Source organism: Erithacus rubecula, assembly GCF_903797595.1.
Source record: "Erithacus rubecula genome assembly, chromosome: 3".
In the NCBI taxonomy this organism is placed as follows: Eukaryota; Metazoa; Chordata; class Aves; order Passeriformes; family Muscicapidae; genus Erithacus; species Erithacus rubecula.
Window position 1 is genome coordinate 26,448,060 of NC_136689.1, and position 139,540 is coordinate 26,587,599.

A 139,540-nucleotide genomic window follows, 5' to 3' on the forward strand; every position below is an offset into this window, starting at 1 on the left:
TATCCGAGCTTAGAGCACAGCCCACATCCTGGTCCCCATTCCGGTGCCCTGTGAATCGGGCGTTTGTGTTGGCCTATGTGAGAGTGCTAGTTATTCCGGACTGGACAAAACTCTCCATCAGCTCCCGAAGGCGTGACACTGGTGGGAGCAATGAAAACATTTTGCGGGCTCCCTCGCTACTAGCATGAAGGGCAAATTGTCTACCGTAGAGAGTCGCCTTCACCGGGAAAGGGACAGAGGGACAGGAAGGATGGGCAGGAGACACGGGAGCAAGGATGAGGCAGAAATGTTTGGCTCTTAGGTTTTCCGAGTTTTCTCTTTTTTTCAATACTCTGTCCGTGACGGTGTGATCCATATTACCCTGATACAGAGAAAATAACACTGAATTTAGTATCTTTTCATAGCTTTTCGAATATCTGTCCTTCTTACAGATTAAACGAGTGGCTGCTGGGGAAAAAAATCCCAATACTGTGAAAGGAATAAAACTCTTAAGTCCATAAAGATGAAATGTAACAAGTATGTTGAATACATAACGCTGCTATATAACAGTTTCAATTAGTTGAGTAAGTCCTCTGTAACGTCTTGTAAAGGTGTAAGGACACATTTACAGTAAAAGTAACATAATGTTCTCAACTGTACGAGTTAATTATTTCCAGATTTTTTTTTTTTTTTAAAGAACTGAGTTTCACAAGTAAAGGCTCTGTCCCTGTATAAAACAAGTGATGTATTTTTCCAGCATTAAACATCTTGAGTTCATAATGAGAAGCGGAGAAGAGAACGGACAGTTAAAAAAATTAGACTCAGGGATTTCAGAGACGGGGTAGGGGGGAAATAATGAAATAATAAACAAAAGAACAGCCTTTTGTCTTTAGGGGAGCCGCGATTATGGCAACCGTGTCTCTTTTCCTCCTATTTATCTCTATTCAATAGCAAGAGTACATAAGGCAATAACGCCGCCTGGCACGGCCAGTCACGGAAGGCAGTCGTGTGTAACCAGAGGCCGGGAGGGAGAGGGGAACAGAGACTTCCTCCCCTACAGTTCACGAAATCTTGAGAAATTTTGCGAAAATTCTCATCTCGAGCTCAACGCGTTCGGACTTCTGGAAATAGTCAGGGTAAAGTCTCAGGAGTGTCTCGCAAGATCCGTGCTCAATCCCAGATCTCTGTGCCAGCAGCCTTGCCCCTCTCCACCCCCCGGCGCCCCCACTCTGCCCTTCCTCCGGCGGGGAGCCGTGGGGACGGTGGCACCCTCCACTGTCGCAGGGCTGGGGCAGACCCGGGAGGAAAGTGTCGATACTGTTTGTTTCCCTCCCGCCGTTCCTCCAGGGCCGACTGTCCGCTCAACCTCATGTTTTTTATGCTCGCGACTACTTTGTTCACAAGGAACTGGACTTGCTCCGGCTCCCAAGTGGAGCCGAAATCTCACCTCTCTCCCCGTGATACTCTGCTCTCTAGCTGGGCTCGTGTGATTCTAAACAGCACCCCTCAAAATGAACTGCATGAACCCACCTGCCTCCTGACAGTTTTCCCTTAAAATTTGTCTCATATTTAACCGTATTTTAATTTTCCTAGGTGTGGGTGTAAAGTCTCAGCCGGTCAAAGAGGACATGAAAGGGAATAACAAAGGCGGATGGGATTTCCCATGCTTAGGCCTTCCCTATGACTGAGTTCAGGACCTAACACTCCATACGAAAGGTTTGACTTTAGGTCCCTGTGCTCCACAGCTTCCAAGACAAGCGCAAGATGAGGCTGACTAGGGATCCCTTGGTAAAAATCAAGGCGAAACTTAGTCGTCACTAATTTTTATTGGCAATAAAAAGGCCCACAAATTCCTCTCTTTTGTACATGTTCACTCAAATTTATCTGATTTTAAACCAGGTACTAGTAGCAAACAAAATTAAGTGTTATAGATTTCTCTTGAAAATACTTACATCATTTGTCAGAATATTTTGCTCATGATGAATCAAACTCACTTTGGGTTCTCACACTGCACCGAGACCAAAGAAAAAGTCTGCAGATTATTTCAGTTTTTTTAAGCGGTCTATTGCATCATCACTGTTTGCAGAAAGGGAACATATATACATACATACAAACATATGTATATATAAAACTTTCTAAATAGCACATTATGCACACACATATTCCAGAAGAGGTAGAGTGGTGCTTAACGGCGAGGAACATTTCCCCAGTCCTCGGGGAAATCTGGAGAAGCTCGATAGAACAAGAATCCCACGAACCTTGATTATTTGGACTGGGTTTTACTTTTTTTTGGTGGTTTTTTTTTTTTGGTTTTTTGGGGGTTTTTTTTTGTTTTTTTTTTTTTTTTTTTTTTTTTTAAATAAGGTAACAAGAAAGACGAGTTTCTGATATCTGTAGGTAAAGTATATTTGCGCTTCTAAGGACGAGAAAACTAGAAACGTCTCTCTGACCTGCGACTGGGACCACAGAACATAATGTTCTAAAACAGAAATGTCAAAGTAGAGCAATTTACCACCTGGGTGTCCTTGACTTGGGATGATTAAAGTTCAATCCGAGGTGTGTGCACAGTTTTACCGTGTTATTTAAACGCATCAAAGGTCATAAAAGGATTCCAATAACATGAGTCGCAAACCAGAGAGCTTCCTCTGTGGAGATATTCGTATTTTATTTTAGCCAAAACTCCAGCACTCTCTTGAAAGAGGAAAAGAAACAAAGAGGAGGAAAAAAACTCGTGATGGTAGGGGGGAAAGGGATTTAATTTCTCAAGGGGGTGGCAGACTTGAAAGAGGCCGGAGGGTCGGGCTCTGGGGGTTACACCCGGGAAAGGACAGAGCTTTCTCCTATCATTAGCTGTGCAGACATCTAGTGGGAAAGCCTCGCCACTGCAGCCCGACCCCTCCGCCCGGCGGGAAGGCGCTTACCGCGGCTCCTCGGACTCACCGCTGCCCTGCTCTCCTCTCCTCTCCGCTCCGCTCCTGTCCCCGGGCCGAGGTGCTGCCGCGGCCCCGCCGTGCCGCCCGCCGTGCCGCCGCACCGGAGCGCCGATGGCTGCGCCCCGCGGCGCGGCCCCCCTCGCCCCGATTGGAGGCTCCCAGTGCCAGTCCGGCCCCGCCCGGGTTCTGCCCCGGCGAGACCGGCCCCCGACCGATTTCAGCCCCACAAGGGCGACCCCACAACCTGCCGTGCTGCTCCACCCGGTGCCTCGCTACCTTTGGCACGGGTGGTGCTCGAAACCGAAGCACGGATACCCACCCCCCGCAGCCTCTGGGACTCTGTTTACACTTGCAAATCCCTGATGGTTATCGTCAGCAGGGGCCTGGAGCGTGCCCCGGCCTCCGGCGGGGCCACCCGAACAAGCCGAGACACGCGGGGCGCTGAGACTCGCGGCTCCGCTGCGACGGCGGACACCCGAGCTTACCCGAAACGTTTTTGCTCCTTTCTGGGTCACAGATCTCAGCAGGAGTAGGCAGAAAAGACAGGAGCGGGGATGGGTAAAGCAAACGTAGAGCTCGGCTCCAGGCTTCCCTAATGCCATGGCAGAAATTCATGTTTTCATTTACGCCGCGGGGAGAGGACGGAGTATCCGGGGAAGGTGGGAGAGACGAGGGGGTGGCGTTGACCTTGAGTTTTAAGACGTGTACCGGCACCATAGCGACCGATCATTCCGTGCCCGGGGGTCCCAGGCTGTCCCTGTGTAACGAACAGATGGCTTCTCTTTGGGCAGGACAGTCGCTTCCAAGCTACAGTGAGATCCAGTGTCAGGTTTGCTTCTATTTTGCGGGAAGCTGGGTGTGTATTTTCTTAACTGGGTGTTCTCCTTCCATTCCACCTTCCCTCTTTTTCTAAGGAGTTTAGATCACTCCAGTATCTTAGTTGCTACCTAATCACGTTTCAGCTGAGATGTGGGATGCCTCATCATCTGCCCAAATTATGAGGATGCTCGGAGATCTCTGACTTGTGAATGCTTAAACTATTATTCTTTCAGCCCACACGTTATTCTTTCACCAGAGAAGTTTTTTCTTGTTTCTTTGGTGACTACAGATGCCACACTTATATTTCCACACTAGGTATCAGAAATCTCTTCTGATCCTAAAAAGACATCATCTTCCATAACCTCGTTTTCAGTTCTTTGCTTGACCTTTTCTCTCACTCAAGTTGCCAGTCACCTGTTATTCCCAATGACTTCACTGGCTTGCAGGAGTACTCCTCACCTCGGAAGCAAAACTGTCTCTTTGGATACCCAGCAAGGCAAAGAGACATCTTGCAATGCGCACACAGGTTTGAATTATTAGGCTGTAAATTTCGTACCGTGATAAAAGCCTCAGCTGTGTTGTTCAATATTAAAGTTTTTGGCAATAGCATCACTTGGGGTTTTTACTTCCTTCAACCCCCACCTCAGACCTACATTCCCCTCTCACAGATTTTGTGAAAATCTTTCATGTTTTGTTTTAATATCGCATATATACGTTTCAGGTTTCTTAGCTGGTATACAAATAAGAACGGACATATGGCAAGAACATTTGATGTTTGAAAACGGGCAGAAGATACTTGCTAACCGATTTCCGCTGTGGAGTTATATGGGATTCTCTTTTTATATACAGGCAACTTTTATGTCAGCTAGGATATTCTTGCTCACAGTTTTTTAAGGTTTCGATCCTGTGGTTATTATTAAAATAAGTAGTACAATCGATAACACATACAACCCCCCGATAAATGCAATTTAATCTTAATTCTCTGATTGGGATACTTGTATACATAATTTCGTCTTTCCATCTTAGGGGGATTTTTTTTTTCCACTTGCCACGGTCGTGCCACAGAAAATGAGACTTTGATTGAAAGCTAATTGCGAAATTACCATTACTTCATTACCTAGGCATTGCCCAAACTTCGTAGGAACCTCAGCATAAACTTCTGACCTTTCTTTTAGCGACTCCCAGAGTAGTCAAAGAACTGGAACCCGCATCCCTTTAGAATCTCGCTAAAATTAACAAACTCCCTCACCTTTATTTGCCAAATATTTACATCACACGAAGTGGTGATGACGTGTCTATTCGTGCCTTCATCAGCTCACAGTGACGTTATTCCTGTGGTAAAACTTCCTGACGGATTTGGGAGCCGGAGTGGAGTGATCCCCCAGCAGCAGTGGGATGTGCCCTCGTCCCTCTGGTCCCTACACCAATGGCCTTATCCCTTCAACCTGTCCAGATTCTCATGTCCGCATACACAGATTTCAGATAGGATTCATGTTCACACGGCGTGATGGACTTCTCGAGAGAGAATCCCTGGGCTGAGAATTTGTTGACCTGGCAACATCAAGAAGCAGGTTCGGCGGATATAGATACTTCAGTGAGCAAAGGCGCACCAGTCTTTATGTTTCCTTTGCAACACGACCTACGATATGTAGCTTTATGTTACACCCAGCTGTTTGAGGGGACGAGAATGTCGGGATCTTCCTTTCTCTCTCTATTTTTTTTATTTTTTTCCCTTCCCTTCTCTTTTTTTTTTTTTTTTTTTTTCTTTTTTTTTTTCTTTTTCTTTAGGAGGGCGGTGTGGCTGCGGGCCGCTCTGGGAGATGACAGAGGATTTGACATAGTCCCCACATGCATCAAGAGAAATTGCAAAGAAATACGGTCTTGTGAAAGCGGATGACAATTAGTAATTGCTGGCAGGCAGCTAGTATCTTCCCCACAATAGGAAAGAAGCGGCTCCGAGCGAGGATATTGGCTCGCTGGCACCAGGGCAGCTACATCTGCAGGGAAATGGCCTCGGGTTGCGTGCCAGGGGACTGGGGATAATCTTCCTTTAGGTATCTGCCCTGGAAGACCAGGGGGAATGCTTGGCTAGAGAAGAACCTTTATTGTTCAGCCGCTCGTTATTTTTCATGTCAGATGAGTCGCTATGAAACCATTCCCTTTTCTCTGTGCCATTATTGGACTAAATATACTTCGGCTCCCGGGATTTTGCGAATTGTCTTCGGAGCGTGGGAACCTTGGCGTATGCCCTCAGCTCCCCTCCAGTCCCTCGGCACCAGTCTGGCTCTTTCTCCCCGGGTATCTCTGCAAAGGCTCCCAGGACTGCAACAGGGTTGCATTAGCTGGGTTGAAACCACCCCTGCTCTTCCCCCGTCCCTCTGTCCATGGCGAGGGTGGAAGAGTTTATACCCCCGCATCCACGCGTGGGAGTGGATGTGGGGGCACAGGGTGGCAAGGCAAGACGGTGCCGGTGGTCTGACTAGCGGCCATCCTGGAGGGCTCCAAGCCGGTGTGCTCAGGCAGATGAAGTTCGAACCCCAGATGAGAAGATCTAAGTCCAGGCGTGGGCAGATGTGAACCGCTGGAGTCCGCTGTGTGCGGGTTAATTAGGGTCTGACTCCGCTCCCGCCTTTCCTGGTGAGCCACCAGTCTCAGTTTTTAGCTGATTCCAGAGTAAATAACATCATGGAAGTATAGTCAGCTGTCGCGTATGTAAGAATGGGATTTAGCCTTCCACAGATTCACATATGTAACTGCTTATCTAAAGAAGACATAAAATACAATAAGCTTTGGAAAAATTCATGATTCAGCAAAAAGTGAGTAATATGCTTACCCAGAGATGTGAGTTATCGACTAGTCTGCATTTGACTGGTGTTATGTTTAAAGGATAACACTGTATAATTCCTATTTAGAAAATGTGTTCACGGTATGGATAGAAAGACATTAGTTCCATCTAACATGAAGAGTAGCAAATGTCTCTCGTCATTACAGACAGCACGTATTATATATACCTGAGAAATGTATTATGGGCACTATAACGCATTTTCTAGACCCCGGGTTTACTGGGATTTTACCAAATAAATTTTTAGTAAAAATGCGTGTGCTTGGGGAAGTGTAAAGCTAATCAGAGAGGACGGGATCACATCACGGTATCGAGTAGCGCTCTGCTGGTAGGTGGTTGGTTGGTACTGGGAGCACCCACGACATGGGCGAAGGTCATTTAAGCAATGCTGAGGACTCGGCCGAATCCAGCTGCCTCTTCCTGCTCGAAAGTTATCACAGATCCGTGCACATGGTGCACTGCTTTTTTGTAAAACATGTCCCCTGCGGGCACCCACCCACGCGAGAAGGAGGCTTTAGCCAAGCCATAAGTGGGATGCGCTTAGGGGTGGGAGCGGACGCCCCTCTCCCCTCCTTGCTCCAGCAGAGGGATGAGTATAGGGTGTGACAAGGCGAGAGGCACGCCTGCGGTCGCACAGGCACACCAGCCAGGGCGAGGGCACACAGCACTCCTTACAGGTGTGGGCGCCCGCTGCCCGTGGGTGCGTGATTCCCCACGGCGCTGACGGCCACGCACCTCTCTCCTCACCCACCGCCCCTCCACGCGCCTGTGGAGCAGGGGTAACACAAACTGCCAAAAACCAGCCCCGTCCGTGCTCCAGGGGGTGCAAGGAGCCATGAGGAGCCCGCAGAGCTGCCGGGCGCAGGTGCCTGTGTGAGCCGGGCCCGGCGCCGGGCGGGTGTGGAGAGCCGGCTGTGGAGAGCCTTCCCTGCCCGGCCGAGCCACGGGCCGAGGGCAGGGCTGGCCCCGAGGCGGTCCTGCAGCCACCCGGCCTGCTGGAGGAGCCAGAGGGAAACGGGACGGCAGCCACGGGGCTGCTCCAGCGCCCGCTCCCGCCCCTTTCCACCACATTTGACAGAGTTGCAGGGGTTTGCAAGATCAAGTGTGTTTTGGCTCCGGTTGTTGGTTGTTGGGGCTTTTTTTCCCCTTTCCGCGGGCAAGATTTCCACTCGCGGCTCAGTTACCTTCCAGCTAGAGCCATCCTCCCCTCCCGTCAGTGCGTACTGCTTAAGATATTTTTTAAGACAGCCCTGAATACAGCCCCGGGTATTAACAGTCTTGATGGAGCAAAGGGCTGAAAAAGTGAGGAAAAAGAGCTGTTGGACGGAGCCAGACATTAGAGATAAACTGCCTCCATCAAGTCAATGTTTTAATCACTCAAACCACTTCTGAAAAGGGAATAAAAAAACCCTCTTGAAGAATGTACTCAAACAGCTGTCTTCCAGTAAAGGCAAACATGTCCAATGTTTCCTGTATGATTTTTTTTTTCTCTGTCTCCCACTTTTTTTTCCTCTAGATGCCGCGCACCGACCTCTTTAACACTGAGAGCCTCATTTCTCTAGGTAAAGATACGACTTTGGGCTCAGGGTGGAAAAAAACAAAACAAAACAAAACAAAACAAAACAAAACAAAACAAAAAAAAAAAAACAAAAAAAAAAACCAAAAAACAAAAAAACTCTGCAACTTCTTGCAGAGAGCAGCAGCGTCCACTTCTACCCCTGAGCCCCCCCCTGGTCGGACGTAATGTGTAAATGTCACGCTATTACAAGAAAGTTATGGTGAGAAGGTTTTTTGGAAACGCTTTCTCTCGTACTGTAAAGGAAAGAGTGTTGGGCTTCTCTCCGACAGATTTTCAAAGGGAAATAAAACAGCACAAAGTGGGCCTGAAGCTCAGGAAGAACTTTTTTTTTCCTTCCTCTAATGAAAAAGGTGGAGGGATAAGTTTAATTGTAATCAGGCTGCAACAATACACCATGTGATCATGTGGTAGCAATTATTACAAGCTCCCAGCAGAAATAGAGAGGATATGTTATTGTAGCTTACTGTACCTTTTCTTTTCTTTTCTTTTCTTTTCTTTTCTTTTCTTTTCTTTTCTTTTCTTTTCTTTTCTTTTCTTTTCTTTTCTTTTCTTTTCTTTTCTTTTCTTTTCTTTTCTTTTCTTTTCTTTTCTTTTCTTTTCTTTTCTTTTCTTTTTTCTTGTGTGACCTACTGGTAGATAAGGCGATAAATTAATTTACCCTTAAAATGCGAAATCTAGAAAATATGAGGCTAAACCAAAGAAAATCAAGGAAGAGTAATTCGAATATAATTTTGCTGCTCTTACACGATCAGAAGATTTCAGCTAGAAGATGGAATCGACCAGATAAACTACTGCACGGCCATCCAGGCCTCCTCCTTATCAGAATTTGCTAAGGGAAAAATAAAAACTTTCTCAGCACCCTTGGTGCGAGAGAGCAGACCTGAGGACAAATAAATCAGTATTGGTTTGCATGGCAAAATTAATTGAAATTATAAGGGGAGGGGGGCTTTATCACTACGTTCAAGCAGCCTGCGGCTGACAGAGAGCCGGCAAAGGTTTCTCCTTATCACTGCATTCACACGACAGTTTAAGTAAAATATTTTCAGTGGACTACTGGTATCTAATGCCAGGCTTCAGCTGCTTTCACCCGCCAAATATAAACAGAATATAAACACCCTCCTCTCGAAAATACTACGGAAAAAATGTAAAGCAAAGCAAAACAAATCAGAAAACAGACCTCGCCTGCGAGACAGATTTCAGGATCATTCCCATTTTAATTTCTAATCACGTGAAGTACCTCCAGCGTGTTTTCTGAAGATTAAATACGAAAAAGAAATTCCAAAACAAAACACCAAACCCCCAAAAAAAACCCCACTGAATGAAGCGATCTTCTGAGACCTGGATGCATTAAGATTAGACCGTGTCCCACACTTCGGGTGAAAGCAGTGACATTGTTTATCAGCACACCTTTTTCATAGGAGGTGTCGTTTGAATGTTTGGGTCCACTGAAATAGATAGACTCGTATCTCGTTTGCGCCTGAAGATTTTTTAGGATGCCTTCAGATTTTCCCGAGCTCTTCCCGTTTTGCATTTGCTATTACAAATTCTTCTTATTTTGTAATTATCACAGCACCCCACTTAGCACGCAGTGGGAGGGAGAGAGTTAAGATGTCCTGCGAAACCCGCTCGTAAAGCTGCTCAGTTCCATTAGAAACACATGAATATCCTGAAAGACAAAGTGTATTTAAAACGGACTCAGGAATGTTTATCTCAATCCCTGATGCTTTAGAAATTGTGGAAGAAAACAGCGGTGACAGTACTGCTCCAAGTTACCCTTCTGGCAGGTAAATTTCATTTGCTCATGAAAATCAAATTCGATTAAAGCTCTTGCTCCTGCTATCGCTTTACTCCCGCTTCTTCCAAGAATCCTGAGCTCTGCAGGACGATTATTATTAGTGGCTAGGATCACCCTCTAGCTCCTCCATTATCAGCTAAGATATTTTAGCGGGTTTAGAGGGATTTAAGTCCGTGACAAACATATATTTTCAGCAATCTGACACGATTTTTTTTTCCTTCATGCTTATTAATTAGCTCTCAGCGGTACACGAAAAAGTAAGAGTGGATTACAATGGGCAACCGTTTGGGGTTGGGTTGGATTTTTTGGGGAGTTTGGGTTTTTTTGTTCTGTATTCATAGATTGTGATTAATCTACAAGAAATCAGCGTTCTCCTCAGCCGGGCATTCCCGCGGCAGGGCTGCGGAGGGTGCGTATGTGTTATCACACAAAGACGGGTCTAGAGGAAAAAAAGGCATCTTAGATACTGAGCCGACAAAACCCGTATTTTCAAAACTTGCCTTTCGACTGAAAGGATTTCTGGTTTCTCTAAGAGAAATCTTAGGGCCTCTTTAGATGAGAATGATTGACCATATTCCTATCACATAAAGAGGTTTAAAAATAGTTTATATTTTCGGGTTTAAGGCCATATTGCCGCAGTCCTCACTGGCAAGACTATTTCTAGCTTCATGGCGTCAGGAACACACACAGTGACCTGTTTTAAAGCACTTGTAAGGGCCAAATTCCACTCTCGCTTACACCTGCGAAGTGGGTGAAATGTTCCTGACCATTTTCGATGCAACGAGGTTAAAATCGGCTACTTGAGCATTTTGTAATACTTGAGATGAGCATGGCCGTGTAGCGCAGTGGGAGACTACCATCAGTTAGAAATTGCCTGCCTATGAAAATATTCAGGACCTTTTAAAATCCTCCTACTGATCATGGTTGTTCATCCTCCCGCTCCCCCAGGAATTAATACTCGTTTTAGAGGAAACGATTCAACAGATGAATTTCTCTCCAAGTTGTTTCACACTCTATATAAATGCAAAGAAGTTCGGAGGTTTGCATCACTTCTCCTGGAAATCGCTATGGCTCTACCATGCACTTGTATGTCCTGTATTCTAACGTAATTTCACAAGAAAAAGACAAAAAAATAATTGGAAAAAACTTTGATTGATCCGTCGGTTGCGTGCATGGAAGCATTTAATCATCAATTAAGTTTTTCAGAGACGCTCAAATTAAACACTATCTTCAAGTAAATTCCTTATTTTTGGTTAATTTATCCAGCTCATCCCAAGACTCGCATTGTGAAAAGTAAAACCTCTTCCACAAGTGGTAGGGAATGGTATTTTCAAGGCAAGGGGGGTAGACTCGGGGGTATTTTTATCCTTGGTGTTCATTACAAGGTCCACGATTTTCGAAGAACGTCTGTTCTGCCCGACGCCTTCAGTCCTCACGGTTCCTTTCTAATATTTAATGGTAGATACCCATTAAGGCAGGAAGAAAACTATAGCTGAGGAATTAAAATTTGGTATCGGGGGCATTAAAAATATCTTTTTCATCTCTCGATGTCAATAATTTATTAAAAGTCATCTAAATTAGGAAGGCAAAAAAAAAGCGTGGAGTCCCGTGTCTGACAACACTATTTTTCTGATGGTGTATAGTCACCCTGCAGATGTCATTTTTGCCTATTTTGAGGAAACAGTCCCGTTCTCGAAATCCTCCTCACATCATGGCAAACAGGGAAAGAAGACTGTTGTATTACTGCTCTTATCATGAGTGAAAAACATGGCCCTCTTCCATAATTATTAAATAAACCTCTAGAGTGAGTAAGGGATGCGGAGAAGGGAGAAAAGTAAGGTCTCTAATCTAATTTCCCTTCTCCTTTTAGCACAGAGGGCTGGAACAGCCCCAGGAGGGTAAACAAAACAAAATAACAACCACCAAAAGTCAGCAGACCGGATGCTTCCCCTTGCCCCCCCGCCCTGACACCCCCCACACACTACTCGTACAGTTTGCACCGGGGATGAAAGCTAAGGTTTCACATGATTTCTCCCTCCACATGGAAAGGAGCTGGAAAAGTAGAGGTAGATAAGCGAGAAACTCTCTGCGGTTCAGGGGGGCTTGGAAAGTGGAGGCGGGTTGGGGAGGGGGGTAGAGGGGAGCTGGAGAGATTAGTGTTCTTATGGCTACCCGCTTTTTAACAAATCAGACAGATCTTGGGGCTGTGAATGACAGTTCTCACATTGGCTAGACTGCAACTTTCAACTTGACCTTGGCCTCTAGCCGTGTCTAACCCGTATGTAAAACAGCGCTGCCCCATAGAGCTGCCTCTCCTTCCCACTTCTCCCTCGTCCTGCAAAGCGATTTTTAGAAGCTGCCTCGAGAAAACAGAGGGAAACAAACCGAACCAACTCATGCTAGTCAAGCAATGTTTGGCAGGGGGAATCCACAGGTTTCAAAACTGGAGCCTGAAAGAAAAGGGAAAATATGCGTGGAATAAATATTTGCTTTTGGTCACGAGGAAAAATGCGGAAAAGAGTATGCGAAGTTAAAATGGGAACATTTTACTGGCGACAATGAAGGAAAAAAGCGGCTAAATGCTGCCAAATTAGCAGGGGGAATGACAGAGGCTTCAGGTATCCCAACTCATGGCGCGGAAAAAGCACCTTGAAAAAATATCCTTGGGCGCCAAAGAGCTATTCTCATGGCTGGCAGCTCCGCGCTAGTCAAGGAAGAGCCTGCTCGGTAACAATGTACGTCCCGGGATTGCTCTGCGCTTGTAGCCATGAGGGCAAAACAATGCTACAACGTCAATGGAAAGCACAATAGGATAATAAATACGCCGAGCTGTCAGACTCAAAACAAAGCAACACGCAATTGGGGGAAAAAAATTAGTTTTCAGGATGGGAGTATTTGTGGCTGTTTTGTACACACGCGTGAGGGCTGAGAGCTGTTAACGATGAGATGAACGCTGCTTTAAGTCAAGTTTATTGATAGCTCACTGATGCAGGGTTCTGGGTTCAAGGCTGTGGGCGAAAAGCTTGGGGGAGAGCAGCATCCTCGCCGGTGAGAGGATATTAAAAATTGAAATTATTTCACCCTACGAAAAATTCATTCCGAAAAGAGAATGGAGTTGTTGGGGTTTTTTTTCTAGCATTCACTTGCAAAGTGGTACGGCCTTCAAAAAACCGCCCTATTTTTCAGCCGATAATCCATTTTGTTTTCTCAGCACACATACACACAAAACATGCCGTGGGTTCGTGCACACACCGTGCAAGCCGACGTGATATTTTACAGCCGAAAAAGATTCAAGTCGAATCGTAGGCCCAGGGTTTTATTATTACGGCAACAAATAATACAGCGGTATCGCGATGAATATCCAGTTAGCTCTCCCGCCTCCCAAGACTTTCCTAAAAGATAATAATAAATAAAATGGGGATTTCCCCATCTGTTCCTCTTATCTGACTTCTGAGACTTTGTGGCGAGAGGAGCGAGATGGGTCTCGGGCTTTCGACGGGCGGGAAGGAAGGAGAAAAACACCCAGAAAAGACCCCGGGAGGCTCCGTTTCGACAGCCTTATGTGTCCCAGCGTTGCGCGCGGGGAACGATCCTCCTCCCTCAGCTTGCGGTGGGCTCTCCGCGCCACCCGGACGGGGCCCCGCCAGCGCTCCCCGGGGAGAGGCGGCGGCTCAGGCCGGCGGAGGAAGGGGGTAGAAGGGGTGCGGCTCATCTTCCCCCCGAGACGAGGGGAGGCCTCCGGGGTTCCCGCGGCGCTCGGGGCGGGGAGGGCTCAAGGAAAGCGGCGCAAGGAGAAACCAGGCGGGGTGCCAAGGGGAGCCCCGCACCTCGGGGGGTGCGCCGCGGCAACAACGGGGCCAGAAAGCTCACGCCTCGGTGGCGAGGGAGGGCCGGAGGGAGGAAGGGAGGGAAGGAGGAGGGACGGGCGGCCCCCCCCGGCGCCCTCGTCCCGCGCGGCGGCGGGACCGCGGCGGGACCGCGCCCGTGCCCGTGCCCGCGCCCCGGGCCGGGACCCGGCCCCGCGCGCTGATTGCGTTATTTAATTATCTCCACTTTATTCCCTCAGATGTTTATCAGCTGCTTTGCATATCACGTGGGGGCGGGCGGGCCAATGAGGGCCGGCCTGGCGCGACGCTGGCGCGTCAGCCCTGGTCAAGTCCCGGAGATTGAGTATCTCTTTTTTCAGTCTTTGGGGCTTTTAAAAAAGAGCCACTAGTCTCAATGCGGAGCGGGCTATGACAGCCTCCGTGCTCCTCCACCCCCGCTGGATCGAGCCCGTCATGTTCCTCTACGACAACAGCCTGGATGAGATCAATAAGAACATGGACGGGTTTCACGCCGGCAGCAACTTCGCGGCGGCGGCGGCGGCCAACCCCTGCCGCAACCTGATGGCTCACCCCGCGCCCCTGGCCGCCCCCAGCGCCGCCGCCTACAGCTCCAGCGAGGCCCCCGCCGCCGGCATGGCCGAGCCCGCTGTCAAGCAGTGCAGCCCCTGCTCGGCCGCCGTGCAGAGCTCCTCGGGCGCCGCTCTGCCCTACGGCTACTTCGGCAGCGGCTACTACCCCTGTCGCATGACCCACCACAACGCCATCAAGTCCTGCGCCCAGCCCGCCTCCACCTTCGCCGACAAGTACATGGACACCTCGGTCTCCGGCGAGGAGTTCACGTCGCGGGCCAAGGAGTTCGCCTTCTACCAGGGCTACGCCGCCGGGCCCTACCAGCCGGTGCCCGGTTATCTGGATATGCCCGTGGTGCCCGCCATCGGCGGCCCCGGCGAGCCGCGCCACGACCCCCTTCTCCCCATGGACAGCTACCAGCCTTGGGCCATCACGAACGGCTGGAACGGGCAAGTGTACTGCCCCAAGGAGCAGAGTCAGCCGCCTCACCTCTGGAAATCCACCCTCCCGGGTAATACACCTGCATGGCTCCCCCTGTCTCTTCGTTCTGCCCCGCTCGCCTCTCCCGGCTATCCCGTCGGCGGGCAGGGCTCCGTGATAAACCCCTCCGCCGTCCCACCCGCCGGCCCCGGTCCCATCCCGCCCCGGTCCACACATGCCCCAGCGCCGCTGGAACGGCACCGGTGCCGCCCCCTGCCCCCCGCCGGCGCACGGCACATCCCGCCTCGCCTGGCCGGCCCCGGCGCCGGCCCCGGGAGAGGAAACAGCTGAAAAGGGCCGCGCGAAGGTCTGTGGTATTATTTTCCATAGACCATGAAGTACGCGAGCTGCGTAAATCCCTGCAGCTCCTCTCGGTCCTTCCCAGAGTCCCTGGGCTATGTGGGGTTTGTTACTATTTGTCTGTCTGACAGAAGTGGGTCTTTCCCTGCCTAAAAGCTGTCTGCGGCGGCCAGGAAAGAGGAATCCCCAGTTCTGAGCCGGGCTAAACCGGAGCGGGGCAGGCGGAGGAGTGCGCTCTAACCCTAACCCTCGTACCACTTGAAGATGTCCTAACCGGTTCGAGCGATTTTCTAACACTTCCCTGCATGGTTTTTCTGTTTCAGACGTCGTTTCTCATCCCTCGGATGCGAACTCGTACAGACGTGGAAGAAAGAAACGAGTGCCTTACACAAAGGTCCAGTTAAAAGAACTCGAAAGGGAATATGCTACAAATAAATTCATAACCAAAGACAAGAGGAGGAGGATATCAGCTACCACGAATTTATCAGAGAGACAGGTCACAATCTGGTTCCAGAACAGAAGGGTCAAAGAGAAAAAAGTGATCAACAAATTGAAGACTACCAGCTAATGGATTAAAAATGGAGAAGCAGCAATTCAAGAGTTTCAGAACTTTTTTTTTTTTCCTTTTTTTTTTTTTTTTTTTTTTTTTGGTGTGTGTTCAGATTAAAGTAATTATTAATAATAATTAAAAAGAGAAAAGACAATGAACCTCTTCTTTCAGAACAAGAAATCTGTATCTTTGGAATTATAGCCTTTCTTTTTTTTTTTTTTTCCTTTTTTTTTTTTTTTTTTTTTTTTTTTCTAAATATTGCTGTAGCAAAATGGTGAAAACTGACAGTTCTCCTGAAATCCCAAACAGCCAGCCAGTATCACTTGCAGACTGTACAGCCCACACGCCCAGCTCCAAGAGATACATTTTCAATTAAGACAAGATTTTCTGAGAAACTTGTAAATACTTCTAAGACCTTACTATTTGAAAGAAGACCCTTCGTGGCCACGATGCGAGAGCTGGTTAACGTGAGGAGGTCGATGTGGACACATGATCTGGTTTTCTTCCATTGCAATCCAAACTGTATGTTGAATGACTGCTCAGGTAAACCATAGTGAAAAAAATTACAATTACTGTATGTTTTTAAGCAATGCATTTATTGTCAAAAAGTAATAATAAACCTCAAAGGTACTGAATAAGGATTTCAGAGACATCAGTAATGAAGGAAGTTCTGTGGAGGATCTATATTGATAGTAAAGTTAAACATCACAAATTAGTGCAAATAGAAAGAAAAATATTTGCTTGGAGATGTCTTTCGGTTTTATTTTTTATTTTCCACAGATGAATTCTTGTCATCTAAACTGGGGGATTTTGGGGGGCTTAATTTTATTTTTTTTTTCTCCTGCAGACCATACAATAGATACATTTTGAAGGACTCTGCCTATTTTAAACCTGAAATAATCTTCAAAAATTAATATTTTAAGTCCCGGAAATTTTAAATATTGGAATATTGGCATTTCTTTACAGTAGGAAAAAAAAAAGGCCTGGGAAAAAATACCCAAGAACTTTGAACTGAAATACATTTTTTTTCCCAGAAGTATTTTGATTTATGTAATCTATATTTGATCTATAAGTAATTAGTTGTTTCTCCTTGTTTATTGTCTGTTATGAGGCCGCAGTAGAATGTTTAGGGATTCTTTTTACAGCACCTTTTAATCCAATCAGTTATTTCAACCAGCACATTATTTTGTTTTTATTCACTATAAGAAGCTATCTTGTAAATAAAAAAAAAAAATCAGCGCACTGTGAAAATGTACTTATGCACCCTTTTTTTATATATTTCTACTGAAAAATTAAATCCCAAGACGTGTAGAAGTATAGTAGTATTAATACTGTTAATAAAATAGTCACTGTAATAAAACCTGAAAGAAATACTCTTTATTTTTTTTCTATTCCTACTCACATTTAATAGAAAAATATAATGTATCTGCCTTACAATTGTAATACTGATGTCTTTCAGTGCGTAGCTTGCGTGTATATATGGTGGATTTTGTTTTATTTTTCTTGGCGGTATTTATCTGCGGGCAGGCACGCCTGATAACCAGCGTTCCTAAACTATAAATGTTTCGGTAATGTTAAACAGTGGTTTTGCAGCCGCGCTGGGGGACTGGGGGTAGAAGAGCAGGATGATACGAGAGCAGCGCTGCAGCCCTCGCCGGGAAATGGAGGCCGGCGGCCGACCCCTGGGATGGGGGCACGCTGCCCGGCCTGCCGATGCCTCGACGGGGAGGGTGGGGGGGCTGCGTGGCGATGACAGGACGGGGAAGGCCCGAAACCTTGACCTTGAGGGGGAAAAAGCCGGTTTGTGACCTTGACTTTTGACAGCTCCTGGCGCCGGCGGCATCCGCGGGCCGACAGCGCCACCGCGTGGCCAGCGCCGGGCGGCGTCCGCACCTGGCCGCGCCCGCGCAGCATCCTGCCGGGAATCCTGCAGGGATACTGCCGGGATCCTGCCCGCGCAGCATCCTGCTCGCTCAGCATCCTGCCGGGATCCTGCTCCGCGCCGGGACAGCCCGCAGATGTTCATACAGATTTGTGTAAAATGCGTCTGGGCTTGCAAGGCAGAGCGCGAAGCAGGTTATGCTTCCCGTGCCCTCTTCTGTCTCCGGGGGTGACTCACGGTGCTCACCCGGTGCTCGGCTGAGGGATGCCTGGGGCCGTGCGAGGTGCCGCCGGCCGACCGGGATAGAGAGTGGCGGGCGACTTTGGTCGGGCACAAAGAGGTTTACCTTAGCCGCCTGTCTCCTGCGGTGGTCTGTAGCTCTAATTAGAGCTATTGGGGAACCTTTACGGTACATTTAGAGGGTATCATATACCGCGCTCGCTGTGCGCTTCTAGCCTTACATTTCTGAAATTCAAAAGGACCCACCTCTGCAGGGATCAGCGCAGAGCGATTTCCGTCCCTCAGATCTGACTGTAACGCATTCGTGCAATAACTGACATGAAAACTACCTGCAGGAGCGGGGTTTAATTTTCAGGAGGCTTTCGAGTCGGGGGCTTTTCCCTACGGTCAGGATTTTAGATTTCAGCCTTCCCGCCGTGTGCGGCCGCGAAGGGGCTGTGAACCGCTGTGGTTTCTCGGGCTGAGAAGCCCTGTGGTTTCTCAGGCCGCGGGAAACCCGCGGCCGCGGAGCGTGGGAATTTCGGATACATCCCTTCGGAGACCGGTCAGGGAATTTCTGAGGGAGAAATTTCGTCCTGCTGTGAAAATTGCCTAGGAGTGTCACATTATTGGCAGGCGGCTTCCAAACCACGCAACTCGGTTGCACTTACGGGTGACAGGATGGCAAGTACCCGGTCTTCCAGTGGCCTGAGGCACGGTGAGAAGGACACGGGTAAAGATCCACGGGCGCAACGCCACTCGCCCACGACGGACAGGACTTTGGGCTGCCCACGGGTGAGGGGGACTACTGAGGAGCCAGTAGTTTCCAGGACCTCCGCTGTAACCCTGAGGCCTGGGATTTTCAGCAAAGCTGGAGCAGGCAGAAAACTCCCTCGCTGGAGCTGTTCTAGCTGCGGGAAGCCCTGTTACCCTGCTCAAAGGTCTAGGACTGGGCTGATGACTGGGACCTGTCTCCCCCCGGCCGTACCTGCTGTCCACGGGCTGTCTGCCTCGGCTGCAGGCACGGGACAGCCGCCTTTCCACCGTCTCCTTGCGACATGGAAGAGTCAGTAGGCTGAAGGAGAGGAATTGCCTGAAGAAGGCCACTAGTCAATTACACTTGTTCTTGCTCCGAGTGAATGATTTTGTTTATTTCGTTATATTTCGCCAGCTGTGTAATTTCGCAGGCTGTGCCATTATTGCATGAGCCGCCGCAAATTACATGTACTTCAGGTCGGAGTTGGGGGTGATACAGGGGGCTTAATCCTGCCTGCTTTAGTCAGGATCTTCTATTTTCAGACCATGCCCCGGAGCGATATAATTCAGGGACGTCTTGAAAGAAGTCTACAATAAGAACATGGCCGACACTAGTATAACTGAAGTTTTTTGGTTTTGTTTGGTGGGGGGATTTTTTGTTTGTTTTTGGTGGGGGATTTTTGTTTGTTTTGTTTTGATTTTTAAAGTAACTTTTAATCGGAGCTAGCGCTTGAAGATTATGTTTTCACACTGAACTACCTACCGTTCAAATTTGCTAAGCATTTCAAGACTGGCTGTGGATTAGCGAATTTAAATTCCCACTACTGTTCAAATAGCTCAGCCGCATATATATTTCACAGGGTAAAAAGGGGAGCATTTGACTCGCGATCGCTGGCAGGAGTAAGGTAACATTTTGGATCCGACCCCTGTTACCATGTAAGTCAGCGTCGAGGCTCCGAGGCTCTCGTAGGCTTTAGCAGGACGAGCAGGTCATATTTCCCGACCCAGTGGTGGAGAGTTCCCACCAGGGAAGCAGAACCCCAGGCCAGCGCCGGAGCCACCCACCCCACCGGGCTCCCCAAAGCCTCGGGCGTGCGGCGGCGGCGGCGGAGGTTTCGCGGCCGGTCCCGCGGGGAGGCCGCTCGGAGCCGAGCCGCTGCCTCCTCGTCGGGGCCGGCTCGAGGTTCCTCTGGAGAAATATCCCACGGTGCGAATGGCTGGGTCAGGTGAGCAAAGACAGGGAGCTCCGTGCCTTGCTCTCCAGGGCACCGAGGAGAGGGACCGAGGGGAGCGGAGGTGGCCGGCGGAGCGCTCCGCACGGCGACTCAGGGCACCAAGCCGGGAATGTCTGCGGTTTTCCGATTCACGAAGATTCACTCACCGCCGGCCCTGCGTGCTCTCCCGCCCTCGCCACGGTCGTCCCGCGTGTCGCCCTTACCCATAGCTGCACCCACGCAGACCCCCGCGCCTCCATCGCTCCATCCCTTTGCTGGTAGATGTGGCCTGGGAGCGTGGGGGCCTCGGAGCGTGTGTGTTCGTGTTATTTATTGCCTTCATTTACCGTCCAAAAGCTGTTGGCACATACATTTTCAAGTACAAATTGCTGTTGTACTACATATTCCCCTCTCACCAATCTGCCGCCAGAGCCCTAAAATACATCCCTAATATGTTTTACAAGTGAATATTATCACCAACGAAAATAATTAAGCAACGTGATACATTAATTCACGACGTCCGTCCTCGCACACGATTCACACAGAATTGTTATTTATATTCCCCTTGTTACAGAGAATGTTTTTAAATGGTGGTAGAGAACTTACTGTGCCTGGATTGCTGGGTAGAGTTACGTGTACAAGGGGTTATATTTGAAAACGTTAAGAAAATGTGCCGGAAGAAGGATTTGGAAGGAAAACAAAATACAAAATTAAAAAACGTAACGTATGTAAACGTAGTACAGTCTTTATTTTCTCAGCTTCCCTTGAATCAAGAATGTTAAGTATCATATTTTAGCAGATGTGGAGAGAGATGCAATGGGTTCAGGGAGCAAGTTATTATTTTATATTTCATGCATTTATTGGAGCATTAATATCAGAGCAGCATTTCATTCCTAGCGCAAAACACGCAATATAATTAATGACCAAAAAAAATCGGTTTCACTTCAATCTCCACGTAGTTCACTTTCAGTCTTGGATTCAGAGACGTACATTTTAATCCACAGTGTCTGGAAATGTTACTTTATAATCTCCTGATTCCTGGGGTCTTGGGTCTCTCAGTTTTCCCATGGGCAGAAAATGTCCTTACGTCTTTGACGCGGACAGACAGGTATAACAAATGTTACACTTTTTCCCATCCAGCGAATAATCTCGTATTTAATCTATCCCCGCCTAGAGCGCTTGGCAGTAGCAAAGGTGGTTTGCTATGGGAAATAAACCTTGACAGGAGCATATTTCCGAAAAAGAATAACTCTAAATCTTTTTTTTTTTTTTTTTTTTTTTTTTTTTTTTGGCTGCCTTTTGCTTAGAAAGATTTCCGTTTAAATAACCCAGAACGTTGTCCTCAGTATTGAAATGTTCAGAAAATCTCCCATTACTTCCAGAAAAACGAGATTATTTTCCTACATATATATGTCTGAGAGAACGGGTAAGAATCTCGGCCTCTAGCCTATATATTAAAAATATCTACGGGTAAATAAAATCCCATTCCTGGTGCATTTCAGCATTCTCCGTGGGCAGCATTAGCAATAAAATCAAGACAGCGTTTAATACAAAAAAATATTGGCAGGCGCTAAAAGGCCGTTTGTCGCCATTCATAACATTTAGATGCGTTTCAATGCACTTTCATGAAGATTTGAAGAGATGTCCTTGCATAATCTCGGCCGGTAAAGGAGACCAAAAAGATGAGGGGGAGGGAACCAGGGGGTGGCTTTTCCGCGGGGGCCTGGGGAATGCGGGGCCGTGGGTGCCGGGACCGGCCCATGAGCCCCGGCCCCGTCTGCAGGGTCCAGCCGGGGGTGTTCCGGCCACGCCGTGAGTCTTTCCCTGCCCCCTGGGCCCCCGCCCCCTTGAATGCAGTTGATTCATGAACTAGGGTACGAAATGCTAATGTTCATTAAGTCTATCCTCCTCTCTCCTCCCTTTGGCCTCTTTCCCGCCCCCGCACCCCCAAAAAGATATTTTTTTCCTCCAGTGAATAGCTTCAACATGGCGTACTGCAAGGCAGAAGCTTTGCCCGTTCCTAGATCTGAACTGTGATTAAACATCCCCAAAGAGAGAGCATCTCTCTTCCTCCCGCAGCTTCCCCCTCCCTTCCCTCCCCTTAGCGTAAAGCGCCCTCTTCTACGTAGGAAAGGTCAAGTCCTACAACGCACAACCCACGGTCATTACTGTACTGTGACCCAGGGTGTACTGGGGAGGAACGGCCGGGTGTCTCGTGATCAAAAACACTGGGACTTTTTTTTTTTTTTTTTTTTTTCATTTCTCCTACTCGTGCGATGGGAATCCGTGGAATTAGACAGCATTTTAGCCTCCTGCAATCACCTTGTGTGCAAATCGCCATCGGAAATCCTAAGGGACCAGGAGAGAAACAGAGAGAGGGGGAGAGACAGAGAGGGTGGGGGGCGAAGAGAAAGAGAGAGAGGAAAAAATAAATAGCTATAATAGTAGTAATAATAATAACAGCAATAATCGTCATTATCCTTTGATATCGCTGCATTTTGCCTGAAGCTGGCAGGAAGGACGATGTGCCCCAGTGGCTAGATTTCTCTCTATCTAAAGGCAAACCAAAACAACTAGAACAAAAAAAATTATAACCCCCCAAATCAACTGCAACCCAAGACACTGAAAAATCGAGAAGGAATGTTTGGTGGACCGTGTATACTTAATCTGTAAGAGAGGAAACCAAAAAATATGCAATCCATCCTCACTGAACTGGAGATCTACAACCCAGCGCGGGATCCTAAACTGTCAGTCTCCGTGGGGATATATTTTTGCACAGGCGAGAGACTTCTGGATGCTGGGGTAAGATTTTCGTGCTCTTCCTGGAAGCGGCTCAATGTTTCTCCTCTCCCTGCTCGGTGGTGAACTAAGCAAACAAGCCAACAGCAAACACCCACCCGATCCCCTCGCAAAAAGCCCCCTGCATGACTGGAGCAAAGTCATTCGGGAGGCCTTTGTGGAGAGTTTCCCAGGCCCCTGCTTTCCCCCCCAGCCCACCCACCCACCCCACTCCGTTTCTCCCACGGTGTATGAGGCCGAAGTGCCGCTTCTCCTGCGGGGACCCGGGGGAAGCTGCGTGAGCTGATGCTAATAGAGCCGAAGAGCCGGTTGAGTAAAGTAAAACTGTTTCTCCCGGCTTGGGTGCCGGCTCCACCTTCCCCAGGGATGCTGTTTTCCTGTCTGGCATAGGTGGGAAGTGAAGAGGGCTCTTGGCAGGAAAGTGCTCCAGTAGAGGCTGGGGTCAGAGCCCAAGACGAGAGCAGACTCGCAGATAGAGCTGCTGGTTGTTTGGCTTTGTGCAGCATCGTGTTGTATCGCAGAGGTGGGTCAGGCTGCACGGAAAAGCGTCTCCTGCTTTTTATCCCCGGTTGTTTTATTCTCGTGTTCTTGCCTCTGAAATTATTTTAGTCATTGAAGTGCTGGGGAGGAGGGTGGACGGCTACGTGTGAAAGAAATACGGGGAAGGATGTTTAACCTGTCTGCTTTTCGCCATTGTTTGTGCGTATCTAGAGAGAGAAATGCCAGCCGGGCATTGTAACCTGTCAGTTTTAATTAATCTGAATTTCCTCGTAATCGCCTTGATTTGAACGCACTAAGCAAATTGCTTTCATTTATTCCCGATCGTATAAAACGACCTATATGGTCGGCTTGGGTGACGAGTAATGGGAAAGTGGGTTATTTCAAGCCTGGCTTCGAAATGCCTTCGGGTGAGCAAAGAAAAAATAATTTAAAAAAAAAATTAAAAAAAAAAAAAAAGGAAAAGAAAAAATAAGGAATTTTTTTTTTTTTTCATACAAAGCAATATTGAATGGACTTCGCCTCCAGATAGTGGCTGGTTTACATTTAAATATGTGAGGATTTCTAAATACTGTGCTGTATGAACACTGATGGGAAAATAAAACCGAAAGAGAAAGAATGAGTAACCCCCACGCTTCGCTTGGTCCCATTTTAGATGTTTTGCCCAAAATCCCCTGGTTTCTGCAATCCGGATCTGTTATGTTTATGCGCCCCGATTTCTGAAAGGAGTGATATTAGTATCAGCATTTGTTGAAAAATCGGGAAAAAGAAACAATCAGGACACTGAGCGGGCTTCCACCCGGGCATAGGCAAGAGCAGCCATATTAGGCTTAGAGGAAGAGCCGTTTTTATGGGTATCTTTGCTTTACATATGAGAGAAAAGGCACGAAACGATCCTTACGAGCTGGCTGAGTTGAACGTGGGCATATGATTGCTTTCTAAATTGCAGCACGTATTTAAGTTCGTGTTATACAAATAGCTTCCAATAAATGTTACACAAGTACAGGTACCTTAATTATAATACAATTCTGAGAGTCCATCAAAATATGAAGTTGGAGCTTTGAAGTCGTTGATTTGACAGTCCTGGTATAGGGATACTTCCTGTACCCGCCCCCTAAAGCAAGCATTGATGAAGAAATGTCTTTAGTTCGGTGGGTTTCATGATATGTGAATAAGGCTCTCCTATAAAGTTAGCGGTGGTACAGTAAAATCTGATGTGTTTCTTGGCGAGTTGGGAAAAATAATTAAATAAAAAATTGAAATACCTTTATAAATCATTGTTAAAATTTAATGTGCATTAGAGAGAACCTTATATCCTATAAAATTCAATTTAGCTTAGAATCCCAGTCAATTACCTTGACGTGAATTTCTGTGGCATAGTGTGGATCTCGGCATCTCAGAAACAGTCTGGCTACGACAGGCTGGTCTCAGCATTGAAGCATTTCACTTTCTGTAGCTTTCTAGGCTTAATCTAGAGGGCACATTATATGTCTCATAACTCTCGTGAGTTGCTTATACCCTGAACTGGTAGACAGAAAACGCTCGTTTGCCAGAGACAATGCGATAATATTCTTTTTTTCCTCTCATTGAATATATTTCCTGGATTAACAAATCTAAGGTCAAGTTCAAGGCATCGATTCTAGCAATACTTTTAAATGTAAGTCGACATGACAATGTTTTGGTAAACTTTTTTTTCTTTTCTTTTCTTTTCCTTCTTTTTTTCTTTTTTATTTTTTTCCTTTTTTTTTTTTTTTTTTTTTTTTTTTTTTTTTTTTTTTTTTTTTTTTTTTTTTTTTTTTTTAATGTGTAAAGTAAAGCGGCACTCTCGGTTGCGGGTGAATTTTGCATGGGAGCATCGCCTGGGATATGGCCGTCCACAGGGATAACTGTCGATTACTAGCACCTCACCTTCAAGGGATCACTGGGGATGTTCCCCTAAACCGCTCTGCTTGATTCTTCATAAAATACATTGACACTAAAGGGAATGGTACCTGTTTACTACAAACGGTGCTAACTGCACGGTGCTTAGTAGGGCTGGGTAAGAGTCGGTGGGAAGTGCCTGCTCTTCTGTACCGGCGGATTATAATCAAGGACATTTGCTTTCACACCAGTTTAGAGCCCGTCGCTGGCTCTAGACACCCCTCTCCCTCAGACTAAGCTTGCTAGAAGTCTCTTGCACCTGTATCACGATAGATAGGGGGAAAGGAGTGACTGTGTAAATGTTTTCCCGTGCCGGGAAAGACTCCGAGAGTGTTCAAGGGGAGAAAAAGAGACATTTATAGAAACACCGTCAGTCAATCAATTTCTGATATACTAGTTGGTCTGAGGAAACCCCTTCTTGTGTCCGTCTTATTGCCAAATCCGCCAGCATTGTCTTTCAGGAGAGCTCCCGAGCAGTAAATACAAACATTTTAGAGGGATTCAGTGCCCTGGGACTCTGGAGCTCAGGGCTGGGGAACCGAGGGGTGAAGAGACACGACATTGTGAGAGACTCCCCGCGTCGGGAGGCTGTCAGAACAACAAATCGTTTGTCTGCTGGTGAGCAAGAGAATAGCTGCCGAAACATGAAGTTTTCTATCTAGAAGTAGGTTCCTTTCCCGAAAAAAAAACCCACCCAAAAAACCCAAAAAACAAAACCAAAAACAACCAACAAAACCCGCAGTATTTCGGCTACTTGCAGCTATCAGAGTCAGAGAGCCCTCAGATGTTCATCAGCTCAAAGGGATGCAAAATATCATGATTGGTGGCCAACGACGAGTATATCTCTGGACATCCATAGTAGTTTAATCCTAAAATTCAAACTAGACTGGAGGCTCGGTAGAAAAAAAAAATATCACACTCTTCACTTCAGCAACTTTAAAAACACAGAGGAAAGGAAAGGATTTTGCTACATGATACTAAAAATTAATCTGAAGTATTCTAGTCTAGATGAGTGCAGCCTTTTGAGGTGTTCAAACCTCCGAAATAATGTAATGAGAGGGGGGAAAACAGTCTGAATTACGTTGAATCCTGTTTACATGTGCTCGTTCTCTTTACACGTATTCTGCAGTTTCCTAGCAAAATCACAACCACACTGTCTTAAGGTTTGGAAAATAAATAGACTGTCCCATGTCACACCGATATATACACATATACAAATATATATAAAAATTCACCTCTTATTTAAATTATTTAGCTCGCTATAGTAGCACTTCATTCTACTGCAATCTTATGGAAACATTTAGTTAAAAAAAAAAAAAAAAAAAAAAGTTAAAAAACCAAAAAGTACACGTATAGCTTCTTTACGTAAGAGAAAACGGCAAAGAGAAAAGAAACGCCTTTTAAGAACTTCTGAGTCCGAGATATTTAAAATCCAAATTATTAGCACGTTTTTCTGAAGCTGCATTCCAGGCAAAATTTGCGACGAATTATCGCCTTGTGCCCCTGTTTGCATTGGTAAAGGTGGGAAGACGGTGCGCTTTTCGTTGGCAGCAACATCTCGAATTCTCTAATGCTATGCTTTTCTAATAAGCCTTTCTAGACTGTAATCAACCCTCCGTTTTACAAAATACTGTCATAATTCCTTATTTTCTCCTGCTCGAGTCGTAATACCCCTCACCCTCCCTGTGCGAGAGAAGCAGTAGAGATTGAAGCCAGCGATTCTGTAATATTTTAATTAGCTCCTCTTGACGCAAATTCCTTCTAGCACACGTTCCTCCTGTTAATTAGAGGCACCCACCCTACTGGCAAGGTAAATGGTCGGCTTCAAATATTTTTCAAGCAAAGCCCGGTACAAAAAGACAACAATTTAGATACAATAGAACTTGACCTTTTGGAGAAGCAGCAGTGAGTTAAACAGTTCCCTTTGCACACCATCTGTATATGTATAAGCTAGACTATCGAGGCGTCCTAGTTCTGTTTATATTCCTCCAAAGAAGAGATGTAGCTTTTTTCTCCTCCCTTTGTTTAGCTTAGCTATGGGTAACAGTCTCCCCACCTCTTGGCCACGCTTCTCCTTTGCAAAACCGTCCTGCAGCAGAGGTTCCAAATTCAGAGCGGTTTTACCCTCTCTAATCCGGTCGAAATACATGGGAAGGCGTAACGAATGCATTTTGCTTCTCCAAACGAAATGCCTGCCTTTGTTTATGTTGTTCTCAGTGAGGTTAGCGAGGGGAAGGCTCGGTTTTCCCCCTTTCTCAACGCGGAAGTCCCAATTACTGTATTAAAAGAGCAATTCAACATTAGACCAAATAATCAACATTGATAATTGTGCTGAACACAGCAACTTAACAGCAGGCTCCCTGCAATTACCCACACATTCCGGGACTTTAAGCGTACATTATCTCTTGTTTCACTTAACAGCAAATAAAGCAGAGAACAGTCTGTGACTTGGGTGTCTACTCGCTCCCAGACGAGCTGTGCCCCCCCTCGGTTTTCCCCATCACCCTTCCCGCTTGTTGTGCAGGCGGTACCCGGAGGCATTTTGGGGTCCCCCTGCGTTACAAGCCCGCTTGGAGAGGAATAGGCTGCTTGGTTTGGAGAGGTGGGGGAGAGAGCTCCAGCGATACAAAAGCAGGCATCGGGACTGCACGTGTGCATGCTGTGCAAGCACATATATGCCCAGACACACGCACACCCACGCACACACACACTCCGATTTCCAGTTGCCTTCTCGCCCTTCTTGCCTTAATTTCCCTTTGTTTCCCAGAGGCAGCCCCGACCTCTGGCACGGCGGAGCCTCGCACGGCGCCGCAGCCCCCGCTGCAGAGAGGAGCGGCAAAGATCCCCCCATACAAACCTGTGCCAGCTCTGCTCCCCATTTCTATCCCCAAGGTTTGAAATTTATTGAAATGCAAGAGGGCGGCTGCAGTGAGTCCGAGGAGGTGGCGTCCCGCGATTAAGTGTTGGGCAGCTCTGTCATGTCTGCTCTGACACAAGCTGAAGTTGACTGCCAAAGTGCTATAAAACCGCAGGTCAGTCTAGAACTGTTTTCGGTTCCCCTAGACGCGCCGTGTTCAATTATAGCCTTAAAAGCCCTAATACAAGTGCAAGAATTTGTTTGCCATCACACAGAGGCGGGGCGAGGCTCGGCAATGGTGGCGCCTTTGTTATCTCAAAGTCACTGAAATCCTTATACATTCCTTTTTGTTCGAAGGGAGGAGTGTCTGCGTGCGTGCAGGGTGTGGGGAGAGGTTTTCATCGACGGAATTGAACGGTGCGGGTGTACAGGGAAAATAACCAATGTTCGGACACCAAAATAGGGCTTCCAGTCCACTCCACCCACCACCCCACCACGACCACCCCCCGCAAAAAAAATAGGGGGAAAATAGATGCGAGCAAAATTACAGCTTTAAGGAAAAAGCCAACCAGAGCTCTTGCTCACCCCTCCCCACCTCAAGTTTAAAAGGAAAAAAAAAAAAAAAAAAAAGGAGAGAGAGGGAAAGCCCCCAGACCATTTTTACAATCCCTAAACGACATTGCAGTCTTCTGCTAGCGGTTTTGACGACATGCAATCTCTTTCCATCCACTTTCTAGCAAATATGTCAAGCTGGAAGATTAATTCATTAATTTCAAGTTCAGCTCACAGACGTGCAGTAAGCCTAAGAAGTTCTTGCAGCAAACCAAAATAAAGAGTTCATTACAGGGATACGTCCAGAGCATTTGATTTGTGAACAGTAACCCTTGTAAAATAAGAAAAAGACATATAAACATTAATGCTAATAAATTAGTTTACTCCACTACAAAGTAATTACTTGATAATATTGAATTTACAGCTTGAATTCAAACGCAATAGTTAACTATAATGTAGGGGAAATACATAATGAGAATATTTTCTCTCTGCATAACATGATTAGATTTGTTATTGAGTCAGTTACGATAAGCTAAGCAATAAATAAACAAATCGATGTTGACATTTAAATACCGAGGATCTCCAGAATTTACTAGAGAACTTTCTCCGGATATATAAATACTTCCACCAGCACTGCACAGGAAGAGGGGGGAAAAATCCAAATATTATTTCCCTAACATTTTCGTTTCCCTTCTACTAGCCTCCCAAGTCCACGGGGGCATGGATCTTGAACTACGTCTGATTTCCTCAGAGTACTGACTTCACAATAGCCTTTTGCCATTCTGTTTTTCTATTTTGATGAAATCCAGCCGGAACTCAAATATTTCTTTTCTGAAATCGAGCATCAGAATAGCAAAAAAATACTTTTTCCGAGAGCTTAGGGATGTCCGTGCCTCAAAAGGTGCTGTATTCTTTGGCGTATTTCTCTGTTTTCTTTGGCTCTGCTCATTCGGTGGGGTGTGCATTTTTATTGGCAGAAAAGTACTTTTTAGTCTCTGCCCTGTACAATCCGCTTTCTATATCATCCCTTTCATGCAACAATAGTAAAAATTTAACCAGGCTTTTAAAATAGGTCTCCCTGGGTCTCAGCCTTCAGCGACGACACAAAGCTAAAAGGAAAGTATCTCTGTACGGCGAGTTTGTTCCTACGGGTTAACAGTATGTCAAATAATTTTAACTAGGCTTCTGGCAATTAAACTCGGAGTATTTGTCAAACTGGGGTAGCCCAATATCCACTGGTTTTCCAAGCATTTAGCTGCAGTTGAAGCGGAGAGATCAGCGAATAGTCTTTAGCTCCGTGGTCTGCACTTTAAAGGGCTTGCTGGCTTTCTGGCGGTGCGAATGAGGCGAGGGACAATTTGGAGGGAGTGAGGAGGGAAAACCTGCGTGCTGGGGACCCGACATTGTTAACTACCTCCAGTAAAGCTTGGCTGAAGCCGCGCGGGGTATTTGAGGTTAATATGTAAGTAAGGGAAGGAAGACACTAAGCGCTTCGGAAGTGAACATGAATGCAAGCATGTAATCTATTCACCATGAAAATCAGTAAAGACTTGACCCTGGCACATTCTTCCTCGTAAGGTTTCCAGAAAAAACCCTGAAGAGTGAGGGATTTTTTTTTTCTTTTTTTTAGAGGGGAGCAGGGAAAGCCCAAACCGAACCCTCTTAAAAAAAAAAAAAAAAAAAAAAAAAAGGCGGGGTGGGGGGGGAAGGAAAAAAAATAATAAAAAAGACGTTTTCTTCGGGAGCGTTTATCTCCTCGGAAGCAGCTTTCCAGAAGAAAGCGTGCGTGCATCTCTACGGTGCCCTCCTTCTCGGAGCCTGCCGGCGAGCCGCCGAGCGCCCCAGCAAGCCCACAAATAAACAGAAAGCTCTCACCTAACCCTGGGGGGAACTGATAAGCCTCTCTGCTCCAGAGCCAGAGGGTGCCAGGGACCGGGCGGCTAAGTCTGGGGGGCAGTGGCAGGGCGGCTGTGTGTCCCCCAGGGCTCCCCCCCGGCCAACCTGCGCTCGGCTCGCCCCTGGGCGCTGGCGACGAGCTGTTGCTTTCTTTCCCCCGCGACGGCCACAAAGGGAGCGGGGCCCGGGCCCGCCGCTCGTCAATGTCAACGTCGGGCCACGTGACCGCACCTCCCCGCCGCCGCCGGGAGAGCTCTCCACGTCAGCCTACGTCTCCCCATCCCTTACTTCACGGATCCGCTTCAAAGGGGCAGCTGCGTTAGAGAATCATGTTAAGCTCAGCTAATGCGGAGAAGCCGAGGTAGCCCTAATGATGGATTTTGATGAGCGTGTTCCTTGTTCCTCTAACATGTATTTGCCAAGTTGTACTTACTACGTCTCGGGTCCTGATTTTTCCAGCCTCCCTTCTTTTTTGCCCCAAACCCCGTCTTCTCGCCCTATGACATACTCGTACTCCTCCAACCTACCCCAGGTCCAACCTGTGAGAGAAGTTACCTTCAGGGAATATGCCATTGATCCCTCCAGTAAATGGCACCCCAGGAACAATCTGCCCCACTGCTACTCCGCAGAGGAGATCATGCACAGAGACTGCCTGCCTGCCACCAACACTGCTAGCATGGGCGAGATGTTCGGCAAAAACACAGCTAACGTCTACCACCCCAGCACCAACGTCTCCTCCAATTTCTATAGCACGGTGGGCAGGAACGGGGTCCTGCCACAGGCTTTCGACCAATTTTTCGAGACGGCTTATGGCACGGCGGAAAACCTGGCCTCTGCGGACTACCCGGTAGACAAGAGTGGCGAGAAGGCGCCCGCGGCCGCCGGGGCGGCGGCGGCGGCGGCAACTTCAAGTTCGGAGGGCGGCTGCGGCAGGGCGGCGGCGACGGCGGCGGAGAAGGAGAGGAGGAGGCGGCCGGAGAGCAGCAGCAGCCCCGAGTCATCTTCCGGCAACAATGAGGAGAAATCCGGCAGTTCCAGTACGTATAAAGGCAGCGCCGGAGCGCTTTTAGGAAAGGCAGCTTGAAATCTAGCGCACCGCCGCTGTTAAATTTTTATATGCTGTTTTATAAGCATATAAGGTTTATGAAGGGCCTTTAGATTTCCCCCAACAAAACTTTGTTATAAAAGGCGAGATCACGTGTTTAGTGCTGAAATTGGCCGTGAAATACCCACCGGGCAATGGATGCCTAATTTTTTTTTTCTTTTTCTTCTCATTTTTTATTTTTTTCCCCTGCTTTTTAAAAAAAATAATCATAAGAAAAGAGTTCAGTGGTCAGCTCTTGTAAATATATATTAACGTTAGTTCTGTGCCTGTAAATTCAGCAAAAAAAGGAGATCCTGACTCCTTTGGTATCAATGTAATCCAGTGATTTTATAAAAGCCATGTGTTGCACCAGAAGTCTAGTTAGGAGCCGAATTCAAAGCCTTCGCCGTTTTAACGATTGCGCTAGAATAGCGTTTAACAGATAAAGTAGCCGCCTGAACTGTAGCAATATATTAAAAGAAGCAAATTAACCTAAAGCTGGCCTTTTTGTCTAAAGGAAGCCATTTTACTAAGGCACTGTGGCAATTACGTGTTGCCTTCTGTCCAACAGTTTGTTACTTACAATTGTTATTCAATCTGTCAAAGTCTGATTTTTTTATGTGGGCTTTTTAAAAGGCAAAGCTAGTATACGGCCGGGGAAAAAAATACCTCGACAATGAACTGTACCAGAAAAGGAAGTTTTTAAAGGGATAGCAGCTACGTTTAATGTAAAGAGCTCCTGAACCTTGAAACCTTTTATATTCTGCTTAATGAACTTTAAAACCGTAATGGCTAATCGAGAGGAGAATACCTCGATGCGGTGGAAATAGCCGGCTAGGGAGAGAAGGAGACGCCTCAGCCTTGGGCTCAGGGGCTTTTCCTCTGCTCGGGACGCAGAGACGGGATTAGGCCAGGGAAGGAGGACGAGATCCCAGCGGGTACGGGCTCGGGGAGGTTGGGCGCGGGCCCCCCCGCCCGCCGCAGCGCTGCCCGCTGCAGGCAGCCAGGTGATGGCTGCTCCCTGGGCAGCTCCGCGTGGAGCCTACAAAGGCTTTCCTCCGGCTCGTGAAATCCGCGAGAACCCCCCGCCACGGCTCTTTCCTGCAGCCGCCCTCCCCGCGGAGGAAGCGAGGCCGGATCCCGCGTCCCGGCGGGGGTTTCGCCCTGCCCGCTGCCCGGGGCCGCGGCGCTGCAGGAGCCGGGCTGTGCCGGCGGTCCCGGCCCGGCTGCGCGCACCGCCAGGGCGGAGGGCTGGCGCCGAGCCCCGGACCCATCAACGCCGACCCCGGAGCGGGCAAAACGCGTCTTTTCCGCATTAATGTGCTCTGCCTGAGAATCCCCCCGTCCCTTCTCAGCAGCCCCCGCCGCCGGCCACAGCCGGGTCTCAAATGTTTCTGCCTTTTTTCGCTCCACAGGTGGACAACGTACGCGTAAAAAGAGATGCCCATACACCAAATACCAGATTAGAGAGTTAGAAAGGGAATTCTTCTTCAGTGTCTACATAAACAAAGAGAAACGCCTCCAGCTCTCCCGAATGCTCAATCTGACCGACCGTCAAGTCAAAATATGGTTTCAGAACAGAAGAATGAAAGAAAAAAAAATTAACAGGGACCGATTACAATATTACTCAGCTAATCCACTACTTTAAAACTCATAGCGTTTTTCAAGACGAGATTAAATTCAGATTTCGCCCTTGACAAGGTCAAGCCACGGGGTTACGTGGAGGAAGGAGGTGTGTATCTGACGGGACTAGAAGAATCTAAGGTTTTACACACATGTAAACCTACTCTGGAACTGCGATTATGATTTTTTTATATATATATTTACATATCAACTGGAATCGATTTGATTTTGACACACATGGGATCCATTTCTAAACGTGCACGTCACCTCTGAGTGCAAAATCCATACCTCTTACCTTTCCAGGCACTGCGGCTCACCCTGCCACCGCTTTCGGCAGGCACGGGCATGGATGGTCCTTCTCCATCCCCGGACTCGCCCACCCTCGGCCCTTTCTTGCCCCTGTGCTGCTGTGGAACAGCTGTCTGGAGATTGCCAAGTCGGGTTCACCCAACCAGGACCACTGCAGAATATAAACTCTGAGAAATAATCTTTTGTTCTTCCTTAGGAAAATACCTGGGTTAGAGGCAGTGTTCCATTGCTCGTGGGTTTGAAATAAGAATTGAAGGGCGGACACACACACACACACACACACATAGGGAATTAAAGAAAGGGGGGATGTCATGTCTACACCTTCGCAGGGCCAACCGCGAGCAGTTGTAATATGGATGTAGTGATGGTTATAGTAGTGTTTCCTTTGGGGTGTGGGGAGGGATGGGAGCGAGGGGAAAAAAAGACCTAAATGAAAGAGTTAATTATTTACTTTTAAAAATCAGGTATAAATTCGCCATATATTGTAAAGAAACAATCACTAAAAATAAAATTAGAAGAATTTAATTAGCTCCTGTTTTATTTATGACAACAGACTATGCGTTGCCATCTTTTTGGAGACAAATCATACAAATACTAAAAGTAAATCGGCAAAAAAGTGTGAATTTCAGCATTTTAAAAGAAACAACTCCATAAAGGAAACTAACCTTCTGGCTTCTGGCTCACGAACTTTCTTCAGGAAATACCTGTGGAGAACGACAGTTTAGCAAATACCACACAACACTTAATTGAAACTTGGAGTTGTGCAATGTACTAACATTGGATGATTAAAATAACTCGATTGCATGTTCGTTTAAAGGTGACTAGTGAGGAGTTTAAACAGAAGCCAAACAATGTAAATATGGTAATTTTGTTGTTGTCTACTTTAAATGTCATGAGCTCTACTTTGTCGCCCAGTCGACGTATGCAAAGAATGGAGAGTTGTTTGGACTTATTTTAAATATCTATATATATATATTTCCCTGCAGGAACCAAAGCGTGAAAAAAATGCAATTTAAAAAATGGAAAAAAAAAAGAGGAAAAAAGGAAAATATTTAAAATTCTATATCAGTTTACAAAGAATACGGTGTTCTATCGTTGAGGTAATTTGCTGTCGAGAATATCTGAATGTATATTTCATACGAGAACGGTGTTTTACAAGACTTGTAAATATTAAAAAAAAAAAAAAAAAAAAAAAAAAAAAAAAAGGAGAACCCATGACCTATTTTGTTCGAATGCCCCTTTTCTTTTTTTTTTTACCCTGGTTGGTTTGTTTTGTTTTTTTTTTTGTTGGTGGGGTTTTTCTTTTATTGTTCCTTTGGGGCTAAAGGGTGTGGGATTTCTTTACATGTGCAACAAAGTGGTGATAAGAATGTTTTCGATTAATAAATTTTACCAAATGGATGTAATTTCTTTGTCACAATTCACAACATGCAATATCTTTATATGACGTCACTGTTTTCAATATGTATCATCTATATGTATATACAGTTTTCTTTTAATATGCGAAAGTATTTGGTTGCATGTATACAGTGGAACGGCGCACAAGGAAAATAAAATTGAAAAAAAAAAAAAAAGGAAACTTTATATTTTTACTCTGGTGTTATGTTACTGCATGTTCTTTTATCCAACGTAACTCTGGGACCCGAAATTCCTCATCACCTTGTTCGGTCGTTTTGGGGCGAATTGCTCTTCTTTTGTGAACTTGGTCGTTAAATCTTCTACTCTGGAGTTAACAAGCGAACCTAGGCTTGTTCGAGCATAGATTCAGGGCGCCACAGGAAAAGGAAAATTAAGTGTGCTCATAGCTCGCTACGTGTTAGGCCTTCTCCTTATCCTGCCAGCACTGACGGGGCAAGGTTCTGTGCTAGAGGTTTGGATGTGCCATTGCTGCTTGATCCCTGCCACACGTGTCCAGGAGAAATGTTTGTCAGTAGCATTTGGGACACGGTTTATAAAATGGCACCAAAGGAAGGCTCGAGCCAGCTGATGGATGTGGCCAGAATTTGAGAGCCCAAAGAAAATTGTTGTCTTTGGGGAAAAAAAATCCACATGGCAGTATGGTGGAAATGGACTGATTGAAATTGTCCTTGATCTCCAAGGCAGGGAGGGGGTGGACTGAGGCGGGCAGCGGGGGGAGGAGGGCTGGAGGGAGAAAGTTGGAGGGGGCGGGGGGAGAAAACCCCAAACTCCAAACAATAGCTGAGATAGGAATGCGATTTGAAAAGAGTGCTTGAATCTTTAATGTTGACCCTAATCCTAATCAGGAGAAGAAAGTGGATTCTGTTTTTGCATTGTTTATTGGCTTTGAACTTCTGTATTGCTTGGACATCACCCATAACCTTGAGGTGAAGGACTTACTGACTTCGGGCCTTTGTTGACCACCGCCACCCAGCCAGACAACGTTTACCCAAAGGGAATGTTGAAAAGCGAGGGAGAAAAGAGAGAACTTTGTTTGTTTGTTTGTCTAGTATGCAAGGGGAAATGCCAGTTAAAAGGAGACACACAGATGGACGGACAGACGGTGAGAGAGGGATAGAGGGATGGATGGAGAGCTGAATGGCAATGAAAGTTAAGCCTGCGAGCTTCCTTTCCTGGTTAAAAATTAACTGGTATTCAGAGCCAATCCCAGAGACAGTAAAAACATGGAGTTTCTGTGGTCGGGGTTTGGATTTCCTAGCCCAATAAAATCGCATCCTCTGTGTTGCTGTGACATTACGGCCATAAAAACTGTCCGTGACTTGTCCGCTCGCCTGTACCAAATGCATCGCTATAAAGGCAGCGGAGGCTCGCCCGGAGGTTTTTACACCGGGAGGTGAGCGACCATTGCCCTCCGCCGCCGTCTGTCCGTCCGCCTGCCCACACGCCGTCCTGCCGCGGGGCCCCGGCGGGCGGCCGTGTGGACGGATGGACCGACGGACGGCGGCCGCGGTTTAGGGGCTGCTTTGCCACAAGATGGCGATCTTCAGATCAATGTCAAAGCCGCCCGGGGCAAGGGGAGCAGCCCTGCAAAGGAAAAAAAAAAAAAAAAAATCTTGGCCTTTGTTCACTTTGCATCCCTGGAGCCACACGGGTAATTATTGCACTTACCGGGCTCCGCTGTACAAAAAGCCGCTCGGGATGCCGGGGGAGGGGGGAGACGCTGGGGCTTCTCGGTGGAGTTAAAGCCTGTGGGCTTTGGGTTAGGAAATCCGCGAAGGTAAGTGTTTTATACATCTACCCGGCATGGAGAACCGCGAGGAGTATGTGGTGACCGGAATGGTACCCTGCGATGTGGGGTGGCCCTTGCCCCCACCCCTGAGCACCGCGGAAAAGAACTGTAGGGAGGGGAAGCGATGCAAAAAGTTGGTGATGAGGATGTGAAATAATATAGAAGGGACTTTCTAAGTTGCAGTTGACCTTTTATTTTCTCTTTGTTTTGGCCAGCCGCGTGGAAAATCCACGTTATCTGGAAATATTTTTCCAGGGTAACTTGTAGCTTTCTTCCAGTTATTAAAAAAATATACAAAAAAGGGTGGGAAAAAAGAAAAGGAAAAAGTACAAAAAAGTGTAGCATTGGAAATATTATGAAACTTGACATTTATGTGTGGAACAGTAGGTGTCTTCAATCAAATAGATCTATGGCAACACAGTCTGCAAATGACAGACAATTCTGACGATCTTATTAGTCTTGAACTATGGTTTAGTTAGGGTCGTTTGGTAACTTTAAAGGGTAGTCTGCTTCCTTGCAGCTGGACACAGATTGTGGTAAACAACTTTTGACATACTTATGCTAAAAACTGTTCATGTGATTGCATATTAAGTCAATGTTCGTGCAAGAGCAGATTTGGATTTCGATTTTCTTTCTTTCTTTCTTTCTTTCTTTCTTTCTTTCTTTCTTTCTTTCTTTCTTTCTTTCTTTCTTTCTTTCTTTCTTTCTTTCTCTTAATCAGCACATGTGCTGTAAACAAACAATAGTCACTCATTCTCATGTGCTCAGGGCTGCTCTGGATTGTAGCTTTGAAACTCTATCCTCTCTACGAGTACCCCTAACTCTAGGTTACTTTTCATGCCCATAAAATTTTCACATGTTTTTCTAATGTCTCCATTTGAGAAGGGCGGGCGGGAAGGTGGTATTACACGGGGGAGATGCTGGTTTGGCTACATATTTTAATACACGTGTTTCTTAGGACAGAATTTTAAGTATCTGCCCGGAAAAATGTAAAATATTGTTTTATCCTTTCTGTTCTATGTATATAATGCCAGTTGCCTGCAGTATTTTTTGAAATTGTGCTTCCAGGGAAATGTTACCAGTGCAGTTAAAAGCACATGCTCAGTCGACAGAGAGCAGTTTCAGATGATTATTGGAACCTATCGATTTCATCAAAGATGCTCCATTAAAGCTCGGGGATGTTGATCCCTTTTGACTTCCCCTCAGTAATACCAGGACGCGTGAAGCCACGTGAGAAGCAGGGAGATTTGAGGGTCCCTTTGCAACATTTCATTTTACACCAGTCAAGTTAAACTCCGCATATTTGATCAAATATTTATTTTTCCCCTTGTTGTTTCCCTGTCCCATTCAATACTTGGCTGAATAAATCAAAGGGACCCCAGCAGCAGTTTAAAGCGCCCTCTGGTTACGAATTGTTACTGACGGCCGCGGTCATAGGATAATATTTTAAAAAAACAAGCTTGTTTCTTACAATAACTGTTTATTATTTCACATTATTTGGGTTTGCATGTTTTGGAGGAAAGAGGGGAAGCCAGCTCAGTGCCTACACTGTGTTTAATTAATCGTGTACTCAACTTCAGCTCACATACCACATCCAAACCCCTGGGAGGCTTTTTCATAAGCTCGTTGGGTTTATGTTTTGTTGTCTACTTTTCTTTTTTTTCTTTTTTTTTTTTTTTTTTCTTTGGGTCACAATCTTTTCATTAAATGCTCTGAAAACGAAACTTCTGGCCAACGTGTGTGTCTGACAGCCAAGCTATACCACAACAACAGCGAAAAAAGATATTTGTATATGCATTCATATCTTCTTTAAAAGGAAGACAGCTACAAAAAGGAGAAGGGCTACAGTTTCAAATACTTAATAGCGCTGTGCGGCCCACCTCTCGCAATAGAAGGGGTACACTTAAAAGACAGACTTGGGTATGCAATATTTTCCCCACACATATATAACCCGATACCGTTGTTGCTTCTGCTTGGTGTTTGGGGCTATCCGGACAATAGAAAGCCCCGTTGTTCTCCTCAGTGCCGGAAAATGGCGAGGAAATGAAGCCCTAATGAATTGGTTTGGGTATATTTTGTCCTGCCGCACACTAGCATTTGAAGCTCGTCAGAACTACTTGCAAAATATGTTCCTAATCCAAATGAGTAAAACGATACATGTATAATATGAAACATAGTTAGGAGAGCAAGCCGCCGGATGGCTGGAATAAAACTAAATCGCAGCCTAATTTTTAACAAGATAATCCGCCAAAACAAGCCAAACTCCCCAGCACCACCACCAGCGTGAAAGAATTTCTAGTAAAGATAAAATTAGTGGGGCCGTCATTTGTCACCTAACTTGGCACAGACGCAGTTCCTGAACCTCCTGTCTGAACTCCGCCTTCTTTGGAGCAAATCCAGAAAAAAAAGAGGGGGAAAAAAAGAGTAAAAATAAAAAAGGGGAATCTGGCACACATACACACGTTCCAGGGAACTGGACAGTTCCAATATTAATAACTATAGTCTGATCGCATTAATTTTTGGAGCTGTATAAAATGTAGTCCACAGCTGTATTCTCAGATAGGCGGCGCATGCACTCCTGCACAGACTGCATAGCCGTTTACGTTTTCACAAATTGCAAGCTTGCCCGTGTCTACAAATAAAAGCATATTTTAATTAGCTCGCAAATGCGTCTCTGGATTAACAGCGCTGATCTTTGGGGTTATACGGGCCAATAATAAAAAGATAAATCACGGTTTAACACGATACGTTTTGAGATTTTCCAGTCAGAGTTTGCTTAGGCTGAGCTGTCGGTTTTTATTTATTCCCTTTTTGTTTTTAATTTTAGTTCAACCAATAAAACGGCTTAACGACGCTATTAATGCATCTATTATATTTTTCTTAGATCAATAAAATTTTATTTGATAGTATTGTCTATGTACGCCATGAATTTAGATCTCCACGAAAACACCTTCTCGCCGGCTTTGATATTTATCAGAATTTATTTGCTCAGTTTTATAGACCCTCGGATAGCCTTACTTACAGAAGTAGAATTAAAAAGAAAGTATTCTCGTCCCCTGGCGTCCACAATATTCTTTAAAATTTCTTTTAATAGGGGTTAGTTCCAAGGGACACATTGTTAAGCGCTGGTAATGCAGTAGCTACACAGAGCGCATGCCAAAATTAGCTCAGTTAGTAAGAATTGACATTATCTTTTATAGTACGAATCAAGTGAACATTATTAGTTTTACTTCGCTGGGTTTGATGATGCTGGTTACTATTTGCCTTGGCCTTGTTAGCGATTAAAGAAAGCGGAGATAATGCAACGCCGAGCTGAGTTCATGATCTAGACGGAGTCGGTTGCCTTGACCATCAAGCGGCGGCTGTTTACTGCGGTCAACACAACACCCCACGGCACCTCCTACAGGACCTGACGCGGGGGTGCTGCAAAACCTAAACGAGGAGGCTAAAGAATACCTTCCAAAAGTCTCACCGGCCTCTGTGCCTTTTGTCTGATTCCCCTGCATTAGATCGCACAGGGAGGAGAAGCCAGCTCGCCGTCTCATCGATGCACTTCCAGTCATTTTATTCCTGACTGACGAGGATTGCCACCGTATTTTTTATAGTACTTTCCTTCACTTTAATCCAATTTTTTAAAGGGAGCTGCTTATTTTAAAACAGCTTTGGAAGGATTTCAAGCGTTTCTCCTCGGTTGCGTATGGCTTTTAGATTTGCAATCCCTTTCTATTTAATTTGGCAAATGCAAAATAAACATACCGCAAGAGCGGACTTCCCTAGAGTAATTTTTATACCTGACTGTGTAGAGAATGTATTTGGAAGGCGGCGCTGGGGCTCACGTTCTTTTTATTAGATCTGTATTTATGAAGCTAAAGCCTATTGATACTAGCCTTCCTGTATACCAGCCAATAAACCAGTTCCTTATGTGGTATTAATTTCGTTAGTAATGATATGGCCCTCATAGGAATCTGATAAGGGTTCGTCCATCGCACATTAACACATCCGAAGTTAGTCGGGTTGGAAAACTGCGAACAATGTTACAGGATGAAATGCGGGAAGGAAAAAACCTCAAGGGTTTCTATAGGCTGGGAGATCTACCCCGTCACCGCATCCCACGGGCCGGTCCGAAGGGAATCGCGCTGTGATGCTCGCCCCGCCACGCTGGAAAAATTAGGCGCCTTTCCACAGAGATTTTATGGATGTTTCAAGTTATAGCATCCCCTGCCTGCCCTGGTGCTCCTCTAGGCGTGAAGGGAGTCTGGTGAGGGCCCCACGGGAAGGGACACTGCCCTCCTGCCGCAAGGAGGGATTCCTCCAGGGGAATATCACGCTGTGGAAAAAAAGTTTTTCCCGTGGCAGGCAAACACTGCGGGACAAGACCACGTGGAGCTTGACAGATCTGTGGGGCGAGGGGGAAGAAGTGCTCCCTGGGGGTTTTGAAGGCCGAAGGTAGGGGCTGGGGAATTCGGGTCGCCGCGCCTGCACCGGCTTCACATCTCTACGGAGGCAGCGGCCCCCATCACCGCAGCCAGTGCCTTCCCGGCCACGGCAGCCGGGTGTCCGGCGGCTGCTCTCGGCCCGGGCGGTGACGACGCCCGGTGCGGCGGCAGCTCTCACCCGCCCGACCTGCTGGAAGCGGAAACCATCCGGCGGCTGCTTCTCCAGGCGGCGTGCGGGCGAGAGGAGCGAGTGATGCTCCTCGGGGATGGGCAGCGAGAACTGGGCAGCCTCAGGCTCCCCTTGAACTAAAGTGCCCTTAGTTCCGCGGGCCAGGCAGTGAGGCGACTTCAAAATGGCATAAGCGAGAGATGATGGAAGTGAAAGCAAGTAATCATTAAGCATTTAATTACGAATCTATCTGTCTCTCTGCCTGCGTCCCTGCCTGTCTGCTATCTGTCTGCTACCTCCGCCACAATTACATATTGACTGGACTGGGCTGTCTAGTATCTCGGTATTTATCTAGCTACTCTTATTTCTATTATTTAGTACATTGCTTAACGGAGACGATGCTTTTGAAGAGGCGAAAAGTGAAAAGACCCAAATGGAGCGGGAGGGAGGGGAGATATAAAAATGATCATCCAAATATAAACACATCAATAAACACGGTGCGCAGCATCCTGCGAGGATCCATTTGAACTGCTCGCGTCTGGATTCTTTCTGTGACATATGTCTGGGTTTATATTTTAAATGGTAATCAGACCTCAAGAAGAATCCAGCGTTAACTAAAGCATTAGAAGCTGCAACCGCACAATCAATCCTCCCAGAGTGGTATTGCTCCCTAAGAGATTCCTCAGAGCAGCGGCGAGCATTTTATCTCCAGGAAAATTAAGCCCAGCCTGGCGTCGTGGCGGTGATGTTAGGCTGCAAGCAGCCCCCTTCCTCGGTAGTTTAACGCGGGAGGCACCAGGCCCCTTTACGGTTTCCAATGATCCGTGATAAACAATAACACGTCTTTTATTTCTTAAAAAAACGAGACAATCAAATAAATGAGCAGAGGCTGAGCATAAAACACCGGGCGAGCAGTGGCTTTATTAATTTCGTGTGACACATAGGCTGCGCAGGGAGGTGAGCAAGCATTGCTGCTTGGAAAGCCCAACCACGGGGAGAAAGGAGCGATAGTAAAAGCTTCATCTGGACACCGCTTCAGCCTAGGTATAATAAACATCAGGACCGCCGGGCTATTTTATAGCAGTGCGTGTGATAAGAGGGGAGCAAAACTTGGAGCCAGTACCAGCACAGCCCCCTTCTTCCCTTCCCTTTCCCCTTCCTCTTCCCCCTTTCCTTTCCCGTTCCCCCTTCCCCTTCTTCTTCCGGGAGCGCGGCTCCCGCCTGGGCGCAGTCGCTCGCCCATGTGGTGGAAGCGCGCGCGCGTGTGTGTATGGAAATCCATATTACACATTAATATACATCTATCTTCCAAATTCAGAGGTCGACCTGAGAGCAGCTCTGTGCATACGAAACCAGACGGGGAGGGGTTGCTGGGGAGGCCCGGGCTTCCATTGGCTGCGGGCGCCTGCCGTGGTGCGGGGGTATCTCTCATCATATTCAGCATGTTTTGCACAAGAAATGTCAGCCAGAAAGGGCTATCTGCTCCCTTCGCCAAATTATTCCACAACAATGTCATGCTCCGAGAGCCCGGCTGCAAACTCTTTTTTGGTAGACTCTCTGATCAGCTCCGGCAGAGGGGAAGCGGCGGGAGCAGGAGGCGGAGGCGGAGGCGGAGGCGGCTACTATCCCAACAGTGGTATCTACCTGCCACAGGCGTCCGATCTGTCCTACGGGCTGCAAAGCTGCGGACTTTTCCCGTTCTGGGCAAACGCAATGAAGGTACTTCTCAAAACATGGTCCCCAGCTCGCACTCCTACGTGTCAGGGATGGAAGTGTGGCTAGATCCCCCCCTCCTCGCATGGAAGAGCCGGACAGCCAGCAGGCCACATCGTGCTCCTTCGCTCCGAGCATTAAGGAGGAGAGCTCCTACTGCCTCTATGACTCTGAGAAATGCCCCAAGGGCTCGGCCGCCACAGACCTCGCTCCTTTCCCTCGGTTGAGCGCCGAGGTCAGCCCAGCCAGCAGCGGTGGCGGGGTCCCCGTCCCGGGCTACTTCCGCCTCTCCCAGGCTTATGGCACTTCCAAGAACTACGGCGCGGAGCCAGCCGGGGCTGCCCCTTTCCCTCCGCAGCCCCCCGGCCGCTTCCAGACGCCTCCATCTTTGCCTCCCGTCCCGGACGCGGGGAGGAAGGAGGATGAGGAACGCTCCCCAAGCCCCTTGGCGTGCGTCTCCAGAGGGAGGACGAGACTCAAGCTTCATCTTCCACCGCAGAGGAGCTCTCTCCAGCTCCGTCAGAGAGCAGCAAAGCTTCTCCCGAGAAAGAGCCTGTAGGTAAGCGAATGATGATAGTGATGGTGGTAGTGATGATTAAAGAGAAAGAAAAGGGGGAAAAAAAAAAAGAAAGAAAACATAGTCATGGAACATCATAGCGGCATTGAGATGCGAAAGGAGGATCCCAGCTGCCCCGCGGGGCTGCCAAGAAGCGCTGCTCAGACTGACCTTCTGAACTTTGTAATATTCGGGCATGGGGTTGCCGTAAAAATTAATGTCCATCCTATAGTTTAAAACCCTTAGAGCCTCCGTTATGGGCAACGTTAGCCTGCATGCTGATAAAACATATAGAAAAACAAGATCAATCTCTCCCCCGTGATGTGAAGGTGCCTACCAGATAACAGAGATGTTTGTAAAGCATCCAAAATAAGCAATAGGCAGTGCCAATAAATAAACCTATTAACGCGGTAAGTTATATTTTACGATCCAGAATGCTTTTCGGAATAACAACCGCGCTGAAATGTGCCATCTATGAGCTGCTATCAAATTATACTGACGAATGCACGGCGAATATCCTTCAACATCTACACTAGATAACAGAGCTTTTATTTACATATTTCCTTATTTATTTCCCTTTCGTGTTCCCATGATAAAAAAAATACTCCCTTCTCCGGACGGCGGACTTTTCAGGAGGTTCTCTCCGTCCGCCTTTCGGACGCCCTGTTATTCCTTTCAGGAGACCCGTTGGAAAGTAGTACTTAGAGAAAAAGGGGAAAAAATAAGGCTCAGCGAAAACTGCTAGAGAGCCAGCCCCAAACTACTAACCTCTATGAGCCATCAAGGGATTTGTGTTACCTCTTTGCTATCCAGTTCCATTGATAGAAATCACATCGAAACCTTTTTATTATTGTTATGACTGTATTTTTTCTTCCCCGAAATGGTGGGAAAAGAGAAGGCCATGGCGAAACTCTCCGGAAAGGCAGGAGCTGAAGGCAGAGAGGCTTCAGCTCCCCAGCTCACCTTGTTTTCCACCTCCGTAGCACACGTACAAAGACCGGATCCGGAGGCTTTGTTTTTTTGGAAGCAGGTGCCTGGGGGGAAGGAAATAAGACTGCAGGCCTTTGACCAACTGCCCTCAGTACCAGAATGGCCGACAGGGCGAGGGTAGGAGCTCGTTTTGGAGGGTCGGAGACGAACTACAATCTGGGGCACGCTGCTCCACCAGAGGCTGTCCGGTGGTTTTTGAGCAGTGGCAGTTCTTACCCGGACATACCCAAAACCTTTGGGAAACCGTTTTGAAGCTCTCGGTTCCCTCAAGGACACCCCACATTCCAATTCTCCGCAGCAGGCGGAGTGAGCCCTTCACACACGCAGACACAGGCACACGCACAGATGCTCCTTCCACCCTCTCCCCGCAGCTCTTTGCCTCCTACCCGATGGTAACGTCCATTTTTTACTTTCTCCAAAACTAGGCAATTCAAAAGGAGAAAATGCAGCAAACTGGCTCACGCAAAAAGTGGCAGAAAGAACGATTGCCCCTATACCAAGCATCAAACTCTCGAGCTGGAAAAGGGAGTTCTATTCAATATGTACCTGACTCGTGAGCGTCGCCTAGAGATCAGCCGCACAGTCCACCTCACAGACAGACAAGTTAAAATCTGGTTTCAGAACCGCAGAATGAAACTGAAGAAAATGAACAGAGAGAATAGGATTCGGGAGCTCACAGCCAACTTTAATTTCTCTTGATGAACCCATAAACACATCTTTATGGTTTAAAGAGCCAGTATCATTTTCCTAGGCTGTATTCATCTGCACCTGTATGGATTAACGATTTTAGGCGCTCTCAATATGTCTTTAACCTCTTAAGAGCTACTTTGGGGGGTGGGCGGACTAAAGTCACGCTAAAGCACAAAATGCCGTGTGTGAACCTCCCCTCTTCCTCCAGCCTTTCCCGGGGCCAATTTGCTCCTCTAAGCTTTGATACACAAAAATACCATTTCAGAAGCTGCAAATATATTCCCCTATCTCTCCTCTCTAAAAGTAAACAATCCTGGTTAAGGTGCATTCATTTAAATATAAGTGCTGTAACTTGGACTGTACGTAGCTGCACAATGAAGAATTTAAGCGTTGCCATATTTCTATATATTGGGAGCTTTCCCCTTCTCTGTTTGCCTTTTCTCCCCCTCCCCTTTTTTTCCTTCGAAAAGCGGGGCTTAAATAATGAAATGCAGGCATCCTTTTTAAAGGGTTTCACGGGAAGGGGTGTTAGGAGTGATTTTTTTTCTTTCCTTTTTCTTTTTTTTTTTTTTTTTTTTTTTTTTTCACTTTACCTTAAAGCCAATATTACAGCTTTAAATTTGGCCAGGAAAATGAAATATCTTCTCTTTAAAGGTATAAAAGAGTTCGTTTTACTCATGGACTAATTATTACAGTTACCTCTGAATTTCTCTCGCTGGTTGTAGATATTTACTTAATGTAGTTTTGCTTAAATATGTGAATTTGGTGATTTTCTTTTGTGTCTATATATAACGTTACCATTGGTAACATGACAAGCACACAGAAATTCCCCCTTGAGAAGAAAATAGTCACTTTTTTCCTCACTAATTTCACTGAAAAGTATATATATCCTGAACATCAGATGGACTTTCTGAGCCAGAGTCTGAGATTGTGAGGGAGAATATGTGTCGTCTTCCTTTATACTGTGAAGTTACATGCATTAAAGGGTCAAACATATAGGTGAAAAAAAATTAAAAGATTTAAAAAAGAAAAAAAAGAAAGAAGGGGAAAAGCTATAATACAGATATGGATAAATGTCTATTATTATTAAAATGCCGATACTGTTTTTAAGCAAATGCATTCTATCGTAATTATAAATGTTAGTTCTAGCTATATCTAGTTCTTACCTTAAATCGGAATAAATTAATATTGTAATGCTGCTGTGCGTGAAAAAGACGATGTTTATGTTCTCATAGAAGAATAAAAAAAAAAAGTGGAATGAATCCTTTTAATTTTACCTCTTTTTGTGACTGTTTATCCTCAGGTTCTACTTTATGTCTTCGAGAACTTTTACAACAGGAATAGTTGCCTAAACCCCCTGCAATTACTTTAGGAATCTATTTAAATATTACCTAGACGGTCGTAATTTGTCTGGGCCATATAGCGATGGTGCTCTAAGGTTTGTCGGCTTTTGTTCAGTTTTATGACTTGCTAGTATATCTGGATTGTTGCTGTCTTGAACGAGTGGTTTCAGTTGACCGAGGAACTGCACAGACTGAGGAAGCAAATTACTATTTCTTGAGGGTAGGGAAACGACATATTTCTTCTCTTTTTTTTTTTTTTTTTTTTTTTTTTCCTTTTTTTTTTTTTTTTTTTTTTTTTTTGGTTAATCGAACACCTACAAGTGTGAGGAGATCTTTAACTCCAGAGGACGTTGACAAAATTCTAGCTTTATCTCAGGGCTGAGAAGAAATCGTAAAGGTGAGCTCATGGGGAGAGGGGGGGGGACACCCCAGCCTCGCCTCCCTGCCAGCGGGCCCCTCCAGACAAGGCTATTCCCTACCTGGCTGCATGTGGAAGAGCTTATTTCACACAGGCTGCTTTTCTGTCTTTTTTTTATTTATTAATTTACTTTTTTTTTTTTTTTTTTTTTCTTTCTTTCTTTCTTTCTTTCTCCTTCTGCATCCTCTCTTCCTTGCTGCATGTTTAGCTAACAGGGTCTTGCACAAAGGGAAGGCAAAAGGAAGGCTGGAACAGAAGAGTCAGCTAATGCTTCCTTGCAAGGGTATATGTATGTCGGGAGGAGGGAGGGGGGACAGACTTTGAACCCGGGATTCTTGGGAGCCGTTAGCTTTTCGTGATGTAACATTGTCGTGCACGGCCCTTTTTTCCCCGATTACATCTGCATGGAAAGGCGAAAGCTGCCCGCGCGCGTGTGTGTGGGTGGTTGTTATTATATTTTACTCTTGTTTTCATTAACCCACCCAAGGCTGGCCGGGGGGCGCGGAGGGGCGCCGGCGGGGTGGGCGGGAGGGCGAGAGGGATGTTTTAGTCACGTTTCTGGTTTTATTTCCGTAGCGGGATCCTTGCGTTAAGGACCACGGCAATGGGGAAAGTAATAATTAGCGCCTGAGAACTGCTCTGTGGTTTAGGTAGTTTCATGTTGTTGGGGCTCCACCTTTCTCTCTACAGCACGAAACTGCCTTAATTACTTCAGTTGATATCATCACCAGGTATGCTTGGTGCGAGGGTCTTTTGCACCCGAAGAAATCTTAGCGCTGAAGCGAACTGTAGGCGTCAAGTCCCAATGCCATTGTTTCCCATCTGCAGCGGAGCCTCCTTTGATTCCTCAGATAAACACGGCAGCCGAGGGGGGAAGCTTGACAAGTTCTTCAAGGTTAGCTAGCTCCTAAGCGAGTCCCTGCCTGCTTGCGGGTTTTTAATATATCTCGTTTGCTGCATTCAAGGTCAGGTGCGTTTTTTGCATTCCGGTCGGCGTGGGTCGAGCTCGGGGGGCCGGGGGGGAAGGGGGGGGCTGTTTAATTTTTCAATCCGAATTTATTAAAAACCAGGAGACCTGAAAGCGTGCCTGGGGGAGGGGGTGGGGATAGATCAAATCTCCTGCCCCGCTCCGGGCGTCATCAGAAACAAGGGCCCGGAGCGCAGCGCCCGCGGCCGGGCGGACCCTCGGGCGGCTCTCGGTGCCCGCGGTGCGGTGGCGATGCCGCGGGAGCCTGGCGCACGGCTCCGCCCGCTCCGTGTCTCCGCCGTCGGGCCCGCTACCCCGGGCAGCTCCGTGGCCCGCAAGGCCTCGGTTACGATCACGATTGCGGTGCGGGCTCTCCGCGGCGGCGGAACGGGCAACAGCGACCTCTCCGGGCCCGCTGCCGTCGCCGCCACCGCCGCCTTTTGTGTTCGCAGCGCGACCGCGGGCGATGGGCGGGCTCCCGCCGGGCCCTCCGCCAGCAGCCAGCACCCGCGCGGCCGCGGAGAGGGGCACCCTTCGCAGAGGAAAGGAGGGCGGGGAAACGGGCAGAAAAATCACTCGTGGCTCGTTTATTCATATTTATTTTTTAGCGGTCGTGATTGTTTTTGCCTTAAAAATAACAATAGTAAACCTAAAAAGTTTTTCGAAACTTCAGGTTGGGCTGCGGGAACTTAGATGGGTTTGGATAGCGGATTTCAGCCATCCTCTGAAAAGCTGCTGTCCCCAGCCGGGGCAGGAGCAGAGCTCTGCATTGCAGTCAAATTGAAGTGCTTGTGTTTGCCTCTACACACAAGGTCTGCATGGTCTGTGTACATTTCGGGGAGTGTATTTACAGTGCCTGTGTCTGTGTGTGCCTGTATGGCGTCTTTTGCCTTTGCCCTTTCGAACCCCATTTTAATCTCCTCATCCTGATTTTGGACTGCTTCCTCTAAATTCTCAATCGTTTTTTTTCTTCGCCGTGCCAAAACCCCTCCGTGGCTTCGTACTACCACTGGTTCCGTGAGAGAGGTCTGCAGTGGCAGGAAGCCCTGGGGAAAGGCGATCCTGAACTTCCCGTTCAGGAGAGATCGCCAACGCCCGCGAATTCCTGCCCCGCGCCCGCGTATGCTCCGCGCCTCCGTGGTGCGTGGCTAATGAAGCAGCCCTTACAGATGCCCCCCCCCCCCCCCGCGCTTAAAAACTGACGGGACCCTTCCTGATGCAGCCGGGGGTCGGAGCTAGCGGAATGGGAGCTCTGCTAGCTCGGTTATGTTGGGATGGAGGACAGGGAGTACTTCTGTTCGGACACGACCACTCCAGTAATGCTTCATTCCTGGGAATTCTGGTTTCATATAGCATTTTTATGTCAATGTCTGTTTCTGCCCTGTTTGGGGTCTTTTGCCTCCGAAGGTGTAAGTCACCAAATCCTTAAGTCATTTGCAAAGTAAATTGACGAAGCGAAATCGCCTTCGTGGCTCGTATGAAAAATGCACTTTGGGTGAAAATGGATCTAAAACGGCGATTAAAAAGTCGAATATCTCAGCGTTATTAACAGCAACGTGACCGCGTGGAAAATGTCTAATTATGTGCTGTATTTCTCCTCTTACTTTCTGTACAACCTCTCCCGCCTCTTGGATTCTGGCAGTGAACAAATGCGGAATTTTACAGGGGAAATAAAAATGCAGTCACGTTCTTTTAAACGCTATTGTTATTGTTATTCATTTGCTATTAGTTTTGGTGAGGAACCAAAAAATAAAACCCGCTGCTGAAGTTGAGAACCCAAATTCGAATATAAACATCCAGGACTCCTGCAGCTAAGATTATTTTTTCTGAATGGAAAAAGGAAGTTCTACAATCACATTTCACCACAGCTGACTCTTAATAATAAATACAAATGACGTGGAGTTCCGTCTTTCCAGGAAAGAAATACAATTATTTTTTTCTATTACGGAGTGTCTATACAATGGGAGAGAGAGAGAAAAAAAAAAGGCCGAGAGAGCTTTATTTGCATTTTTTAAATTGTTAGAAAGTAACGGGCTTGTTTATTGAGATCTTGCAACTGTTTCACGATTTTCGAACTCTAATGGGGGATAATAGTTTCATTATGGGCCTTCCTAATTTTGAATGTGGGAGAGAGCGGTGTTAAAACAGGACCTCTGTAAGATTTCGGATTAAACTGTTGAGAAGACATGAAAAGAAAAAGAAATAAGGAGAGAGAGGGAGACATACAGCCCACATCGCGATGTAAAATTAATTAGAACCACACTTTCGCATGCACAATATTTACACGCTTTTAAAATCATTATTCAGTCGTCCCTACCATTTGCTGGGCTCTATTTTCAATACAAGATATTTCGAGTAAATTGAACCTCTCACGGAGATTTTTTGTGACCCCTGCTTCTTAGTGACCGCGCTCCTTCGCCAGCCACGGGGATAAACAGCGTGAATATCCGCCAGGGAGAAACCAGGGAGTCGCAGGCATGTTTGCCAAGAGCTCAGCCACTACTTTAATTCCTAACACTGGACTTGGATCTGGCCGCCTCTTACTTTCCCCCGCGCACCCTCCCCTCCTTCTGCGGAGGATTGTAACCCTCCGCTCGGCTTCCGATGCCGCTAGCGTGTGTCCTGCAGTCACAGGAGGTGCCAGCAAATAAATAACTATATTTGCACATAAATTTGATTCACCAGAATGCGGGACGGCCGACTGCGAGCGCCCCTTTGATAGCCGCCCGGAGAAGCAGGGTGCCTTTCGGCAGAGGGGAGACGGGGCATTTTCTCCCCTTTCCCCCCGCTGCTTCCCTGCATAGTTGAAGAATTAATTGTGGTGATAAATACCGCCGCCCGGCTCTGCCCGCGCTCTTTCCCTCCCGGCCAGGACGTCGGCTCCCCTCCGGCCACCGCCGCACCGCCGCCCAGCCCAGGTTCCTCTCCCCGGCTCGGCGAGGGGGTCCCGGTCCAAGGGCAGGGGCAGCGGGGAGGACGAGGAGGGTGTTTCGGTCACTGCCGCGCCATGCCCGGCCGGGTGGGGTGGTGAAGTGCAGTTTGGTGCGGGCCAGGCTAAATACCGAGCCAGCGCCTGCCCCTGTCCTTCTCCGGCCGGGCGGGGAGGGCCGGCTCTGCGCCGGGCTTTCGGAAAGGGGATACGTTGAATTTGACTTTCCGCTGCCAGCTCTGAGCCGAACGGAACGGTATTATTTACAGTGGGTTCCCAAACTAAACACAATAGTATAATTTAACCTTTCCAAGCACTCGTAAATTTTTACTGCTGTGAAACACAGCGATGCAAATGAGCGCGCTCATAGTTACTGACTTAATAACAACCCCGTGGCTCCCGAAACAATAACTCCTTATGAAATATAATAAATGTATATTTAAATACAGTATACCGCAACTACTATTTTGCTATTTTATTGCTTCGGTTATTGTATCATTTTATGTGAAGGTCTCCGATCACAAGGGTGGCGGGATTTTTTTTCGCGGAGAACACGACCCACTGATGGGATGATTAATTTTGATATAAAATAGTCCGCTTAAACGAAAAAAAAAATAAAAAAAAAAAAGAGAGAGAGAAAAAGAGAGAGGGGAGAGAGAGAGGAAGAGAGAAAGAGGGGAGGGGGGCTGTAATACGGAATCTGATCTTTTAATCTCAGTTGGCCGCAATTAAAACAAACCCCGCCGTATAACTCAAATATCCCTTTGCATAAAAACATATGGCCTCGCTATAAAAATTATGGCTGGAAAACACTGACCCATTAATAGCCCGCGGACTGATTTATACTTTATTGTTCTGCTCCCTCGCCACGTGACAGGCGCAGCCAATGGGCGCCTGCGCTGCCCTCAACTTATTACTGACTCTACTTCTCCGCCAGCACCAAGTTGTTACGTGAAACCCGCAGCCCCGAACCGCGGCGGGTCCGCCGCCGCCCGCCCGCCCGCCATGTCGGCTCCCGGGACCCTCAGCAATTACTACGTGGACTCCTTCCTGGTGCCGGAGGGGGACGAGCTGGCGGCGCCCCGCTACGCCCCCGCCCCGCTGGGGCCGCCGCCGCGGCCGGCGGCGCTGGCCGAGCACCCCGAGCTGGCCCCCTGCAGCTTCCAGCCCAAGGCGCCCGTCTTCGGCCCCCCCTGGAGCCCCGCGCACCCCGCCGGCGCCAGCGGCGTCCCCGCCGTCTACCACCCCTACGCGCACCACCAGGCGCCCGTGGCACCGCCCGACGGCAGGTACATGCGTTCGTGGCTTGAGCCTGTGCCGGGCTCCTTGTCTTTCCCCGGGTTACCTACCAGCAGGCATTACGGCATTAAACCTGAACCGCTGGCGGCCAGGAGGGCTGACTGTACCACGTTTGACACTCACACTTTGTCTCTCTCTGATTATGCTTGTGGTTCTCCTCCAGTTGATAGGGATAAGCAAAGCCACGAAGGCGCATTCTCTGAAAGCAATGGAGAAAGTGAGGCAAACGGAGAGAAACCGCAGATCGATCCAAGTAAGTGGGACGGCAAGGGTAATGGACTTCAGGGCTCTGCGCCGGCCGCGGGGAGGTGTCGAGGCGCTGGGGCTAATTACGCGGCCGAGCGCCGGCCGCGGCGGCCGCTGCTGCGCCATCCCGCCGGGCTCTGCCATCTGCAGAAGCCACCGCCGCCTTTTCCAGGCTCGAACGGGATATAGGACGGCTCTGGCTTTCCAGGGTGAAAGGAAAGCAAAAACTCACCCTACAACTGCAGCTTAAAAAAATATGAAAGAAAAAAAAAAAAAGCAAACAAAAAAAATCCCCTAAACAAAAAAAAAAAAAAAAAAAAAAAAAAAAAAAAAAAAAAGACAGAGAGAGAGAGAGAAATGCAATAGCCGCCTATCCCCGCTCCTGCCACCCCAGCAAACTCAGCAGGACGTGCTCACATCCTCCTGCCTCGCTGCACTCCCAGGCGTGGGCAGACGCCGGGGAGAGGGGTGCCTAGAAAGCACTGGTTGTGAATCTGATCTTTTTTGAGACGGCTCTCAGGCCAGGGCGGTTATTGCTGGGCTGAGAACAGAAACCTCGCCGTTTACTTGGTTCATCCCCTCCCCCTTTCGTCTCCTCGGTGGAAAACCCCGGGCTGGATGCTCCCAGGACTACGAGATTGGTGGCAGAACGCTTTGGGATTATTATCGCGATTAACGCCGTGCGAATAAGGGTCCTAAGAAGGCCAGGGTTTAATTATGCCAGCTGTAGTGGGTCTTGCCAGGGATGACACAGGAGAAGGTAGAGATTAAAAAGACAAACAATTTCGATGACATGTTGTTGTGGCTGGTCACTCCCAGGGCTGGCTCTTTAAGGTGTGGGAAGGCAAGGAAGGAGAGGGAGTTAGAGTCAGAGAGAGGAGGAGAAAGTATTTTAAAATTGTATTCTCCAAACAATAAAAAGGCGAGGGGAGGCGGGAGCAACGGGGCTTTGCCGCGTGTGGTTGCGTGTGACCTCCCCATGTGTCTGTATTTTGGAATCCATTGTGCCTCACGAGCCTCTGTGCCTGGGGAAATGAGAGCCACGTCCTAAACACGAATACCGGAACACCTGATGGGCTGTTTCTGCGTGGATTTCCCTCCCAGCCCCCTCCCTCCACCTCCCATCCTCCCCCTCAGCCTGAACTTCTGTTGTTTTCGTTGTAGATAATCCAGCTGCAAACTGGCTCCACGCAAGGTCCACCAGGAAAAAGAGATGCCCTTACACCAAGCATCAGACACTGGAACTGGAGAAGGAGTTTCTGTTCAATATGTATCTCACTAGGGACCGCAGATACGAGGTGGCCAGACTCCTCAATTTAACAGAGAGACAAGTGAAAATCTGGTTTCAGAACAGGAGGATGAAAATGAAGAAAATCAACAAAGATCGAGCGAAGGACGAATGATGGCGACACGTGGGTTAAAATGAAAATGCGTAATGTAAAAGAAAAAAAAAAAAAAAAGAAAAAAGTTAAAACAAACAAAAAAATCATCCCCTCGAGCCCTGCCATGCAATGCGTCTGGGTCCAGGCCTCATTTTTCCCTTGGCAAATTCTGATTATGCTTGTACAATGATAGTCACAGAGGCCAGATTGCCAGGAGAGGTACAGTAAGACTTTTAATTTTCTAATAGGAAAGAAAAAGGGGGCATTAGCACGAAAAGGCTGTTTAACTGGCTTGTATAAATCTACCTGTTTCTTCACTTATGGAAAGAAAAAACAAAAAGAAAAAAACTACCTTTTCATAATGCACAACTATTTACGGACTGTGTAGTTTAGTTTACGTAGTTAATTTTATTCGCTCTTTGCGTGGCAGAGAGATCTCTGCTCTAATACTTGAACACTGTGTTTTATTGTGGTAATTATGTTTGTGACTCAATTTATGTGCTTGGGTGCTGTACCGGATGTAATGGTGTAAGCTAGGATTCAATTTGAACTCAGGTTGTTTATTATAAAAATTGCATAGAGTATAGCTCTGTAGTGTATTAAGTCTTTTCTGTATAATTAGACAGTTAACCTTTGATTGTAAAATATATATATTATATATATCCCAATGCAAAATAATAAAAAAAAAAAGGTAGAAAAAACGTTCGTTCGGGATGTCTGGGAATTACGGTTCTCAAAATATGAAGCAAGTCATTTTAGTATGCACAGTTGACATATATATATAGTACTGTCTTCGTCGGTTGTATATATAATCTATATATTAAAAAAAGTAAATAAACAGACTAGCTTAAATATTGTTTTTGCACCAGTGAGCAGTTAGCAGATTTCGGAGCTATACGTATATGTGAAAAGGGTAACTACCTATGGTTTATGTTTGAATTTTAATCGAATGATTTGATGGCTATTGTAATGAAGGTTAATTTTATTGATAATAAATTATACGTTATAAAAACCTACATTTGGTTATTGTAAATTTGTATCGATTTAAGAAAGAAAAAATCTGGGAAGTTATGTTGATGCAGAACGTACACTGTCTATTTTGAAACAGTTACCTCATGGCCTACTGACCAAATCGTTGTGTTGAAATGATATTTAACTTTTTGCCGAATAAAAGATATTGATTCTTTTATATTTTGTGATGTTTTAACATTATTGAGGAGAAGTTCTTCCGTGGCGCACCAAATCTCGCCAGCAGAAGTGGCAGGGCTAGGGCAGCTGCAGAGGTGAGGCGAGGAGCTGTATTATTTTCCAGCCAAGGCAAACCCACGATTTTATAGACGCGGCCCCCAGGTGATGGAAATTTGGTCTTAATTTTATCCGAAATGGACAGATTCAGGTCCTAAATGCCGCAGCTTCTCGGAGGGTTGGGATTTCTTCCCTCTTTCCGGGTATGATTTGGTAAGCGGGTGCTTAGCGGTGTGCGGAGGGAGCCCCTTGGATGGCAGCGGGGCGCGGTGCCGAGCTCACGCCGTTTTAATAAAACTCGCCGGCGGGGCGGGGGAACTAGGACCAAACCAAAATGTCCGACGTTCTTTAGTGCGGACAATAATGTAAATCAGCTCAGACAGCGACATTTAAACTGAGATTGTTAATTAGCCCCCTCCAGAAAATGTCCAGCACTAAGTGTGCTTCCACAAACCATGTGAGAAAGGCTCGCCTTACCAGGGCGTTCATTTCAAATTCCCTGCTAGAGATAATTGTCCATTCAAAATATGTTATTTCAAACGTCATCCACTTTTTTCTTTCCCTTACCTTCACCTTTATATTTTTCTTCCCTTTTAAATGTCCCGTGGCGAATAAATACAACCCGTCACGTTTTATTAGCGCCTCAGATTATATATGTATTTATAGATAGATATAGAAACAGATAAAATTTTACTGACAATTATGGTCGAATTTATGGTGTCAATTTTAGTCGCTGATTTAGCCGAAGGAAAGCGGTGGGCAGGCAACAGTCTACAGCAGAAAGAACGAAATTGTATTTATTTTTCAAAAAGAGAAGGATGTTTTTTTCGGAACGGAAGATTTCCATACATTCCCTCCCCATTGCACCTACCCCTCCCCCGCCGCCCCAAGCCAAACCAAGCTCAGTAACAAAAGAAAATAGCAAAGTCTATGAGCTTGCTGAAATTTACCCTTGTTTTGGGCGGACATCTTACTGCTTACAGTGGATATCCTCCATAACATGAATCGCAGCACAGCTCTGCATCACACCGAGCCTTGTTTGCAAATATGGCGAATAACAATAAAATGCTTCTTGTTTTATGAAGGTACCTTTACACATATATACATATATATATATATATATATACACATATATATAAAAACATACATATATATATGTGTGTGTCTATTTGTATATGTATTGAAAGCAAAATAGGACAGAACATGCTTATGGTCTTGGCAGAAGTTGTTGTTAGGAAAATTCAGAGCCATACTACAGTGCAATAAAAGAAAATGACTGCTGTAACCGTTTATGGGGTGTAAAACGCTGCAGGGCTGAAGACAAAACTTAGGGAGCCGGCAAGAAGTTTACAGACGTGCAGAACTGCGGGAGGAAAAAAATGCTGTCGACTTCACCTTAAAAAAAAAGAAAAAAAAAAAAAAAAGAAAAGAAAAAAGGAAATAATTCCAAGGTAAGATTTGATGAGTTCTAATTAGCAAAAGGGAGCTCGTTCTGGCGTGCACACATACACAAAAAGTCCCTAATTGATCCCCGAGCCAGTATTTGGGGATGCTGGGACGCCCTCTGTTGTTGCAGACAGAGGCAACTTCAAAGAATCAGCATTAAGACTGTGTAATAAATGACGGGTCTGCAAACTGTCTGGAATTCGGCTCTTAATGAGTTTACAACTGTCCAGCCACAATTAAGATTTTCTACAAAAGCCTTTTCATTTGTTTTGTCTGGCTGTTTTAGATAAAGCGAGAGAGCGGAAATAACAACCTTTTATTGGCCTTCCCGTGCTTAAATCCAGGCTGGGCGGTGGACATTTATCTTGCCGCGGGCCGGCGGGCCGGGCCAGGCGCGGGTTGCGGCGGGCCGGGCCGGCGGCGGCGGCGCTGCGGTGGCGGCCGAGCGGCGGCAGGTGGCGCTGTGAGCCCGCGGAACAGCGCCCGGCCGCCCTCCGCCATCAAGCGCTCGGCCGCCTCCCCGACAGCTCCTAAAATGTCGACTTTGTGGGAGCATAACTGCGCTTGGAAGCGCGGAGATGGTTTTGACGAAGGGAGATAGGTTTGAGGGCGCTTATTCCCCACTTATGTCGGAGTTTTTCCCCGTTTTATCCCGCCGACCGAGAGCCGTCAGGGTGGCGTTTGCCGTCTGGCCACGCTCAGTGCACTCGTGGTGAAAGTAAAGCTTGGTCTGCACCAAGGATAGGCTTTGCATTTTTTATTCTCGAAATACCGAGACATTTCCTACTATGCGATAGAGACGGATGGAGCCCAGGCACCGAATTGCCAGCTCGTCTGTTTTTTCCTCTCTTGCCCCAAACTTTTGCCCTTCTCTGAGCCTGCAAACAGGGTACCCTGATTTCCCGAAAGGCTGGCGTGAAATGAAATATTGGGAGAAAAGAGGAATTGAAGGGTTCGGGCAGGATGTAAGAGGGTCTCCCCGGCTCAGCCTGAGAGGGGACCGCCCGAAGAGCTTCACCCTTGGAGCTCTGGGGCCAAATCGATGGATTTTCCAATGCCCTTGTCCGCTCCGCGTGGCCGAGACAGCCGAATGGGTAACCGGCAGTGCTGCAAAAATCTTGTTTGAAAATTATTTACCGGCGGGTGAAATTCTTCAACAGCTGTCTTTGATACAAATAAAAAGCCCTGCTTGTGTCCGAAGCAATTTCAGCTCTGTGGGACCCGTCGTGATTATATTACACAGATGTGAGAAGGCTGATGCTCTGCAAACTTGACGTGTCTCTCAAAGTCATTCCTAACTTGTTCTCGCCGTCTATTTTGTTTCCTCGAATCGTTTTCTTATTTTTCTTTTTTCTTTTTTCTTCTTCTTATTTTTTCTTTTTTTTTTTTTCCTTTTTTCCCCCCACTTTGCTTTTGTTGGCTCCCGCGTCTTGAGAATGAGGCTTAGTGTGGAGTTGTGGAATATTTTCAGATGGCAATTGCCAAAAGAGACTGGGGAAAAAAGTAATTGGAAGGAAAACAAATGCAGGAGGAAAGGAAGCATAAAATATGGGCTGAAGTATAAACGTTGTATTTTGTAAGTTTAAGCCAGACAACTAAACAAATCGCTGCATAGTACTCTGTAACAGTACTACTTTCTCTGCATCTTACTTATATTTCCTTAAATGAAAGCCATTCTCTTTATATCGAAATTCAGCACTGGGAATGCACTGAGCCAGTTTTTTCCCGCACTGATTCAAAGATTTAATTCTTTCTAGGCATAAAGACAAACAGCCACTCCCTGCTTTCTAACAAGAGCCTTGCTATCAAATGTTTGTCTACAATGGCATTGCTAAACTTATTATGATTAATTTTTTTTTTTCCTTGGGCAGTAAAATTATACTGAAATTAAAAAGTGTTTATGCATCGTCATACTAAGTAATAACTTGGCACAGCATGTTCCATTATAATCGTGGATAAATTATGGTGAGAACAGATTCCAAACCAACAAAATCTTCTCTAGTATGAGCCACATCAAGATACTGCTTAGTACACAAGCCATAATCATGTAGTGCTCCCAGGTCGCTTATAACTTACGAGCACCGTTTTATCACTACATTTTACTTCCCGGAAAAGCTCAGTGCCAAAGAGGGGTAGTACAGAGCTTACAAGGAAAAAAACCAAAAAACCAAAAAACAAAAAAACTAATCCATCCTAAAGGATTATTCGTAAAGTGTGTGAGAATATTGCCATGACCAAAACCTTGAAATCTGCGCCTGTTCACCCTTTCTCGATTAGAAAAAAAAAAAAAAAAAAAAAGTTGAAATGAAAAGCGCGTTTAAAGGCGCGGGGATTCAGCTAATCCTGTAAGAGACAAAACGAGAGATTTCAGATGGTGTTTCAGAAGCAGCGTTATGCCTAACTCGCACAGGGTGGAGGGAATCAACAAAGTGGCGGGGACCCATATCTAGGAGTCCTTCTAGCATTTATACAGTGAATGATTTTTAGATAAATCTAAACGGTTGGCAGGGAAAAATAAGCTGAAAGCAAAATACATTTTTTAAAAACGTGGCGGCGATAAACACAGGTAAGCGAAGAAAAATACATAAAAGTGCAAATTGTAGAGAAACAGAGAACTCGAAATACAGCTATCCAGACAATCTATTTGGTCCTACCCTATCCAAATTTAAGTCTAGACACTGGTTATATTTGCTGTTTCTTTTTTCTTGCATCTTGGTATGTTGTCACCAGAGGAGCAATTTATTGGTCTAATGCCATCTACTTCAGCCTCTTTGATCTTTTTGGTCGTCGTCTTGTTTGCATCGCATTCGTTTAAGTTCTTGGGCCTCTATTCCCTTCCAGCAGCCTCTTCTGCCGGTGTGTTCCCGCGCCGTGATTGCGACCGCAGGGATATTGTCTAATATTGGTGAATTGGATGAAATAACCGAAGGGGCTCTTTCGGCTGCTTCTCCCTCGTGCCTGCGAATAATAACTGTGTTTTCACATACTTAACACTTGGCAAACATTTACATACATCCACCACATCTGCATGCTCTGAAGCATCAGTATCTCAGGGATCTGGCTTTCAAGAATTGACTTGCTTCTGTCAGTAACCCGTGTTCGTGGGGCTGCAATAACCACGCATAAAGGGTGCCAAAGGGTGCGCGGGTGCGTGTGCGGGTGCGTGCTGGAGGTGTGCAGGGGGGTAGGGTGCTCCACGTTTGCAAAACATAAAGTTTAGGGTCCGTGCGAAATATCGCCAAGAAAAATTTTAACTGGTGAGAAAGTCTTTGTACACGGGGCACCAAACTATAATTGAAAGGAGAATTTCCGGGGCAATTCCATTGTGCTTCTTCCAGTTTATGATGTGCAATACAGGCAGGCAGTAAAAGCTGTCTTTACCAAGACTCCCTGTCTGAGGGAAGGAAACTCATTTTACGATCCGTTTAAAGGAAGGGCACGGAGCAGCATCCTCAATGGAGAGCCATTCGCATTGTTGGGGATCCCAGTGTTTAGAAAAGCAGCAACTCTCCCCGTTATGCCAGCGTACCGCTGCCGCCTCACGCTCTGGACTGCAAGGTATGTAGGGCGGAAAGGTAACTCGGGCAGTAAACAGGCGGCGGCGATTTGAAGCCATTTGCAGGCGATTTCTTCAACTCTAGAGTTTCGGCTTATTCTGTTTTTTTCTTCTTGAGACATTAAAAAAGTTGAATCCTCAATTTTAATTTTTTTTTTTTTGCCATTATTTGTGGCGGGTGGTAGGGGTTTTTTGTGCGTTCTGTTGTAGGGTGGGATTTTTTTGTTTAGTTGAATGTCGTTGCTTGTTTGGGGGTTTTGTGTTGGTTTTTTTGGATTTTTTCTCCTTTCCTTTCTCGGGGAGGCTGACTGGGATTTTTTCACCCCCCCGGGGCTGACTGCTGGGAAGCGCTCGGCAGCGGATGGGGGGGTGCCCAACCCTGTTGTCATTGCTAGAAAACAGCGTGGGATGCGGGGGGAGTGATCCGTCTCCTTTATCCCTGACACATACAAATAATTTGATTTTTTTTTTTTTTTTTTAAGGGTAAAAATCTGATTTTTGCCAAGCCCCCCCGCTCGGGTGTGGCGTGCCCGGGGCCGGGCGGGCGGCGGCTGGAGGGCGCTGCCGGTCCCGGCGGCCCCATCCTCGGGCCCAGCCCGTCCACGGCCGGGCACCGGCGGGCGCGGGGCCGGGCGGGCGGCGGCTGGAGGGCGCTGCCGGCCCCGGCGGAGGCGGCGGCGGCTCCGGGCCCAGCCCGTCCATGGCCGGGCACCGGCGGGCCCCGGCCGGCACCACCTGTGAGGCGGGCGGGGATTGGCGGGCGGCGTCACATGACCGGTCACGTGCTGCGGGGCAGCTCGGTCCAAAAAGAAAATGGGGTTTGGTGTAAATCTGGGGGTGTAATGTTATCATATATCACGCTACCTCGTAAAACCGACACTGAAGCCTGCCGGACAACAAATCACAGGTCAAAATTATGAGCTCTTCGTATTATGTGAATGCGCTTTTTAGCAAATATACGGCGGGGGCTTCTCTTTTCCAAAATGCGGAGCCTACTTCTTGCTCCTTTGCAAGCAACTCCCAGAGAAGCGGCTATGGACCAGGCGCGGGTGCCTTCGCCTCCTCCATGCCCGGCTTGTACAATGTGAACAGTACCATATATCAAAGCCCGTTCTCTTCCGGATACAGCCTGGGCTCTGATGCCTACAACCTGCATTGTTCCTCTTTTGATCAGAACATTCCCGTCCTCTGCAATGAGCTAACCAAACCCAGCTGTGAGAAAGCGGAGGAAAGCAACCTGCACAACCAGGCTGAGCCTAATTTCCGGATATACCCCTGGATGAGGTCTTCAGGTAGGGGCGAGCGGAGAGGGCTCGGAGCCGTGGCAGCCAGGCAAAGCGTGTCGCCAGGATTACTGTCAGCACAGCCTTTATGGTTTTAATTATAGCCGAGGCGCCATTGCGTAGAAAGCCCGTGGCATTGTATGTAAATGAGTATCATAAAACTTTTTATTGCCCAATTAATGGGTTCTAGCCTCGTAAATTTATTTAACTCCATTTGCTATGGAATTTTAGCATTGAGTTGATTTGCGCTGTTTGCTATGAAAAAGCGGAGAGTTGGCTGCGGGCTCCCAGAGCCCCCACGGATAAGCGTCTCCCCTACCCTCTTGTCGAAGTTGGGGAAAAAAAAAATCCCACTCGCTGGGTAAGGCGGAGGGGACGGAGGCGTTTAGGACCGAGGGACGGCATGTCGAGGACTTTGCCAGCCCGCGTTGCCGAGACGTGCCACTCTCGTCCCCCCTGCCCTTTCCACGGAGATAAGGATCTATAGAAATGTACTAAACAGGAAAACGGAGGGGGGAGGAGGGGGCTGGGGCACGAGTGTGTGTGTGTGTGTGTGTGTGTGTGTATGTGTGTGTATGTGTGTGTGTGTGAAAATGGAGATCTCTCTTCTGGAGCTAAATGCTATGTATTGTTTATGATCCAGGCGGGATGGGTGGGGGGAGCCCACGACATTAAAATAAAATAAATACAGCCCAGCCTTCCAGCTTTTTATTTCCCCTTGCGAAACGTGAAAGTCTGGAAGGTTTTAGGGAAATACATCGCCTGGGGGAAAAGTTCCTCCTCCCAAAAGCAATTTCCTCCCCCACCTCCTCTCCTGAATGCTTTCTCTTCACTTTTTCTAGGTCTCGAGCAACTTAATTTTTGCCCTGCCTGAGCAGGGCAGGTCGTATGGCTGAAATGTCTTTGTTAGGGCAAAGTGGGGGGGCGGGTGGAAGTCGAAGAAGGGGATCGTTCACTCTGGCTCGGCCACTTTTTTGTTTATTTATTTATTTATTTATTTATTTATCAAAACAATCAGCAAGAAAAATAAAAAGAGAAAACTTTCCACTTCTCTTCTTGTCTAACTCCTGGCCGTGTGTGTGCCTGTTTTCAGGTCCAGATAGGAAGCGAGGGCGCCAGACCTACACCCGCTACCAGACTCTGGAGCTGGAGAAGGAATTCCACTTCAATCGTTATCTGACTCGGCGGCGAAGGATAGAGATCGCCCATGCCCTCTGCCTGACGGAGAGGCAGATCAAAATCTGGTTCCAAAACCGGAGGATGAAGTGGAAGAAGGAGCACAAGGAGGAGAGCTCCAGCACCCCGGCTCCCAACGAGCCCACGTCAGCTGCAGCCTCTGTCGAGAAAGTGGAAGAAGACGAAGAGGAGGAAGACTAAGGAGTCCCACCCGAGGAAGAGATCTCTTAGAATAGTGTATGCACATGACAGTTGGAAAAGCTCCCTTTAAAGGAAAAAAAAAAAAAAAAAAAAAAAAAAAAGAGAGACTTACTGTTTTTATTAAAAAAAAAAAAAAAGGTCCCCTTTAATAATCATCTTAAAAGCGAGCGTTTGCAAACATGAAAACATTTCTTGGGTTGGCTTTCCAGCCTTCTCTCCGCTCTCCCATATTCCCCAAACCTGCCCTATGCCGAACTTTTCGGTAATATCTCCTTAGAGCATCTTACCATCAGTTTGGTTTTTTTCTTCATTAACCCAAACCTGGGTGGGCTTCTTCAGGGGACATTTCAAGGGGAGAACTGCTGCTTGCACAGATAGTAAACCATGACCTTCCGAAGTAACTACCTGACTCCATAGTCCCAATCGTGTTTAAGGGGAAAAGTGCATTAGGCTCACATTAAGAAAAAACTACCTAATTTTGAATAAGTAGCTCTGCACTTCTCTTTTTGTTTTCTTTTTTTTTTTTTTTAATTGTTGTTAGAAAAGTATCACAAGTAACAGCTACACTAACAAAAGGTTAAACAGCAACTAAGGGGGGGAAAATGTTCCACAAACCACTACAAACTACAGCAATTATTTGTACTACCTATTTTCCAGACTACCTACCTATATATCTTGCTCTGCCTACCTATCTTCGAAAGTATACTGTATTTTAGTAGTCAAAAGGATGTTACAAGATTACTAATGTGAATCGCAAAATGCTTTTAGATATGTAAGTGTAGTCGTTCGAAAAGCACGCATCAATAGCTTTGGCATAGAATTTGGTACCGAAAAGTCTGAATATATTTAAATTTAAAATAATATATTTATTCCAAAGCAATTATAAATGAAAACCATATGCTGCAATATATCTTTGTTCTCGATTCTTTGCTATTCCGAGAGAGGAAGCAAACACACGCCAATATTGTACAAAGCGGTTTAATATCTCCCGTTGGCTTCTACCTTCAGCTGCTTCTGCTAAAGGCCGTTTTCTTACTCTGTGTTGATCTTACTTAATATAGCTGAAAGTGTTCTTTGAAAAGTGAATTTAAATGATCATATAACCACCTTAAAAAAAGAAACAAAAAAAAAAAAAACACCACAAACTGTTTGTCCTGATTATCTGAAAGTGTTAATATGTAATACCATTGATTTTCCTGCAATAGTAGATATTGTAATTTTTTTGTCATTTATATTCGTCTTGAACCTCATTTGTAAGATCATGTCATAAATTGGAAAGTATGTAATTAATTTGGAAACTTCGTAGCATGATGTATTGTTAAGAACTCTGTATAAATCCGTCTTGAAGGTTTGGCTAAAGTTTATTCACAAATTGTATGTTACAATGTGTTTCGGTGTGTTCGTTGTGAACATTTGGATATGCCGTGTAAGTATTGGAAGTGGGAAAAAAAATGTCTGTGAACTCTCTTTGGAAGTGATACCGTGTTCAACTATCTCCCACGATAAATGTGTTTTATGTTACACAGAAAATAAATATGCTTGTTGACAAGGATTTGTGTTTCTTTATTAAGGAATCAGTTCGAGGGAAGAAAAAAAAAGTTACATAGACAAATATAGAAATTAGACCATCTAAGCATTTTTTGAAGGGGGGGTAATCTGAAAAGGGAAAAAAAAAAACAACAAAAAAGAAAAATCACAACAAAACCCCAAGGTGATAAATTGATAGGAATCAGTTAATATATCTATCTCTACTTTGTGATTTTTTTCCCCTAGCGTTGTTGATTAATAAAGCGGAAAGCCTTTTTTATGGGAGAGCTTCCTTCCACCGTGTTCCCGTGTCCTCTTGCAGTCATAACCCCAGTCCAGACGATCGGCGATCAAGTTGAAATCGCATGCAGTGAAAGAATATTTTGTAGTGAACAGAAAGTGAAATGCGAAACTTCCAAGTGTAAATGATCTGATCGGGTACATATGTGGTTTTTGTGCGCGGCTTTCGGGGGCCAGGGGGCATCACGGTGGCACAAAAACGGGGGAAAATTGCCCCGCTTTAGAAAACATCTTATTTTTGCCAGGTACAACGTAATGTCAATGAGGTCCAATAGTCCCTCTTCTTATTTTTTTTTTACTAATTAAAAAAAAAAAAAAAAAAAACCAAAAAACCCGAAAAGTCCTTTTATTCGGCTGGATAAATACAGGTAAGACCTGGAGCATTATTTGCCCTGAAGTTCCCTTTTTTCTGCTACACTCCATTCCTGCTCAACGCACTAATTGTAATTTTAATAAAATTAGTACAAAGTCCAGGTCTTTTAAAAAACTCCAGGGCTGCCTCTGTGGTAAGATGGCGCCTCTCTAAGACCTGCCTCTTCTTAGTGATGAGGAAAAGGCCATAAATCCGTTGTTGTTTATGAAAATTTACAACTTTGCAATACAACTTTATGAGTTGTTCGGTTTTTCCATTGGTCGTTGTCGGTCATGTGGATGGTAACCGTGAACATGAACTTTTTTATAATTTCCCTTGCGAGAATAGAGCCGCATTCTTTTGCTGAGCTCTGTCCTGCTTCGGATCTCTCTGGCTTTCAATCCCCATTTCATTTGTTCTTTGTAAGGCAATAGTGAACAAAGTGTGCGGAGGTTCGGCATAAGCAGCCGCCTAGAACACAGATCCGGGATGGCAATTTCCAGTTCCCCCGCTGGAAGGTGTGGCATATTGGATTCAAAGCACTGGCGTGGCAGATTTTCAACTTGCAACCTGGCTAATTTCCTGCTTCTTCTGGCACCAAAAGGAGGGCGATTCGTCTCCTGTGCAGCCAAAGCGACAGCTGTCAAAGTCGCAGGGGCTCCTGTGAGCCAGAACCTAAAAGGTGAGAAATGTATATGACAGTACTGTAAGCAGGGGAAAATTGTTTAATACGTTTAAATATTAGACATGTGCAATTAAACCAAATGGAAATGTTACCGGCCAAAAATAGAGATGGCTGCAGCTCAATTGATTTTGACTTAACCAGTGCATGCAAAAATATGCCTAAATAAAATGTTTATTTTCTGTGATTTAGCAAGGAAGCGGTGGATTTTTTTTTTTTTTTCCACGAAGTTGATTTCTTTTTGCGCTAGCCAAGGGTATGTTGTGACGTTCAGGTTATTTTCTATTAATTCAGTTTTACAAGTGGAGGAGATTTTTTTCTTCCCCAGAAAGAGGGGGGGGGGGGAATGATATCCCCAAACAATTTTTAATATTAATTTGCTGCATTAACTCATTAACTTAAATTTCATTTGCGGTTGACGAAATTTAGATGTAATTTATTTTTTACTATTTCATGAAAAAAAAAAAAAAAAAATCAAACAGCACAATGTCTCCTAGCTTCTCTGCCGTGTCCGGCAGGAAGGTTATTTCTAGACAAGGGGAAACAGAGCGAATGTGTCTTAGATTTGCTTTATCAGATGAAGTGCTGCTTGCGTAAATCCCTTGCCCCACCGTGGGTGCGTTGCCGGCGGTTCGCGGCGCGGGCGGCTTGCTCGCCTCGGCTGCGCGGAGCGGGCTTGGCGGCGGCTAAACCCATTCCAGCGCCGGAGACGGAGCTTCCCCCCCCCTTTCTCTCCTTGTTGTGACTGTTACGGTGCGGCGCTGGGGCGGGGGAGCGGCGGCCGGCGGGCCGGTGCCCCGCGGTGTGTGCCGGCGGGGGGCAGCGGGGACCCGGGGACGGCGCCCCCGGGACCCCCCGCCGCTGCCGCCCGGCTCCGATCCCGCCTCCTCACGGCGAAGGAGAGGCTCGGAAGGGCTTGAAGCGACGGCCCCGGCTCTGCCAGTGCCGCCGGGCTGATAAAGCACTGCATTTGCATTGCATTGCGGTATCCGCCGGACTGGAGCTGCAGTGAGCGCAGGATTATTTATTGCGGGTCGCGGGTGCTCAGTGCTGCCACGGCGTGGCGGCACGGCGGAGGCGGGCGCGGAGCAGAGCGGCCCCCGCAGCCCCTGGAACAGCAGCGCTGGCAGCCTGCGCTGCTCGGGGGAGCCCAAATAAAAGACCGAGAGGGGAAAAAAAAAGAAAAAAAAGAAAAGAAAAAAAAAATGCGGCCTATCATTTTTTTTTTTTTTTCCTGTGGGAATATCGGAGCTCATCCCCGGGCAAAATATTCCGGCAGGACCGGCTCTGCCCACTCCCCTTCCCCTCCGCTTCTACCTCGGTGTGTGTCAACTGCAAGTTACCACGGTGGGAGCCGGCTGGGGAGGAGCCGCCCGCGTCCCCCAGGCCGAGCGCTCTGTACCCCGCCAGTCTAAACAACGGTCCGCCTTGCCCAAACTGTTTGGATTAGGAGCTATTAGTTAAAGGTTGGTTTTAATGACGCTGGCGAGCACGAGAATGATTTTAAAGTGGTTTTATATACGAGGAGAAGGAGGCTTTTTAGCTTAAGAGGGTAACTAATCCCGCACCTGTATCCGAAAGTGGCTGGGGTCGCAGACGCGTTTTCGGCGGGAGGAGGAAGGCGGAATGTTATGTGAAGGAGGTGCTGGGGGTCCGTGGAATTAGGAAAACAAATAAACGGGGTATGAAATACACAGGTAACGCGAAGTGTAGCTGTTGCGGTGGCAAAATGCAGCAACTGGCTTTTTTTCTGCTTTCCACAGTGGGGGTGGGAATGGTGAAGGAAAACTGCTGCGAAATGTGTCCAGGCCGGACATTTCCTCGGCAGACCTGGGGGTAGCAGATTATCGTGATTCGGGGTTTTCTGGGGTAGGGGGAGGAGCGGAAAGGACGCCTGAATGTGACTGAAGCAGAGATTGCGGTGCAGATTGTTTAGCTGTCACTGTAACTACTCGAACACGACTCAGTCAGGCAAACGTGCAGATTTCATTCCTTTTCATATTATGGGATCGACGAAGAAATATTTTCGTTGCCTGCGGTCGGGTTTTCACAACTTGGTTTGGACGCAAACAGTAACTTGAAAAACGGGAAAGTAACAAAAAGAAATAGAGGGGGAGGGAAATCAGAGTGTAACCGATGCTATAAAATGTAAATATAACTAAGCCTGGAGCGACTTTTATTTTAATTTTTGTTTTGTTCTTCGTGTGATGGATTCAAACAAAAGATCGTCTGCCACAACTTTTTAGAAGTGAGGCCGGTGGCGTTTGTTTGTCCCGAGTATTCATTTTTTTATGGTGCGTTTTCGTTCTGACCTAAACTTGTGAAAATAAGCTATTTTAAAAGCCTTTTCTCATTTAACCTTCTGTGTATGAGTGCTTGCTTGTTGGTGTTTCCTCCTTTTAAAACTCCATTCTCACTGAGTAAAAAAACCTTATTTTTTCCGGAGAAATCTGCTTTTCAGGAAATACGTGTTTCTGAAATGACCTCTCAAAGCATGCAGCTAGTGAGCTGTAATTCTACCAGGTGTGTTTGTGGATTAGCTGGGCTGAAGGGGCTAAGGAAGTTGAAAAAAAACCCGAAGGCAATCAACATCTGAATGTGAAAGTCCAGCTGAGACTGCAAACAATACAAACTATTGTGGAGCGATGTTTTAACTCGCTACTGTTTTATAGGTATCGTAATCTGCCCCCGGAAATGAGACAAATAGTCTCCCAACAACAACAAAACTCTTCTTTGAAAGCTGCTTTAGGAAACGGTGCTCGTACGAATGTCACTTTACGTGACAGAGCGCGTTTAAAATTAGCCTATTCAATCTGTTGTAATGGGCGGATTATGAGTAAACACAGTTTAGAATTAACAACCTCATGTTATCTGCAGGAACTGCAGGGTTAGGGCTGAATTAAATGCGCATCAGCGAATTTCATCAGCACTGCTACTATCCGAGCCCTGGGCCAAGAATTATATTTCCGCTATGGGGTAACTGCCATATTGAAAAATGAAGGTGGAAATGTTTGTTTCGTGTGTTGTTCTTCCCCTCTTAAAGACACAAATCCACGTTTAATCAAATTATTCTGAGCAACAACGAAACCGATTGGCTTCTGCTGACTCATTAGCGGAGTTGTATTAATTAGGAATAGTCCTACTGGCTCGTTTTTGAATTTGAGTGTTTGATTCCCTCGGCTCTACTCCGGCGGGAGGAGGGTAGACTTGGGGAGAAGAGACACACACAACTTCATCTGGGCTGCCGGGGGGCGTCGGGAGCCCACGCGGCTCTTCCTGAGGCCTCCTCAGGCACTTGGTGCAAATCAAAAACCCCACTCCCCAGAAGGCCACCGCCCCAACCTCCTAATTACGGGGATGTTCATTAATGTACGAGACCTCTTGCACTGCAGGACGCGTTAGCCTCTCTCACAAAAGCTGGGTTCGGCTCTGGGGTGGGCTCCCTGAGCTCCGAAGGGAAGCCTTAGCGGAGGGGCAATTTTCGACTGGATGGATAAATAAATACGTTTTAGAACAGCTTAAAAATTCTTGGATGCGGCTGTGGCATCACGACGGCAAAATGGAGAGAGGCCGTCCCCCCCCCCCCGCCCTCCCCCCCCACGCTGCGCGGCGCTCCGCTCCCCCTTTCACGTGCTCCCTCCGCTCCAAAGTTTCCCTTCGCAGCATCCTCCACCGCCGTCTCCTTCCCTCCCTCCTCCTTCCCTCCGCCGGAGAGCAGGGGGCTGATCGCCCACCCTTCCCACGGGGTTGCGCGACTCCCCTGTCGTGGAGCCTCCAACTTTTAAGGGCGCCCCCCCCCTACAAACACCTCCAGCAGCTTTGCGGGGGTGTCCCCGTTAGCCGCTCTCGCACCGCCGGGAATTATCGCAGTTGCCGTTGTTATTACGGCCGGGCTGTTTTCCCGCGCGGGGGCGGTGCCGCGGCGGGGGCGCGGCCGGTCCCGCGGGTGCGCGGCGCGGCGCGGGGGGCGCGGGGCGGCGCGGCGGGGCCGGGGCTGCCGGTAACTTGGCGGCGCGGTGGCGGCGGCCCCGGGGGAGCGGGCGCCGCGCGCGCTCCCATTGGCCGCCCCGCCGTCAGCTGCTCCTATTTTCTGCTGTCGCTTTGGCGCTCGGCCATCCAGAAACAAACCACTTCGATGACTCCTAATAGTTATCGCCAGATGTACTAATACACAACAAATCACGGTCCGGGAGAGGGGGAGAGCAAATGAGTTCCTATTTTGTGAATCCCACTTTCCCGGGAAGCCTGCCCGGGGGCCAGGACTCCTTCCTCGGGCAGATCCCCCTGTACCCGACGGGCTATGATGCTCTCAGGCATTTTCCGGCTTCGTACGGGGCAAGCAGCCTGCAGGACAAGACTTACACCTCACCTTGTTTCTACCAACAGTCCAACACCGTCATTGCTTGCAGTCGGGCTTCCTATGATTACGGAGCCTCTTGTTTTTATTCGGACAAGGACATTAGTAGCGCCTCTCCTTCCGGCAGTGGCAAACAGAGGGGGCCCGGGGACTACCTGCACTTTTCTCCCGATCAACAGTACAAAACCAGCGGCGGCCAAGCCAAAATTATAAATGACGAAGGCACCGACCGGAAGTACACGAGCCCTGTTTACCCCTGGATGCAGCGGATGAACTCCTGCGCTGGTAAGGCATCTCGGTGCAGTCAAGGGCGGAGAGGGGAGGAAAAGGAAAAGTTTCTTTTAATTTTTTTCTTCCTTTTTTTTTTTTTTTTTTTTTTTTTTTTTTTTATTGTTGTTGTTGTTGTTGTTGTTGTTGTTAGATAAAGTTCAGATTACTGGAGAAATACGGTTCCTGCAGGGCAATATGTAACATGAAACCTTCCCAGGTTTAGACCTGGCACGTTGGCACCCAGGGTATGGTGGCCAAGATCCCAGTATGTAGGTTTACTGGTGAAAGTTACAGGGGAATCCTTGGAAAGTAGGGGGTGGGGTAAAAAAAGAAATAAAAAGAAACAAAGCACTTTTATCACTCTCTTAAAGCCACCCCAAAGCCTCTGCTCTGCTTCTTCATTGTCAGAGAGCAATGCATGGAATATGCCCTCTGTACTAGGATCCAAAGCATTTGTGGTACATTCCTCCTCGCCCCCCTCCCCCAGCTCATTAGCCTGTGAGTATTGGATATTGAGAGCACGTTTCTGGGGCCGTGGGCGCACTTCCATGGCATCGTGAATTTTTTCAGACTTAGGAGTGAACTTCACATAATTGAACTATTCTGTACAGGAGTGATGCTGGGGGAATGGGGGGTGGGGGTGGAGTGGGAGGGTTGTATTGGGGTGACATTTATTTTTCATAATCCCAAATTTAAACGTTTGCCTCAAGTGTTTGCAAATGAATCGCCTTCTCTCCTATCCTCCCAAGCTCATATTTGCTACAGGGTAGATTTCATTCCTTTTTTTTTTTTTTTTTTTTTTTGAAAATTAAACTTTTAGCAAGACCATTCCGATGCTGTTTTGCATTCAAGAGCAATAAATTCCGGAGCAAATGGCAAAACGCTCTTGCATGATCTTCAGCTGATGTCTATAATTATACTTAGAGACCTTCTGTAGTCCCAGCCATGGCAATGGCTGTGTGTTTGTGTCAACACAGCCACATGTGCGTGCACACACACACGCACAGGCACATGCGTGAGGCTTCCAGGATAGCACACGTGTGCCTGTGCCTGTGTGTGCGCCAGACTCCCAGCGCGCCCAGAGCAGCCTCTGCTCAGCTCTGCTCGCACCGTGCTACCTCCTGCACCTTCCTTAGGTCCATTTTAAAGCCTCTTTTCATCCCACTTACCCCGCCACCGTAAGCACACTGCACATCCGCATTAACACCTCGTCAGGCAGGAGGAAAGGAAAAGAGATAATTAAAATAAATAAATAAATAAATAAAAGCCTCCAGGAAACCAGAGCAACTTCCCCACTCCCCGTGATTGTGCCTGCAAAAGGAGGCAGAATGTACTAATCGCTTTTTCTGGTCTAAAATCACTGGGCCCTGTCCAATGCGATCGTTTTGTCTTTACTTCTACAGGTACAGTATATGGAACACATGGGAGACGAGGGAGGCAAACTTACACCAGATACCAAACGCTAGAGTTAGAGAAGGAATTTCATTTTAACAGATACTTAACCCGAAGACGACGTATTGAGATTGCAAACGCTCTCTGCCTTACTGAACGCCAGATTAAAATATGGTTTCAAAACAGGCGGATGAAATGGAAAAAGGAAAACAAATTCATAAATTCCACACAGCCCAGCAGCGAAGAAACAGAGGAAAAGTCAGGGGAGTAGAACCACGTTTAATAAACGCTACCAGGCCTTTCCTTAGCGCTTACTACTACTACTATTATGATTATTATTTACCTTGTGTTCCTTCTGCTACTGAAATCCTATAGGTTTGTCACAGTCTATTAATCCCCAAAAGGCTTGGTTAAAAGATGTACATTTGCAATCATCTGTGACTTGCTCTAATATATGTGGAAGCCCCAGCTTTTGAGCTATAGTCATGTATGTATATAACCACCTTTTCAAAGCATATATGGTGTTGGTTAAAGTATTAGAGAATTGACCCAGAATTTTAAATATTTGAGATGAGCATCTGTGTGTGGGTGAGTGTCCCTGGTGTGCTCGTGTGAGAAAAGATAAGCAAATTATTTTTAATTTTTTTTTAAATTAGAAATCCTCATATTGTAGAAAGACAAGATATTTTAGAAAATATTTGGTTGATGTTTTTGCTAGCTTCCGCTATGGCGGGCCATCTCATTATGCTGTGTTTGGGAGTTTATGATCTGGGGGAAAATAACTTTTAGTAATGTTTAAAATATTTAAATAGGAAAAGAAAGGAAAAAATCTTTTTTAAAAAGGTAGTATAAATCGCTGCATATAAACTTTCAGTTAAAGCGGAGACGAATTGCAGGGAGATTTTTTTTTTTATGCCGCTAAACTGCTTAGTCTGCACTACTAGAATTAAAGTAAAAACTCGGCGTTAAACTTCAGGGGAAGCGAGCAAGATGTTCCGAAGCGGGCAATTTTCTGTGGTTCCCGTTGAGCTTACGCTAAGGTTTTGGTAAGCTCAGCTCTGCACTGAAGGGACTTTGAATTATGGACTACATTTATTGGGGCTTCGTAAGCTTAGATCGATCTTTTTTCCTTTTATGTCTCTTTCTTTCCCACTTTCTTTCTTCCTCCCTTTCTTTCTTCCTTCCTTCCTCTCTTTCTTTCTTACTTGAAGAAAAGGTCTAATTAACTCGGGGATTTTCTTTCCTGCTGCTGCGGTATCTTAATTCACATTCGCATTACTTAGCACTGGAAAAAAAAAATTGATACTTTGAAGAAAATAGCTGCCATAAAATGCTTCGAGATTTGTAGAAGTAAAATAAGCGCAGCAAAAATATTGATTAATATATATGTTATATCTATCTAATATATTGCGTGTGCATGAGTGTGCATGTGAAGCTGTGTGCAAATGCACTAGTATACGCACCGAGGCTCTTTTGTTTGGAAGGCAGCACAATTTGGGCTACCACTCTAAATGTTTTAAAAGCCAAATCTGGAGAACATAATGCAAAATGGCTACCGCCGCATTTAGAGGATTTTTTTTCCTTCCGAGAGGCGATGAAATAGCGGCAGCCTTAAAGTCGCCTGGAATTTGACCCCCTAGTTGGAAAAACGCTGCACGATATTTATCTTTAATAGATATGTGCCATTTCACATCGGCAGGACCCGGCTGCCTTTCGAACTCTCCGGCACGGATTAAGTGTGGGGGAAACTATAAATACATATACAATACGTAGAATGGACACAAGCCTTCCCCGCGCCCGAGAACGGATCGTATCGGATTTGCGAACTGGTGCAAATAAGCCCCGCACGGAGGAGAAGGCAGGCACAAAGCGGAGCGCTCCCTGCACACCCATCTCCCCGGCGGCCGGTTCGGAGGAGCGATGCCCGCCGGCCCCGCAGCCTGGCCGCCGGTGGCCGGTGCCGGTGGCGGCGAGCCCCGCTCCGCTGCGCGCCTCTCCGCTTCTCTCCGCGCCGCCGTCGGGGGCCGTCACCCCGGGCCGACCCCGCGGAGCCGCCGCCATCCCCCGCGCCGCCAGCGGGTGGCGCTGGAGGCCGGCGGACGGGCGGGCGGCGGCGGCGGCGGCGCGCACGGGAGGCGCGCCCCGGGCCGCCCGCGCCCTCCCAGCTCCCCCACCAGTGCACGAGTTTACCTCTAGAGGTCATCAGGCAGGATTTACGACTGGACAACAAAAGCACGTGATGTGAAGCCGTACCCCATATTTGGGTGCCTACGTAGGAGGGAACCAAGTACATGTCCCAGTCATTTCCATAATTCATCATAAATTGTGCAAGGGTGCTATAGACGCACAAAACGACCAAGAGCCACAAATCAAGCACACATATCAAAAAACAAATGAGCTCTTATTTTGTAAACTCATTTTGCGGTCGCTATCCAAATGGCCCGGACTACCAGTTACATAATTATGGAGATCACAGCTCGGTGAGCGAGCAATACAGGGACTCCGCCAGCATGCACTCCGGCAGGTACGGATACGGCTACAATGGCATGGACCTCAGCGTCGGGCGCTCTGCTTCCACTCACTTTGGTGCCAATGAGAGACCCCGCAGTTACCCGGCCAACACCACCTCTGCCTCGACAGAGCCCAGGTACAACCAGCCCGCGACGTCTTCCCACTCGCCTCCCCCTGACCCTCTGCCCTGCACCGCCGTGGCCGGTTCGCCTGTCAGCGAGAGTCACCACGGGGTGAAAAACTCCCTCGCCAACTCCACCAGCACTTCGTCCAATTCCAGCAGCAACACGCACATCAGCAGAGACGGGGTTGGCACCTCGTCTGGGACTGAGGAAGACACTCCAGCAAGCAGCGAGCAGGCAAGTGCCCCGACCGACCAAAGCACAGCCCAGCCTTCACAGCCCCAGATCTACCCCTGGATGCGAAAACTGCACATAAGTCATGGTAAAGCAAATACCCTGTTCTTTCTTTATTTCTCTGGAGGAAAAGGAGGATTTAATGTAAACCGGGTGGCTGCGCCGAGCAAGGTCGGGGAGAGGGGGAGAGGAGGGCGTGAGAGCGGGCAGTCTCCGCGCACACCACAACTCTGCTCGCAGGGAAGCACGCTCCCTTCTCTGGGCGAGTCCCCCCCGAAAGGAAAAAAAAAAAAAAAAAGCCTCTCGGCCCCGAAAACACCGCTCGCCTGGCTCCCAACGCCGGCGAGGGAGTAGAAGGAGCCTTGCCGAAGAGAGATCGGGAGCAGAGGCTGCTCCCGGCTCTCCTCTGAATGGGAGATCTTCCAGTGGGAACGGCGCGGCTGACCCCATTTATTTTGCTTAGACATATTAAAAAGAGAATAGGAAAGGGCGAGAAGGGCAGTTTTCACTGCTGGGAAGCCGTGGGGGAGGGGGGAGGGCGAGTCGCCCCAAACTCGGGGTAGAGGGCTTGAGGGGCGCGTGGGAGAAAAACAACTTTCAGCCCCGGGTACCTGCCCTGCCCTCGCTGCTGGGAGAGCGGCCGGAGGCTCGCTGCCTCACAGAGCTTTCCCCAGCTCTGCCGTGGGAAAGGGCTGCACGTCTCAGCCTCGCTCTCTCAGCTCTGAAAACCCAGCTATCAGCAGAGACATGCTCCAAATCAGCTTATCTGAGGGAGGCATGGGGGAGAATTAACCTTATGAAAAATCAAATTTAAAATTAAAAGAAAGAAATTGAAAAAAAAAAAAAAATCGAATCGCAAATCCAAGAGAAAACTTACTGAGACTACCAAATCCCCCTCCCCCAAGCCTTTCCTAAGAGGGGCTGGAGGGGGAAACTTGTTGAGCGTTTATCCAAACCAGAAACAAAACCAAGCAGGACTGAGAATAACGGTCCTGGTCGCTAGTAGCTGCAATAAGACACGAAGGCTCCGAGAGGCTGCTGAGAATCTAAATCATGTACTTTTCTCTTCCAGACAACATAGGGGGACCAGAAGGGAAAAGGGCTCGGACTGCTTACACCCGCTATCAGACCTTGGAGCTCGAAAAGGAATTTCACTTCAATAGATACCTGACCCGCAGAAGAAGGATTGAAATAGCACATGCTCTTTGCCTCTCAGAGAGACAAATAAAGATCTGGTTCCAAAACAGGAGAATGAAATGGAAAAAGGATAATAAGCTGAAAAGTATGAGCATGGCAGCTGCAGGAGGGGCATTCCGTCCCTAAGCGTTTGATCAATTAAAAGTACTGAGCAGTATTAGCTGACCCTGCGTCGTCTCATGTCAGTACTAAGTTGACTTTCTAAAACTTCCTTGTGTTACTTCTGTGAAGAAACCCTGTTCTTGTCGCCCTTATTCATCTTTTAATCATGAGCCTGTTTATTACCATTCTCTCGCGTGTATAAGTAGATCTGCTTTTATCGTACATTTCTTTGTCTTGAATGGCTTTGTCTTGAAAAAAATAATAGATGTTTTAACTTATTTATATGAAGCGAGCTGTGTTACTTGAAGTAACTGTTAAAACAAAACAAAACTAAACAAAAAAGAACAAAAAGGAAAAAAAAGAAGTTAAAAAAAAAAAAAAAAGAGAGAGAGAAAGGAAACCCTCCCCCGGTTTAGTACAAATGTTATGTGTTGCACTCAACCTGCTTAACTGTGCATGTGTGGTCAAGTGTTAATGTCTGTATAGCTCCAAGCTGTTAAAAATATTTTTATTCAAACTACCTATATAATTCCTGTGTAATTAATGCTGTTGTAGAGGTGAAATGATGAAATCAACTGAACTTGTCCTACGTGTAGTGAATAGTGAATCTGTGACGAAAACTGTGATTCCAAGCAGTATGTCCTTGCTGTGCCTTTGTATATGACTCTTTGCACGAACTCTTAGAAGTGGCTCTTATTAAGCGCAGCTTCTGTGATGTATGTTTTTTGTGAACAAAGTTACAAATATAGTCAAAGTCTGGCTGTTTGAGCAAACTGTGATCAGCTTTTTTTTTTATTATTATTATAATTATTTGTTTTTAAAAAAAAAAACCTGACTGGAAATCAACAAAAAAATAAACTTTCTATTGTAAAGTTTTTGTGATCTGATTTGTGCAAAGCAAGAAGTTGTGCTTCCTGATTTGCCTCTGAAAAAGAAAAAAAGAAAAATAGCCCGTGCAGAGTTTATTATAATATTTCACCTGGCTCCTACTGCACGTTGCGCATGGTGGATGCTGCAATTGTCCGCTACCAGTATTTTTAATTGAAAGTTTGACCAGAAGTTCTTCCTTACTTGTTTCTCGCTAGGTGGAAAGCTGCATCGCAGGACCACAATCAACACCCTTTGTGTCTGAATCAACTGTTAACTGTCTGCTGATGGTTAAAATTAAAAAAAAAAAAAAAATCACCACCAAAAAAAACCCCACCAAAAAAAAAACCACAACCCAAACCTCAAAACATGTGCTTTGTTAAGAGACGCTGGGAACTCCAGGATGTGTTTGCACCGCTCTAGAATTTCTCCTGTGGTTTCATTAAGTATATTTTAGGACAGCCATGTCCAAGCTCTCTGCATCTATTAGTAACCCTCTCTAGCCACATTTCCACTCTTTACAGATTTTTGGTTTTCTTCGCTACAATTAGTTTGCTATAAACGCAATGTTACTTACCCCATCAGAGCTTGAATGGTTAACTCTTCTGAGCTTCTAAGAGCAACTAAAGATTTGCACATTTACTGACTGGTTACATTGATGCCTTCCCTTAAAAGTTATAAAACAGTAAACTTTATAAGCCCCAGTTCCGGCTATATGACATTTGGGTGCCAAATGAATAGGGTTTTGTCTATGAATTAGATCGTAAAATCATCCATAGCACAGACAGATAGGCTCACTGGCTATAAAAAGTCACGTGGTGCCATTAAAGTAAGTTTTATGGTTTTGGGGAGTTGACATCCAACATTATATACCACATAACATATAATCTCACTGACGCTGGACTTCATTTGACTCTTTTGCAGGCTACGTGTGCCTCCTGGCCATTCAAATTGTCAGGTTTAGGGACAGAAGTATCCAAACCACAAGTTCTCAGTACTATGTGAAAAATGGCTCCTTGCAAGTCAAAGGTAAGTTTTGTGCACAAGTTCCTTAAAGTTTATTTGTACAGTGGGGAAGCCGAGGCTCCTGCTCGCTCTCGCTGCCTCTCGCCTCTCTCTTTCTTTCTCTTTCTCTTTCCCTTCCTCTCCGCCTGGAGGTTTTCAGGACGGTCCCACCGAGCCCGAGAGGCAGGATCAAGCACTAATGATTCAGGTTGCGCTGCAAATACCTCCCCCCCACCCCTTCACTCGCAGCAGCTAGCTCTCTATTTTAACGATCAAATCAAAGTAAACCACAATAAGCGACTTTGGCAGAGATGGATTTTGGGGCCTAGCTTTAATCACTTTGACTACCGCAGAAGATAATTACTTCCTTTGCTCCAATAGACTCTCTAAGTTTGGAGAGGTTTTGTTTAGCAAAGAGTAGTTTCTGCAGGCGATTAAAAAAAGGGGGAAACAAAATAGATTGGGCTTGATATTATCTGGGCAGTATCTTATGTAGGCATGATCGAGTTGGAGGCGTGATGATATGGTAATAATCTTTGGATTGGTGAAATATGCTGCACATCAGAGCCAGTATTAAAATGGCACAGACTGTACTGGAGTGTTAAGATACATATTTTCTGCATTGGGCTGTGCAGAAAGCCTTAGCTATGTGTATATGTACATCTGTGAGAGCGTAGTGTGTTTTGGGGGTGTGCGTTTATAACGTTGCTATAACTTTTTTCTGGTTCTATATGTAATGGCATAAATAGAAATATATTTAAATTATATGCATGTGTGCCTGCATGTACAAATGAGTTTGTACGTCTGTCTAAAGCCATGCAGATGCATATATGTACTTAATATTGGTGTATTCATGTACACAAAGGGTGTGTACGTGTGTACACATATATATGTTCCTGTGACTTCCTTTTTTTTTTTTTTTTTTTTTTTAAGCGAACCAATTGACTGTAACTTGTAGCATTAATACAAGAGACTACAGGTCATTAGAGTGCTGCAAATTATGAAATACGGGCTTGGTTTATTGAAGATTGTAAATATCCCCCTAGCTCCGCTCTCTCCCTTTCTGCCTTATATTGCTGGCTGCCATTGTGGGGTAGGCCCCAGCTGCGTGTTTACTTCAACATTCTTTTTATTTAAGTGGACTGTTCTCACTAGAGTGTGATTACTCAGCAATAAACTTTATGGCCGGATTTAACTTCAGTCTTTGAATTTCCAGGACTTGAATGAAAGGGTGAAAGGAACTCTATCTTTCTCTGGGTAACATTAAGGCCTGATCCTTATCCTGAGAGCTGTTACTTTGGCGAGTGATCTCAGGGGGGTATAAACAGACTAGTCAGGGACTAGGGTAGAATTTTGAGAATTGCTTATTATCTATCTATCTATCTATCTATCTATCTATCTATCTATCTATCTGTCTGTCTCTCCAAACCAGCAGTGAGTATCGCCTTCTCTGCACGGGTTTGGATTAACATTGATTCAGCAGATTGCATTGTTTTCCTTTATGTGTCATAAAGTCGGGTTTGCAAAAGAACTGAGTGGTTTGATGTGAGAAATGGGCTTTGTTTTATTTTGCTAGTGCTGTGCCATTAGAATATTGTGGTTTAGGCTGGTTTGGCTACTGTGAGCAAAAATGGGAGAAAGACGCAGTGTTTTAGGAGGGTAAGGTTGTTGCGTACCTCTGCAAGGTCTGCATATTGCTGACTGATTCCTATTTTAAATTTATTCGTCTTCATAGAAATGGTAGTGTTTAAGGTGGGTTCATCCCCAAGAGCTCAAATGTTTTTTAAAACCATCTAATATTTAAAGCCCACCTTTGTGGAAGATAGGGTCTGATGCCTTTGTGTCCGTTGATCTTTCCTGTCAGCGCTAAACAAACATATCTGCATATATTTCATATTTAAAAAATGAGGAAGTTTTTAAAAGAGCATATCCAAACGCACATTTGAAAATTATTTCCTTATAAACAGCTGGAAATTTTATACTACTCTAGTTGACACGTTTTTGTCAATAGGAATATCAGAAAGTTTAATATAATAGGCGTGTATTATACTATATGCCATAAAATTTTATCGTTTGAGGCAAGGCATGAAAACCCTTAAAAGTTTAGTCTTCGTTTATATATGAGTCCTCTTCCAAGGAAAACCATTTGCTTGTAGACGGGGATAATACTGGACACAAACAGCTCATGATTGCTCAGTGTTTAACAACTCTGTGCAATTTGAATTAACTGGCCAATATACAAGCACACACAGACACCCGTTCGACTAATATTTTAGGATCCTGGATATCATCCTGAACTGTAATTTTTCAGTGCCTAGAGTGAAAAGATTTACTACTATGTATTTTCCACATTTTTTAATGTGGCTTCTGGATCATATCCCACATAAAACCATTTATAGAGGTTCAAGAACTGCAGAAAAGAAAAATATCTCTATGTCCAGAAGCATATAAACCCGCCTGTACTGCGAGAAACACTAGCAACAAAAGAAAGTTAGCTAGTAATGACAACTTCACCATGTTTCTGGCCCTGCCCTGTCCTAAGCATCACAGTTGAAACCATTCAAACCCAGAAATGCATTAAGATTTCCTAATACACTTTGAAATTTGAAATTCAAACGAGCCCAGACTGAGGAATACTGCGAAAATAGTCCCAGGTTCGAATTGTTTTCCGAGGGAAAATGTCATGGGAAATTATCGCTGGGAATCAGGAGAGATGTTTTATCTGCACACGTTATTTTTCTGATGAGTTTGGGGGATTAATAAGTGCGAGTTTTTTCTATTTTAGGAATGGCAGGTTTCTGCGATTTGAAATACAGTTTTCCAAATCCTTTGAAAGAAATACTTGCGTGTACTGTCTCATGTCTAAGTGTAAAACCAATTAAAGATTAGGCAGCCCTCTTAATGTGTGGAACTGGTGACTTTAAGAGACATAACTTTCTCTAAATCAGAAGGATAACAATCCAACGGAAAGTCATCCGTAAATTACAGCTCTGCAGCCTTGTCTAAACCATGCAAACGCCCTAATTTCAGAACACTACAGGGAAATTATTATCCTGCCATTTCCTTACGTTTAGAAAGTGTGTATCTGTGGAAGGGTGACAATAGAGGAGTTTGCAATTTGCTTCATGGGAAATTGAATGGAACTGATAATGAGGGGGGGATCAGGAGGTTTCTATTTCAAACCCTGAATACGGGAGCAATGCCTTTTTCCTCCCCACAAACACAGATTTAACGCATTTAATGCAGACACGAGTAAATCTCCTGACCAAGTTAAGATGTCGTTGGCTTTCTTAGTCCTTTCTCTTTCTTCCCTCAAAATCCCCTGATTTGAGGCTGAGGTTACTAACTAGAGCGGAAAACCACAGTTCCCACAGTCGTCTGGTCACCTTTGAAATTATTATCCCTTTCAAATTAAAGCATCTTCACTAATGTCTCTCTATAAGGCGAATACTCATGGACCACCCCAGTCACATGTTCCTGTAGCTACGCGCACAAACAATTTCAAATCTGACACAGAGAGCGTGTAAAATTTGCATGGATTTTGCCTTATAACACGCAAAAGGAATCTTTTCTATATCCCCTCCCCCCCAAAAATGTCTTTTCAATAATAATATTTGCTATGAAGGTTATTGGGTAATTATTGCAATTTTGTGGAACAGTCCTTGCTTGAGGTGAAGTCTGTCTCCGGATAATAAATGGCAGCCCGTGCAGTTCACTGCCAGGTTAAGTAAATGCAGAAAAGATAAATCTGCACACCCTAGGAATCACCAGCAGAGCTCGCTTTAGACCAAGTTCACAGTCAACTCGTTTGCCTAGACAAGGCTTCGCAAACAATTAGACTTGTTTCTTTATGTTTAAATCAAGGAGAAATGACTAAAACCCTTCAGCAGAGAGCTGCAGCTTTTCCCCCAACGCTCGTCGCTCCGTTCCTTCCAACATCACGCCCAGAACTTACCCAGCATTTCACCTGCAATTGTAACCATATAGCGCCTTTGAGTAACAGGCTTCCCTCCAACGCTGCCGAAAGGCTGTGCAAACTGATCTAACAGCATTTTACAAAGCTGCGAGATTAAGGAAAAGAAACAAAATATTAAAAATGCAAAAGTATCCGATTTCTCAGCAGCAAGAAGAAAATAAATAATTAAAAAAAAAAGCGCTCCCTTAGAAAAGTGGGGGAAACAGCAGAAGTATTGAAACAAACAGTGCGAGTCTCTTACTCCTAAAAGAAGCAGCATAGCTTTTGTATATCTTTGTGGTTAAGGGCGTTACAACTGCAGGTCAAAAAGTTGAGGGTCAAAAGTTTACGTTTTGCACCACTCTTAGTCATTCGCCCAGACAGAGTTTGATGTCAATGTTATAGCCGAGATCTTGACTATCAGCACAAAAGATAAAATAGCTTTGAGTTACGTGTGTATCACAGTATGGACTCCAGGTGAACCCTACTGGCTGAATGACCTCAATTACCAAGGAAAGGATAGAAAATTCCTCTTTTCAAGAGTAATACACGTTGTATTTCATCTTGAATTATCAGCCACATTTGTGTCTGAATATCTCGGGCTCTGCCGCGGCAGGTAAACACGCGTGTTACCCCCACAGAAGCCACAGATGTTGCCTCCTCCAAAAGTCAGGTAGCAAAATGCCTCACCCTTGTTTATTATATAATAACCTGCTCTAAGAGGTTTAATGTTAAGCCTTCTCACTTTGCAAAATGGCAGGAAGATAAGATAGGAGCGAAGCTATTAACGCGTGTATCGATCCTAGCCGCGTCTTTGTTTTTGCTCTCATTTCTGTAGCGACCGCTAAACTGTGCTTAAACAGGACATGCCGGAGATAATACGGGCTATATGTTTGGTCCGAAGGAGCTCGTTTAAAATTCGGATCGGTGGAGCCGTGTTGCGATACCCATGGAAAATATTACGAAGAAGCTGGCACCCTGCGCCTCTCCGTGATTTGGAGGGTTCTCACAGCCTTCTGGAATTACCCGAGGCGGCAGTTCCCAGAGAAATTGGGAGTAGGACGCGTTGTTTCTCCTCTCGCCACCCACCCCTCTTCACCTTCCAAGAAAAAGTTTAGTGGATTTTTTTAGCGCAGAGAGATTCCCACATTGCTGGGATTTTTTTTTGTTCCCAGTGCTGCTTCTTAGTAAAAGCTTTAGCTCCTTGGTTAGACGTGTCTGCAGGGAGAACTAGCCAATATTGCTCAAGCAACTTAATTCTGGAGGACACCATCACAGACGGGATTCATCTTGAAATTTTAAGGCTGGCGGGTCTGTGGAAGAGGGAAAGGATATTCCCAAATAGCCATAATCAGATCTGAAAGGTGTGGAAAGGGGGACAGTGCGACAAGGAAATCGGAGAAAGAACGCACCTCATCCCCAAGCACGCATTGCTGCCTTTCCACCCCCAAGGCAGCAGCCTACACCGGCCTCTGTGTAACTGGTACGCGTGAATTATTTGCCAGAGACACAGCTGGATCGTGGCAGGCGAGCGCTGTATCTTGGGAACAAGTACGCGAGAGGTTAGATATCAGATTAGCCAAAGTGATTATCGGAGATTGTGCCTAAAGTACCTGCTGAAGCCTGGAAAGTGTGTAATGCAAGTGTTTGCTCGGCGTGTAGACGCTGTTCACAAGTTGTTGTTGCTGCTGCTCACTTGTAGCGAGCCCTGGCACTGCACGTTTAGGGAGCCTGCCCGCTCTGGAGATAGTATATAACCTTTCACATCCAGACTATTTATTTGGTGTAAGAGCGAAGCCTGATAACAAGCTAAAAACCGTAGCCAAATATCTATTTTGTTAGAGAATAGCAGGCGGATTGTTTCCAAGAATAACAATGCGTCTTTGATATACCCAGAATGAAAGCTGTTACTATAATCGGCTTACTCAAGAGTAGGTGACAGAAATCCATTTACTTTCTCACTAAAACAATTAGTGGTCCGGATTCCATATTTTAAATCTGGTTTAGAATAAAAATATAAACGAGAATAATTTCCAAGAAGTTAAAACAGCGTCTTACATAAATATTGACTCATTATAATTATTGTTTAAATTGTTTCACCCCTCAGAAAAAAAAAAAAAAAAAAAAAAAAAAAGAAGAAAAAAAGGCAACAGGCTAGAACAGAACAGTCAATAATTTGAGACGAACTCTTTCTGTCCTTTCACTCCCTGCATTCAGCACGCTGCTCTCTGGCGTGGAAGGTCTGCTCAAAAGACCATTCATTTAAAATCCGGGCACAAATCACATTTTACGTCTGTTTATTTAACCGCACCAGGACAGAGTGAGCAAACCCCGTCAACTATGCTGTTGTTAAGAGGAGACACAGTGCCAGGGAAACCACCGCTTTTACCAAATGCTGAACTTGGGGCAAAAATGCCAATATTGCCCCGGCAGCGCCCATCGGGAAGGACGCTCTCATCCGCGGAGGCAGGAGCAGCCTCGGGGCTGTATCTTTCCCAGGAACAAAGAAAGGAATACAGTCGATACATTCCATAACGTTTACATTTTCCCTCGATTTTTTTCTTATTTTTCCCTTAGAAGTAGTGACCTGGGCAAAGCACCCTGCTATCTAAAAGACACTGTTATAGACCTTTTAGAAAAACTAAGTCCAAGGCCGAGGTGAACTTCAGGTCACCGCGTCTAACAAATATGAAAATGTCGCCTGGTGAAGGGCACGCCTTGTTATTTAACAAAGACTGTCAATGTGTAAGATTAATAAGAAACAAAATGCACACGGTGTCACTTTTCGGTCACTTTGAAACTTGGGACAGCCTCGCATTCAAGAGGGGAAAGCTGGGACTAAATATATTCAAAATGGTTCAAATCAAAGTCAAGCCAGGCTGCTAGTGCGATTCTTCCTCCTCCTACCGCTCTCGGTGGAGGATACCCGGCACGGCGAGAGGTTGACTTGAATTATTATTATTATTATTATTATTATTATTATTACACTACTACTATTATTATTGTTGTTGTTATTCTTTTCTCTTTCGTGGCAATTACGCTTTAGCTGCATATGTGGAGGGTAACAGGAATGCTTGTCTGTTTCACAAGAAAAAGAGGGATCCCCTTTTCCCCCTCTTTCGGTATGTATTGAGTTGCCTCTTCGTGGTGCATGAAAATTTACTCTCTCCCTCTCAACTTAATTCCAGTACTGTCCCCATCCCATTCTCGGCCAGCCTCGGCCAGGAAACTCTTGCTTCTTTATTAATTGATTGAAGTCTACCTCTCCAGTGAAATCGAGCCTTTAGTGCTTATGGAAAAATAAGGGAGCTGGCCTATTTTATCCTATCTTTTTCTTTCTTTGAGGACTTAGGGTGATGGTACAAGTTTGTTAAAGGGAAGTACTGGGGGAAAAAAGGGTTTGAGATTGTTTATTACAGCCATAAATCTTGCAGTAAAATGTCGAAATGGCCGTGTGCAAGATAACACTTGGTGGTCTTGGCTGGGTTCTTGTTTATGATAACAAAACCAGAAAGACACGGAACAGGCCTTTTGGAGGTCCTGCCTCAGCACATCTTCGCAGACTAAGGGAACCACACGAAAAAGCCAGACTTGAGCTGAGCAGCTCAGGTCACCTTGCAGATTTACACTCGTATACAAAATTGAGTCCTCCTCTCTGTAAGCAAGCGCCAGAGCCCTACTGTAGAAAGGAGCACGGTGAAACTTTGAGATCTAATCACAGTAAATAATATGAAGCAGAGCCCGGTCAACTCTCCCAATGTAGCGCTGGTCTTACAAACCGAGACAACACTTTTCGTTGTGTTTTACTGTGGCGTGGGAACACGGCAGCCCGCTGTAGTGCTCCGGCCATAGTGCCTCAGGACTTATGCCGAGGATAATATTTACGATACCCCAGTGTAATTCATCTGGTGCTAGCCGGCAGGTATTTGTATGTATGCGTCTCTGTGTGTGCATGTATCTCTTTATACCGGGAAAATGCTATCGTGGTGGACTTCGGCAATCTTTCATTTTTTACAGCCATGCAGATGAGAGCTGTTTTTTTCTTTTAGGAAATGGGTTGCTGTTGTTTTGTTGTTGTTGTTTTGAGTATAAATAAAACAATGTCCTCTTTTCTGTCAAATGTGTGCTGTTGAACAGTTGCGGCTGTCTCTGTGTGTAACCGCGTGTGTGTAACCGCATTTCCTCTCCACGCAGAGTAAATAGAGAAACTTATCTATTACGCCAGTTAGAGTTCCATAGATGTGCTGTTGGAAATGAGTAAGTAAATGTGTTTTAACTCTCTTTACAAATTAGACATTCGATAGTAGGAGGAAATGAGTGATTGTTTAGATAAGTACCCCAGTATACCCAAGTGCTGGCAATGTTCTAACATATTGCAAGCCGCATGCAATGTGCGTGCCTATGTGTCTGTGGATAAAATATAAATCGATACAATGTGTGTCTTGTTAGATAGAATATATATTCAAACAGAATTTTATTGCATGTATCCATTATGTATTAAACTGCAAAAGACAATAATCTGAATTTAAACCAGAGTAACTGTTAATGTAATATCTTTAGGAGGGCAAGATCTAAACTGCATCGTATTTACGCTTGATATATTAGAAGTATTTTCCCATACCAGCAGATGAGATTTAGCCACTCAACAATTATATTCTCTAAGGGTGTGGTAAATATTTCTACGTGTTTGTATTCTTTCCTATACAGATGAAAAAAATAATCTGAAAAAGTTCGCGCCTATTCCAAATGTGGCAGACTCGATGATGTTCAATGAGTATTTTCTTTCCCCTTAGAATAAGAGCTTAATTAGTTTAACCATCAAATTTCAATTACCTAAGGTCAGGGCGGTTGCCTCGTTTCCCCCTGAGCTGCAAATACCGTTAACAGTCTCAGTTTTAGCAACGTAGAAGTGCCCGGGTGCCCTCTCCCTCCTACACCAGGGTTTGCGAGCTGCTTCTGCGAAGGCGCTAGCGATTTCTTATGGAAGTGAAAATTAAGAAATAAACCCGAGACGAGGCACACCAAACAAATGGGCTTAAATTGGTAGTTCAGAAAGCTCTCCTTTGCGGATAGGGATGGTCGCAATGAGCCCTGTAATCGCCGGTAGGAAGTGTTTGATACCGTCGTGTCCGTTTTCCCCCATCCCTTCCCCTTTGCTCCCCGTTATTTTCAGGCTCGCTCTATGCCTCACAGCCCGCAAACCCCTCGAGGACTCTCCTCGGCCTCCCCGCGACCTTCGTTCTAACTTTGGCGTCTATTCCTCCAACCAGCTCAGCTTCAAAGGGGCAAAAAGCGATCCCTAGAGTTCGCGTTTGCCCGCGGTCCGCAGCGGGCCCTGGGGACAGACCCTGGAGGGCGGCCGGTGGCCTGTGCCCGACAGCCGCTGCCTCCCTCTGCCTGAGCGCAGCCCCGGCGTTTGGAGATGGGCTTGTTTAAAAGGATTGTGCAACGCCTTGTGCAATGCTTGCCTCCCTCCGGATCACGCAGCTGGGCTGCGCTCCGCTTCCTCGCCCCGCTTCCTACACTCTCCCACGGGAGAACGAGGACACAAAAAGTGCTGGGGCGGGCGGGGTGGGTGGGAGACTGTCAAAGCCGGATTAGTTTTATCTCGCTTGACACCGCGACTGCTGGACGCGGCCCGGGCCGGCGGGCGGGAGGAGCCGGGGATGCTGCTGAGAAGCGGACGCGGGGCGCTCCCGGGCCAGGCAGCCTCCGCCCGTGGGGGAGGCGCGGTCCCCGCGGAAGGTCCGCGGGCGCGGAGCTGCCCTGCGGCCGCTCGTCCCTCTTCCATTTCCTGATCCGGGGTCCGCGGCCCCGCGCGGTAATTGGCGCTGGCGGTCAGGTGGTGGCGGGGCGGCGGGGGGTGCGGGTGTGTGTGTGCGCGGGTGTGTGTTTGTGTGTGTTGTAGGCGCTCCAGGGGTGGGAAGAGAGGAAGGGAGGGGAGTGCAGCGGGGAAGGGGGGGGGGAAGGGCTGGAGGCCCAAACTTTGGCAGCGGCAGCACTTGACAGCAGCGGGAGGGGGAGAGGGAGGGAAGGGAGGGAAGGGGGGGGGGGGAAGGGGAGGGGCCTCGCCGAGCCCAGAAAAACGACAACGCGAGAAAAATTAGTATTTTTGCACTTCACAAATTAATGACCATGAGTTCGTTTTTGATAAACTCCAACTACATCGAGCCCAAATTCCCTCCCTGCGAAGAATACACGCAGCACAGCGGCAGCGCCGGCAGCTCCGCCAGCTACCACCCGCACCACTCGCACCCGCACGCCCCGCCGCCGCCGCCGCCGCCGCACCTGCACGCCGCGCACCCGGGCCCGGCGCTGCCCGAGTACTTCCCGCGGCCGCGCCGGGAACCGGGCTACCAGGCTCCCGCGGCGCCGCCGGGGCCGCCGGGGCCGCCTCCCGAGGCTCTCTACCCCGCGCAGGCACCCTCCTACCCCCAGGCGCCCTACAGCTACAGCAGCGCCGGCAGCGCCGCCCCGGGCCCCGAGCAGCCGCCCCCGGGCGCCTCGCCGCCGCCGCCCGCCAAGGGCCACCCCGGCCCGCCCCAGCCCCTGCTCCCAGGCCATGCCCTGCAGCGCCGCTGCGAAGCGGCCCCGGCCGCCGGCGCCGGCACCGGGCCCGCCTGCCCGCTGCTGCCCGACAAGAGCCTGCCCGGGTTGAAGGGGAAGGAGCCGGTGGTCTACCCCTGGATGAAGAAGATCCATGTGAGCACGGGTGAGTTGCCCTTGCCAGGGGGAGGTGGGGATGCGCCTGTAGAGGAGGGAAGGGGGGAGGGTGCTCCCGGGACCGGGATGGGTCGTTGCGTGTGTGGCTTTTTTTTTTTCCCTCCTTCTCCCTCCGCGTTTCCTAATACTAAAAAAAAAAAAAAAAAAAAAAAAAAAAAAAAAAAAAAAAAAAAAAGTAAGAAAAAAAGAAAAAAAAAAAAGAAAAGAAAAAAAGTGAGAAACCTTTTGTATCCGGGGTCCTTTATCAAAAGATTTACGAGACGCCAAACTGTTAGGGCAGTAATTATAGCCCCCATAAATTTAATTGCCCTGCAGTGGCTCTGGGCCATGTGTCTTTGAAGCTTTTCTTCTAACCCAAATGCCCATCACCATTTTTTATTGCTCCTCGATTGTCCCCACTGTCGATAGGCTGAGAAACAATTTTTCTTGCCGTTTACGTATCTTATGTGAACCCGGTGTCAAGTTATTATATAATGATTATGTTCCATCCCTTCCCTTCTCCTTCTTTTCCCTCCGCGTGTGTATGTGTGTGCCTGTTGTGCACGTTTCAGTCAACCCCAATTACAACGGAGGGGAGCCCAAGAGGTCTCGCACTGCCTACACCAGACAGCAGGTCCTGGAGCTGGAGAAGGAGTTTCACTTCAACCGCTACCTGACCAGAAGGCGACGCATCGAGATCGCGCACACCCTCTGCCTCTCCGAGCGCCAGGTCAAAATCTGGTTCCAGAACAGGCGCATGAAGTGGAAGAAAGACCATAAACTGCCTAACACAAAGATGCGTTCCTCAAACCAGTCCACACTGAGCCAGCAGTCCAAAGCACAGACACAGGGCCACCCCCATCCGCTCGATGGGGCTACACCCAACGCAGCTGCGCTATAAATACGGTTTTTGCTTTGAGTCTTTTTGGTCCTTTTTTGTTTGGTTGGCTTTTTTTGTTGTTGTTGTTGTTGTTGTTTTTTAAATATATATATATATATTTACCTATCTATTGGGGTTTTCGAGCTGCCTCGAGGTGGAGGCTGGCCTTTTGGACCAAACTGTGTAAAACAAAACAGGAGCAGAAAAGGAAGACGAGACGTGTCCAAGAACGGGCACATGTTTAAACCAAAACCCGGACGATTGTCTACATTGTATATAGATAATGGTTCCATGCCCATCATTTTTTTCTATTTATGGAAACGCTCTCTTGCCCTCGGTGTAAGAGAGGGCTGGATGCTGTCATGGACGAATTCTCTGTACCTAAGACGGACTCTTTTTTTTTCCCCTTTTTCAATTTTTTTTTTTTTTTTTAATAGGGAACACGTAAAAATAAAAAAAAAAAAACAACAAACATTTTAAAACAAAGCAAAGAGCTCGTGAGACACTTGTGTAAGGCATTGACTTGAATAGCGCTGTTTTGTGGTGTGTTCATGGACTTCTCTGTGCGTGCTTGTGTGTGTGATGGTGCACAGGCACATATACACCCACAGACCAACACGGGAGGGAGAACGAACACGTCTACAAGAGGTTAAAGACTTATGAAAAAGTCCCCTTACGCTGTCTAAAGGAAAATGTTTTATGTATCAAAGGTAACTTAACTGGTTTTAAGTGTAGTCCCCTCAGTAGTTGTGATCTATTAGTTTTTCTCCACATTCCCTATTGCATTTATTTAAAGAAATATTGCTATAAAGGCTGTTGCTGTCTTCATATTTGGCACCGTCTAAATAGTTTGGGTCCATGTACAATTTGTGGATTTTTGGTGTAATGTATAACAGTGCCAAATGCTAGTAATAAAGATTATTCTGTACAAAAGAATTAAACGCTTGAAACACAAGTCCACTACGTGCTGTTTCATCCACCTTGTGCTTGGCTGCTGTTGTCATCGGGAATGGAAAACAACAGTTTAATGCATTGTTTTGACTTGGATTAATCTTGTCAATAAGGTGATGGTTATTTTAAATGTGGTGACTGACTCCTTCTTGCCTGGCTGGGAAAAATTGTGCTGCAGGATGAGGAAAGGTCTTGCTTCATTGTATAGGTGAGTGGTGCTCTCTTTAGCTGACTTAGACAGAATGAGTCTGACTCCACCGCTGGCCATGCGACAGTTTTCAGCTGCCTGACAAGAGAAACTGTGCTTCTTCTGGGAGCCAATAAGCTCCCATGCCGTGATAACATTTTAAATCTTTAGCCAGTCGTGGTTTATTCATTTATTTTCGCCTGATTATGATTTCTTAGCTGGTTAGCACTGTGTGAGCGGAATACATGAACGGTAACCTAACGTTTCTTTTTAAGCTGCCTCTTCTGTTTCTACTTCCTTTTTGTTTGTTTGTTTATTTGTTTTATTTTTAAGACCTTTCAAAATGTGTTGAGAAAGCCTTGGTAGATACATGAATTTGGATACAACTCATGAGGCTTTTTTGACCAACATTGTCGCAACTAATGTGGCAAAATGGGACTCAACTGGTTCCAGCTCAGGCCGTGCATCTTGCTGCTTCCAGGCAGCTAAGGAGTTCAGAGCCCTGCTTGGGGCTTCCACAACATGGTGTAGAACCGAGATGGGTAGGAAAAGTCTTGGAAAAGAGCTCAAGTGCTAGTAAATCTTCCAGGGAAGATCTGAAGGCCAATACTCATTTATTTACTCACCCAAATACATACAAGAGGGATTCTTGGAATCAGTGCTTCTCTTCACGTGAGGCCGCCAGGACCAGGGGCATCATCGCCCTTGTAGCACCAGGCTCCAAAGGTTGTGTCAGCATCCCTGCCTGGCCATGGAGTATGTTCCATCCCAGAAAAAAAAAAAAAAAAAAAAGAAAAATGTGCCACTGGCAGAACACGTTCAGCATCAGGGAGGTGGCAGTTGCAAACACCCTCAGCAAATACGGCTGTCCCCATACCTGACCAAAAAGCAGGCCTGAAAAGCACACTTTTGCTCACATATTGCTGTTTAATAAATCTTGAGTCGCCAATTGTCTCCTTAAAATGGGCCAAAAAAAAAAAAAAAAAAAAAAAAAAGCTGTATTTGAGGTAACTACTATGCGTAAATGTGTAACTCTTCATTTGGTTTATTCCTTGAGAACCTCTTTATGTATTTAGAGCCAAAATTAGCACAACTGAGCAAAATTCCAGCTGAAAAGTATTAACTGGCAGCGCAAGATTTCTTTAGACTGCAGCCTGTGCGTATAAACCTGGTTTGCCCCCATTGTAAAGAGAAATGAAATCACGCTGCAAATAGCAATTTTAGCGAGAATCATTAATCACCTCCTACAATAAATACTTCTTTGTAATTCAACAGCGGTTCTGAAAGGCATTCTCTTGGAAAAGTCTGTGAAGACGCAAAGGATTTTCCTGAGGGAAAAAAAAAAAGTGGTCATGTGTAAAGACACAGCATCTTGGCTGTCTGCTAAAAAAATGTACATTCTCTTGCTGGAGATTGAACTGCGGACTGCAAAATACCTCATGGCAGATTATCATCGTTTAAGGTAAATTCTCCTTCCCTCTCTTCGCCTTCTGCCTGTCTTGGGATCAGAATGCTGCTCCCGGGCTGGGAGCCCTCTGCTCCCCGTCCAATACCTCCCATCTTTACAATAACTTCGAAAATTACATCGTCCTGTTTAAATTCTCGCATTGTGCTCCCTTTGCTAAGGCAACCAGGAGTTCACCGAGAGGACAAATTTTCTATCCCATTAATTGTTTTTTTTAGAGGAGCAGACTGACCCTTCAAACCCTTGACCTTTAAAGACAGTATTCTTTTTAATCCGGCACTTGGACCTAAATGTCTCTTCCCCCCTCCCTCTCTCTCGCTCTCCCGGTGTCTCTCACACACGGATTTATCTGCTCTGGCCACAAAGGCGAGCACAGCTCAAAACGCTGGAAGTGGAAGTGTGTCAATATTTCAAAGAAAGACCAAATCACCTCGGAGTCAATTTGCTGTCAGCAGGGAACGCCACTCGGTTAACCCCGGCACCCACCTCCCCTCCACCCACCAAGAAAAATACTTCTCTTCCAAGATCCCTCTCCTCGTTTTTCCTGCGAGCTCTTGCTATACCTGGTGTTTCATTACAGGAGGAGCTGAACTGTGACAAGCGCCTTGTGGTATTTAATAACCAGGGCCATCCTGCACCGGGGGATTACGCAATGTTAGGATTTTTTTTTTAATTTTATTTTTTTTCCCCAGGGTGTTCGCAATCCCAGTTCTTCTTGTCCTATGTTTGTAAACGAGGAAGGGGTGGGGGGAGCCCTCATACAGTGAAACTCCAGCTCTGCCCGGCCCCCCTGTCTCGGGTCGGGGCCGTATTCGGGCAGGCCGGGCTCGCCCTCCGTTCCCGCACCTCCCGAGCCGGGCGGGCGGCGCGGCCGCGGGACCCCGCCCGTCACGGCCCGAGGAGGCGGAGGCTCTGAGGCTCGGGCCGTGTCCGCAGCCTCCGGCCAGGCCGGGCCGAGCTGGGTGGGACCCCGGGGTGTCGCTCCAGAGCTGTCCCCTCCTGCGCGGGTGCCCAAGCCCGGCCCACGCGGGTCCCGCTGGGGTCGGGGCTCTCCCCGCGTGGGCAGGGGAAGCTCCGCGGCCGCCTCCCTCCGGCCCCGGGCAGCCCTGCTGGCTCCGCCCGGGCCCGCGGACAGGCAGCACTCACCCATGGAAGATGGCCCGGGCAGTGCCGCCCTGATGCTCTCCCGTCCCCCTGCCAGCAGCGCAGAGCCCCCTCCCCGCTGCAGACAATGACGGTCTGCGTTCAACTGATTCATTTGGAGTGGACGGTGTAAAGCTGACCCAGCTCGCAGTGCAGAACCGGACAAACCCGTGTAAATAATGTCCCAGAGCTCTCCCCGGAAACTGAGGAGCTGTCAAAGGCAGTAGAGATTAGGGGACCCGAGTACCAGCATCCCTGCGCTAGCAGATAAAGGTGTTGCGTCTGTTCTAGGGGAGATATTGAAATTTTAATCTTTAGGGTCACGTGACTCATTAAATAATTAATGCAGCTAGTCAGGAATGGATCTGTGGCCGTCAGTCCTCACTAGGAGTGATTCTCTCAGAAGTGAAACTCAACTCCTTATTACTGGAGTTTGTTTTTCTTTCTTTCTTTCTTTTTCTTTTTTTTTTTTTTTTCCCCGTTTTAAAAAAAACCCACCTGATTTATCTTGAAAGATTCTAAACTTCTTAAGCAAGCAATAGGGTCTGTGTTGGTAAGTAGGTAGTGTGTATTTCTAGCTTGATGACTTTAATTGTTTGTGCTTGCTTTGTCTGCTGAGAATTTGCTTAACAAGTTTAATATTTAGAAATGTTAAATCTTTGTTTTAGTTGCCTTGTGGTCACATTATGGCTTTTGGTGATTAAGTGTTACGGAGGCAAACACACTTGATAATGTTCTAATTCACACTGTGGAAGGCTGGGTGCCACAGTGCAGGAGGACCTGCTTTGTTCAATTTTCCTGGCGTTAATAAATCACCGTCTCTTAATACATGGCCAAAAAAGCAATGGAAAGGCAGTGAGCATTGCAAAGGAAAAGTCATGGGCGAATTTCTCTATGACTCATTAGTCTGAACGATTTATGTACGAACTTAGAGTGCTGCAATGAATATTAGAGTTTGGGATAACAACAAATTAAAAAAAAAAAAAAAAAGAAAAAAAAAAAAAGAAAAGTCATAGTTTTTGTAAAGTGCTTTATTGCTACTTAGCAAGTCTTTCAAGAAAGAGCATATTTTAAAGGACCGTGGCAGTGTAAAATATGGTAGCGTGACCTAATAGCTCCAAAATAAATAACAGAAAGTCGCTGGCACCACTTTCAGATACACGCTCCATATTTAACGCGAGTGGGACAACCCAGTCACGATACGCTTGATCGATGATTATTGCTGTTTATAACATGATTATTGATTAGGGATCAAAACGGCTAAAGTACGACTTTGAGGCTAAAGTGCCAGGGGGTTCCCCCTGTGCTGAAGCCGAGTGGAAGGAAAGGTACAGTTAAGGATAACCCCAGGAAGCAGCGCCCGGGCTCTGTGATTGCAGTTCGAACTTTCCATTTTCTTTTGTGTTTGCCAGCAGATTTTAGCAGTCAGCGCTCGCAAATTTATGAGACAGCAATAAACAGTTTAGTAGGCTATTATTGCATGATTTTATGTAGACTGGAGTTCAACACCAAATTTAAAATTATTAGCGTAATTATGGAACTACTAAATTACCAAAGCAAAGTATCTGCTCGAAAAGTTCTCCCAAGACAGACTTAATATTTCCAGGGCTTAGATAACACCCTTCAGCAAGAACGGTGTTATTTAATTATTAGCATTTACATTTACTGACGATTGTAAGATGCGTTAGATGGGTTTTATTAGCGAGACTGAATACAGGGGTACATTATTATATCTGACAAATGCATATGTAAAAGTAATTCAGGAAGTGGCATGCAAATAACCTCACTATTGTCTTTTTGGACTTAGCAATATTGTTTATTTTAGGGGAAAAGAAGCAACCCTGTTTTTTCCCGTCCATCAATGGCTTTCAGTGATGTTGGTTTTTTCGTTGCTTTTTTTTTTTTTTTTTTTTTTTTTAAAGAAGGCGTTTGGGCCCGATCCCGCGTCACGGAGGTCAATTGTTAGTCTCTTACTGAGCTTGTGGTGGCAGAATTGGGCCCCGGCTAACCGTTTGAATAAAAGCCCAACCACAATACGCCCCGCATTTAAACTGGAACCCAATCCGAGTTTTATTCAGCAGAGATGAACACCACGACTTGTGTTTAATGTCTGTTCTTGATTAAATGATCCTAAACAAAGGTTTCCCAGAGGAAAATAAAGCAGACATTCATGTAACAAGAGTTAGGAATGACAATATTTCCAAACACTTGGAGACAGAAGGCATAGCTGTCTACGGGAAAAAAAAAAAAAAAAAAAAAGGAAAAAAACCACAACCAAAACAACAGCACGCTTTTATTTCTCAGCTCCCCGTGCTCTTCACCCGGGTGGGAATCCACGCTCCTCGCGGGAGCCCGAGCCCGCTCCATCCCCGCCCGCCCCTCTTCGGGCTCTCCCAGCGCACCCGGCAAACCATGTATTGCCAATGAAGGAGCAAAATACCTCCCCCTGCACTCCCCGGTAAGGCACTGTTTGTTGCTTGTTTACAGGGAGCCCCGAAACGAAGCCGCTCGGCCGGGGCGGTGGAAGAAGCCGGGAGCGCCTCAGCCCAACCCTGCGCATCTGGAGGAGGTAAGAGCCGGGCAGCGGCCGCTGCTTTTGCGCCGGTGGCAGCTGTAAGAATGCTATTTGTCTGGTACCTGCATGAAGAACAAGACTGCTGGAATGAGATTTTGTTGTTGTTGAGATAAATATTTAACCTAGCTGGAATTTTTTTTTCTGGATTGGCTCTATTCATCTTCCGTGGGTGGTGAATGCGCGTGTCTGGGCAGACAAAGAAGTGTACGGGACCTGAGTGATCGCCATCCTTATAAAGGCATTGGGGACAGGAAGGATGCAAAGTCATCTGAAGAGCGAAAGAGTTAGAGAATTTCTTTGTCCGTTCTTAGCTCCTTCCGAAATCAAAGGCACCAGGCAAGGGAGAGAGGGTTGGAGCCAGTTCGGTGTTGAATGGCTGCTTATCGCGGCTTTTCTGTTCGCCTCCTCCTCGAGGAGTTCCGCAGCCAGTCCTGCAAACGAGAAGTGCATGTGGGGATGTTAGAAAACCTGATTTTTGTCCGTCTGCATACAACAGAAAGGTTCTCGAATAAATTTCGGGTATTTGTACGTCCTGGCCTGCTTTGCACTGAGTGGAGGTCGGTGTCTGGTGGTTCGGAGTTGCTGAAGTCCTTGATGTGCTTGGTCCTCTGGCAGGAGAAAAGAAATCCTTTCCATAGTGACATTCTTTTTTCTGTGCCGTCCGTCGAGAGGGGAGGATTATATAGAATTAGCTCAAATTCCTACTAGATTTACCTGCTCCTTTTTGGATGTTGATGTACAATTAGTGTATTTTACTACCTTTTAAAAGCGGCCATAAATTACAGGACTACAAGGGCTCTTTGTGTTGGCTTAATGAGCTGCTTAAATCTTAACTACAAAAAGGCGCTGCAAATGTCTATTCACGCTTGTATTCGGAAATTGAAAGCGAAAACACGGTACGAAGGAACCTTCCTCCGGTGGCATGTACCCACAGCACTGCGGGCAGAGATATTTGGGATTCCTTAACGGACCCAACACCGGCAAACTCAGCTGATTCTGAGCAGAACTTCTCTCACAAGGGCACAGTCGATAACGCTGCTCTTTTTATCTGCTTGGGAATGATCAAAGACCAACTTTATCAGAAGCACGGATGTAGGTAAACAGCTCTCCATCCCAGCTGATTGCAAATCTTTCGAGGTAGCAAAGAAATAAGTACTTATATCTTACGGGTGAAATAACTACTTATATCTTACGGGTGATTCCCATTTCGTCTCCACATGGGAGTGATAGGCACACCTCTTACCAACTGGCATAAAAGTAAACTTGAAGCACAGTAAAAATTCTAAGTCTAATGGTATTGAAGGTAACTTTAAATAGCGTTAATGCTAAGAGTGGCTATTAATGCCAGAACGGGCACAAAGGATCTCCCTTAATGAAGGCACGTTGCGAGCTCAGATCTGTTTGTTGTTACTGAGGCTGGAATTTAAACTCAGCTCGAAGCCATGTGTATAAAGCACAGAAAAATCAGTAGCACACCTACTGATAAACTCCACATTTGTTTCTGCTAGAAACAGTCTTTCGGGTCTCCAAATCATCAAGGTAATAAAACACAACGTTGAGTGTCCAGGAACAGGAACAAACCAATAAGTGGGGTGGCGAGGGAAGTCTAGCGCCTGCGACTCGCAAGACCATTTGAATTTGCATCTGAAACCTCGTAACCACGCTACTAGAGCAAAGAAAACTTTCTCCAAATTCGGCGGAAGGGAATAATTTTCAGCTGCAATTCAGGACAGCACAAAGTTAGGCAGACTCCCCCTTCTGCCTTCCCAAAGCACACTCTGTGAAAGGTATTCACACGTCAAGAAGTTACTTTTCTTAAGAATTAATTAGTTTCCCCACTATATACACCAAGTTAATTGTTAAACAGTAGTTTTAGGATTAACTTGACCATTAATACCAATAAAGATGTTCACAGAAACAGGGTTTTGAAGCCAATAGCCACAGCTAGCGTTAAGGCATTTCAGATGACTTATGATTGTGATTTATTGCTTTTGTAGTTTCTATTTGCTCAAGACTGTAATTTCTAAAGCCATCTTTCTACTTTTGACTCAAAGCAGTCGATAACTTTTTGCAACAGCCCCAAGAAAGACTTGCTTTGCTTTTTTCAACATCTGCTCCATTCACCATTAATTTCAGTTTCATTGTTGCAGAAGAACTTCTCTATGTGTTTCTTCTACGGCATGTAAATGTACCAAATTTAAAAGAGCCGTGAAGCCATCTCAAGCAAATATCGGCCTTGGTATATAAGTATGAGAGCTGTGGAGTTACAAGGCATGCTGATAGTTAGACTCAGTTATGTTGAGTGTTCCTAATGCCGTCTCCTTTTAAAATCTCTGTAGTTTTTAGTCTAGTTCCTAGTGAGGGATAATATATGTACACTCTGGTACTAGCTTAGTCACCTCCATATGAAAAATTGCGAAGTTTTCTCCTGCTGTAACGTCATGCTGACTTTGCTGCAATGCCACTACTGTACACTGTTACGAATGGGTTTACATTCCAGTGGCCCATTTTTACAATCCAGGAGAGATTATAATGAGGCTTGTCCATAACACTGTAAGTCATCCTTAGAAAGAAGACTCCTTCTATTCTGTTCAATTAAGAGTAGGTGAAACAGAAAGAAGGGATATGTAGTTAGCTTCTTCGAGCTCATAGGAGATCGTGGAAAGATTTAGGCAAGGATGTATACACGATGATGCATGGTGATGGAGTCACAGAACTGATCCAGGAGGACGTTAAAAGCGCGAATTATCTGATTTACTTTGACTACTTCCAGAAAAGTTGTGTGAGTGGAGGGTTTCTTTTGTTTATTTAGCTTATTGTGTCAATAGCACAAGTTAAACAATCTTACAGGGAAGATGTGATGGGTTCACACACAGGCGAAGCTGCCTGGCTCAGGGGCCACATACAACTTTTCTTTTTCTTTTTTTCTTAAATTTTTCCCCTTAGGCAAAGACTCCCCCTCCCCAATTTTTTCCCCCCACAACGGTAGAAACCTATAATTTTGTGCATCACTCAAACTAGCTGTATAGGAAATGCGTAAGCACAGGTTTAACAGCAAGGTCCCAAAAGATTTTGTAAAATTCAGAGGCACGCCAGTGAAGGAAGGTGTATTCTTCATAGTCTGTTACGAGGACAAAAATCAACTAGCCTCTTAGAAGAGACTCTTTTTTGCCTTTGTCAGGTAATTATAGGTCTTTTTAACTTCTACAGGAGCCCTGATGTAGCGTGTGGGAGTCGAGCAAGCCCTGTACAATGGCAGGGTAGAGGGAGCTGGGGGTGGGGGGAAGGCTGATAATCGTCCCGTTTAGAAGGGGGCTGGAAATAATAGCATTAAGATTTGGGCTTTCTTCGGGGCTTGCAGAAGACAGGCGACGTGGAGCAGAGTGGCAGGCCTGGGGAGCAAATGCCGGTTAATTAGGCTAAGTATCAAAGTGCAGCGTTATAAGAATTCTTCTTACCTTCCAATAGGTTTTGTGTAAAGAAATATTGGTGTGGGAGGAAAGAGAATCAGACCAATCTCCCTCCACAGCCATCTGCATTTCTTAGATTTTTTTTTCTCCTCCCTTAAAACTCTTCTTTAACATATTGGGTTAAGGCTTTAAAAAGTGAAGGCTCGCGCTAAGAAACCCTGTTCCTTCAATGATTCCCTATTTCAAATAAAAGGATTTAAGTTGACGTATGACCACGTGAGCACATAATACAGCGCATTATTGTGGCATTTGGAGTGGAGACCCGGTCTGGCTCCGTCTGCGATTACGCTTTTCCAGTTTCTGTTCAGAGCAAGCACTGCTTTCTATTATTTTTTTTTTTTTCTCCTGCCCCCATCACCGTCCCCACAAGAGCTGGCCATTTCGCTGACAGCTTTCGTTCCTTATGGAAAGGTTATTGTCGAGCCGAGAGGACGAAATGCTTCGTTAGAAAGGATGGATTTTATTTTAAGGTATTTCCGTTGATTGTTCATTTATGTGGTGAGTTATTGCTGTTCGAGGCAAAGGTCAGTAGCAGAGGCTGGAGTGAGTGCGTGTGTGTGCGTGCGGGTGTGTGTGCACCCGGAGCCAGGCTGCTTCCCTCTTTGTTTCAATTTGCTGTGGTAAATATTCAACTCTACCCTCGCAGCGAGCAGAGCAGGCAGAGTTTGCTTCTTTATTTATTTTTCTCCATAGAGATCCCACACTGCTGTTGATGGCCAGCTGCCTCGGCTACATCCCCTCGATTGCCATTTTACCATTATTTATGACCGGCTAGAGATAGGAAGCCTCTTTTATTGCCGTGTGTGAATATTTCCCCCCACAATTTTACTCTATTATTTTATTTGTGCGCTTGTGTGTTTATTTATTTATGTATTTGGGCAAGTCGGAGAAAACGATGTGGGGGGTGTGTGATGCTCCTCTGTCGGGGTCGTGCTCGAGTGTGCGGCAGCGGTTGTTGTTTTATGAGTGTTTGTTCGGCCGCTGCCGCTCCGTAAATCGATGACTGCGCGATCGTGCTGCCATTTTATTTATGATGCTTTAGTGGTACTTTGTTTATTGTGCGAGGAGCACTGCATGAGTGCTCAGCTCTATGGCAAAGCTTCCCCTTCCCAAATGAGCCAAGGCGCTCCTCTTTATTTCTCCGCGGTGAGAAGGAGCTGAACCAAGAGCCAGCCACCGCTTCTAGCAATAAATCAGCCTTGAAAATGTGGGGGTTTGTTCTGCCTCTCTGAATGGGGATCTGGAAAGAGAGAATAAAAAGGAGTAGGAAGTATCTTCTAGGAGAACATATACTAGCTCTAAATTAATATCCGTACCGTGGCTTATACAGAGATATCCATATATAAAAATATGTAACTATTTGTGTATGCTTATCAATACGAATGCATAGATAAAAATGTTCTTTAAATTACGAAAAATGAAAGATTACATGGCTATCCAAAGAGGGCAAAATGCTAAATGAAACCCTATTTCGCCGGTGTGCCCTGGCTTGGGGAAAGGTTGGAGCCCTGGGACTCGCTTTCTTCCAGTTCACTCCATGCCTCTCGTTTATTTTGTTGAGCCATTTTGTGTCCAGTTACGGGCTGTTTGTAATCGCTCGTCTTCTAAGGGGTCAGAAAGAGAGGGAGAGAGGGAGAAAAGTGAACGATGATAAAAACTCCGCGAAGAGCACAAAAAAAAGGTAATTTCCACTCGGAGATGTTCGCGGCCATTCTGCAGAGAATTTTTAAGAATTCAGAGAATTCTCTGCAGAGAATTCTTCAGGATGATGTTTGGGGTGGTCTCAGGTTTTCCTGCTCTTTAAAGTGGCTCGCGAAGCAGAACTGACCCAAATAAATTTTATTTCCCCTTCTCACCACACTGAAGCACGGTGTCTCTTCAACAAGGGAAGGAGAGCTCTTTTGCTCCCATCTGTGTGTCTAAAAGCCAAGATTGGCGTTGCCGTATTTTGAAATGGGCCAAAATGTGCCTCAAAAATAAAATCCAAGCTTTAATTGCAGCTAAATTACTTGGCAGCCTTTCCTCTGATTTATGACCCAGTTTGGATGCATATTGACCCAGTTAAAACACTCATAAATAATACAGTCTTGCTCTAGAGTAGAAGAAAGCAAGAAGAGTTCTGGAGGAAAGGGGGATTTCGGCGAGTTGTGTAAATAACTTCAGTCTGTTGAGCAAATAGCGAAAAGTGCGTTGCCTCTGTAGTGTTAGAGTTTATAAACAGCAATTTAGATTAATCACGGCTTGCTTCGATTGTCCAGTCCTTCTCTAATTCAGCTGATACCCGCTTCTAATTCTCCTACTACTTGGACAGGCACCACTTCCAGAACTGGCCCCCTTCTCCCTCAACTCGCCTAAGAGGTCCCCCAGAACCAGCCCTGAATTATGGTGCTGCCTGCTTCCATTTCGGGGCATCCAAGGACAAGGCGCTTTACAGGCATTATTTTATTCGGAAAATAGTAATTCGGGGGAGGTGGGGGGAGGGAGGGGAGGGAGTGCCACAGAGAGGGACTCTTCGGGGAGAAAAGGCAGGTCATTTCTGACTCAGAAATCAGCCCCAAACACTGCCCGTCCCTCCCCGAGCTGAGCCCTATCTCTCTCCGCGGAATGGAGCAGAAAGAAAATATTCGGCCTCTGGGAGAGAAAGACAGATAAAAGCAGCAGGGATCTGTGCGTTGGGACACTTATCCCGACATCATAGGAGACATAAAGAAAAATAATCATCTTCTCATGTTTAAAATTACCTCTTTGGGGAGAGAGGGGGCGTGGGGAAATGGGACTAATTGGAGAAATCTCGCAAAATACTATTTGCAGGCAGTAAAATGAATGGACGAAACACTTCCATATTCCTATGAACCACTTCGGTTCTCACGATTAAAATCTTTACATATCCTTTCATTTTTATAAAACCTCCTCCCGCTTCCCGTTCCCCGTTCTTAAATACAGACATTTAGTCAGAATATCCCGCTGAAGATGGCTCCCAAGTTGAAAGGCGCTCTTAGGAAAAACTCGCCCAGTTTTCGGCAGGGGCCCCCAAAACGACAGGCTCCCGGTGTCCGCAGGTTTCGGCAGTCCCCATCTTTTCTCTCCCTGTCCAAATCCTCCTCGCCAGTCCGGGGGGCTCCGTCGGGGCGCAGCGCTGCCTCTCAGTATTTGGCCGGGCAAGTGGGCGAATGGCAGATCAGCAGTTTCAGAAGAAAGTGTGGGGTTGATTATTGACTAAAAAGACTTTTTTTTTTTTTTTTTTTTTTTTTTTTCTTCTTCCAAAGCAACATTCACAGGATTGTTTGAAGCAAAACGCATACGAAGGATTTTTGCCTCTTCTCTCCTCCTACGCTGGCCGCTTCCCCTTTCATGTGGTGCCTTCTCACTTATGCCATAAGGAGCAAGTGTTTTCTGTTTTAGTGCTCTGTTTACAGCTTTGGTGCACGAAGTCATAAATCTTGCATAGCCATAAATGACAAAAACCATTGGTATGCGTAAGAGGCCACCCCAGCCTTATAGTGCTTTTTATTTCTCGCTTCCCCCTCGCTTTGTTTGTGTTTAAAGATGACGCTGGGTTCCCTCGTGCTTTAAACGGACTAGTTATATTTATAATGCCTTAATTAACAAAGTAACGTCAAGTTTACACCTAGATTTTATTCGCAGGCTCCGCTTAATGCACGGAGCCCAGAGCCCCGTTACCGTCTGCCAGGCGGGCAGGACCTGCAACTTTGTTTAAGTTCTCGTTTGCACGGCCGCTGCCGTGTTTCTGTCGCAGGAAACTGGGGGACACCACCACCCCCAAACCCCGTGGCGCTGAGGAAAGAGGCGAGCGCCTTCTTTGGCTTTTTCGCCAGGGAGAGAAGGGGAAGGAGAGCTGTGAGGCGCCGGGCCCGCGTCCACGCGAGGTTGCTGCCCACGCGTCCCCACAGGGTGCTGCGGGCACCCCGACCCGTCTGCGCAGCACATGTGCGTGCGTGAGCGCCTCTGTGCCCGTCCCGGGCGCTGGGAATATTTGAGGGGGGCAGGGGGGTGTCTGTGTGTACATCTGTGTGTGTGTGCGCTCACGCATGCATGAGTTAATAATTAGTAACTCTAATGATTTCCAGCGTGGCTCTGAAAGCATTGCCCAGAGCGGGGATCCTGGTGGGCTTCGGTTGGCTCTACGGACCCAGCCCCGGCTCTCCGGGCTTTGCTCCCCTCCCCGGGACACAGCCGGGGCTGTGCGGGGCTCCTGGCCGTGGGGAGAGGCAGAGGGGCTATTCCGCAGCTGCCCCCCAAGCCCACCGGTAAGAGGGACAAACTCAAACCCCCACAGCAGCACCCTGGAGGCTGGTGAGAGCGACCCTTTGTGAGCGCCGTTTGTCTTCATTAGCATAATTTTCCTGGACTTCGGTGACGCCCGGGTGCGGGGGGGCCGCACTCCTTCACTGCCGTGCTCCTGTGCTCCCTCCCCAGCCCCCACCCTGCCCCACGCTTCCCCAGGCGGCCGCCTTTCTTTCTTCCTTCCTTTTTTTTTTTTTTTTAATATATTTTCCTTTTTTCCCCCCCTCCAACTCCCCCCCTCCTCCTTCCCTCTCTCTCCTTCCCTTCCCAGAGCAGCCCTGGGAAACATCCCCGTCCTCCGTGCCCCGCACAAGGGGAGCCCGGCACGCCGGGGAGCGGCTCGGGGTAGGGTGAAGAGCAGCCTGGAGCGTCAGGGGAGCGGGGTAGGCGGGTGTGCGGAGCTGCCGACCCCATCCCGTGCGGGGCAGGACTCGCCCCTCCCGGCCGGGGGGTGCCGGCTGCGGATGAGCTGAGCCGGTGCCCACCCCGCGGCCGCAGGGATCGAGTTGGGGCAGACAGCCCCTTCTCTCTGGGTTGTGTCGCCTCCAAAAAGAAAGAAAAAAAAAAAAAAAAAAAAAAAAAAGGGAGAGGGAGAGAGAGAGAGAGAGAGAGCATGCTGGCTTCCGCCTCAGTCGTCAGAAGTTAAGGTAAGCAGGCCACAAATACGCTGCTATCAGTCGTGAATGGCGGAGTTTATGTCCCAGTGATTTATGACCGTAGACTTAAATGTCGGTTCAAGAAGAGTTCACAAGCTGGGGCTTCCTTCCAGGCAGTGACTGATACCCTTACACTTCGTGTTCAGGCAGCTCTCTCTCCTCTCTTCCCCCCACCCCCCACCTTCCCTCAACTTTGTCTTTATCTTTCAGGAAATCTTTCAGGGGGGCTGCCTGCTTTTTTCGTCCTAGAGTCAGAGTTTGGGGCTCGATTGGGAGTTACAGGGTAAAGACCTGGTGCGCTTGGGAAAGGGGGGAAGCGTAGGGAAGGAGAGGGTAGGAGAGAGCTGAAGTGGGGAGTTGGGGAAACCAAGCGGACTTGCCTCCCCAAGCAACTTTCATCTGCTGTTTCTGGGCTGTCTGGGTGGGGGAAGAGAAGTTGGTAAAGTGCAGAGCCTTGTATTGCACAAACCGAGATGGAGCCGATAAAATAGGCATTGGAAAGACTGGGGACCCATTTGTGTTTGTAAGACCTGTCTTTTTGTCTTTGAAGGGGAGAGGAGAGCTCTCCCTATCCCAGGACTGACTAGGGTGGTAAAACCACCTCCTCTCCCTTTTCCCGTTAGGACGCTGTCGTGTTCGCTGTCGCTCTTAATCCCGCTATTCCCACTTTCTCCTGGAATGACCGGGCGCTCCTCAGGTTACCCCCCCTTCTCTATAACTTTGTAGGAAGTGATTAACTTGGCGAACCCAAACTCGGGATCTGATTTTTTTTTTTTTCTTTTAATTTTTTTTTACTTGCTGGCAGGCGGCCGAAGCTCCAATAATATTTTGCCTTCCAAGTAAAGTTGCCTATTGTCTGCAGGCCGGCAGCTACGGGAGCAGCGCACCCCGCATCCTCGCTCCGCGCTGCCCGTCCTGCCAGCGCCACAAACTTCGCAGCGGCCGAAGGAAGGTGAAATATTTGGTGTCGCGGTCATGAAAGGCGGGTGCCTTTGTGAAATCACCGCTGGCTGATTGTTTCCACCTTCACCCCTGGTAGTGCTGTCTATAGTCTCTTTTTCAAAGGAACTGGGAAAAATCACACCAGGCCTCGATAACGCAGGGAAGGAGAGGCGAGGAGCTGGAAATTGTGTATGCGCCTCAGATCTCCATCGGCTTATTAGCTTAATAGCATCCAAAGAGCTTGATTAGTGCAATAACAGGGTAACCGCCCTGCTGTAGGTGTGTTACCTTCATTTTGTTACGATCTAACAAAGGGAATAGTGTTTTCTAAGAACTTGTATAACTTGAAAGGCGTAGAATGAGCTCGTTTGGTGCTTGTGTTGTGTAAGGCTTTTCGCCCCTAAGCATTTGTCCTCGTTAGATGCTTTTTTGGGGGAAATATCCAGCTGCTTAAGTACAGGGAAAGTGGTAAAAGGAAAGAGGCTCTTCTGATCTGAAAAGAGGTGGTTATTTGCCAGCAAGGGGTTAGGGGGACAGTGAGGAAAACACTTCAGTTTCTGAGAACAATGTGAGTGCGTTTGGAAACACCTCCTAGATCGGAGGTTAGGCACAGGTCTCATCTCTCATTAACAAGGGTGATTCTTTAATTGGTTATTTTCAGGCAGGTGACGAGTAGACTGCAATTGGGGGGGGGGGGGGGGATCCCAGAAAAAAAGGTGGATGAGTGGAAAAAAAAAAAAAAAAAGGGGGGGGGGGAAGGAAGGGGGGGAAGGGATTCGCCCGGGCAGAAGAAGCATTCTCTGAGTTTGTGTCCACCCTCTCCCCAGCCAAGTGACCCTCATACATCAAATTACATAGCAGTTTCCAAGACAGAACCTATTATCGCTAAGTTGGAAGGAAAGTTCAAGCCGTGGTCATGGAGATGAACGCTGGTTTTTCAGGTTTCTGGTGTGTTTTTTTCCCCCAATCCATCATGTTTTAACAGGTAGGATTTGGCTGATTCCACGAAAAGTTAGTGTCTTGAAAATAACTGCTGAAAAAAACAAACCAACGACCGCCCCTGCTGGCCTCGCTGAAGGGGCTTTGCGCGGCGCCGGGCGCAGTTGGAGCTGCAGACCCACTCGCGAGTGGGATCAGGCTCGGGGGCTCCGTGGAGTGGCCCGAGCCGCGCTCCAAGATCGAGAGGGAGCCGCTGCGGGCAGCGGGCGGGGCTCGCCCGGGCAGAAACCACCGCTGCCAGGGTGCGTGACCTGGGCGGCTCGGGGTGGTGTGCGGGCAAGGAGGGGAGAAGGTGCTGGCTTCGTTTATTTTCCTATCGAGCATTTTATAGACAAGCCAAAATCCATCACTTGGGATCGAGGTGTTTAAATATCCCTGCCTAGGAAACCTTTCCACCCCGCTCCTGCCCCCTGCCACACGTAGACGGGAACCATCTCATATATTTCTTTGAAGTTGTATGAAGAGCTGTAACCAGGGGAGAAAGGCTAAAAATAAAACGACGCTGGTTAAAGGAGAGGGTTTGATCTTAGAGCTGGGTTGAAGTAATAGCCCAGCCCCTTTGCATTACCGATTCCTCGATCACCCTTATCTCAGAGACCGGTATTAAAACAGCCTCTTCGTGATAAACGATCTACCCGCTTGCTCCGCTCCTTAAGAAGAAAGAAATAATAATAAAAAAACAAACCTAGAAAGCCTCTATCCCGGTGCAGCAAAGCACATATTTGTCGCTGCCAGTAAATCCAGGCAGCTTTTATATCGAAATGCTCCACGCCTGAGGCCAAGTCATGCTGCTAAATATTGCTGACCACTTTTTCTTTTATGGCTTTCATGTCACTTAGCTATTGAAAGTAAGATGGATTTGTACCATTTTTTCACCCTGCTCTGCTCTCCCCACACCCCAGGTCTGCCCGGAGAGGCCATTGGAGGAAGAGCGCCACGTGACAGAGGGGTGCCAATGTTATTCTCCGAGGGTGTCAAGACCCTGTCAGTTTGCGAAATAAATATTGGGAAACAACGAAATGCAAAAAGCGACCTACTACGACAGCTCTGCAATCTATGGTGCCTACCCCTACCAAGGAGCAAATGGTTTCACTTATAATGCGAGTCAGCAGCAATATCCTCCATCTTCATCACTTGTGGAAACTGAGTACCACCGCCCCGCGTGCTCCCTCCAGTCCCCTGGCAGCTCTGTGTCCCACCACAAGGCCAATGACATCAGTGAGAGTTGCATGAGGACCCTCCCCAGCCAGACTCTCCAGCCCCCCAGCCTCGCTGACCCACAGGCTCCACCGCAGCCGCCTCCAGCCCAGCAGTCACAACCTCCACCTCCGTCCTCCACCTCACCATCTCAAAATGCCAGCAGCAACCCTGCCCCGGCCAACCCCACCAAGAGCCCAGCTCTTAACTCACCCACCGTGTCCAAACAGATATTCCCATGGATGAAAGAGTCTCGGCAAAACACAAAGCAGAAAAACAGCAGTTCCAGTTCAGGTACGAAACATGCTCCCCCTCTCCCTGGGTACTCCTGGGCTGACTGTGCATCCGGTGGGGAGGAGGGCTGTCTTACCCACCTTCACTTCAGGGAGGGGACGGGGGGGGGGTGGCTTTTTTACACTCTGAGTGGACCCCATGAAACTTTTGGAAAGGGCTTCCCATCATTCACCTTATTCACTGAGAGGAGCTCAGTGGAAAAAACGCCCCATACAAAACTTTCACAGCTTTGCAGAATGGGTCTGAACTGACTTTGCTTCCTAGTGGCAGAACCACTTGTGCCCTAGAGCATCTATCACATTTCTTAGGTAATCCCCCCTTCAGTAAATCATGTCAGTGAGGAGCAGCCCAGGCCTTAAGCCAGAGGCTTGTCCCGAGTACTTTGTTGGCATGGTGCTGTTAGATTAATAAGACAGTGACCTATCTCTGCTGAAGTGTAACGGGAATAAAATAGCTCATAATCATGTGCAGGCAGGATCAATGCCCTGCATGCAGTCAGAACCTCTTCCTATTTTAATAAGCTGATTGGCAAAGTTACAAGCCTGGTAAACAAAGATCATTCTGGAGTGCTATAAACTTCAGCCCATAAAACATTATTTGAGGGATGGAAGTGTATATCAATGTTTTTATTACTCAAGGAAACCCAAACTGATAACACCAGTGCTAGATCTAAAGCCCAGAAGTCAGGCTTATTCTGACTTCTTCCTCTTTTTTTGTTTAAATGTGCCTTGGAAATAGAGTTCAAAACTTTAGCAAATGTTTTGCCAGTCTGCTTTTTAAAACTGTGGTAACACTGCTGTTTACAGCCTTCCATGTAATGTATTTATTTTATTGCAAAGCAGCAACATTTAAATATATTTCTATGCTTACATGCAAGCCTAGCTACTGTGTGTTCTTCTTTACATATATTATACTTCCCAATCACTACCATATGTTCGTGCTATATACCAGACATGATAGAAAAATCCACTTTACTGGCAGCTTTATATTTATATGTTAAAATTTTATATTGTAGATACCTAATTTTCAGGCACTAGTAGCTGATGTAATATAAATATTAAAAAAAATAAAATAAATATATATATATATATATATATATATGTGTGTGGGTTTTCAGGGAATAGGGCTTTAGGTCTTTATAGCAATGGATAACAGCTAGTTCTTGAAGACTCCAATCCCACTGTGTCAGCAGAGCCACAGGTTCACTTTCAGAGTTTCTAAACCTCACTGTGTTTCCCTGAACCTTCCTTGCTTCTCTTTGCCAAGCTCAAGACACATTGCATGCTGTCATTCTTAAGGGAAGCAAGAGTAGCCATACAGTGGCTCTAATGAGGTGAAGGAACTCTTTTGAGGCTTGGAGCTTGGTGCAACTGAGCTCATGCCATGGGGAAGTACTCGTTGCACTCATGGGCATCCATCTTGCCTTTGGGAGCTGAACTCTCCAGGTGCTGGTGTTGTTGGCCATTTTCTCATGTTGTCATGTGTGGGTTCGCCATGCTGATTGTGTTCTTTGTGTGATTTACATAGGTGAGAGTTGTGCTGGTGATAAAAGCCCTCCAGGGCAAGCCTCCTCTAAGCGAGCCCGTACAGCTTACACAAGTGCCCAGCTGGTAGAACTGGAAAAGGAGTTCCACTTCAATAGGTACCTTTGCAGGCCACGAAGGGTAGAAATGGCTAATTTGCTCAATCTCACAGAAAGACAGATCAAAATCTGGTTTCAAAACCGCAGAATGAAATACAAAAAGGATCAAAAGGGAAAGGGTATGATGACCTCTTCAGGAGGACAGTCCCCGAGCAGAAGCCCCGTCCCTCCAGCTGCTGGGGGATATCTAAACTCTATGCATTCTTTAGTAAACAGTGTCCCCTACGAGCCCCAGTCGCCTCCACCATTTAACAAGCCTCATCAAAACACCTATGGCATCCCTGCATCGTACAGTGCTCCTCTTAATAATTGCCCACCGCCTCAAAAGAGATACACGGGGACAGCAGCTGTGACACCTGAATATGATACTCATCCTCTTCAAGGCAACGGTTATGGGAATCCACACATACAGGGAAGCCCCGTCTATGTAGGGGGCAACTACGTGGAGACCATGACCAATTCTGGGCCTTCCATCTTTGGTCTAACTCATCTCCCTCATCCTCCCTCTGCCAACATGGACTACAGCGGGGCTGGGCCAATGGCCAACAATCACCACCATGGACCTTGTGATCCACATCCAACATACACAGACCTAACCGCTCACCATCCTTCTCAGGGAAGAATTCAGGAAGCGCCCAAACTCACTCATCTGTAAGAGACAGGAGTCACTAAGAGGAACACCAAGCCCCCAACTTTTGGAAAGTACTCATCCCTTCCCTTCTCTCTCCTCCCCCCAACATGTGCCCTCCCCTTTCCTTCTCGTTTCTTTTGTTCGTTTTGGTTTGTTTTGTTTCCTTTCGTAAAAGCGTTTTCTAGTTTATGTGACGTAGCAATATTCGTTGCTTGAATTGCTCTATAGTTTCACTAGTGGATATTTATCTTCTTGAACTGTAGCCTTGTGTCTCACTTTGGGAGTATGCAGAGGCTTTATACTTTACCTTCTACACTTTTATCAAAACAGGGTATATGAACAAATTTTCTATAAAAGGAATTCTTAAATGTGAATTTGTTCGTACATGATTGATCCCACGGGGAAGCAATTTTTTTTATTGCACTTCTTTTAAATAGCAAGAAAGACATCAAAAGCGCTTGGACAGGGACTTCCTGGACAATTATTGATACGTGTAAGTCTTTCAATGTGTGTATGCTGGTGAACATTCAGATTTATTTATATATTTTTTTTTTCGCAAACATTGAATAATCTAAGTGTTTAAAATTTTATTTATCCCCATTTGTTCATATTTATATATATATAAAAAAATCTGTACCCTGAATATTCAGGAGGCCATATATTAGATGGCATATCGGCACGTGTTAGAAATATCATTTGAAAGGAAACTATTAACTCCTTTTATTAAAAATAGTGGTAATAATGATGATGACGATGCAATAAAATCTGGGAAAAAAGATCGCGGTTTGAATACTTAATGCTTGTAACATCCAGCTAGGCAAAAAGTGTGTGAAGCTGAAAAGGCTAGATTTGTTTTGAAAGTTATACATTCCTTGCTGCTCACGTTCTGGAAAAAAAAAATAAAGTTTTTATTCTGAATAATAAAGAGTTAAGAACATGTTCTTCGCAGCGCAGGGGAATGGAGAGCCCTTCATGACGTGGGGAGCTAGGAAACTCGTCTGTAAACTTACACGAGGATCTGCTCACCCGAAGGGCCCCGCGACGCCTTTTCAGCATTTCATAGGCAGGGAGAGAGATTTTTCTTTCCCCCCGTCTCTCTCTCTCCTTTTTTTTTTTTTTTTTTCTCCCAGCAGGGTTTCAGGGCCCGCGGCCGCCGCCTCCTCCCGCGGCCGCTGCGCGGTGCCCGGCGGGCGCGGATCGCCCCCTCCCCGCGGGCTGCGGAGGGGATGGGCGGCGGAGCAGCGCCGGGAGGGCACCGGGGCTGTGGGAGTGGGTGTGGGTGTCCGAGCATGTGCGGGAAGCACACGGAGTCAGGATAAAGCCCCGCGTGGGTGAGGCGCGGAGGGGGCTCCTGGTGGCCGGGCTGGCGCCCTGAGCCGGGCGGCGGAGCCTGCGGAGCCCCGCCAGCACCGGGAGCAGGGTCCGGCCGAGCCGCCAATGCGCCGGGGGCTGGATGCGCGCCCTGCTGCTCCTTCCATTCGCTGCCCCCGTCGTTTTCCCCTTTTTTTTAAAGAAATAGATTATTTTTCCTAATTTTTTTCCCACCCAGATTTTTTTTTCCCCTTCTTAATATTTTACTGGGGCTGATTTCTTTCTTGCTGAGCCGCCTTTCCTCCCACAGCATCCTGAAGGTGTGGGGGAGGGGAGCCTTGTGCTCCGTTTCTTCCCGTGGTGGGGGGGGGGGGGGGTGGTGTGGATGTGTGTGAGGCTGTGTGTTTGTGTCGGACTGGGGGGGACACGGTTCTGTAGAAGGGCGACGGTCCCGGCCCCAAATGGGAGCCCGTAGGGTCCCCTGTCCGAATCGGTTCGAGGTAGAATGGAGAAACCCGCAAGCTTGTGCTTAAATCCGATTTTTCTTCCTTTCAGGCGAAATGTCCGTAATTTTTAGATTGAAACTTGAAAGATAAATCAAAACGGACCTTAATAGACTAGGTAAAATATACCCCTGCACGTTTATAAAGACATATTCCTATGCTGTGTAGATAATAACGCACGCTGTTCACCATCTGTATCTTTTAGAGCACAGAAAAAAAAATGTCGCCATTTTGGTCTCATGCTGAAATATTATTAATCTTTGGGCTTTACCTTGTTCCCAGAACCATCCTTGCCTGATGCCGAAACATTGTCATGCATCCGTGAATCTATATAGAGCTTTTCTGCATAAATGGATAAAGCATGCCCAGTCAAAGAAAAGGATAGCAAATAGATTTATACCGTGCTGTTTATTGTATATATAGACATGTAACCGTGGAAGGAAAGGCTACGTAGGCTAGTATTTTTCACTGAAACCTGATTATTATCCAATACAGACCAGCGGCTGATTATTACTTTTGTAGGCGAAGGAAGCATTTTTACAACGTTGCAAGACAATGCTCATTTCAAAGGAGCGTCCGTATAAAATTCAAGCCGCCCCCCCTTCCTTTCCCCCCCACCCCTCTTTCCTCAGCTCTAGGATCAGTTAGGTTAGATACAACAAAAGGTAACGGTGCAGTCACGATACTTACTGAGTGGTTCCTTTAGCACCACGAATTACATTTAGGAAAACGTTCGAATAGGAGGAAGTTGGCGTTTCACTCCCCTCCCACCCCGAAGAAAGAAAAATACAGGCGATTTTTCCCCCCTTCTTTCCATAAACCGTATTCAATCCTCTCTTCAGAGCCTGTAGGTTGTAAATAAGAATTTGTAATTTTGCATTTAAGATTGGTCCGATTAAAAGATTCCCCTGGAGGCAGAAGTAATTGATTTTCCCAAGAATTTCTCGTCCTCTCTGCAAAGGTTTTGTTCCAGGTGGTTTTTGTATTAGACTGACCACAAGAAACAAATGTGCAGAATGGAGACACCCACACAGGTTTTACTCACAAAGCCTGGTTAAAGTCCAAACCTCTCTCTTTATTATTTGTCATCCTGCTCTTAATCCAAATTTTTTCCAGAGGGGGGGGGGGGGGGGGGGGGGGGGAGGGGGAAAAAAAAAAAAAAAAAGAAAAAAGAAAAAAGAAAAAAGAAAAAAGAAAAAAGAAAAAAGAAAAAAGAAAAAAGAAAAAAGAAAAAAGAAAAAAGAAAAAAGAAAAAAGAAAAAAATAAAGAAATCAGAGAAAAGAAAAGAAAACGTAGGCACCAAGAAGCAAAATAAAACCGGACTTTTCCCACAAGCAGCCCAGTCCTCTGCCAGCATATTTTAAAAGCAGCTTTTTTCCTTGTTTACTTGCGTTTCTTGCTCTGCCTCTTTTCACGGCCACATTTGATCTTGGAAAGAGCAAGAAGCTTTAAATGTGTTCTTAAGGGCCAGTAGCTGTCAAACCTTTTGGCGGCCAAGATTGATCGCGGGCAGACACCACCAGAGCTTTGTTTGGACTAAAAGCAAGAAAATTAAACCCCTTGCATTTTCCAACAGCATCGATATTTGTAAGGCATCCCTTTTGAGGGATTAAATGACAAGTCTCGTTCTATATTTTATTTAAACAAGCAACCACCAAAAAGCCCATTTAAAGCCTCTCGGCCCCTCCCCTCCCCCTCTCTCCAATGCCTTCGCAGATATGCTATATCTTGTGGATGCATTAACTTAAAACCGATTTTTTAAATGCACTTCTTGCAGACTGGACGCAGACTGATCCACTGAGTGCTTGGGGTCTTATTTTCTATTTTTTTCGCCCCCATATTTTTTTATTATTATTGTATTATTTTATTATTTTAAAATATAATTACGAAGGCGGTTGCCTATCCCTGCCTGGCGACTCTGAAAATAAAGTGAGACGGCATCTCATCGCGCTGGCGATGGTTTCTAGCTCCTGGAGGACGCGGAGAGCGACTTGGAAGCGCCTTCCCCCGGCCTCCGGCTCACCCCACCCTGCCTTGCACCCCGAGCTCCGCGGGCGAGCGAGCCCCATCCGGGCTGTCTAGGGCGGCTGTGACCGTAGGATTCATCGGGTTGGTGATTGTGGCCATCATTGTCATCACTCTCGCTGTCGCCTCAGTATGGTTGGAAAATTATGCCAAAAGCATCCAAATTCGGGACTTGCCTCGACCTGGCAGGGGTGACTGGAGGCGGCGGCGGCAGGAGCCAAGCATCGGAGTCGAGTGCCGTCTCTCAAGCCAGAACCCCGTAGAATTTTCGCTCTGTCTGGCCCCTTCAAAACAAACCCGCTACCAGCCCATATATTTCCTGGTAATCGAAAATACTCACCAGACCCAGCCTACTACGGTTATTAAGCAAATTATGCCAGCAGACGGGAGTATCGTTTGCAAGCTAAGACACGGGATATATACTTTTTTTTAAGAGGCAACAGCCAGACGCGTTTGCAGCCTCGCGATTTGGCTCGCCCAGAGAGGTTCTCCTAGGGTTATGTGTTACGGTCCAATCCCGGGAAGCCAACTGGAGAGGGAAGTCATGAAGCGACAGGGCTGCTGCCTATGTGACTCTTCCCCTCGAAGCAAGGTTGCTGAGGAAGATCCTGATAAACAATGGCTCAGCACCGACGACCGATTGTTCTCCGTACTGTACACCCGATAGCCAGCAAAAAGAAGAGTAAAAAAAAATTTAAGAAAAAGGAGGAAGAGAGGAAAAAAGGAAAAAAAAAATCAAACAGGAACACAAAGCCAAACAAACAAATAAACAAAAATACAAAGGATCTCATTGAGGCTGAGTCGGGAAGGAGAAACTAGTTTTTGAGGAAGTGCTATTCCTAGGAAAAAATCAAGACCCTCTACTTCAGTTGCCTGGGTGCAACTTCTTATGCGGGGGCCTGACGGTGTCAAAACTTTGAAGATTAATGGATTACTTTGTTAATGACTCAAGGCGTCAGATTGAGGTGCTTAAATGATTTGTGAGGTGCAAAGCGTTTTCCTGACAGTCCCAAACAATGAGAGAAGAGTGTGCGGGTGGATGCGAGGAAGGCAGCAGGCTGCAGGACAAGCAGCCACACACACACACACACACACACACACTCCCAGCCTCTCTCACAAACATATCCACGCACACGCACCCTCCTTCCCACCCCCGATCATCTCAGATTAGGACGCCAAGGGGATAGATACTCGAGATATCATTTCCCCTTTTAAAAAAAAGTGTAAATAAAGCCTTTCTGGCCCCCAATGAGGCGTTCCTTCCCGACTTTTTTGGATCAATCAAACAGACAGTGGCTTCTTTTGATTAAAGCCCAAATTGTCATTGGGCAGAGGCAATCATGTGACAGCCAATTCGGTCCAATTTCAACCTTGTCTCCATGAATTCAATAGTTTAATAGTAGCACGGTCCCCATACGGCTGTAATCAGTGAATTAGAAAAAAAACACCCCACCAGCGATCTTCTATGCTATATTTTTTTCTCCTCTCTCTCCTTTTTCCTGGGCCTTCCCCTCCCCCCGAGGCCCCTGAATCCGAGGGAACTTTTTCTCCGCGGGGGCTGCCAGTTGAAGGCCATGAATTTCGCATTTGAGCGAGAGATCGGTTTTATCAATAGCCAGCCATCGCTTGCTGAGTGCCTGACATCTTTTCCCCCTGTCGGTGATACATTTCAAAGTTCATCAATCAAGAACTCGACGCTTTCACACTCGACACTGATTCCTCCTCCTTTCGAGCAGACCATCCCCAGCCTGAACCCCGGCAGCCACCCTCGCCACAGCGGCGGCGGTCGCCCCAAGGCGAGCCCCCGCGGCCGCAGCGGCAGCCCGGGCCCCGCTGGAGCCCCGCCGCCCCCGGAGTACCCCTGGATGAAAGAGAAAAAGGCGTCCAAGCGATCCGCGCTGCCGCCCGCCTCGGCCTCCGCCTCAGCCGCTGGACCTGCCTGCCTCAGCCACAAAGGTCAGTCCAAAGACGTGCCGCCAGCCCCACCGGGCCGCTATTTTGGCTCCCCGCATCCCCCCGGCTTCGCGGGGGGACGAGGCGGAGGGCGGGCGGGCGGGAAGGACGGAGCTGGCGGGGCTCGATGGAAACCCAAACTTTCCCCAAACTTGCCTAATGCGGGATGATTTATTTGAGTTGGAGCTGACCTCTCTTGTCTCGCCGTCCTAGAGTTAGGATATTTGACAGTAATGAAGAGTGATAGATTGCTCCCGCTCAGCTAAGCAGCTGATGCATTAATTATAAATTGCGGTATGGCTAATATAAAGTTTGCTCTGGTGTGGGGAGGTTGGGGAGCTGGAGGCAGTGATTTGGTGGAGGTGGCCGTGGGGCACGCAACACCGGGCTCTGAGCAGTGCAACACAATGGGTTTACTGCATCCAAAGGCGGCCATTTTGTTGCAGTTGCTATTTTATGCTATATGGACATATAGATATAGACACATACATGCAGAGAGAGCACTCCCCCTCACCCCCCCGGGATGCGATGTGCTGGGGTGCTGAAATTCAATCCGTGCATTTATCTGTTTTGTTATGTGTGTCCGTGTGTCTTTGCTTTCGCTGTTCTGGCGGTGATGCTTTGGGGTGCGTGTGGTGTGGTGGTGTTTTTCTTTTTTTTTTTTTTTTCTTTCTTTTTTAACAGACCCCCTTGAAATCCCCGATAGCGGTAGCGGTGGATCTAGGCGCCTGAGGACGGCTTACACCAACACCCAGCTTTTGGAGCTAGAGAAAGAATTTCATTTCAACAAGTATCTCTGTAGACCAAGGAGAGTTGAGATTGCAGCCTTGCTGGATCTGACTGAGAGACAAGTCAAAGTCTGGTTCCAGAACAGGAGGATGAAGCACAAGAGACAGACCCAGTGCAAGGAGAATCAAAACAGCGAGGGGAAATTTAAGAACCTAGAGGACCCCGAAAAAGCGGTGGACGAGGAAGAAGAGGAGGAGGAGGAGAAATCACTCTTCGAGCAAGCCCTCAGCAACGTCTCCGGCGCTCTCCTGGAGCGGGAAGGCTACGCTTTCCAGCAGAATGCCCTCTCCCAGCAGCAGGCGCAGAATGCGCACAATGGCGAATCCCAAACTTTCCCCGTTTCGCCTTTAACGAGCAATGAGAAAAATCTGAAACATTTTCAACATCAGTCACCCACTGTTCAAAACTGCCTCTCAACAATGGCCCAGAACTGTGCAGCTGGCCTGAACAATGACAGTCCTGAGGCCCTAGATGTCCCTTCTTTACAGGACTTTAACGTTTTTTCCACAGATTCCTGCCTACAGCTTTCAGATGCAGTTTCCCCCAGTTTGCCAGGATCTCTGGACAGTCCCGTAGATATCTCTGCCGACAGTTTTGACTTTTTTACAGACACACTCACCACAATTGACTTGCAGCATCTGAATTACTAAGAAATTAAAGACATTCTCTCCAAGGGTCCTGCTTTCTCCTCCTTATTCTTTTTAATTTTTTCCCCAGTGAATTAATTTTATTTTTCCCCTCCCTTTCCTTCTTCAGTTTTTTCTGTTTGTTACTTCCCTCTGATATGTCATTTTGCCGTTTCTTATGAAGTTTTAGTTGTGTTCAATTTTAACCTAGCCACATTCTAGGTCCTTCTATGAAAGCAATATATGAGGTCTGTAAGAAAGTGATCATATCGGAATGTATCTTCACTTTCTTTTTATTTTTGTATTGCATTAGGATGCGTTGTCATAAGTATTTTTGGTAGAATAAATTCTTGTTTGCTACAAGGAGCTTTCTCTTTTTTCTTTCTCTTTCTCCTCTCTTTCTCTCTGCTTTCAAAATGGATAATATGATGGATATCTCTCTCCTTTCTTTTAAGTATTAATTTACTAATAATCAAAATCCAGCGTTCTGACAACGAGCTCTTCCCTTTTGGAAATTTAGGAGATTCATTAGGGAGGAAAAATCCGTTCTTTTTTTTTTATTATTTTTTATTTTTTTAAATTTTTTTTTATTATAAGGATTCTCACAAGGCAAGGAAAATCAAACTAAGGAAATTAAAACCATTCACAGATTTGGTGGAGATTTGTTCTTTTTAATGTATAAATGTGGCATCTTATCTCTGTGAGGATACAAAGCTTGGAAATCCTGAGCTGTAACAAAAGCATGAACGAGGACTTTCTCTGTTACAGGCAGAACGTAAGAGAGACTCAGTAGGATAAACGTCCCCTGCAGAAATCAGCCTGTTACATGAACGAAAGAGGCTTTTTTTTTTCTTTTTTTCTTTCTTTTTTTTTTTTTTTTTAATAATCCTGTTTTTCTAGAAAGTAGTGCTTAGCAGCCAGCAAGATATTTCGTAAAACGTAACTTAAAAAATATCAGAGCTCACAAAGAATGTGGCTGGTTACTTCTCACGTGCTGAGTAGTCCAAGAAATCAGCCCTAGGAGGAGAGGAAATGGAGAAGTTAGTGCCTATGAAATCAAAAGGGTGGCAGAAATGCAGGGTGAAGAAAGAAGTATTTAGGGAGGAACCGGCCTCTCCACTCCATCCTTCTCGGGGGAGGTACGGGGGCAGACCCGAAGATATTTTTCTGTGTAAGCCTTCTTGAGAGGTAAAACACTGATAACGAAAAGGGGAAATTCAGGCTTTAAAGTTACAATTTCCTTGGGCTCCTTGCTCTTCTGCTGAATGCAGCAAAGACGGGCTTTCAGAGACCTCCACCAAATTTCCTGCCACCCGGCGTTGCCGAGCCCCAAATCGGAGGGTGAGCCCCGTCCTTCGGGCCAAAACCGAGCAACAGATGCCGGCGGGGCTCTGCCGCTCCGGGGCCGGGGGATCCCGGGCAGGAGAGTTCGCTGCTCCTTGCGTGCGTGTGGCTGCGAGTGGTCGCATTGCACAAATGAGGCTTGGGTGGGGGCTTGTGAATGGGGCTCTGCTGTCCATCCGTGCTAGCAGAGCTGTCTCCCAGCCCTGCTACACGCTGTGGAGCTGGGATGCGTGGGTTATAGCTAGAAGGGCTGAACGCAATTCTTCCGAAAGTCATAAATCAAACTCTTTCTATGAATGAGAATGTCATCAAAGAGATCAATTGCAGGAACACATTCACAAATAAAAATCCTCTTACGTATTTGCCGGGGCTGGGGATCCCCGTCTAAAACCATTAAGTGAGAAGGCGTTTAGTCATAATTCACTTTTATTGCTCTTTTAAAACAACAGCTTGGCTGAGCTGCGGGCGCGGTGAAACCTCGGCCTTGGTTCTCCTTGCCTCTGCTCCAGCCGTGTCCCTGCGGAAAGCGAGCGGTCTTACCGGCATTTTCACTCCTCTGCCACTGGGTTAAATTGGACCGCAACGTGCATGTGAGGGTTGGGGTTTCTTTTGTGCCCAGATTTCCGGATGCTGACAACACTTAAAGAAAACCAAAGCAAAACGAACTAAAAAAATCCCCTAACAATAAAACAAACCCAGCCCAAAACCCCAAACAAAAAACCAGAAACATAAAAAAAAAAAAAAAAAAAAAAAAAAAAGAAGAAAAAGGAAAAGGAAACCTGCTACGAGGTTTAAACTTCTCGCAAACTCAATTTAAATAAATGGGGGAATCCAGCAAGAGGGAGCCGCCTCCAAGGCTCCGGGTGAACTCTGAGGCCACAGCGGGGGCACACTCCCACGGAAAAGCCTAAAGAGCCGGGATCCCCCCCTCAGCCTCAGTTCCGTGGCAGGAAACGTGGAGAGAAGCCGCGGAGGGGCGCGGAGGGGCCGGGCTGGCTTGAGGGCAGGGGGAAGGGGCAGGAGCTCCCCCTCTCCTGGACGGGAGGAGGGAGGGGAGGGTGTGGTGTGTGCTCCTCCTCTGCTCCGACCCTTCTCATGATGTTGCCCCCATGCTTAGTGCGGGCAGCAAAACCCGAAAGCCCTGCCAGAGAGACAATGCAACAAGAGACAATGGCACCAGAAAAGCAGAGGGAAAAAAAGGATTTGAGGATGCTGGAGACTGTAAGCAAAGTGATTTGTCGGAATTTACGGGTAAAGGGATCTATTTATAGCAAAATATTTTTCTTTCTTTGCTGACGGAAAAAAGCACTGAGAAGATGTCAGCCCTTTTATTAGTAAGCAGTCCTAATCGCTGTATTTTTTTCTCTGCTTTATGCAGTATTTAACACAACTGGTTTACAAGAAAGAAATAAATGTGTTTACAGCTGTAACCATGTCCAAAATTGGCGCAGTATAATACCATAAATGCCTCTGGAGTGTTGTTGCTCTTATCCTCCACTCCGCCCTCCTGCAGTTTAAGAAACTGAACCTTTCCAGAGGGTCCTTAACCATCCCTGCCTCTGCAGTAAATCAGAACAAATAGTCATACTGAGGGCACCGGGATAGTCGCGTGATGGAGAGAGGCGCCCTTCGGTTTTGGCTGATGGAGAGGCCGTGCGGATGCCGTGGGATAGGGGCTGACCTAATAGCAGTAGGAGAGCTTTGCACCTAGGAGAGAGTGAGGTGGTTCATCTGGGAGGGAGGAGCTTGAGGGTGTGTTTGTGGGTGTGTGTATTCGTGAGCGAGGAGTGGTGGCAGGGTAGAAGAGCCTTTTGGATTTCAAAACAAGCAAGAATCGAGCGTGAGAACGGAGGCACGTAAGAGTCGGCACCTGCAGAAATAGAGGGGGTAGCCCCTCCTGGGGCTGATGTCAGGGGACATGACTTTCCATCCATCTTTCTCCGAGGCTGACGTTTTGCAGAACTTCTTTTGAAGATTTTGGTGCCGTCCTTTCTGCCTGCAGACGGCTGGGTGCGCTGGGACAGACGGATGCCCGTCCTTCACCTCCCCTTTCTCTTTCCGCATACGTAAACCTAATATGAGGTCGTAACCCACATCTCACCGCCATCCCTCCTTCTCCGGCCACGTACCCATTTTTTGACACACCTCCCCACGGTGTTGGGGAGGGGTGGGTTGGAGTCGATGCTCAGCGCTGTTCCCAAGGGTCCTGGAGCCGCCTCTGACATTGGCCATCTGCCACCTCTCCCCACCGCCGACCCGGGTGGCGGAGCGCAGGGACAAAGGGGCCGGGGCGGAGGGCCCTGCTCCTCCCGCAGCTCCTCTGCCCCTGTCCCGGCTCTGTCCTCGGGCTGCGACCCCCGGCACCCCGGACAGCCGTCCCCCACCCTGTCCGAAGGCGGACGGGCGGCAGCGGCGCTGCGGGAACACAGCAGATGGGCTGCGGAGCCCCCGGGGCCCCGTCCAATCATTCGTCCTCCTGCTCCCGGCTCCTCCTTCCCTACCCCAGCCCTGGGCTGGCGAGGGTGAGCACGGCGGAGTTGCGGGGGGAGCAAGGATGAAGGCCAGAGGGTGGCCGGTGAGCCTGGGAGAGCACAATGGTCGTCAGTCCCAAAAGCGCCTCATTTCCATGCTAATGTCCGCGGCCGCCTGGTAATGCGGCTGGACAAGCCCCTTTAACTCGTGGGACTGCGGCGGGGCAGGACCAGCGAGATCCCTCAGCACCGGCACTATTACCGTCTCCATCTTCACTCGCATCCCATCCACATCAGTATCCTCCGTCCCATACCCATGTTCTCTGCCTTATCCTTACCTCCCTTCCTGTCCCTATCTCAGTTCCCATCCCCGCAGAAGTCCCCAGCCTCATCCACGGTCCCATTCTCACTCCCGTTCCAAGGGTCTCAGCACAGTCTCTGCCTCTCTCCGCCCCATCATTCGCCCCGTGCCGTGGTCCCAGTCGCCTCCCCTCGCCATCCCCCCCCGAAGCTGCCCCTTCCGGAGGCTGATGCGCAGCAGAGGTGCCCCGTGCAAGCTTGACAGCGCCGGCAGCTGGGTGATGCTGGGGCACCATGGCAGCAGCACTCACCCTGGAGAGGACGACCGCTAGGCTCCGCGGGCCGGGCGCAGCCTCCGGGTCTCTTCTGCCGTCCTCACTCATCTGGCAGACGAGACCCAGGGGGCTGCCGCGGCGGGTGTGTGTGTGTGCGTGTGTGTATGCGTGTGTGTACGCGTGTGTGTGTGCATGTGTGTGTGCGTGTGTGCGTGTGTGCGTGTGTGTATGCGTGTGTGCGTGTGTGCGTGTGTGTATGTGTATGTGTATGTGCACAGCCCGGCCCGGCCCGCCCCTCACCCCCTGGGGGCCACGGCCACCGCCTCCCTGCCCCGCGGTGCCGCGGGTCGGAGCGCTCGGCGTTTAAATGCCCCCGACGCGGCGCTGTACCGGCGACAGGAGCCGGGGAAGCCCCGCGGGCGCCGCAGCCATTGGCTGCCGCCCCCCACGTGCCTGCCCGCTGCCGGCGCCTTCGTGTCATTTTCCTGCCGGCCCCATGGAGGAAGTGGGAAAGTTGGCGCGGCCCCGCTGGACGCTGAAGACCCGGTGGCGGCGTGACAGAGGGACGCGGCGAGGATGAGCTCCTTCCTCGAGTACCCCGTCCTCGGCGGCGAGGCGGGGGCCTGCGCCGCCCGCGCCTATCACCCCGACCACGGGATTACAACTTTCCAGCCCTGCGCCGTCAGCGCCGGCAGCTGCAGCGGAGAGGACCGCTTCCTGGCGGGCCGCGGGGTGCCCATCAGCCCCCACCGGCACCATCACCACAGCCCGGCCCAGCCCGCCGCCTACCAGCACCACGGCGGGCTGGGGGTGTCCTACGCGCACCCCGGCTGCGGCCCGACCTACAGCGCGCAGGGTTTCGGAGCGGCGTACAGCCCCTACCCCCTGGGGCAGGACGCGGAGCTGGGCGGCGGCTTCCCCCCCTGTGCCCCCGCCGTCTACTCGGGGAGCATCTCCTCCTCCGCCGCCGCGCAGCACCCGCTCCCGCACCAGGGCTACGCGGGGGCCCCCGCTCAGTACGTGCCTCCCCCCTACGGGCAGGAGCAGCAGAACCTGCCCCTGGGCACCTACAACCATGCCCTGTCTCCCCTCCACGCTGGCCACCGGGAAAACGCCCGCTCCCCCTCCATCGAGACCTCGCCGCCGGCGCAGACCTTCGACTGGATGAAAGTGAAAAGAAACCCACCCAAAACAGGTCAGTAGCCGGCGGGAGGGCCAAGGAGGGGGCCGCTCCTCTCTCTCTCCGCCGCGGGTGCGGGGAAAGAGGCGCGGTATCCCGCGGGACGCTGGGCAGGTAGAGCGGCCCGCACCTCTGGGAGCAGCCGCGGCTGTCTGCCCGCCGACCTGAAACCCAGCGGCGCTTATTCCTCACTTATTCCTGACTCTCCCCCTTCTCCTCCTCTCCCGTGGTCATATTTCTGGTAATTCATAAACCACTTATCAAGTTTGCTCTGACACTAGAGGCTGACTCCGGTTTAGCACCTCGCACTCCATCACTCACTCTGCCGGGGTTTCCCTCTTATCCTAGGAAGTTCTTGCTCCCTATCGCTTTGCCGGTGTGGACATATTGATTACATCGCCTATAAATCATTTGCGCTCTCTTACTCACCGCTGCATGTCCCTTCGCAGGCAAGGCTGGCGAGTACGGCTTCGTGGGGCAGCCCAACACCGTCAGAACTAACTTCACCACCAAGCAGCTCACCGAGCTGGAGAAGGAGTTTCATTTCAACAAATACCTGACCAGGGCCAGGCGGGTGGAGATCGCCGCCTCCCTCCAGCTCAACGAGACGCAGGTAAAGATCTGGTTCCAGAACCGGAGGATGAAGCAGAAGAAACGGGAGAAAGAGGGGCTGCTGCCCATCTCCCCCGCCACCCCCACGGGCTGCGAGGAGAAGGCGGAGGACTCGTCGGAGAAGTCCTGCTCCTCGCCCTGCAGCGCCTCGCCCGCCTCCTCCGCCTCGGACACGCTCGCTGCCTCCAACTGAGACCGGCCGCGCCCCGACGGCAGCCCCCGCCAGCGGGCTCGCCTCCGTCCGCCGCCGTTTTGTCGGTCCCTCGGTCGGTCGGTATCCCCGAGAGGTTCCGGCGAGCTGCCGCTCCCTCCCCCGCTCCCTCCGCCACCCCCGCCGCTGTCCAGCCCTGGGGGTGCCGGTTCCGCCGGGTCCCGGCGCCGTGGTGCCAGGGGATTTTCTTCCCGATTCCCCCTTCCTTTTCTGCTGGAGGAGATGTGTGTTGGCATACGCGTAAGGGTCTCTCTCCTCCAATGCAAGGGCGCTCCACCGAGTTTCCCTGAGTGAAAGACAGGTTATTTAGGGTACATAACCTCACAAAGAGATGCACTATTGCAAGTGTTTACACGACTTATAGGACTTTCATCCCCTTAATTTAATGTATTCTTTGTTCGTGTCAATGAGTTTGTTGCTTGTAAATACTTTGTCCGAGAGATTTATCTTTTTACAGATTTTTCTAGAATGATGTTTCGATTATCAGGTTAAGCAGGGTGAGTGCATTCGCCAAACTGGATCCATTTTTATATTGGTAAAGTAGATGACAGTATCAAGTAAACGTCTTAAGCTCAAGCAGATACCTCAAAAAAGTAGCGCTATTTCTTTAAATGTGACAAGCAAGGCTTCAATTGCACTAGGTTTTTTAAACCTTACCCGGTGTGCTTGCTCCCTCTCCTTTTCCCCCTGCCCCAAAAGCTGTGTTGGATTATGCTCAGCTGAAGGGTACAACCATCCAAAAGACCTCGCCTCTTCCTATTTTCATATTAACCTTCCTTTAGACTCGATGTCTTTTCAAACTATTCGTGAATGTGACAAATGGCCAAATGAATGTATAATTTCTGTGGTTGGTGTCCAGACCTTTGCATGACGCACCGTGCTTTGCTGTACTGCGGGTACACTGAGTTCTATCAGTTGTCGTGTGTGAGCAAAATGTCCTCCTGATTTTTCTGTACAATCATGAAAGTCTCTGTGATTCCACCAGTGGCGGAATCCAGAGCAGGATTTACGGGTCCTTATAATGTCTGTAATAAATATATTCCACTTTCAGGTAGCCCTCGTCTGCCTACCTCTGCGTGACGTCAGAGCTGAGTCACAGGCTGGGCTCAGCATTTTTGTTTCCCTTATTTTCTTCTACTGGGGTCTTTCCAAAGGGAAAAGGGGGTAAGAGTCTCACAACCGTACTTACTTACAACCTATGTTGTTCTGTCAGAGTCAGCCCAATCTGACTTCCTACACAAAACTTCTTCCTCTCCTATGCCCAAATAATATTACTTTTAGACAATATAAGCCCCTTCTCTCCATTCTCTGTTACTGGGAGGAATTTATGATCCCAATCTAATTCTGAAGCACAAACAGGAGAACTTCCTGGGTCAAGTGCTAACCTTTTCACCTCGGGATGGATGCTGACACTTAAATAAACAGAGCACCCTTCAAAAGCAGAAACTCTCTTCAGCCAGTCTTTCCTCACACTGCAGGCCCCTCTCTGAGGACTGCACATTTAATTAGCCCGGACACTAAGTTTGTCCGGCTTGGCTTCTCTCTCCCACCCCAAGCTACAATCCCCAGCGCTGACGGGGTGCCAAAGTGAGAGATGGCTCCCCGTGTGTTTTTGGCATTAACCCCAGCCCGTTGCACAGTCCCTTCCCCTCTTTCTTGGTACCGTTCCACCCCCGCCTTCCCCGGGTGTGGAGGAGAGAAAGCTCTTGCCCAAACTATTCCAAGAAATGTCAAGCGAACAGGTCGGGAAGGGAGAGGAGCCTCTGTGGGGAGAACCTGGGTGGCAGGACAGAGCAGAGGCATGCTCAGCTGGACGGGGAATGTCTCCAGTCACTGATGCCTCTTGAATTACAACGCAAACACGCTTAACATCTTCTTCACCCGGCCCAGCTGCGGGAAGTGCCACCGAGCTTCTCCTGAGGCTGGTCTGCCCACGCAGGCTTTGCTTTGCGGGATCTGCAGAGAGTCAAGGAAATTTTCTTCACTTCGGTGTCAAAAGACACAAGCCCTGATTTGCAAGGCGCGGCGGCCATATCAAGAGCCGAGCTATCTGCAAGGGAGCAGGGCTGTCTCCAAAGGCTCCCGCCGATGCCTCTATTTCTTTCATTTCCCCTCCTGCCATATACTTTACCTTTTGTTTATTAGTGTAAAGCCACAAAGCAAAACAGATGGCCTTCTTCCAGAGTCTTGGATGTGTTAAAGTGGCATTTACATGCCAATGAGGGCATTTCAATATCGAAATCTGGATCTAAACATTGCTGGAATCCGGATCTACAACTCGATTCCACTGGTGTTGACTTAATGTGTTAGAAAAAGCGGCCATAAATTACAGCCTAAATACGAGAGACAAGACACTTGTCAGTGCGTCCATCTGCGATGAGCGATTCTTGGGCAAAGAATTTCATCTCCTTCCAAGCCCAAACCCTATATATATACATCGGGATATATATGTATGTATATATCCCCCCGCAGTCATAATGTATTTCAAGCAAAGACGCTCCAAACCTCCCGATCCTGTCTCATTTTGTTAGCGTTAACATTATTTCGATACCATCAGCTTTTGGGTTCAGGGGTGCGGCGAAGAGAAATTAAAATCTCTAGCTTATAGTTTCAACCACAAAAATACCGTTTACCCCCCCACAAAGCGCTTTCAATCAAGATACTAATTTACGCTTCGGGTTGAGAGGATTTTTTTTACACATTTTTAAATTAAAAAAAACCAACTCTCTAGAACCTCGGGGGAAAAATGAAGAAAAAAACCTCGCATCTCATCAAAACCCGTCAACACAAATCGCATTCAAATGTCAAACGGAGTTTAGTATCTTCCTATCATACTTAAGGCCATTTCTGCTGTTCACCTTTAAAGTTTACTTTTGGAGGCTATTGAGATGCTTTGGTGTTTTCCTCTGGGGCAATCAGATTGAAACCGATCAATATTTACTCAGTCTGAAAGGGCTGTTGAAAAGGCAGCTAACAACAAACTGCTTAGCTGCTCTCCCCTCTTTAATCTCAGGTTCACCGAAAGTTCAAGCAGAAATGAATTCGGTGATGGGTCACTTTAGAATAAATCCCAGTAGTTAATCTCACAGCCTTGATAAAGGCAACAATTACAGAGTCATCCCTCTCCCTCTCTCTCTCTCTCGCTGTCTCCCCGGCAGCGGCAACTTTCCTCTCATTTTTGCCTAGCGTATTTTTACTAAATTTTAACAGCTTTCCGCTATTTTGCGGAGACAGCAAAAACCTGTCATCTTCCCCGAGCTGCATCCGACGCTCAGGCGGGTATACCCGGAGAGGTACCGGAGTGAGGGGAAAAAAAACATCCCGCAAAGGACTCGGCATTTTCAAATGAGGGTCCGGGGGTAAAGTGAGGGGTACTTGGGACTTTCTCCTCAGCAGTGATGAGGAAAGAGATGGCTGGAGAGACACCCGGCAGCTGGAGGAGCTGATGGAGCCGTGCTCCCCTCTCCATCCTGCAAGGGAAAAGAGCAGAAATCTGGGCAAAAACGCGATAGACGCCGTTAATTGCTGGCTCTGCAAAGGCCAAAGTTCACATAATCACTGCATAAATGCATGCTTAATAGGGATTTTTTAGTAACTCTCTAATGGCAGCTCACGTTTGGGCTATAGACTCGAGCGGCTTTTTACCAGCAAACTGCTTTTCGGAAGCGATGCCCCCTCCCACCCAGGAATTGCAGGGGGACCCCGAGCACGGAAAGCGCTGAGCTCCCGGCCAGGCCCTGGGGATGCTCCGAACGAGCCCGAGCGGCAGCGCCGCGCTGGGGACGGCCCCGGGGGAGGCAGCTCCGGGCCCTGGACACGGCGGAGACACGGGGCTGCCTTTTTTTTTTTTTTTTTTTTTTTTTTTGAAGGGAGAAAGCGTAGTTTAGGAATGCTTTCCTCGTCATCTTAGGAGCAAGATGTCTTTTTTGTTTTTCTTCAGCAAATAGCTCTGAGATCACTGTAATTTGGTAACCATAAAAATAATGAAATTAATAATATATGAGTAAACAGATATGTAATGTATTTTGAAAATATTTCTCTTTTTCTTTCTTTCTCTTTCTTTCTTTCTTTCTTTCTTTCTTTCTTTCTTTCTTTCTTTCTTTCTTTCTTTCTTTCTTTCTTTCTTTCTTTCTTTCTTTCTTTCTTTCTTTCTTTCTTTCTTTCTTTCTTTCTTTCTTTCTTTCTTTCTTTTTCTTTCTTTCTTTCCTTCCTTCCTTCCTTCCTTCCTTGCTTCCTTCTTTTTTTTTTTGTCTGCCTTTCTCACTTTTTCTTTCTCTCCCTCTTTCTCTTTCCCTTTTGCCTTTCTCCTTTTCCAAGACAAACATTCCTTTTCTCCCTCAGGCACACTACTTGGCCGACTCTCGTTGTTAACATTATTCTTTTATGGTTTATGTGTCATAAAATATTACAGGTCACAGTTACTCCTGTTTCAAGCACGGAAAGACCAATGAAATCAATGGGCGCTCTAGGGGAAAAAAAGTCTTCTCTTGTGCCTAGGCATTTAGGAGTAAACTGTGTTGATTTTGATCATGCAAGGAGCCCACTTTGCTATGTAACTTCAAAGGAATCACACGTTTCACTAATAGGAGCAGGAATGGGATGGAGAATGCTTCTCTGCTACTTTTTATAGGGCAGTGTCACGGTGTAAGCCTTTGGTCCACACGGAGAATGTTTCGACTATTACTTTTACCTTTATTTAGTCTTTCCAATCTATTTTTCTTGAAAGTGTATGTCTCATAAAATTGATTCGGAACTACTGATTAGGATAAAAATGTGGTCGAATAATGATCAGCATCGACTATGATGAAACCAGTGGCTAGTTGATGAATTCTCCGAGTGCCCATTTTATAAACACAAGCTCAAAGTATTTCGAAACTTCTCCCACTCAAGAAAGTAAAAGTAGCAAAAAGAAAAAAAAAAAAATCAAGTAACTCCAAATGCAAGGGGGACAGCGGGAGGTACGAAGCCAATCTCAGTCACAGCTCTCGTTCCTGTGCTCACATCGGTCTCAGACGTGATGCAGCCAGCGGCAGGCGGGGGGATTAGGAACGTACAAGGACTCATGGAGCGTTTTGCTCGCCAGAGTTGTAGATAGTGTCTGAGAGGTTTAGAGCCAGGGACGAGCTCGCCTTGCCCGGTGCTTGTCCCGGTGCCTGTCTCGATGCCCACCCGGTGTCGGCGCTGCACAGCGGCTCCTGTTTGCATCCGATAAACTTGGCTTTGCCAAGGTGCTTATGCATGTTCTAATTCTATCCCATGCAGGGCAAGGAAAAAAAAAAAGTAAATAAAATAAAAGGAAAGGAAATAGAAGGAAAGTAAAAATTCGCAACATGCTATCGACTATTATAAATTAGAGAAAAAGAAAGAACAAGGAAATATCTACTTTGACTGAACACTTCTCTAACACATTTTGTAGGGATCGATTTCATTCGCAGCTGTCTTTGTATTTGATCTTGGCGAAATTACTAATCCGAGGAAAATTCGTTGTGTGGGTTGGAATAACAGGGGAGCGGGGCTGTGACCGCTGCGCTCGGCGCCCGGCCCGGGGCGGCGGGGCCGCGGTACGAGGCGGCCGCTCTCCTCCCAACCCAGCTCAGCTCCAAGTCTCTCTCTCCCTCGGGACCCGCCTGCGGGGACGGCAAAAGTCGGGCTCAGCCGAGGGCTGCCCCGGCGCCCAGCCCGTCCCTGCGGGCCGACTGGCCGAGCCCGAGGTGGCACCGCCGCGCTGAGCCGGGGATATCGCCTCTGATGTCCTTTGTCTATTAATACAGTCATCACCAAATCCGGATAACCTCCCTTTCCCTCTGTCAACACCCCTCCGCTACAGCCCGTGCTGGGGGAAGAGGGATGGGACCTGCCATCGGGGTCCCGTAGCAAGGGGGTGCCCCTTTTAGGGGTAACTTGGTGACAGATGTTGACGTTTCTAGGGAGCTCGGTAAACAGAAAGTTGGACTGGACTTTTTCATAGCCCATGTGTTTTTCATCATTCCCCGTCAGGCTCAGACCAAAGGCAGAAGCTTCCCTCTTCACACTCCTCATCCCCTCTCATCTTCAGCAGTCACTCAGCCCCGGTGACAAGCAATAAAGAGCAGAGAAAACACAGGAGACCAGCTTCGTTAAGTAATGAAAAGAGATGGGGGTGAGGATGAGGCTGGTGGTGGAAGTAGGAGACCTCCTCCACTGCACACCAGTGAACATTCAGGTGCAAAGCACACCTGTAAAAATCACAGACCCCTCCTGGGAGCAGTGGGGGCTTATTGGAGAGGTCTTGGAGAACAGCCACGTGTCCAAACTTCCCACTTCATAAGAAGGTGAAGGTCATGGAAGGGACTAAGCTACAGAAGTGGGAATTTCTACACAGTTTTAATTGAAACTCTTATGTTCCAATAAAACCAAGCTTTTTCTTTACTTTTGCAATGGATACATTACCTCAACTCTACTGCAAAACATCAGTTGCAGTGGAAATGTCATCCAAACCTCAATTTATTTTCTTACCATAGTTGCAAAATATTCCCACTAGCACCCAGCAAAGGTAGACACTTGGACCACATTACTCTATTTTGCAAGAAATAAAAAATCCTTGCAGCACAGCTCTGCACTGTCAGTGGATTTAACATGCTTGCATAGTTCTGTGGACAGATGGGTCATAAAACAAAAGGCATTGGCGGGTAGTGTTGTGTTCTTCATGCTGTGATGGGAAAAAAAAGGGTAAAAAAAATAACACTGTCTAGAAACTGAAAGGTGATCCCATCTAAGCTGAGCCATCTGAGAGCCATGCATATTTCACTGCACAAAAATGTTATCTTGGAGGAACACTCCTACCAGCAAACAGTATTAACATGAACAATATGTTTAGACATCGAAGTGGGTATTGCAGACAGGCAGGACCCCATGGGGCTTTGCTGTTCATTACATCCCCCTGTATATTTTATTTTCTGTTTTTCTGACAGTGCTATAAGGCAAGGCAGTGATCATGGAAATAGAGGGTGGGGCAAAAAGGCTCTGAGAAGACCTGTCTTCAGTGACAGAGCTCAGATCCCACTGCATAGGAAAGACAAAGTGTTTTTCTATATCTATAGGAGCATGTATGTCCCCAAAAACTTAGATTCACATAAAGATGCATCACCCAAGCTTCTTTCAAGTCAGCTCACAAAAGGAAAGATTTGAAAGATTTTGAGGCTTATATCTGATACATATTTTGGCTTTGAGTGGGACCTACTGTGGCTCATTGCTCAGGGAGACTCAGCCCACCTGAGACCCACAAGTATGCAAATCCAAAAATCAGCCTCACTCAGCCTGGTAATTCACCAGTAAAGAAAAGTTTTCTCTCTTCAGATCACATCTTTCTCACCCCAGGGGTTGAACAGCATTTATACAGTAAAGTTTTTAAGGAATGCAGCCAAACCTACAGAAAATTCTGTTGAGGACCCTTTAACAAGACAGTTTGATAGCAAATCAGATGAGAGACTCTAGGAATCCAGATAATCTCTATATAATCCCCTTTTTTGAACATCATGATGTGTTTTGAGACTGGCCCACTATACAGGGTGACTCTCACTTTTATTGGAGTTGAAAGAGAAGAAGACATAGCTATTACCTTGGGCTTTGGATCAGAACCTAACTGGAAACTCCATATTCAACAACAGGCAAAAATCTCCCCCTTCGCTTTTTACTGGGAAGACAGCAGGGCAGACTGTGCACTGAAATCAGTGAACATCTAGCAACAAATCTTCTGATCATTTGTTCAGGGATTTCTTTTTTTTTTTGTATCCTATGTGTAACCAACCAAAGATGAATTCTGACTGTGGAAGGTGAAGGTGATGCATTTAAAGTATTTGCTGCTATCAGAAAGAACAATTTTTCTCACCCTATTCTGTAGGCGGGAATAAAAATAAATACAAATGTTTGAAGTTTAAATACAAATCTTAGCTAAAACCAGAACTATGATACTGTTCAAAATATGGGAATGGATGTAGTCTTTTAGTAACCAGTCTTAACCAGGATAAAATACACAGCACATAATGGGACCTTCTTCTACAGATCTTATTCATTAAAATCAGTGGAGTTTTGCCTTAGAAAATTCTCCACACAGGATTTTTTAGCCAGTAAACATTTTTCAGTGCGACATTTTATAAATTATAAAAAGAAATGAAAATTAGTTACCACAAATGCAGCATTTAATGCAACTGTGAGCCCATGTCAACATTGATTTCTCTCTGTGTCTCCTTCTCTCTTTCTTTATAAAACTTTCGTACTCTGTCGATAAAATACCATCCTCTTTGATAATAAATCTGTTGTTTCAAGCTAGGATGCTACCGTTTCCTTTCCCATGTAATTTATAGTTGTATTGATTCTACAGCTGTGGTTCTCTATTTCCTGCCTGTTGTATTAAAAATGACTTCTAATTGCGAGGCAGATAATCTTTGGTCGAAGGACCTCACAGTGTATTTTAACTGTAGCTAAGGAGATTTAATTTGATTAATAGAGAAATGAAAGCCTTGAAATATTTAAGATGATAATTCTCAGTTTAGGAAAAAAAGAGAGACAGACAAAGAAAGGAGGTTAATGGATCCAGGAAAAGCATCCATAGATCAGCATGAGCAGATGTTCTTTTACTTTTATGTCAACGTTTCTGGCTTGTTGTGCATATAGAAAAACAAGCTTTTCAACTCTCGCCACGATTTCAGCCTGTTGCCAGCTTTGCTTGCCTGCAGGATATCTGCTTATCTAGCATGGGAGCAGGATCAGTCCTCCTCCCCTTTGGTCTAGAAGCAAAGCAACCTTTCACATGGGCTACAAGGTTTGTCACACTCCCCATCCCCCACTCCTCTGCATGCACATTTCAGCCCTTAGATCTTTATTTCATAAAATTCCTTTCCTCTTAGAGACCGAGATACTGGCCAGGAGATGAATGGAAGGGCTGAACAATATTAACTGCATTCAGGTGTGTGTTGGCTGAGACAAACCTGGCCCCTTTCCTTGAGGGCAGGATGCATGTTCAGCCACGTGGGACAGTGATCCCCACGCAGCTGCACAGAGTCCCCTGCACCCCTGGTGTCTGCTCTCAGCATGGAACCTCAGAGTGAGAAGGATGCTGTTACTACATATAGGAAATCCCAACAGCCATTCTCCTTGGTGAAGCACCTTTGAGAGCTGCCCCATGTGCTGACATGTCTGAAGTGTATGTTGAAGGAAAAGACTCATCTGGGGGTGCATAGGTATGTCTTTTAGGGTTAATGAGAATGAGGCACATTATTTCATGCTTTTCATCCTTAAAGCAGGTATTTCGTTTAGTGCAATTCCATATTAGTTTGGAGCAGTAGCACTAAAAGTGATGGAGTCCAGCCTGAGCCTTAGATTGGTCTCTAAATATTCTTAAGGGCAAGAAATATATATCAGCCTTTGTAAAAAACAATCTGCATTTAAGTGAAGATTAAGTAATCTGAGATATATTGTTCACATCTCAGAGGGTAGGACTTTATTTTATTTTATTATTGTAGTAAAATATTTAGAGTAAAATTGCCATCAGGCATCAAATACATTTCCTTTCATCATAAAATGTTAACTCTTGCTGTATTTGTGCTATATAAAAAGACCTAGTTGTTTCAGTGGGGAATTTCTCAGAAAAAGGAGTGTGGAAGTAGCCCCAAAAGTCACACTACTAATAAGGTAACCACGACCTGAGCTCGGAAAGAAGAGGGAGAAAGGAATGAAATCTGTCAGCAGCATTGTCTTGAGACATACCTGCTTCATGTGAGTTTGTCTGAGGGCAGGCACTGTGCTCTGCTCCAGAGACCCTGCCAGCTGGACCTGAAGGACACCCCTTGAGCTGTCATGTGAGAACATCCCTTTAATTGTGAGCAGGAATATGTGGGCTTAGCCAGAATGCCACTACTGAAAATACAGCTTTTTCTTGACCAGCAAAATTTATTCTAGATGTGCTCAAAAGCTGAAAAACTGCAAAATTCTTTTTAGGAAAATGGAGGAAATGAATCCTTCCTTGCTCCTTCCTCCTACTTAAAAGAATATTAAAAATAAAGCTTTATCTAGATGTTTCCCAGATGCTTATCCACAGTTATGAGACAAGATCTTCAGCATCTGTTGAATCTGGTGATTCAAGCCTTTCCAGGTTTCCAGACTTCATGAGCTTATGTTCTCCAGCCTTTGGTGGAGTCCTTCCATTGCTGTAATCTAGGTTGGAATGAGGGTGGTCAAAAGGGTAAGGCTTGTGTGAGTAAGGAAGATGGAAAACTGTGCAGGGGTTCTGTTGGACACAGCTGCCACTGCCTAAGAATACTGGCTATAGAGCAGTGGGGTATCTGTAAGGACAGACTGCTGCCCAGAATAGGGGCAGGAGTGGGTGTATAGCACAGAGGAGAGTCCTCAGTGGAGATATCTTCTCCTTTCCCAAGCACAGTGTGAAATTCTGTGTTACACAGAGATGCATTCAAGTTACAATTTACATGACTGTCCAACAGGATTGCTGTTATTCATGCATTTTTAATTCCTCAAGTTTTTTTTTTTTTTTTTTTTTTTTTTTTTTTTTTTTTTTTTTTTTCTCCCCCCAGGTTTTTGCACTCTTTAGCTTGCCTACCATCGCTCATGGTTTTATGCTTTTGATAGAATGTAAAAGTCTGCTTTTCTTTAAAAGGTATGTGGATTACAGGAGAGAAAATGAATGACATGAAGATTTTTAATACGTTTTTTATAAAAGCAGATTCCTTCCTTCCTTCCTTCCTTCCTTCCTTCCTTCCTTCCTTCCTTCCTTCCTTCCTTCCTTCCTTCCTTCCTTCCTTCCTTCCTTCCTTCCTTCCTTCCTTCCTTCCTTCCTTCCTTCCTTCCTTCCTCCCTTCCTCCCTCCCTCCCTCCCTCCCTCCCTCCCTCCCTCCCTCCGTGAGGTTTGAAAATGAGTGTTTGATCTGAGCACTGATAACTCTGCTGAAGGTAAGGGTGATGTTTATTGCCATGGATGCTTGTTTGTTTTTTGCTGTTGATTTCATGTCTTCCCTCAATTTCTTCAGTCTGAAATTCACAGACTTCTGCTGCAGGGAAAACATGAAAATTGTTTTTTCCCTTGTCACAACATGTCCTCTAATAGTTGCCTCCTTTTCTGCTGTCTTTTCTTCTGCTTTAGCATCTTTAATAAGTGTTACCATCTGCTTGGGTGCTGGCTACTACACATTGTGAACAAGGCCAAGAGTTTTTGAGGGGCTGGAGCAGTGTTATTTACTATTAGGCATAATGGAAGTTGTTGTCTTTGCCTGGGGCAGGTGTGCTGTGGCTGAAACAGACATAGAAATGCAGAACATGTGCTGGGGTTCAGCTGTCTACAGTTTTCTTAAAAGGAGGTTTGGCTGCTGATCTGTTGGTGTTTACTTGATATGCAGGGATTCTTTTCTCCTGCTGTTCTCTGGCCTCTAACCTGCTTAACTTTAGAGAGAAAGACATAACACATTGTGATGTTACTAACTGGTCAAAAGGCACTATCAATTTTAGATGAGATAGGTGCATGTCAGAATCAGCATAATTAACTGGAATGACAATCCTGTTAAATGTGTTTATGCCATTGCACTGGTAATAAAGCACGTGTAAATTTACAATTAAGGCATATCTTTCTTCTATACCTTGGAGACTAGTGACAAACATTAAGAAGTTGTATAGCTGCAGAAGCTGAAGAGAGGTATTTATCACAATAAAAACATTAGGTAACGCATTTCCCAGATTATTTGTCCTTCTTATGCAAATACTCTTTTTGCTGGAAATTTCAGGGTAAGTAATAATTATATTTCTGATCTGAAAGGTGATATTTCACCCTCTGAATTATTGTTTTCATTTGCAAGATGGATGAGAACCATATTGTTAACTACCTTGCATAAAGGTATTTGAAATAGTTCCCATTTCACATTATGCATCAAGCTGCACTTCCTTTATATTAAGTGTACTGCACATTGCAGATCCACAGAGAAATTTTCAGGGATGCTGTAAGACATTTCCCCATATTGTACATAGATGCTACAGCTCCTGCTGCAGTGATGGCTGGAAAACATCAGCACAAGTAAGATAAAGGTGATTTAAAGTTCGTCTGTGAGTCAGGCAGAGAACTGACAGCCATCTTTAACCAGCCTGACCCTGGGATGACCCTGAGCTCAGCTGGTTGTGAGATAGTTGGGTCTATTATGGGACAAAGGATCATATGTCTGACAGGATGCAGAGAACACATTACAGGATCACAGCTGAGTAACAGTGCAAGACATAATGTACATTTATTTGACGAACAACACAAATCTTGCCAAGAAAATTTAATTTCAACTATTTTGTTTATTTCAAGTCAATCTCTTTCTGTTGCCTATTTCAAGAAATTAATATAGCTTTTTCTCTTCTAGGAATGAAATAGATGATTGTGCTAGTGAAATTTATAAAGCATGCAGAATGCACATGGATAAATTTTTATAATGGGGTTCCACATTTCTACTGTATTTCTCTCCCATGTGGGCTCAATCTGCATCTATTCAACATTAAGTTTCAAATGCCTTTGCCTACAACTCCATATAATTTGGTCAAGCAAGGCTGGAAATGTCAAAGCTAGTGCAGCAGTGGCTAGAGAGAGCCATGGGCTTGAAACTGCATATGGTCTTGTAAGTGAGTAGCTACACTCATGTGAAAAGTGCCAGAACCCCGAAATTTTGGCATGACAGCCTTCTCAAGAAGGGGGAGAATTACACAAGTACTTTGATAGGCTGAACTTGCTTCACTTCTAGTTTCAGAGATAATACTGTGCCAAGGGATTTGATATCTTCAATCTCAGCACTGGGAAAAGGACTGACAGAAATATGGAAAACCTGTATAACCTTGCACATCAAAAATTGGATCAGCTCTAGCCTCTCCACTGCAGAGCTCATCATATGCCGTGGAAAGGAATGACTGCTGGGCTGAAGATATGAAAGGCAAGGGGATTGCTGGGGCTCTCCTGGCTGGTTGATCAGGCATTATCCTACGTGCTCTGACCCTGTTGCTGACCACAGCAGGTCTCTGTTGTGGGGGAAAGGGACAGTGGGTGTCTCATGGCTACTGCATCAAGCAAGAGAGGTGGAGTGATGGGGAAGGAGCCAGTACGTCTCTCAAATGACAAGCCTCTTGTTCCCCTGTGAGGGAGGCAGGACCACATCTGCCACAACTCCTGGCAGTGCTGTGCCCCTGTCCCTCTGCTGCCCCAAAGCTGCCATCCAGCAGCACCAGGCAGGAGGCAAAAGCTTCAATCAGCAGAAGGAAAGCTGAGAGTTAACCCTCTGCCCTTCCCGCGACCCCCAGCACCGATGTGGAGGGGTGATGAGAGAGGGGGATGAAGAGCTGCACCAGGCAGAGCTGAGGCAGTGCTTTACCTCAGCCAGCTTTCATGGGGACAGGGGGTTAATCTGCTTCCCAGGCCCTGATGTCAGTAGCCACACGTCCTATTGCTCCAGGCAGACTCGGATCTGGCTCGGAGTCCTATACAAACAGCTCACTCTTTGCAGAGCCACTGCGCTGGGTGACCCCTTCTAATGTATTACTGGTTTATATTTGCGCTGATTGCTTCCAAAGGGGAAATGACATGAAGTGAATCAGTGTGACCTCATTAGCGTGGCTCACACTGGTAAATGGATGACCACCATTAGGAAGGCTCTGTTGTGGCACTGCTTCCATCGTGTTACCTGTGGATAGTATCATCATCTTGCTATAACCTGCTGCAAAGATTTATGCACTATGCTAACTTGCGTGCTGCAGCTGCTTTCTGTCTTATAAATATTGACTTCTGTGCCAAAAACAACAACTTGGTACAACAGGAATTAATCTTCTGCTTGACTGATGCATCTTTACAGACCAGTTTGTCTTTAGAAAATAGAGCTCAAGAGAGTTTTATGATTTAGAAAAATACTTTGGAAGTTGATTTAAAATCTAGGCTGTGATAAGCTGAGGCATCATTAAAGTGACATGGGGGTTATATTTTGCCTTCTAGATTTTCCTAGCTGTGCCATCTGTTTGTCATCTCGACTTGTGTGAAATTTTAAAGAAATTGCCAGACTCTGGGTCCTGAATCTTTTCTGTATTTTGCAGTTTATCAGATAATTTATCTATCACACAATTCAAATGGTTTTAATTCACTTGATTTTTTTTAAATTAAAAAATTTTTTTTAGGCAATCTGATTTATCAGAAGACTTGCAGATGTCCTCCACTGACAGAGGATACCTTTTGTCCCAGCAGAAATAGCATTACAGCGCCAAGGAATGCAAAGCACATCTCTAACCTAATATTGTGATGAGGTCACAATACTGCAGAATTCTGGAGCTGACAGTGAATAACAGCACACAGAGCCAGGGTTCCAAAAGATTAAAACACAGGACAGCACCTTATCTTAACCAAGATCCTTCTAGGAAGACTTGTGCACTCTAATGCCTAAACAAGGCTACTGTGCAAAAGAACAGTTGAGGATATTTGATCTGAAAATGAACTTACAGTATTTTGACAGTTGGCCTCTGTTGAAGTTCAGGTGTTCATGGCTCCAATTACAGGCATTTTTTGTAAGCCTGTCCATACTATGCACGACAATGAGAAAAGTGAGTCTTTCCTACTGCGACGGAATTTCTGACTCAGTTATGCTCTTATGGACATGTGAAAATTAGAAAGATGGTGTGGTTTAGAACAGTATTGTCTCAGATATGTTAGCATGTACTATGGTGTTATACTCCATAGGCCAGAACTGGTGGACTTGCAACTGAATTTTTGCCCAGATGGAGACTTCAGGGCTGGTTCTCTAAGGGTTTTCATAAAGCTCATTGCCATGCATCCCTGAATAAGCAGGCTGGTGGCAGTAACTCAGCTCCTGGAGTGCAATATTTGTCTCCAAAATGGAGCTAGTCACTGGGTTTTCTCAGAGTCCCCAACCAGGCAGATGTTTGGTTTGTGCAGTGTCACAGTGATGACTTCAGACCCACTAATTTATGCTCTCCACACTAAAATACACTTTCAAGTCAGTAAAATTTGTGGCAAAATACCAATAACCACTGTGGGTTGAAACCATGAATAGAGAGCTGATCTGGCTGAGACTGTCACTGATAAGAGATTTGGGAAATTCTAGACCCCAACCCCTCTGAAGGCTGAAGTAATCTGAATGGCTCACGTTAGTTATTCCACACCAATGTTTATTTTTGCCATAAATGTAAGGCTTATACATCTCAGAAAAGAAGAACAATGAAAAATACTACAAGTGCATAATATTAAAAAAAAGAGAGTCTTTTAGAAAGCTTATTTCTTATGTAGTGATACTAGGGGTTTGGGCTTTACATTTGAAAAATCAGAAGCTTTTTTCTGTTATAGCTGATCCCTGTGCTTACTCAGTAAGAATTTAAGAAGGTAGATGAAGAATTTAAGAATTCAAGCAGGTAGATGTTTGCACTGGCTGAGCTGTGTCGCAGTCTCAGAAATGGACTTTTAAAATTTTTCTAGTGTCTTGTCTGTTGGAGATGGATATGCCCATGCATTTAAAATTATGGTGCTAAGTGTCTTCAAAAAAAGGGTTGTTTTTCCCTTCAGAGGAGACAGCTAGACAAAGTAAACCAACACCGAATTTTAAGCTTCATCCCTGTATGGCTCCTGGTAATGCAAATATTCTCATATGGGAAAAGAGTATTTATTTTGTGGTCAATCCTCTAAAAAAACAACTGAACTGATTAAAATCACTTTCAATCAATAGGAATTGTAATCAGTAGGAATTTTCATCAATAGAACTTTAGAATTGTTAACTGAGAATTCAATTTCTGTTGTGATTTATAAGCTCAACATCTATTTAATTACTTCAGGTGCAATGCTGTCACTAGGAAAAGGTTCATTCGTAGTAAAAGACATATAATTGAAGCATTTTAATATATAATTTCAAATTGGGGCAGTGATTTGTTTACAAAAAAAAAAAAATCTTCTGCAACTGACTGATGAATTGTGCATCTAATTATAAATATGCCAAAGCACAGATGGGATCTTCAGTGAATACATGTTCACACCGCACATTAAGGGATTCATATTAAGCAAATGAACATATTTTGAGCTCTAGGAATGATTAATGTATGGAAAGTAACATGAAGCTGTAATTTAGATCTGTTGCAGACTTCAGAGTTCAACGGAGGAAACCTTATGATAGCTTAGTCTTAATCCCAAAGTCAAAGTTACAAAGCAAAGTGCTATTTCACCTTCCACAAGTGGGATACTATCAACAGCAGAGTAGTTGTATTGACTTTTATTTACAGAAAGCAAACCCAGATGCTGGCATTGGGCAGCTCTCTGGATGTGTGGTGCAGGGCTCATCAGCAGAGCTGTGACTGGAGGCCAGAGCTGGTTGAGATGAAATGAACCCTCATCTCTTCTACTAAATGTTGCCTGCTCTGTCAGTGTAGCTTCTGGGCTCCTGAGGGCTGAGTTTCCCAGACACTTCATATTATTTCAAGAAGTTATGAATTTATTAC

General features: G+C 46.7%; 10 protein-coding genes across 18 annotated transcripts; all 10 read left to right on the plus strand.

The window, feature by feature from the left end:
* The first annotated feature begins 14,112 nt into the window (after positions 1-14,112).
* On the plus strand, positions 14,113-17,027 carry HOXA13 (homeobox A13). Its single transcript, XM_079302229.1, has 2 exons — positions 14,113-14,855; positions 15,448-17,027. The coding sequence occupies exons 1-2, from the start codon at positions 14,183-14,185 to the stop codon at positions 15,690-15,692; spliced, it is 918 nt and encodes a 305-aa protein (XP_079158355.1). The 5' UTR covers positions 14,113-14,182; the 3' UTR covers positions 15,693-17,027.
* A 13,545-nt stretch (positions 17,028-30,572) lies between these two features.
* Positions 30,573-33,652, plus strand: HOXA11 (homeobox A11). Its single transcript, XM_079302355.1, has 2 exons — positions 30,573-31,304; positions 32,767-33,652. Exons 1-2 carry the CDS (start codon positions 30,638-30,640, stop codon positions 32,997-32,999), a joined length of 900 nt encoding a protein of 299 aa, XP_079158481.1. The 5' UTR covers positions 30,573-30,637; the 3' UTR covers positions 33,000-33,652.
* Positions 33,653-42,432: 8,780 nt separating this feature from the next.
* On the plus strand, positions 42,433-45,190 carry HOXA10 (homeobox A10). Its single transcript, XM_079302808.1, is given in 6 exon segments — positions 42,433-42,792; positions 42,795-42,878; positions 42,881-43,273; positions 43,276-43,368; positions 44,781-44,816; positions 44,819-45,190. Coding segments are annotated over 6 exon segments (1,080 nt in total). The 5' UTR covers positions 42,433-42,554; the 3' UTR covers positions 45,055-45,190.
* Positions 45,191-51,449: 6,259 nt separating this feature from the next.
* On the plus strand, positions 51,450-54,820 carry HOXA9 (homeobox A9). The gene is made up of 2 exons (XM_079300477.1): positions 51,450-52,254; positions 53,412-54,820. Exons 1-2 carry the CDS (start codon positions 51,708-51,710, stop codon positions 53,648-53,650), a joined length of 786 nt encoding a protein of 261 aa, XP_079156603.1. The 5' UTR covers positions 51,450-51,707; the 3' UTR covers positions 53,651-54,820.
* A 5,829-nt stretch (positions 54,821-60,649) lies between these two features.
* Positions 60,650-64,088, plus strand: HOXA7 (homeobox A7). The gene is made up of 2 exons (XM_079302361.1): positions 60,650-61,168; positions 62,253-64,088. The coding sequence occupies exons 1-2, from the start codon at positions 60,793-60,795 to the stop codon at positions 62,534-62,536; spliced, it is 660 nt and encodes a 219-aa protein (XP_079158487.1). The 5' UTR covers positions 60,650-60,792; the 3' UTR covers positions 62,537-64,088.
* A 784-nt stretch (positions 64,089-64,872) lies between these two features.
* Positions 64,873-86,588, plus strand: HOXA6 (homeobox A6). 4 transcript variants are annotated; one of them, XM_079302360.1, is made up of 3 exons: positions 64,873-65,397; positions 69,782-70,039; positions 71,428-71,736. In XM_079302360.1, the coding sequence occupies exons 1-3, from the start codon at positions 65,205-65,207 to the stop codon at positions 71,685-71,687; spliced, it is 711 nt and encodes a 236-aa protein (XP_079158486.1). In that variant the 5' UTR covers positions 64,873-65,204; the 3' UTR covers positions 71,688-71,736. The 4 variants fall into 4 exon arrangements, with proteins under 4 accessions (XP_079158486.1, XP_079158483.1, XP_079158485.1 ...); XM_079302357.1 differs by lacking the exons at positions 64,873-65,397; positions 71,428-71,736 and adding exons at positions 77,374-77,478; positions 84,456-86,588 and having other exon boundaries at positions 66,604-70,039; XM_079302359.1 differs by lacking the exons at positions 64,873-65,397; positions 71,428-71,736 and adding exons at positions 77,374-77,478; positions 82,248-82,373 and having other exon boundaries at positions 69,406-70,039.
* HOXA5 (homeobox A5) lies at positions 73,810-76,454 on the plus strand (the record flags this gene model as incomplete). Its single annotated transcript, XM_079302356.1, has 2 exons — positions 73,810-74,371; positions 75,356-76,454. The coding sequence occupies 2 exons, from the start codon at positions 73,810-73,812 to the stop codon at positions 75,604-75,606; spliced, it is 813 nt and encodes a 270-aa protein (XP_079158482.1). The 3' UTR covers positions 75,607-76,454.
* Positions 86,589-87,463: 875 nt separating the features above from the next.
* On the plus strand, positions 87,464-89,946 carry HOXA4 (homeobox A4). The gene is made up of 2 exons (XM_079302354.1): positions 87,464-88,121; positions 88,684-89,946. Exons 1-2 carry the CDS (start codon positions 87,539-87,541, stop codon positions 89,010-89,012), a joined length of 912 nt encoding a protein of 303 aa, XP_079158480.1. The 5' UTR covers positions 87,464-87,538; the 3' UTR covers positions 89,013-89,946.
* A 3,058-nt stretch (positions 89,947-93,004) lies between these two features.
* HOXA2 (homeobox A2) lies at positions 93,005-117,208 on the plus strand. 6 transcript variants are annotated; one of them, XM_079302348.1, is made up of 5 exons: positions 93,005-93,290; positions 95,225-95,306; positions 106,587-107,175; positions 115,025-115,244; positions 115,948-117,206. In XM_079302348.1, the coding sequence occupies exons 3-5, from the start codon at positions 106,704-106,706 to the stop codon at positions 116,678-116,680; spliced, it is 1,425 nt and encodes a 474-aa protein (XP_079158474.1). In that variant the 5' UTR covers positions 93,005-93,290; positions 95,225-95,306; positions 106,587-106,703; the 3' UTR covers positions 116,681-117,206. The 6 variants fall into 6 exon arrangements, with proteins under 6 accessions (XP_079158474.1, XP_079158471.1, XP_079158475.1 ...); XM_079302346.1 differs by lacking the exons at positions 93,005-93,290; positions 95,225-95,306 and adding exons at positions 103,760-104,695; positions 105,671-105,926; XM_079302345.1 differs by lacking the exons at positions 93,005-93,290; positions 95,225-95,306 and adding an exon at positions 99,046-99,252 and having other exon boundaries at positions 115,948-116,964.
* Positions 117,209-121,438: 4,230 nt separating this feature from the next.
* HOXA1 (homeobox A1) lies at positions 121,439-124,484 on the plus strand. The gene is made up of 2 exons (XM_079302838.1): positions 121,439-122,241; positions 122,676-124,484. Exons 1-2 carry the CDS (start codon positions 121,623-121,625, stop codon positions 123,029-123,031), a joined length of 975 nt encoding a protein of 324 aa, XP_079158964.1. The 5' UTR covers positions 121,439-121,622; the 3' UTR covers positions 123,032-124,484.
* The last annotated feature ends 15,056 nt before the right edge of the window (positions 124,485-139,540 follow it).

Coding starts and splice junctions, on each gene's coding strand:
- HOXA13 (XM_079302229.1), top strand. CDS start 14,183: ATGACAGCCTCCGTGCTCCTCCACCCCCGCTGGATCGAGCCCGTCATG. Junction 14,856..15,447: donor CTGGAAATCCACCCTCCCGG/GTAATACACCTG, acceptor TTTCTGTTTCAG/ACGTCGTTTCTCATCCCTCG.
- HOXA11 (XM_079302355.1), top strand. CDS start 30,638: ATGATGGATTTTGATGAGCGTGTTCCTTGTTCCTCTAACATGTATTTG. Junction 31,305..32,766: donor GGAGAAATCCGGCAGTTCCA/GTACGTATAAAG, acceptor TTCGCTCCACAG/GTGGACAACGTACGCGTAAA.
- HOXA9 (XM_079300477.1), top strand. CDS start 51,708: ATGTCGGCTCCCGGGACCCTCAGCAATTACTACGTGGACTCCTTCCTG. Junction 52,255..53,411: donor GAAACCGCAGATCGATCCAA/GTAAGTGGGACG, acceptor TTTTCGTTGTAG/ATAATCCAGCTGCAAACTGG.
- HOXA7 (XM_079302361.1), top strand. CDS start 60,793: ATGAGCTCTTCGTATTATGTGAATGCGCTTTTTAGCAAATATACGGCG. Junction 61,169..62,252: donor CCCCTGGATGAGGTCTTCAG/GTAGGGGCGAGC, acceptor GCCTGTTTTCAG/GTCCAGATAGGAAGCGAGGG.
- HOXA6 (XM_079302357.1), top strand. CDS start 69,604: ATGAGTTCCTATTTTGTGAATCCCACTTTCCCGGGAAGCCTGCCCGGG. Junction 70,040..77,373: donor GCGGATGAACTCCTGCGCTG/GTAAGGCATCTC, acceptor ACTCTTTTGCAG/GCTACGTGTGCCTCCTGGCC. Junction 77,479..84,455: donor TGGCTCCTTGCAAGTCAAAG/GTAAGTTTTGTG, acceptor ATTACGCTTTAG/CTGCATATGTGGAGGGTAAC.
- HOXA4 (XM_079302354.1), top strand. CDS start 87,539: ATGACCATGAGTTCGTTTTTGATAAACTCCAACTACATCGAGCCCAAA. Junction 88,122..88,683: donor GAAGATCCATGTGAGCACGG/GTGAGTTGCCCT, acceptor TGCACGTTTCAG/TCAACCCCAATTACAACGGA.
- HOXA2 (XM_079302348.1), top strand. CDS start 106,704: ATGCAAAAAGCGACCTACTACGACAGCTCTGCAATCTATGGTGCCTAC. Junction 107,176..115,024: donor AAACAGCAGTTCCAGTTCAG/GTACGAAACATG, acceptor CCTTTCGAGCAG/ACCATCCCCAGCCTGAACCC. Junction 115,245..115,947: donor TGCCTGCCTCAGCCACAAAG/GTCAGTCCAAAG, acceptor AATCCCCGATAG/CGGTAGCGGTGGATCTAGGC.
- HOXA1 (XM_079302838.1), top strand. CDS start 121,623: ATGAGCTCCTTCCTCGAGTACCCCGTCCTCGGCGGCGAGGCGGGGGCC. Junction 122,242..122,675: donor AAGAAACCCACCCAAAACAG/GTCAGTAGCCGG, acceptor GTCCCTTCGCAG/GCAAGGCTGGCGAGTACGGC.